General features: G+C 41.1%; 2 protein-coding genes and 1 pseudogene across 2 annotated transcripts; all 3 read left to right on the forward strand.

The window, feature by feature from the left end:
* Window positions 1-4,828: 4,828 nt before the first annotated feature.
* LOC114108547 (attractin-like) lies at window positions 4,829-95,779 on the forward strand. The gene is made up of 26 exons (XM_027956188.3): window positions 4,829-4,862; window positions 11,911-11,994; window positions 13,618-13,731; window positions 19,366-19,494; window positions 20,546-20,751; window positions 21,828-21,996; window positions 29,584-29,674; window positions 30,474-30,717; window positions 32,226-32,409; window positions 33,549-33,703; window positions 35,590-35,674; window positions 51,171-51,391; window positions 53,650-53,771; window positions 54,686-54,824; window positions 56,230-56,420; window positions 58,843-59,062; window positions 60,189-60,374; window positions 60,936-61,169; window positions 68,361-68,498; window positions 70,299-70,392; window positions 73,663-73,715; window positions 74,788-74,882; window positions 76,968-77,046; window positions 78,707-78,864; window positions 91,569-91,631; window positions 95,366-95,779. The coding sequence occupies exons 2-25, from the start codon at window positions 11,966-11,968 to the stop codon at window positions 91,581-91,583; spliced, it is 3,351 nt and encodes a 1,116-aa protein (XP_027811989.3). The 5' UTR covers window positions 4,829-4,862; window positions 11,911-11,965; the 3' UTR covers window positions 91,584-91,631; window positions 95,366-95,779.
* Window positions 63,255-63,933, forward strand: LOC114108558 (N-alpha-acetyltransferase 10 pseudogene; annotated as a pseudogene).
* A 3,656-nt stretch (window positions 95,780-99,435) lies between the features above and the next one.
* Gfra4 (GDNF family receptor alpha 4) lies at window positions 99,436-103,842 on the forward strand. Its single transcript, XM_027954946.3, has 7 exons — window positions 99,436-99,493; window positions 101,460-101,805; window positions 101,910-102,019; window positions 102,113-102,247; window positions 102,900-102,991; window positions 103,159-103,245; window positions 103,422-103,842. Exons 1-7 carry the CDS (start codon window positions 99,436-99,438, stop codon window positions 103,542-103,544), a joined length of 951 nt encoding a protein of 316 aa, XP_027810747.1. The 3' UTR covers window positions 103,545-103,842.
* Window positions 103,843-113,290: the final 9,448 nt, after the last annotated feature.

A 113,290-nucleotide genomic window follows, 5' to 3' on the forward strand; every position in this document is an offset into this window, starting at 1 on the left:
AAAGACATAATGGATATTGTGTAGTAGATGGAATATAATAATTATTATAATAGAGTCAGGAAGGCTACCCAACAGGTGGTTCACCCAGACCTGTGAAGTACTTGCTCTTATCAAGCCCTAAAATTTCTGAAAGGAAAGAGGGAACTATCTACACAGATTTGAAATATGCCTTTGGAGTTGTCCACACTTTTGTAAAAATTTGGATTGAACACAGCTTAATTAATAGTAAGGGAAAAGATTTAATAAATAAAGAATTAGTTACTCAAGTATTGGAAAGCCTATTATTACCAGAAAAGATAGCTATTGAACTTATGCCAAGACATCAAAGGAGCTATAACATAGAGGCCAAGGCAATAAACTAGCAGATGAAGCAGTTAAAGAGGCTGCCCTCCAATCAGACACCTGTATTTTTCATTTCACCTGTGGACAGCACTGATTTGAATCATGGTCTGAGTTGTGCTTGGAAATGCCTGTGCAAAGGTGCAGGTCAAGATGGCCCAGTTGCTAGCTCAAGGAAACTCTTTGCAAAGGCTCAGAGTTATCAGTTAGAACTTTGAGTTCACCAACTCCCAGGCATAGAGGATTCTGAGAAAACAAGATGACCCTAATGTATCACCAGTCCTGCATCCTTCAGATTGCCTGCTTTGCTGAAACTTTCCCACAAATTACCTGTCAAGGAAACCTATACAATAAACGTGCTGAGCTAGTTCTGGGTCATTTATCCCTCATCAAGGGATGATGAAGCTGGCCCTACCCTTTTGCCTCTATGTGTGTCTGTTTGTCTTTTCTTCATCCCCCATTGACTCTCATCCGATATCTCCTTAATTAATGACTGCGACTAAGAGAGAGAGATGAGAGGGCTAATGCATTTACCCCTGTTTTATCCCCTTTCCCAATTATCCCAATATTCAGCCCACAGGAGGGGAAACAAAATAAAGCTGGGAGCCCCCAAAGCCCCCAAGGAAAATGGCTTTTATCCAATGGTAGAGAGATGCTCATAAAGCCTCTTATGAGGGAAATGATGCGTACCTTTTGATGCATAAAGGTAGTTCCTGAGACCTACAAGCCATGTTTGATGCTATATTAAGAATATATGGGGCTGAGACTGTGGCTCAGTGGTAGAACACTTCCCTAGCATGTGTGAGGCACTGGGTTCAATCCTTAGCACCACATAAAAATAAATAATAAAATAAAGGCATTCTGTCCATCTATAACTACACAAAACTTAAAATAAAAGAATATATGGGTGCATGGAATTTATTCTGTAAGCAAGTAAGTCAACAAAACCTATATTACTTATACAAGAGCTAATGAACAGGCTTTGAGAAAACAGCCCCTAGGAGGGAGGAACCCTGGATTAAGACCTTTCCAAAGCATCCAGATTGACTATACTGAAATGCCCAAAATAGACCATTTAAAATCCTTGTTGATAACAGTGGATCATTTTATCAATTGGGTAGAAGCTATCCCCCTGCCCAGTACTAATGCCAACAATGTGACCAAGGTCTTATCGGAATCTATAATCCCTCAGTTTGGTTTGATAGAAAAAATTGATTCAGATAATGGAAGCCACTTTAGGGCAACCATTATTAAAGAACACATGACAATATTAAACATAAAATGGGAATATCACATTCACTGGTACCCACCTTACTCAGGAAAGGTGGAAAAAATGATCCAAACTCTAAAGAGACAAATCACTAAGTTAATATTAGGAACAAAACTCCCCTGGACTAAGTGCCTCCCCATTGCTCTTCTTCAAATTAGAATGGCTCCATGAAAAGATGTAGGGTTAACCCCATATGAAGTGTTGTATGGGTTACCATATTTAGGAAAAACAATGGGTTTCCCCACCTTTGAAACAAAGGATCAATTTCTGAAAAATTGTATATTAGGTCTGTCTTCTACTTTATCATCCCTGCAATAACAGAGGCTCCTGGCATAGATACCACTTCTGGAATTCCCTGTACACCCACATTGACCAGGTGACTACATCCTGATCCAAGTTTAGATGGAAAACAAACTGGTCCCTGCTTGGGATGGGCCCTAGGAAGTCCTGCTCACGACTGATCCAGCTCTTCAGACCACAGAGCCAGGTTGTCCTCACTACACTTGAGTAAAGGGAGCCTCCTCACCTTTTAATAGGGAGGAACACTGGTCCTCAGTCCAATATCTAGATTCCACCAAATTTGCTGTGAAAAGACTCTAATAATGTCCATAGTGATATGGAAAATGGCATCCTATAACTTGATCATTAATGTAATCCAGACTACCTCCCCTCTGGTTGTTACATTGGATGCCTGTGGAGATTTACACATTCAGGGGCAATTATCTGGGACAAACAGATACTGTTATTCAGCATATTCTAGAGAAATAAATCTCTGGAAATATGTTACCAAGGTTATTTTAGAAGTAAAGGATTTACAACAAACTCTTAAAATAGATTTTGAGTACTCTGAGACCAATGGAAGGTGGAAGGTGGAAGGGTTTAAATATTCTGTTTACACATTAAATAAAAGCAAATTTTAATGCTTGTGCAAGTTAACACAAGCTCAAGTGGTCCCATTCCCACTTGGCTGGACCTCAGACCTCTGGCCATGAGTTGTATGATATCCCTCTTTCAGGAAAAAGAGGGGAAACAGCTTGGGGAAATAACTCTTGCAAGACCTTGTGGTTGTTGTTCTCAGCAGTTAAGGGCTAAAGATTCCAACTTCTTTCCCTTGGAACCACTCATACCTCTTGTCTCTCTTGGGGGCACAGAGGGAGGAACAATTTGCCTTCTTGGGAAATACATCTGGATGCAATTAAAGATGGTCCTTTGAGGAGATATCTAATCAAAAAGCACTTGCTATAGGCACAGTCAGTGTCTGGTGGTATTGTGGAGGGCTATTACTTGAGACCTTATCTATCTGACAATTGGAATAGAACCTGAACTTTTATTCAATTGGCTATCCCTTTCCCCCAGCATTTCTCAGATCAAAGCAATCCCAGTTCTTTGAGAAGAAGAGAGATCTCTCTTCCCTGGGGTCAATTCCTTGAGAGGTTGGTTCCTAATGAGTTCAAAGACGGAAATCAGACAACAGCAAGTTTTGAAACAATTTTCTTTTGGTGGTCTTCTATAAATAAGAGGGTAAATTGGATTAATTACATTGATTATTATCAACAAAGGGTTATTATACAAGAGAATTTCTCAAAGAAATTACAAAAAAATAGATGCTACTAATAGGATGATATGGAAAGAACTAATCACATTTATTATTATTCCATTGATTGTTGAATTGGGAGTAATGACTTACAGTTAGATATTGCCCAATTCCATGTATGGGAGGACTTGTTCAACCATTGACAGAGTTCTCACCAAACAAAGTCTAGTCATATATCAAAATAACCTTCCTATGTTAGATACAGTTCAACATGAAAGTCAAAAGATGTCATCCAAATTTGAAGAAAAGGATTTAGATGGATCATATAAGAGGAGGAAACTGTAAGATTTATGTTTTCTTTTCTATCAAAGTTAAACCTGTAATGCAACACAGGCGTGTTTACAGTAACTTGGAGGTTTCAAGGGTATGAAAGAGCCATCTTAAGTTAGAGAACCATGTGGTCAAAATGGAGCCATCTTAAATGAGAGAATCATGTGAGCAGAAGAGAGTCATCTTAAATTTGGGGATCATATGACCAGAATGGAGCCATTTTTAAATTTTTCTAACAGGTGTCCGATCACACTGTAGCCCTTTTCAGTGCCACCTATTTTTAAAATTAGCTAATCGAGTAATTGTATTCTCCCACCCCAACTCTTCCCATCCGTTGCCAGGGGCAGCACCTCGGCTGCCCGCCCAGGGGTTGCATTGCGGGTTGGATCCCCTTTGGAGCGCACCCTTCTGCAGAAGTGCATTTGCGCCTTTTGGACCCACTTACGATTGATTGATTTCTTGTGGCACCTTGTTATTTCTATCATTACCAAGGGCGAACAGGCTGTGTGTTTTCAGTCTGTTAGGTATTTATTGATATGCCAAGGTCTTAACCCACGCGTTATTTTGTCCCAATTTTAGAGACTCATATGCAGCACTCTCTTCTACAGGACCGCACCTAGCACCACAACACGAAGCAGCCTTCCCGGGTACTTCTCGCCCGGCAACTGCAGTGGGTGCAGAGCGCTGATGGGCGCAGAGTGTCCACAAGGACAAAATTCAAAGAGGCTGACGTGGCTTCGGAGCAGACACGCGAAGGGGACACTTTGGGCCCCGCTTCTACCTGGTGCTATAGGCAAAGAGTCCAGAGGCAGGTAGCCTCAACAGCGAAGGGAGGGTCTCAACTATTCCTAGACTCTGGGTAGAGACCACTCACACTATCAGCCTCCTTTATAGCGCTTCCCGGGTCCCGCCCTCGGGATGGATCGCAAGAGCCACAGTCCGCACAGCCCCGCCCGCACCTCGTCCCCGCCCGGCCCGGGCGGTTGTTGTGTACAAGTTCTCCGGGTGCGGTCTCCAGCCCGGGAAGATGTTGGCTGCGGCTGCAGCAGCTGAGACGATGGCAGCGCCTGCGGGCAGCAAGGGATGGAGGCAGCGGGACCCGGACGTAACCGGGACCGGGAGACTGAGGTCTGGGTTCGGTCTCCCAAGGCTCCTGGTGGTGCTCCCGCCGCTGCTGCTGCTCCTGCTGCTCCCGCTGTTGCTACTCTTGCTGCTGCCCCGAGAGGCTGGGGCGGCGGCGGCGACAGGATCAGGCTCACTTGTATCCGAGGCCAAGAAATGTGATCAGCCCTGTGTCAACGGCGGCCGCTGTGACCCTGGCACCGGCCAGTGCATCTGCCCCGCCGGCTGGGTGGGCGAGCAATGCCAGCACTGCGGGGGCCGCCTCAAGTGAGTGGGGATGGTGTTGGAGGGTGGGGCGTGGTGGGGAGACTGGGGGCGAGAGGTGCTTAAGACTCCTACAGCCCAGAGGTGGATGCGGGACAGAAAGTCGGGAGAGGGGGTGCCCCAGCTCCATTTGATGGTCATTTGCTTCAGGGAAGATCACCATCTCTGGCTTGTTTTTTTCCTGTGGCGGAAGGTGAAAAGGTGCAAGGCAGTAGTGGTGGTGCCCCCAAAGTTTTTGGGTGCTGTGGGTTAAATTGGAAGAATGCTTTGGATTCCAAAGACTATCAGAGCTAGTTTTGGAAACAGCCTATTTTTAAAAAAATTTCTTTGGTTAGAGGTGGACACAACGTCATTATTTTACTTTATGTGGTGCTGAGGATCGAACCCAGTGCCCCACGCATGCTAGGCGAGTGCTTTGCCTCTGAGCCCCAGCCCCAGCCCAACAGCCTATTTTTGATAAATGAGATATCAAGAAAAAGGTGAGTGAGCCAGTTCTTAACCAAATACTTCATTTGAACCTTCCCTTTTTCTCTAGATCCTAATAAGTTCCCCAACTGCGGAGGTGTGGGATGCTCTGAGGAAGCGAGGCCCCTGGAGTGATGTATTGGTGGAGATATAAAGGAAAGGGTAGGCGTGAGATTTTAGGGATAGAAGACTAAGTGGTTGTTGATTGAAGGAAAGTGAAGAAGCTAGCCTTTGGAAGCTCACTGGCCAATGGCATATTAGAACAGGGTCTGTCCTGGAGAGGGGATGGAAAGCTGTTCCTGTTTACTCTGGTTTCTGAACATATGGAGTTCCTGCATTGGCTTGGATTGAGGCAGTACCCCTTGAAAGATCACTCACTAATTAATTAACAGTTGTGTATTATTTGTTTCAGTTGTGCAAGGATTTCTGGATATGGCACACAAATAGAGTAGTCAGACTTTGGCCTAGTCCCCAAGGAGTTTGGAAATAGAAAGAGGAAGATCCATACACAAAAGTCATGAGAAATATAGTCATTCAAGCTTTTGGCAGCTATTTACTGAATACTTTCCCCATCTGACCTGAGGGAGTAAAGAACTGTGGTGAGCAAGATAGGGTTCTGCTCTCAAGGACCTTCCATTTTAATATGGGTGACAAGCAGTTAACAAGTAAATAAACAAGTGAAAGAAATGACAAGGTTATTTCAGCTCCTGGTGAATGTTATCACCAAAATAAAAACAGGTCGGTCTGATAGACAATTATAACCATCCAGTGAGTTTAGAGGCTGCTCATTTGATATGCCATTTGATCTGAGACCTGAATGAGGCACTGGAGAACCTGTGAAAATTCAGGGGTGGAGGGGTTGTGACTAGCTGGGGCCTATAAGGAAGAGAGACTTGAAGGAGGAGGTAATACTGGATTTGAGCATTTGAGGCTAAGTAGGATTTGGAAATGTGGAGCTAGGGGAAAAATTCCTAAATGAAAGGAAGGATGAAGACAGAGTTGTGGAGGCAAGATTTGCTGGTGCCTCTGTAGAAGAGAATCGTGAGGGAGAACTTTGGAATGATAAAATCATGGAATAACATCTTCTAGGGAACTCAGAGAATATGGAGCAGATGAGATCTTCAGTTTAATGGATACAGAAACCAAGTGACTTCAGGACCAGTGTGTAGTGGGCTGCTTTTATAACTTATTTAGGATGTTCTGATTTATGAATTCTGTTAATCTGCACATATTTGTTGAGGGCTCCTCCGTTTTCTCTCTCTCTCTCTCTCTCTCTCTCTCTCTCTCTCTCTTTCACCCAGGGGTACTTTACCACTGAGCTACATCCCCAGCCCTTTCTATTTTATTCTTTAATTTTGAGACAGTATCTTGCTGAGTTGCTTAGGTTGGCCCCTTAAATTTGGGATTGTTCTGCCTCAGCCTCCCAAGTAGCTGGGATTACAGGTATGTGCCACTACACCTGGTGGCTCCTCTGTTTTAGGTTGTGAGATAGAGTGGCAAACAAGTCAGATACAGTTCTGCTCTTGTGGAGCTTACCTTCCAGTTTGGGAATAAAAAAATTCAACAGTTAATCTATAGTAATTTTGCTTAAGGCTGTGGAGGTGAAGAGCAGGGGACCTCTGAGTTAGTTGGAAGGGGGTGAGGTTAGTCGCTGCGTAAATGAGAGTTGAAGGGTGAGGTGGTCCTACTACCTGAAGGGTGGGGTGCTGAGAGGTCACCATGTCCAGAGTCTTGGGGGTGAGTGGGATCATGGCAATGTGACAAGATGACTGGAGCAGAGAGAGCAGAGGGGAGCATGACAAGACTGGACAGACTGCAGAGCCAGGCCTAGTGGAGACCTGTTAGTCAGGTTGAGAATTTTGACCTTTAGCTCCAGAACTGTGTGATGGCATAGTTCACTTTTGTTTTTGTGTTATTATGGGCTATTAGATTATAGTTAGAGCAGGAATAGCTTTGAAGGTGAGGCCAGGGCATTTTGAATATGAGGTACTTCCAAGATCAAGTGAATGGTTGATTGAGTTCAATGAGGATCCTTAGAGTTCTGAAAATTTGGGACACTGTGGTAGGCAGTGGGATCCCCAGAGTGGGAAGGGACATTTGTAGCAAAGTCAATCTGTCTGTAATATTCAGAGTAGGTGGACTTACTGGGCATAAGAGGCTAAGTGGGTTTCTAAGTAGAGTCTGTTAGCATGAATCGGGACATCAGTATGAAAGTCTGAGGTAGGCAGTCTGATTAGAGGCAGGGCTAGATGCTGTGTGGTGTTGCAGAGGTAAAATGGACAGGCCTTTTTTTGAAACTGGTTTTCTCTTGGGAAGAGGGAGGATTATGGTGAGGGAAACAAAACTAGATCCTTATCTTGAGTGATTCAGTGATATTATTAACAGACCCGGGGACCCAGGAGAGGCTGATTTTGAGATAAGTTAAATTTTGTACATACTGAGTTTGATGTACTCTCAGAATATGTACATGGCACACATAAGCATTGGAGTCATCTACCTATGAGGGGTATTACCAGGGAAAGAGATCCGTCTAGTGTCTACATGGACAGTCCAGAGGATTAGAGAAGAACTGCTTATAATGGGGAATAGACACTCTTGACGCTTATTGTCTCAAATGGTATCAATGTAAGTGAAGGGCTTCCCTAGTTCCCTAGCTCTCCTTCGAGCTGGTTCTAGCTGATGTGAGTGCTTTTTCATGGGCAAATAATTTCAACTGGTCTTGATGATACCATTATATTAAATGCTTTCTGGAATTTACATTTTTAAAAATGAAAGCAGGAGGAAGTCTTTAAAAAAGATCTTTTACTTGATATTTTGGAGTGGAGAGTTAAGTGTTGGTTTTGATTTAACTTATAAATTTCTTTGTTATTAAACTAACAGATGTTAAATGAATATACTTCTGGTTTACAATAGCATCAAGTCATTTTTCCAAAAAAAATTTTTAGTTGTAGATGGACACAATACCTTTTTTAAAAAAATTATTTAGTTTTATGTGGTGCTGAGAATTGAACTCAGTGCCTCACACAATCCCAGCCCAAGTCATTTGTCTTTTAAACTTTTAATTTGTATATATCCTGTGTTATAATTTCTGTTATAGCTCTGTTTCTTTTTTTTTCCTCTTTTTTTTTTTGTGGCACTGCAGATTGACCTGGGGGTTTCTCTACCCCTGAGTAACGTTCCCAGCTTCCCATTTTATTGTTGAGCTTTAAGACTGGCCTTGAACTTGTGATCCTTTGACCTCAGGCTCGGAATAGCTGGGATTATAGGCATGTGCCAGATTTGGCAAGAGAAGTGAACCTACGGATTCAATAGTGTAGGTGAACCCCAAATAGTATAAATGCAAAGAAACAAATGCCAAGACACACCAGAGTCCCACTTCTGAAAACTAATGACAAAAAAAGTTTTGAAGTTAGTGAGAAAATACTGACACATTAATTACATGGACAAAGTGATTCAAAGGACAACAGATTTCTCACACCAAACTATGGTTGCTAGAAGGAAGTGGCACAGCCTTCTTCAAACGCTGAAAGAAAAGAAGTGTTTACGTCACCTTAGAATTCTGTGTCCAATGAAAATATCTTTAAAAATTTTTTTTTTAGTTGTAGATGGACACATACCTTTATTTTGTTTATTTATTTTTATGTGGTGCTGAGGATTGAACCCAGTGCCTCACACATGCGAGGCAAGTACTCTACCACTGAGCCACAACCTCAGCCCCCTGAAAATATTTTTTAAGAAAGAAGATATTGGTGGCTCAAGCTTGCAATCCCAACTACTAGAGAGACTAAGGCAGGAGGATCATAAGTTTAAGGCCAGTCTGGGCAATGTAGTGAGATCCTGTATCAAAATAAAATGAAAAAGCACTGTATATAGTTCAGTGGAAGTGCTTGCCTAGCACACGAAGAGGCATTGAGTGCAATCCCTTGTCCTGAAACAACAACAACAACAACAACAAAATAAATAAAAAAGAAAAAGAAAAGAAAGAAAGAAAGAAAAGAAAAAGAAAAAAAGGAGCAAATATTCATATAATTAGAATTTCAGAGGAAAAGGAGAATGAGTATTTGAAAGAAATAATGGCAAAAGAAACCAACCTGAAGACATAAGGAGCTGTGAAAGCCCCATAAACGATAAAGCTCAGTGAAATCCATGCTAAGATGCATCATAATTAAACTATTAAATTATAAAGGCAAAGAAACTATCTTAAAAGCAGGCAGAAAGAAATGAAGCATTGCCTATAGGGAATACCAATTCAGATGACAGTAAATTTCTCATCTGAAATCAGGGGAGCCAGAAGGAAGTGGGATAAGAGGTCAATCTCAAATTCTGTTTCTGTTGAAACTGTTGCTTAGGAGGTAAAGGGAAATAAAACATTCTTAGATGATGGAAAGGTAAAAGATTTGTTGCTAGCATACTTAACCATTAAAGATTACTAAAGGAAGTTTTTTAATCAGAAAGAAAATGATAAAGGAAGGAACAATGGAACAACCGAAAGGAAGATAGAACAGTGGGGGAACAGAAATAAGAGTTTATTTAATAATAATAATAGGTTCTCCTTTCCTTCTAAGTCTTAGCAATCATATTTGATGATTGAATAAAAATACAAGACTATCGGGTACTAAAGATGATATTTATATGAAGACAAAGCACCTAAATAGAAGTGAAGTTTCCATACTTCACTCAAAGTGGTGAAATGTTACTAGTAAATAGATTATTATAAAGCACATGTTTACATTATAGTAATGACCTAAACAACTATGAAAAGAAGATAAAAACAATAAAAATAAATCAATATGGAATCTGTGATGGTTAGTTGTAATCAACCCAGAACATGACTGGGTTAAGTGATACCCAGAAGATATAATGATATAGTTCAGTGGTTGAGCTAGACTAAATAAGGAAAATCTGACCTCACCTAGTGCAAGGGGAATTTTATTGCTTTCCTGGAGCTGGAAATCCATCTTCTTCTGCTCTTGAACATAGAACTCCAGATTCTCTGATCTTCAGATTCTAGGACTTGACAAGTTCCCCACCAGGTTTTCAGGTCTTTGGCCTTTGAGAGTTATTCCATCAGCTTTTCTGCTTTTCAGTTCTTTGGAGTTGAACTGAGCTATGCCACTGCTTCCCTGATTATCTAGCTTGTAGATAGCTTATCATGGCACTTCGCAGTTTCCATAGTTGCAAGAGCTAATTTCCCTAGAAAACTTATATTGGCACCCCGTTCTCCACAGAAAATCTTAACTAAGCTTCTCCAGAAATCTTCACCATAATTGGTTTTAGGACTATCAGCAAAAGGGTCTGTACAAAAGAGTTCAGTGTAGTTAAACTTCCTATTTCCTGTTGCTCTGTCTTACTTGGCTACCAGTCTGGAAGAGTTCAGCACCTGGAGTGCTGAACGCCCCTTTACTAGTTTTTTACAGATATTTATCCAGTACAATAGTATGTAGAAGTGTGTTTGCAAATGCAAAGTGGGATTTTAAAAAAGATCCTTTAACAAGGTCTCTGGCCTTGAGCTGGGCTTCACAGAGATGTCTACATTTCTAATATAAGAGAAGTTACCAATTGGGCTTCATGGTAACAGCTGGCAGAGGGAGGAAAGAAAGGGGAGAAAAAGCTCTCGTCTTCTCAGGCTATGTCCTTGAAGGGTTAACTTGCCCAGAACAGTGAAAGAAAAAGCTGCTTTTGTGTGAACTTCTGCAGACTGTGAACTTCGGAGCCCCTCCCTTACATGAAGGGTATGAAGTTCTGAAACTGCCTGAATTCAGGGTTCAGGGGGATTGATTGATTACAGAGAAAGCTTTGCCCACTGAACCTGGCTAGAGCTAAATAAACCTGCTTCCTGTTCCTATTTGGTGTCTTGCCTCGTCTGTCCCCTGCAACAGACTCACTCCACATATCCTATTGGTTCTATTTCTCTGTAGAACCCCAGTACAGAATCCTAAAAAAAATGTTCACATGATCTGTACAAAGGCAAAGAGAAACAGGAGGAGAATTTAAATTTTGACATTATAAATAGCTAACTAAATGTAAAAGAGCAAAATACAATAAACAAAAGAGATTGACCAGACCCCATGATACACACCTATAATACCAGCTACTTGGATGGCTGAGGTAGGAAGATTGCAAGTTTGAGACTAGCCTTGGTAAGTAAGTGAGACCCTTTCTCAAAATAAAGAAGGTTTGGGAAATAAGACATGTAGATCTCTGTATCAGACAGACAAGCATAGCAGAGGGAGAAAAGGGCAAGGAAGTTGAGAGATTTGGAGGATATGATTCTTGTGATGGACCATGGAATCTTAACAAGGTAAGTGAGAAAGTGAAATGTGTTCATGGTGAATGATTAACAGTGAAGAAGTGGTAGTTCCATGTATTGACAGTCCCTATGAGCTGAAGACACATTGGAAAGAGGAACTAAGACACATTTGAGGAACTAAGTAAATGAACTGGAGAGATAAGAGACAGTGCTTAAAATGCATATATAGTATGTATTAATGTACCCAGTCTGCTCAATTTGCATTGTATTGAGAATTAAGAAAGATATTAGTGTCTGAATTCCTGATAGATTGATTTTTTAAAATTTAAATTACAGGCTAACTGGATCTTCTGGGTTTATAACAGATGGACCTGGTTATTATAAATATAAAATGAAGTGCACGTGGCTCATTGAAGGACAGTAAGTAGTAATGGCTGACTTCATTTTTTATTTTTATTTTTTAGAATAGAGCTCAGTGTGGCATTAATTTTCCAACAAATGACATTAACAAATTGTTGCTATTTTTTTTTCTTTTGTGGTGCTGGGGATTGAACCCAGGGCCTTGTGCATGCAAAGCAAGCACTCTACCAACTGAGCTATATCCCCAGACCCAGTAGCATAAATATTTAAAATATGTTTAATAATTTTCATTTGGCAAATGATTCTGATTCTGATTTTTAAATTTTCTTTCTCTTGCACTAGGATTTAACCCAGGGCCTTGTATTGCTAGGCAAGCACTCTCTCAGCACCTTAATTTTTATCATTATTATTTTTTTAAATTTCAGATTGATTTAAATTGCTGCAAATAAATTGTATGCACTATAAAATTGTATATTTTCAACTGTAATAGTTAAAAACCTGTTAAACTATTTTTAACAGTTTGCTTAAAACTTTATAAATTATAATATTTTGTAATTTTTCTAAATATCTGTTTTTATCATGGCAGAAAAATCAGAATAACCACTCTTGCCTTATTGTCCCTTCTCTGGACCTCTGGGTCCCTCCAGCTTTTCCTTCCTTTTTCTCCTTTCCTTCATGCAAAGGAGTATTTATCATGGAAGAAGTATTTCTCCTGGGAAGCAGTATTTCTCAAACTTTTAGTCGCAGGATCTCCTGACACTTTTCAACTTTGAGGATTCCAAATAAATGTCACTTTTAAGGGGGAAAAATCCTTATATTTAAAGGAATTTTTGTGAAAAGAGTGGCATTTTTTCCCATTTTACAAATCTCTTCAATGGGTACATCAGAACTTTTATGTTTTGCTTTGTCAAATATGGGATACTAAGCAGATTTAAATGTGGATGGGAAAGTCCCATATAAGAGGGAAATATTAAATATTTGAGAGATGTAAGGAGAAATGGGTTTATCTGTTTTGGGAAATGGTAATTTCATGGATTTTTGTCTAGGTGCAAAGCATAAACAGGAAGGTGAAATTGGAAGGTTTGAAATAGTCCCTGAAAATTAGTGATTGTGGAGAGGGAGAGGGAGATAGTGGTAGGACTGCTGGCAGAATCCAAGTGTCACGTGAAGTGCTGAGCAGAGATGGGTACTGGAAGCAGTCTGCCTGGTGGCAGGACTTCTTCAGTACAGCTCAGTTTTCTTTGGATTCAATCTAAGTCAAAGCTGATAAATGTTTTCCTGTAGACTTTTGCCAGGCAGTGCCACGAAGAGGCAGAGGGCAGGCAAGTTTAGAGAACTGACAGGGGTGTTTGTGAAATGAAGAGTGTGGAATCTGAAGTTGAATAAGAAAGGAAGTGCAAAGTGGAAGGGCTAATGCATTGGTCAAAGGCTGTTAAACACTGGCTGTCCCAGACTGCTAAATGGACTGCAAAGCCCCAGGCGTCATGGACCACATCTGTTTTGTTTCCCATTGCATGTTTAATGCCCTCTTGGACATAGCAAGTACTAAGTGAGTCTTTGACAAATGGAGGAATACTGTGTATATACTATTAATTTCTTTTCTCCTTGTAAATTCTTAAAAAGTTTCCACGGTGCTTAATGGTTATGACGATTATTGTAAATTACTGTTTTTGTTCTTTTCAGGCCAAATAGAAAAATGAGACTTCGTTTCAATCATTTTGCTACAGAGTGTAGTTGGGACCATTTATATGTTTATGACGGGGACTCAATTTATGCGCCACTAATTGCTGCCTTTAGGTAAGCTCAGTCATATAAATAGTTGGTCATCATTATTTTATTTTTGAATTTAAACCTATATCCTGTATTACATTCTTACTGGATTCACAGTTAATATCACATAACACATTCACTTCATGGAATGAGTGGTTCTGCAGTCCACTTGCTTGTGTGCTAGTCCTGACTAGGCTCCTTTGCCTACAGGGTCAGTTTCTGGGTGTAGTGCTTGATCTCTTCCATTTTGCTGATCTGTAAAGTTGTGACAGTATTATCAAGTTTACCTTCTCTTCATGGTGGGGGTGAAGTTTACCTTTTCAGAAAAAAATGTTTGAGTAATATGTTAAATATAACATTTTTTGTGAAAACTTAAATTGGAAACTATGCCCATCTTGTTCTTCTGTGTTATTACATAGGACTTCAGGAATTACTTGCTGAATTCACATATGATTGGTGGGTGGGTGTGTCAGTCTGCATTTGCATTTACGTATATGTATGTATATGTATTTATGTATGTGTTATAATGGATGAGGGAAACTTGGGAATGAAATAAATAAAATGAAAGTGGTTACCTGCTAAGAATGAGGAACAGACCAGTTATTTATTGCTTTTTTTTTTTCTAACAAGCACATTCTACATTAGTAGTTAAATGAAACAATTTCACCAACTATATGGGATGTTCTTAATTGCTCTGCAGCACTATGATTTTGTTGGGTATTCCACAGGTCCACGTGTGGAGTGCCTTGTGACACAGGCATCTGCTAGAGTCTGTGGGTAGGAGATGCAGAGGTTTTTGTGGTTGATGGAGCTGGAGAGTGGTTTTCCTCCCTGAGAACATTCTTCAAAAGAACACTGTTCCTTTTAGAGTTTTTTTTTTAAATATTCATTTATTTATTTTTATGTATTTTTTATTTATATATGACAGCAGAATGCATTACAATTCTTATTACATATATAGAGCACAATTTTTCATATATCTGGTTATATATAGTATATTCACACCAATTCGTGTCTTCATACATGTATTTGGATAGTAATGATCATCACATTCCACCATCATTAATTACCCCATGCCCCCTTTCTTCCCCTCCAACCCCTCTGTACTATCTAGAGTTTGTCTATTCCTCCCATGGTCCTGCTCCCTATCCCACTATGAATCAGCCTCCTTATATCAAAGAAAACATTCGGCATTTGTTTTTTTGGGATTGGCTAACTTCACTTAGCATTATCTTCTCTAACTCCATCCATTTACCTATAAATGCCAAGATTTTATTCTCTTTTATTTCTGAGTAATATTCCATTGTGTATATATGGCACATTTTTTTAATCCATTCATCTATTGAAGAGCATCTGGGTTGGTTCCACAGTTTAGCTATTGTGAATTGTGCTGCTATAAACATTGATGTGGCTGTGTCCCTGTAGTATGCTATTTTTGAGTCCTTTGGGTATAGACCGAGGAGAGGGACAGCTGGGTCAAATGGTGATTCCATTCCCAATTTTCCAAGAAATCTCCATACTGCTTTCCATATTGGCTGCACCAATTTGCAGTCCCACCAGTGGTGTATGAGTGTATCTTTTTCCCCACATCCTCACCAACACTATTGTTGTTTGTCTTCATAATAGCTGCCATTATGACTGGAGTGAGATGAAATCTTAGAGTGGTTTTAATTTGCATTTCTCTAATTGCTAGTGATGATGAACATTTTTTCATGTATTTGTTGATTGATTGTACATCATCTTCTGAGAAGTGTCTGTTATTTATTTTTGGAAACGAGGATTGAACTCAGGGGCTTTCAACCACTGAGCCACGTCCCCAGCCCTATTTAGTATTTTATTTAGAGACAGGGTCTCACTGAATTGCTTAACACCTCACTGTTGCTGAGGTTGGCTTTGAACTTATGATCCTCCTGCCCCAGCTATCAAGATGACTGGCACCCCAACAGAGCAGGTTCCTGCCAGAGGTGTGAACTGCCTGGGAAAATTAAAAGTCTGAAATAATCAGTAAGAAATAAAGACAGAGCCAAAGATTAGATTTAGTGAAGTGCCTGATGGGCCTTTGAGTCCTGATAGGAGCTGGAAACTGAACAACTGAAAAAAGGCCCCATTCTTTATTTTAAGGCAGAGTACATCAAGGGCAGGGATAAGGTTTCAATGGGAGGAGTCTTGTTTCAATGGCTGGGGTCTTGCAGTAAACAGGTTGATTGGGATATGACAAGCTACACCAAGAGGCTATTGGCTCCAGAGGGTCACTCCCATCTCAGGATTTCAGCTAGAACTTGAGCAGTGAGCTAGGCAGGGCACCACGTCTATCAGGCTTTCTCCAACCAGTGCATTCCTGCTGGGAGTTCCTCATAGGAGGCTTTCCTGCCTAATGGCTACAACATCACCCAGTTTACCCACCCCTCACTGATGGCTTCCAGCACTTAGCCTTCCAAGCCGCTGGGATTACAGGCCTGCGCCATCAAGCCATAGCTAGAGTTATTATTTTTTAAAATCAAGTGAAATAGTGATGAGGCAGTCGTTAGACTGTGAACAAAGGATGCCTTATGAAAGCAGGGCTCAGTTTGTCTACTTCTGTGATTTTCACAATTGGTTCTAAACAGTGATGGTCTGTGTTTAAAATATAAAATCCTAAGCAACCTGAGGGCAGGCCATTTTTGATTTGCTCCAGTTTAACAAGTAGCTACAGCCCAGGCTGCACCTGCACTTACCGACTTCCCACTGGAGGCTGCTCAGGGTGACAGCTGGAGCAAGCCTGTAGCATCCCTTCCTCACCCACAGGCCTTCCTTTGTCTCATGTGCTGAAGGAGGCTGTGTTTGTTCATTTACTCTGTAAAAGTTTATTTTTGTCTTAAACCAGTTGTTTTGCTTTCACACCGGGAGAAATCCACACACTGCAAAGCTGTCACAATTTCAAGTTTTTGAAGCAAATAGTAGCAGATTCCTAAGCCTCCCTGACAGTGGGAAAGCTGATCTACTTTCTCTAGTTGGTAAAGTCATTCATCCTGCATATTTAAATGTCCCCACCATATGAAGAAGGCCACCAGCTATCACTTACTGAGCACCTCCTAGTGGGAGGCTTAAGCCCTGCATATGCTCCACCAATTTGATCCTCATGATGTCACTATGAGCTGGACAGGATTCTTCCCATTGTGCATTTGGGGGAAATTGGGGCTCAGAGATGTCAGTAACATGCAGCAAGGATTGAAATCAAGTCTCTTTGATCCTGAAATTTGTGCTGGACTAACAGAGAATACAGGACCTCCCACTTGTGACTGTAGTCCCAGATTCTTTCTGGAATAGGCCTATATTTCTTATGGGAAGATTGCTTTTAAAAAAAAATCTTTAATTTTTTCACTTTTTTAGTTCTGGATGGATAATGCCTTTATTTATTTATCTTTATGTGGTGCTGAGGCTCGAACCCAGTGCCTCACACATGCTAGGCGATATTCTACCACTGAGCCACAACCCCAGTCCTGGGAAGATTGCTTTTGATTTATCTGTTTGTAAGAGGCTCTGCACTTGCAAGGCAAGTACTTATCCCTTCAACATTCTGGTACAGATGGAGCATCCCTAATCCAGAAATCTGAAATGCTCCAAAACACAGAAGTTTTTGAATGCTGACATGATGCCACGAGTTGGAAGTTCTACATCATGGAACTTTGTTTTATGCACAAAATTATTAAAAATATTATATAAATAATTACCTCCAGTTTATGTGTCTGGGGGTGTACATGCAATGTAAATCAATTTTCTGTTTGATGGTCTGTGTTTAAAATATAAAATCATAAGCAACCTGAGGGCAGGCCATTTTTCCAAGATCTCATTATGTATATGCAAATATTGCCAAATCTGACAAAATCTGAGATTTGAAACACATGTGGTCCCAAGCATTTGGATAAAGTCTGCTCGACCTCTGTGTAAAGTGAATGAAAACGTGGTGATGGCAAAACTTTCACTTAAGATTCTGACCAAATGTCACATCTTCTGAAAGCCCTCCCAACTGCCTTTCTAACCCAGCACCTCCTGTTCTCTTCTTTGCCCTGTTTCCCTTCATGGTATGATCTCTGCCTGGCCTGTGTGAATACACACTTGTGTGTGAGGATGTGTGGGGGATTATTTGTTTCTCTAACTGAACTCCTTGAGGGTAGGGACATTGTCTTTTTTACTGTTGTTATCCTTATACCTAGAACAGAGCCTCCCATGTAGTAAGCACTTAGTAAATATTTGTTAGTTGAATACCTGGTAGAAAATATGTCAGTGTTTTCTGGACACCCCTGGGGTGCCTTCTGAGTGTTAGGTTTCCTAGAGTTCTCTTTTCATATTAAAAATTAAATGGAAATCCCATGCCCTCTTGTCTTCATTCCACACTTATGTAGTCTTCCTGCACTTATATACGTTCAAGTAAATGTACCCGTATTCTAGGCCCATCAGAATGCCAGGGTGAGCTCCTGATGCCCAAGGCCTCATTCAGCAGCTCCCTGTGGATGAGCACTTTGATGCTTTCAACCTGTTACCATCTGAGTGATGCTGCAGTTAGGATTCTTGTATATTTTCTTTTGTGAATGAGAGCAAGTATGTCCTCTACAAAGAAAGAGAATCACTAGGTCAGGGTGAATGGGCATTTAAGATGATTATGACTCTGAGGTGGGAGTTTACCTGGTGTGTGCTCTAGGAAGGGAATGGGGTTAAGAGTGAGTAAGTGAAGGGGAGAGTACTAGTTGATGTTCATTCATCAGTGGGAGCGTGTGCAGCAGATTCCATGGGAGTTGGTAAGGACCTAGGCACTGGCTGAATGTGATGGTGGGGGAGGTGAATTGATAGTGGGAAAGTCAGAGCACGTGAAGAAATGCAAATGGCAAGTAGACATAGGAAAGTTGTTAACCTCAGGAGTAGAAAAGAATGCAAAACCACAATAAATCATGTATTAAATTAGCAAAGCTAACTTAGAACTGGTAATCCTTCTTGTTGGTGGTGTGAGGTGGTGTGATCAGACAATCTGGATTGATCAGACAGGATTTCATTTGAGCATCTCACTTCTGGAAAATAAGACCCTTCGATTCAGTCATTTTTTTCCTCACCTGGATTTATTGGCCCCAAAGCAGTACTTAGTTAGAATATTATGTGCTGGCCTCTGAGTGAGGTCCTTGGGAGAGCCTAGGGAGCTTTTAGTGACAGGGAAGGCCTATGGTATGCTATGTGTAAAATCGAACATAAAATGCCAGTGGTATCAATTAGGGAAAGAAAATGCATCAGAATGCCAATAGTGTCGGAGTTGTGGGTTTATCTAGCTTCTTTATGTTGTTTTGCAAATAAATATTTTATTTAACAATATTTTGTGTCTTTTAGTACTACATATTTACCATTTATCAACTCATAAAGTTTACTACTTTACATGATTGTGAAGATTTAGAGAATTATTAAACGATATATAAAAACAGAACCATTGATTTCAATTTTTATTAGAAATGGAACCCAGAATAAAGGAAACCTAGCAAAAGAAGGACAACTAATAGGGTAGCTGTGTGCTTCCATCACAGGAATTCACCCCTCTGCCTGCATGTGCTTTCTAAAGTTGTAAAGATGAACTTTTGAATTGTCTCGGCTGCAGTTTAACACAGCTGACATTGTGCTATAAGAAATGTGCTTCTATTTCAGTGGCCTCATTGTTCCTGAAAGAGATGGCAATGAGACAGTTCCCGAGGTGGTTGTCACATCAGGTTATGCCCTTCTGCATTTTTTTAGCGATGCCGCTTATAATTTGACTGGATTTAATATCACTTACAAGTAAGATATTTAAATCTAATATTTGTGATTTTATTTAAATGAAATGTTTTAATAATTATATTATAATAGTATAATAATATTAAAATATTGAGGACTTACACTGTGCCAGGAATTTCAGTAAGCAGATTACATGGGTTTCTCATTTAAAGTTTTTTAATATATTTTACAATTAAGGAAATGGGTGAAAAGATTAAATAAGTTGTTAACATAAGTGGTAGTGGTGGGGCCATAATTTAAACCCAGGTGTTGCTGCTGTTGAGCTTCTCCTGGAAGAGAGGGGCATTTCTTGCTTATAGATAAAAACACTGTTTTTTTTTTTTTGGTAAGTACAATTTAATAAATATTAACAGTTGCCATGTACTCAGTAGTAGAACAAGTCTATGTTTTTGGAGTATCATGATAATTCATTTATCTGCCCCCTTTGTGTTATTTCTAAGCACTATCTATATAGTTATCTTAAGCCATGTTAATAGGAGATACATCATGGTTAAACTCACACATTGTTAAAATAACCCTGCTTCCATTCCATCTGAAATGGATCAGCTTACTAAATAATTCAAAATATAAGATTTTGGGCAATAATCTTAAGTTTTACAAATTTTCAGAGATGTTCAGAGGGCTACTGGTACTATGAGTGTAGTTGGAAGTTTATCCTCTTCCTTCCCACGCTTGCAAACATGAATTTGGCAGTTGTGTAGCGCCTGTCACTAGTGGGCTACCGAGAAGAATAGGATAGTTGTCCCAGACTTGAGGAGCTAAATCTGAACAAATGTGATCAAATCTCTTCTCTCCTTGTGATTTCTTTAACTTTATGAGTTACTTGTTTTTTTGCCCTATTCTCATGAGCCTCCACCAGGGTGGGTTTGGGCTCACATGCCCAAGCTGTGCAGTGTGGAGGGACCCTTTTTGGGTTGAGTGGTAAACACTGCATTTATGCTTGTGAATGAACTGAAGAGACAGGGAGATCCTTAAGCCTTGTGTAGGAGGAAGTTCTGCCAAGTTCATTGGCGTGTTGGTTTGTGTTGACTTAGTTTTTTCACTGTCTTTATAGTTTTGACATGTGTCCGAATAATTGCTCAGGCCGAGGAGAATGTAAGACCAGCAACAGCAGTGGCAATGTGGAGTGTGAATGTTCCGAAAACTGGAAAGGTGACTCGTGTGACATTCCTTACTGTACAAACAACTGTGGTTTTCCTCATCGAGGCATCTGCAATTCAAGTGATGTCCGAGGATGCTCCTGCTTCTCTGAATGGCAGGGTAGGAGCTTCTTTCTCTTGTTTTTCTTTCCGTTCACAAATTGTTTCTAGTTTAATACATTGTTCGTTAACCTTATTCTTAGCATCTGTACAACTTATGTTCATCATATATCAGGGGTCATGTAAGCTTTCTCCTCCCTTTATGTGGTTTCCTACAAATCTTTTAATGTCTCACCTATGTGGTTGTGGTCTCCTTAGAATTGTGGAGAGGTTTTCCATTTTGCAGTTCATTTATGAAAGTTTTAAGAACTTGGTCTCAGCCATAAGAGGACATAGCATAGAACCAAGTTTGGAGATGGGACAAGAGCTGACAATAATGCTATTTCCCCTAAAACTTTCTCCATGTTCTGAGAAAATTGATTATGCATTAGAATCTTAAAACAGTCACCTAAAGTTATTATCTAGAGAAATAGCTTGTTAAAGGTGCTTTAGGGGATTCCATAAGGGCTAAGGGCAGTTGTTGATTTGATGACTTTGTTTGTATACTTATTCCTTCCTCAGAACCTTTTCATTTTAAAAGGAAATATGTGTGTTTACATACTTTCATCTGTTGGGTTTGGTGATACTAAGTAGTTAACAATTGGCATGTTTGAGTACCAATTTTTAACTACTTGCAAAGAGTGTAGCAGAAACCAGACCTTACATCTGTTGTTGTATCTTACCTCTGTTGAGTTCTTTGCTTTACTAGAAGATGGGTAGTTTTTTGTTGTTGTTTGTTTGTTTTATTATGACTCCTAGGTCTAGTTGTTACATTTTAGGTTTTTCAATTTGAATTAATAATTTCTTTGTGTAGTCTTCCCACCGGAAGCTGATAAAGTATGACTTTTGATACTGAAATACCTACATTGGATATGGTCAAGTCATTATTAGAAAGTATATGATTTTGAATTTTATTAGGGATTCCTGGGATCAATACTGTGAGTGAATTAAAACCACAAAGAAATTTGTTTGAAATGTAGATGCTAAATTAGGGACTAAATATTCTTTAGAAAAATTTCACATTTATATGCTTAAAACCTGAAGTACAGTAAACTTTCCAGGTGCATTTAGTGAAGCTAATTTATTATGTTTTATTAGGCCCTGGATGTTCAGTTCCTGTGCCAGCTAACCAGTCATTTTGGACTCGAGAGGAATATTCAAACTTAAAGCTGCCCAGAGCATCTCATAAAGCTGTGGTCAATGGAAACATAATGTGGATTGTTGGAGGATATATATTCAACCACTCAGATTACAGCATGGTTCTAGCGTAAGTTATTTTTAAAAATTTTTGTAAGAAGTTTAGTTTTTCATTTTTCCAATTAAGCCTAAATAAGCGAAAGGAAAAGAAATCATCAGTCCTGCTACTAAACAACTTCCTTTTCAGGTAATCTGAATCTTTGAAATTGAACACCACAATACATTGTTCGTTAACCTTATTCTTAGCAAAAAACTTTTTTAGTAGTTGTAGATGGACAGAATGCCTTCATTTTATTTGTTTATTTTTATGTGATGCTAAAGATCAAACCCAGTTCCTCACACATGCTAGGCAAGCCACTGAGCTATATAGCCCCAGCCCCAGCCCCAAAGTATTCATTTTTAAGCCATGTGCTAATTTATCATTTTGAGATACTTTTTCTGGTATTTTACTTTATTTGTTTATAGTAGGCTATATATATATAGGGGAGTATTTTATGTGTTAATTGAATTAATAGTTGTAGGGAGACTTTCTTTTAGAAGAAATTTGTGAATACTTACTCATTGTGATTTTGTGATGTGAAAGTTTATTTTAGGCCTTTTGTGTTAATGAAGATTATAAAACACCAGCATCTATTTTTCAAGATAGAAATATGGCACTTGTGGTATAGTTTCTGAATCCTATGAAATACAGTCACTAGTACAGAACAAATAGGATAGCAAAATAAACACCTGAGTTCCTGGCATGGTGGTATGTGCATTATAAATGAGCCACTTGGGAGGCTGTGGAAGGAGGTTTTAAAGTTTGAGGCCAGCATGGCCAACTTTGTGAGACCCTGACTCAAAATAAAAAAAGTCTGGGGATGTACCTCAGTGGTAGGGTGCCTAGTACTGTGAAATAACCAAAAACAAAACAAAAACAGACAAATGAGCAACATCTGTAAGAAAATTTTGTCTGAAGGTTTACACTCAACTGTGTGGGGCAGAACTGTTGATGGCTATAAGCCCTGCATGGGTCACCTTCTGTGCAGGAGTGAGTAGCACAGAAGAGCAGCAGTGGGAGGCCCATAGCATCCAGAATGGCTGTAAGATACTCACTCATGGGCTTAGCAAACCATGTTGAGAGCCACAGCTGGGACTGGAAGATGTTGCATATTCTAGTAGCTGAGTAAGTTCAAGGGATCCATAGTAGAATTTGAAGGGTCTGGAGCAGTTTGTGCTGTATTTATTCTCAAAGTGAACCAGCCAAAGTTTCTATCTTTCTTTAACTGCCCAGCCACAATTTCTTTGCAGGAGCAAGTCCATACTGAGGAGAAATGCTGAGAATAGAATTCATAATGAACAGGACAGGGATAGTGGAGACTAAGTGAGAGAAGGTTCAGTGAGAAGGGAACAGAGTGAGGTGTTCTCAACATGGGAACTGCCATCTGTGTGAACATTCCATTGCAACAGCAAAGAGTGAGCTCAAGAGCTGAGAAGGTAAAACTATCCTGAAGCTACCCAGTGAAAACACAGGGAGAAGCAGTTTTTTTTTTTTTTTTTAATTTTAGTTCTAGATGGACACAATATCTTTGTTTTGTTTATTTTATGTAATGCTGAGGATAGAACTCAGTGCGTCACCTATGCGAGGTAAGCTCTCTACCACTGAGCTACAACCCCAGCTCCAGGGAGAAGCAATTTTACTTAAAAATATCAAGGTTAAATATCATGGAAAGTTCTTATCAGAAAAAAGAGAGTATGGAATAAAATAAGCCCATTCATACAGAAAGCATTAAATATAGAAAAATATAAAACTGATGAAAATTACAATACAGTATTCCAAAACAAGCTAAATATATAGTATGCAAGAACAATCTAATCAGAACTAGAAAAATTCAGAAATTTGATTGTTGGTTTGTTTGTTTGCTTTTTTTTTTTTCTTTTTTTAGTTCTTGGGATTGAACCCAGGGGTACTTTACCACTGAGCACATTCTGAGATCTTTTTTTTTTTTTAATTTTTATTTATTTATTTTTAAATTTTGACACAAGGTCTCACTAAGTTGGTGAGATTGGTTTCTAACTTGCAGTCCTCCTCCTTCAGCCCCAGAAATTGCTGGGAGGATTATAGGCAGTCACTGTCATGCCTGGCTGGAAGTTAAGAATTTTATTTTTTAAATTAAAAAATATTTTTTAGAAGTTAAGTATTTTAGAGATTCAAAAATAATTTTAGAATTGAAGACAAACCTGAAGGACACAGGGTTTATAAATGCTTTAGAAATAGAATATGAAAAGAGGGATTTTTGTTTTTAATCATAAAGAAATGAAGGTTATTTTCCCGTTTTTACAGTAAGTACAGTTAAAAATCCTGGACACTAAGACAAATATGGGACAAAAGAAATAAGAGGAAATCAAAAGACACGCTGAAATGAAGGAAAACGTAATTTGTTTCCAGTAGACTTTTCCTATAAAAGTGATAAAGGAAGGTCTCTAAACAGAAATCAATGAAAAAAGGAGTCTCAGAACCTCAGGAACAGAAAATATGCTGAAAAATGTAATCAATTTTTTTCTTCTCTTGAGTCTTTTTAATTAAATTTAATGACTAATAAAAGTATTATAGTGAAATAACCTTTTGCAACTTAGAAGAATAACTCACCAAAAATTTGTGAAAGGATGTGGAAAATGCACTGAACTATTGCTGCTATTTTTTCTCTTGTTGTTAACAGGAAATTTATTCCACCTAGTTGAGCAACTGCAGTCTCCGAGATTGTTTCCTCTCTGTAAAACGAGGAATGGTAGGATGAGGAGTGGAGTTCTTTTTTTTTTTTTTTAATATATATTTTTTTTAGTTGTAGATGATCACAATATCTTTATTTTTATTTTATTTGTTTTTATGTGGTGCTGGGGACTGAACCCAGGGCCTCACGCATGCAAGGCAAGTTCTCTACCACTGAGCCACAATCCCAGCAGGAGTGGGATTCTTTTCTGAGTTACTTTTAGCATCTTATACCAAAAAGATGTTCTCCTTACCCCCAAATCTGAAAATTAGATGGAACTTGCATCACACCTATTTAATATTCTCCCCTTAACCCTATTTGAAAGCATATTTCCTGTTTCCTTTAAGTGTTTTTCTTGGTTTAAAAAAATGCATACATTTTTATAGAAAACAAGCTCTTTCTTTCTTTCTAAAAAATATCTATTTATTTATTTTTATGTAGTGCTGAGTACCGAACCCAGTACCTCGCATGTGCTAGACAAGCACTCTACCGCTGAACTATATAGTTCCAGCCCTGATGAGTGCTGCTTTTACAAAATACTACTTGGTTGTGAAATCAGCCAATTAAGTATTAAAGAGCTCAAGGAGAAGTCATGGTAGAATGACTGCGAGAAGATTGCCTGAGCTCAGACACAGATTCTGTAGTAAATATCTATGGAATTATAGAATGGAATGTGAATGTTATGAACATGTGGTGTCAATGTAACAAAAATAGGGAGAAGAAATGGGATTAGAAATGTTAATGCTAAGATTTTCAACTTTCAAAGCAGGAAGTTAGTAGAGTGCCCCAAAGTAAATTGTGTATACATTTAAAACTTGAGCAAACAACATTAGTAATAAAATAATTAATTAATAAAACTAAATAATTAGCCACTTAATGTATAATGATTAGATAACACTAAAGCTTAAATAATTTTTCATGTATTTTTAAAAAATGGACTATTCCAAAAATATACAAAGTAAATAGCCAATACTAATTTATGTGTTATTTGCATTTAATAGATGTCACCATGTTGTTATATTTGCTTCAGATCTTGTATAAAATATTTTAGTGAAAAGGAAAAGTTTAGATAAAATATAATGAATACTAATGCATTTAGCACCTATACTGGGAAATAAAACATTGTGAATACAATTGAGGACTCTGGTATGTTCTTCTCAAGTACCAGAGGCAGTGTCCTGATTTTGGTTTCAGTTGTTCACCTGCATTTCTTAAAAATATGTTGAAAGCCAGGCACAGTGGCATATGTCTGTAATCTCAGCAGCTTGGGAGATGGAGGCAGGAGGATTTCAAGTTCACAACCAGCCTCAGCAACTTAGTGAGGCTCTAAGCAACTCAGTGAGACCCTGTCTCTAAATAAAATACAAAATAGGGCTGGAGATGTGGCTTAGTGGTCAAGTGCCCCTGAGTTTAATCCCTGGTACCCCCCCCCCAATAAAAAAGTTGTATTACTATATTTTCTGGTTGTAGTCTTCATAAAAAACAACATTTTGGCTGGGTATGATGGTGCAAAGGTGTAATCCCAGCTACTCAGGAGGCTGAAGGAGAAGAATTTGAGGCCAGCCTCAGCAACTTTTGTGAGACCCTGTTTTGAAATAATAAAAAGTCCTGGGACTATACTACCACAAGCAGTATACTGATTCAGTGCAATCCTCATCAAAATACCAAAGGCATTCTTCACAGAGCTAGAAAAAACAGTTCTAAAATTCACTTGAAAAAAAAAAAGACTCAGAATAGTCAAAACAAATTTAAGGCAAAAAAGCAATGCTGGAGTCATCAGAGTACCTGTCTTCAAATTATACTGCAGAGCTATAATAACAAAAACTGCATGGTACTGGCATACAAACAGACACAGAGACAAACCCACACATCTGCAGTCATTTCTTGACAAAAGTGCCAAAAAGATACATTGAAGAAAAGACAGCCTTTTTAACCAATGGTGTTGGGTAAACTGGTTATCCATATATAGAAGAATGAAACTAGACCTTATCTTTCACCTTGCATAAAAATCAGCTCACAATGAATCAAAGACCTGGGAGTTAGACCAGAAACTATGCAACTTCTACAAGAAAACATAGGGTCAACACTCCAACACATAGGCATAGGCAATGACTTCTCAATACCCATAAAGCTCAGGAAATAATGCCAGGAGTTAATAATGGGATGGCATCAAATTAAAAAGCTGCACAGCAAAGGAAACAATTAGGAGTGTAATGGGAACCTACAGAATAGGGAAAATCTTTGCTGGATAAGTAACTCTAAAGTATATAAAAAACTTTAAAAACTTTACACCAAAAATAATACAATTAATAAATAGGAAAATGAATTAAACAGACATTGCTCAAAAGAAGAAATACAAATGGCCAACAAATATATAAAGAAATGTTAAACATTATTAGTAATTAGAGAATGCAAATCAAAACTACACTGAGATTTCATTTTATACCAGTCAGAATGGCAGTCATCAAGAATACAAATGCTGGAAAGGATGTGGAGGAGAAGGAACATTATACTGTTGGTGGGATTGTAAATTAATACTACCACTATGGAAATCTATAGATTCCTCAAAAGATAGTCGTGGAACCACCAAATAACACAGTTATACACTCCTCAGTATTTTTATTAAAGAATTACAATAATTACACTACAGTGATACGTGCATCCCCATTTTTATAGTACCACAATTCATAATAGCCAAACTATGGAACCAGCCTAGGTGTCCATCAACAGAAGAATGGATAAAGAAAATGTGGGATATAAACACGATGAAGTTTTATTCAGCCATAGAGAAGAATGAAATTATGTCATTTGCAGAGAAATGGATGGAACTAGATACCATTATCATGTTAAGAGAAATAAGTCAAACTCAGAAGGTCACGGGTGGTATATTTTCTCTCATAAGCAGAAGCTAGAGAGGAAAAGGAGGAGAAAGATGGGAGCAATCTCATGAAAATCAAAGGGAGTTCAGTAGAAGAAAGGAATCAAGGGGGTGGGAGATGGGGAGGAAGGAAAGAAGTGCTGGGGAGCGATACTGGCCAAATTATATTGTTATATTGTATGCATGTATGAATACGCAACAAGATACCCATTGTTATGTACAACTATAACGTACTGATTTTGAAAAACATGGATAAAAAAGGCCTAGGAGTATAGCTTAGTGATCAAGTGCCTCTGAGTTCAGTTCCTAGAACTAGGGGAAAAACTAAAAACAATATTCTGCATTTTTGTCCTTTATTTAGCTTAACATTCTTTGAGATTTATGTTGCTATATATTGCTTGAGTTTCTCTCTAAATTATTTGGTTACATGGATATAATTTATTAATTCATTTTTAATTGATAGCTGTTTTCACTATGATGTTATGATAAAATTTTTTTAACATTTTCTTTTAAGAATGTTTTTGAGGGGCTGGGGTTGTGGCTTAGTGATAGAGCACTTGCCTAGCATGTGTAAGGCACTGGGTTCCAGCCTCAGCACCACATAAAAAAAATAAGTAAACAAAATAAAAGTATTTTTTTAAAAAAGGTATGTTTTTGATAATTTTTTAAAAAGTTGGATTATCCAGGTATACTCTCAGAGAAATGAAACATTTACTTAAAGTACAAAAAGACGTTTGTTTTTTCTTTGGTTTTTTTTTTTTTTTTTTTTTTGGCTGTTAATTCTAGAAAAGTTAAAATTAATACTTTTAGCTGTGTGGGGGTGCCACATACCTGTAATCCCAGCTATTTTGGAGGCTGAGGCAGGAGAGTAACAAGTTTGAGACTAGCCTGGGCAACTTAGCAAGATCCTGTTTCAAAATAAAATTTTACAAAGGGCTGTGGATGGGGCTGGGTTTGTGGCTCGGTGAGCGCTTGCTTAGCATGCATGTGCCCCTGGGTTTGATTCCCAGCATCATGTTAAAAACAACTAAATAAACAAAGGTATTGTATCCATCTACAACTAAAAATATTTTAAAAAAGGGGGGGCTGTGGATGTAGCTTATTGGTAGAATGATCCTGGATTCACTCCCCAGTACCACCCCCATCCCACACAATGTTGCCTCCCGCCGTGCAAAAAAAAAAAATCAACATTTTAAAAGTATCATGTAAGGATTTATCCCTTTATATAAAATATTTTTGTTAATCTTTTTCCCCCTGTTTATGTGCATAGAAAGATAACTGGAATGTTGTTTACTCACTGTTAATAATATTTATTTCTAGGTAATAGAATGTGGGGTTGTGTTTTAAACTTTTAGCTGTTTTCTTCATAATGAATGTGTATGATTTATAATAGCAATTCAGTGATTTTTTTTCTCAAAACAAACAAAATACTCAAAATTAAATATGTTAAGATGTTGAATATGATTATTCAGTAATGCAAGGGTAAGTATAAATTGTATGACAAGAGTATTAAATTATTTTCATTTTGGCATGTTTGTATTTCAAAAGATCAGTATGTAAATTTATAGTATAATTGAAATGCTATAATATATTCAGCCTTCCTTAAAAGTATGACTAAAATCAATTAGGTGGAAGAAAAGGAAATTTTTCTAGTAATTTCCTTTTATTTATTTTCAGTTTTTTAGGATGGATTGAAGGAAAAGTTATTGTAATAAATTAAGTTTAAGTCCCTTTAGTATGATGCAATCTTCAAGTGATTTAGACTACAGAAGAGATTTTCAGAAGAGGCATTAGAAGCTTCCACCAGACTTTTATTTCCTTCTTGTCCCAGTGCTATGTAGTCCACCGTCCCTTCCTGAATTCTCAGATACCTAGTGGGCTCAGGTGTCGGTAGTGTTTGCCAGGGTAACTGGTGCCTCCCTGTGTCCTTGATTCAATGAACATCTCAAAACTGGATTGTTACAAATAAAAGAGTACAAGATATTCTGTTTTGTCATTTGGATAAAAATTTGATCTGTTTGTTTTGTAGGTATGACCTTGCTTCTAGGGAATGGCTTCCACTAAACCATTCTGTGAACAATGTGGTTGTTAGATATGGTCATTCTTTGGCTTTATATCAGGTAAAAATACCCGCACTCTGTACTAAGCATGAAACTCGACTCTTCCTCAGTTAATTTATGCATTATGCAGTTGAAAAGCTATTGAATGTTGTTTTTTTAATTGGGGCAGACTTTCTTTTGGCGGTGGGAGTTATTTGATTGGCTAAGTTGTAAATGGAATTGAAGCTGCAATTTCTTGAACCCAAGAGATTTTAATGGATCTAACCATACTGAGATATTATTGATTATGTTACCAAGTGGTTAGAACTGTAGATTAAAAAGTATTGATTAGCATTTATGCCATTCCAGGTTTAGCCAAAAATTGTCAAGCAACTAAATAATAATTTTCACCTCCCATTTTTGGAAGTATGTGGTAGGATGAAGCAACTTTATTTTTTCAAGTTATTTTGTTATGTAAAAGATCTCATAAGCAAGCCCAAGAAAATGACAAAGTTTTAGAGACATAAAATATGATTTGCTTATTTTTGTTCCTTTCTGCATCCTCTTCCTAATTATTCATGGAATGGCCCATTAATACTTTTTAAGCTGAGAACAATATTGAGGTTTTGAACTGGTCATTTTTTGTTCTCAGATTTGATATTTTTTTTTTTTAGAGAGAGAGAAAGAAAGACTTTTTTAACATTTATTTTTTAGTTTTCGGTGGACACAACATCTTTATTTTTTAATTTTTATGTGGTGCTGAGGATTGAACCCAGTGCCCCGCACATGCCAGGCGAGCATGCCGCTTGAGCCACATCCCCGGCCCCTCAGATTTGAATTTTTAATGTTTTTTAAATCCTGTTTATGTTTTTTCCTCTAGGATAAAATTTACATGTATGGAGGAAAAATTGATTCAACAGGCAATGTGACCAATGAGTTGAGAGTGTTTCATATTCATAATGAATCATGGGTATTGTTGACCCCAAAGGCAAAGGAGCAGTATGCAGTGGTTGGACACTCAGCACACATTGTAACACTGAAGAGTGGCCGGGTGGTCATGCTGGTCATCTTTGGTCACTGCCCTCTCTATGGATATATAAGCAATGTGCAGGAATATGACTTGGGTAGGTATATTTTTTCCAGCGCACATGTTTTAAACATCAACTTAAAAACCTCTCCTTTCATTGTTAGGATGTTAAACAAGATTCAAGCTAACCTAGATCCAGTTCTTCATTTTGAAATGCAGATAACTTGGTTGTATAAACAGTAAAATTCAGGTTATTCATGCCCCTTTCTACTGTCAATTTTCGAGGAGATAAAGGAGGTACTGAATACTAAGGGTGTTAAAATAAATAAAAGTAGTTCAAAACTACAAATGCTATGGAAAAATTTGGATGGCCCTTTAGTGGTTGATTTAATGGAGTGTGAATTTCCTTTAATACATAATCTTTCCTTGGCTAAATTTTGTTTTATCTGTTGTTGTAAGTAGGTGTATCAGCTATAATTTATATTTTGAGATAGTAGGCCTATAAAGTACATCTGTATACTGATTACTAAAGATCATAGGGAATTGAATTCTCACTTGAGGGGAATCTGAGTCCTTTATTTTAAAACAGTTTTAAACCCCTGCATTTATAGCCAATTTGTTCTTTTTTGTCTCTTTCCAAGCTTTTTATTTATTCTTATTTTTTATAGGTTCTTTTTAGTTATATGTGATAGTAGAATTGATTTTGATATAATTATATAAACATGGAATGTGTCTTATTCTATTTAGGACCCCATTCTTTTTGTGGGGAGGGTACCAAGGATTGAACTCAGGGACACTCAACCACTGAACCACATCCCTAGCCCTATTTAGTTTTTTATTTAGAGACAAGGTCTCACTGAGTTATGTAGCAGCTCACTTTTGCTGAGGCTGGCTTTGAACTCCTGATGAACTCACTTTTGCTGAGGAACTCGTGATCCTCCTGCCTCAGCCTCCTCAGCCGCTGAGATTACAGGCATATGCCACCATGCCCGGCTTGGACCCCATTCTTGTTGATGTATATGATGGTGGGATTTACTGTGGCATATTCATATATGTACCTATATATGAGTAGGAAAATTATTTTGGATTCATACCCCTGTCTTTCTTTTTCCTATCCTTTTTCTTCATTCCCCTTTGTCTATCATCTATTCTTCCCCTCTCCCTTGTTATTGTGGGTTAGCTTCCATATATCAGCAAAAACATTTGACCTTTGGTTTTTGGGAACTGGCTTATTTTACTTAGCATAATAGTCTCCAGATCCATCCATTTACTTGCAAATATCATAAAGTCTTTCTTCTTTATGGCTAAGTAATACTCCATTATGTATATATACCTAGTTTGGCTCCATATCTTAGTTATTGTGAATTGAGATGCTATAAACATTGATATGGCTGGAATCTGAATCAGTTTAATGAAATTCTTTTCCTGTATAGCATGTTAGAATATCAGAACACTTAACAGATTGGAGTTTGGCCATATGGGTGAAATTATATGAAATTATATGCATCAGCTCTTGTGGAATCCCTTCTCCATCCTTGAGATATTTTGATGTTGAATATTAGATAAAGGGAACCTGCATGCTTTTGACTGTTTTTCCCTTTCCAGAGAGGAACACCTGGAGTATTTTGCAAACCCAGGGTGCCCTTGTGCAAGGGGGTTATGGCCACAGCAGTGTTTATGATCACAGGACCAAAGCCCTGTATGTCCACGGCGGTTACAAGGCTTTCAGTGCTGTTAAATACAGGCTCGCAGATGACCTCTACAGATACGATGTGGACACCCAGATGTGGTGGGTGCTTTTTCTTGAGCTTTTGCTTTAAACTGTGAATTCTCTAGATGCAATTGTTGGGAAAAAATTTTGCTGTTTTTTTTTTTTTGTTTGTTTTGTTTTGTTTTTGTTTTCAGGCCTGGTGTATAACTCTGTTCAGTGTTGTATATAAAGAAATTAGGAAAAAGCAAAGGGTAATAAATTAGCTGCATTTATTTTGTTGCATTATCCTACATTCTGTAATATAGTGGTTAGAAACTACTTGGTATTCTTGGGTTGATTTTCAGTTTTCATACACTCAACCCTACTGTAATTTTTTTCCCTTTGGAATCCTAAGGAATAAAGCAGTAGTTGAGTTTGTACACACACTTATAATTAAGTAGACTATATTCTTTTTTTTTTTTTTTTTTTGGTGGTGTTTGAGATGGAACCTAGAGCTTCACACTTGCAAGGCAAGTTCTCTGCCACTGAGCTGTACCTCCAAGAAGATGTATCCATTTTTGAACCTTGTCTTGGTAATCAAAGTGTCACCCCTGAGGTCAGCAATTGGCATAATCCAATATAATCATCAAACAGGATGCTCTCATACCTAATTAATAGAGCTCTCCTCATGCTGAATTACAGATCAGCCTGTAAAATGTATGCTCATTTTAACAAATATAAAGCTAATTTGAGTTATGAAATAATGTAATTTTAAAGCAATGTTTTCCCTCTTTTGGTATTTCATCACATATCTGAAAGACCATTCCCATAAATATGGTTTTACATTCAGTCTGGCATAAAAATCATCATTTTTATTAGCTTTGTAATACTCCATCTTGTGAGTGTACTGAGCCTGTGTGGTTGGAAGTTTTTATTTCTAGCTTTTGTCTTGTTAGTAAAGTATCGTGCATAAGAGTCTCTCTGTGTTTCATATGATTTCTTCCCAGAAAACAGAATTATAGCATCCTATGTTATGAACATTTTAAGGGTGTTAATATCTTTTGCCAAGATTCTCATAGGATTTTACATGTCTAGAGAGTTACTTATGTGTAAGGAAAGTCTGAATGTATTTGCACATTTGGGTTTGAAGCTAATAAAATGGCTAAGTTTGTATTAGCAGATAAATAACTATTCTTAAAAACTAACCTTACATTTATTATTTTTCAATAAACTCAAAGGACCATTCTTAAGGACAGCCGATTTTTCCGTTACTTGCACACAGCTGTGATAGTGAGTGGAACCATGCTGGTGTTTGGAGGAAATACACACAATGACACATCCATGAGCCATGGTGCCAAATGCTTCTCTTCAGACTTCATGGCTTATGACATTGGTAAGTTTCCCAGAGCCATTTGTCTCTTCAGAAGTGTTTTTGTATATAAAAGCAACATTTTAAAAAGAAACTGAAAATATCACTAGTTCAAATGGTCAGGCCACTTGAAAGAGGTCCAAATGGTAATTTTGTATTTATTTGACTAAGGTTATACATTTGTTAGAAAGCATTACTTCTACATATAGTTCTTCTGTAAGTCACTGTTGTTTATTGCTTAAATGTTAATTTTCGGCAATGTTATAAGGAGCTGCTTCAGAAAACACTCTTTTAAGTCGAAATTCAAATCAAAGAGAACTACCTGACCAGGGACTGTCACTCACCCATAGAGACTGAAGCTCTGTAGGAGAACAGCAATTTCCGGGCCTGTGTCTTGAGAATTTAAGGATGAAAACTATAGCTCAGGGACTTTTCTTGGCATCATGTGAGTAAGCCAATCACAGAAACTAAAATAATGGTTAGCGGGACCTTAGAGCCCTAAGCAGGACCGGAATTTTCCAGTTAGCAAGCAAGCAAGTTACAGAAGCTTAAAATAAAAGCAGTTAGCTTGTGCAACTTGAACAACCGCATCTTGGGTCCAAGCAGGGTTTGGACAACAGTATCCTGAGTTCAAGCAGGGGGTTAGTGGGGGCAAGAATCTATTTACATTTTGTGGGGTACAAAGCAGAGAAAACAATTTTTTTTTAAATCAGAAAACATCTTTCATTTCAGTTTCTCAGAAACAGCTCTTGTAACATCTTTTTTTTTTTTTTTTTTTTAATAGAAGGCAGCAAAATGGAGTCTGAGGCCTGTCCATGACAGTTCTCGCTTTATAATTGTCTTATCTCACTTCTCAAAATCTTAGATCTATAATCTCTATTTTTTACTAATCTATAACCTATATCTTACACTCTTACTGATTCTACTAATTAGTTTACACCACAACAGAGGATGAGTTGAGATATCTGGCCTTGGGCATATTTAAATGCTGTGGTGAAGGCCAAAGATGGCATGGAGTCCTGAAGGAAAGCGGGTACACACTGTGGAATCAAGGAAGGGACCTTTGAAGTGAGAGAAGAGGAAGGGATCTGCCCCACTGGTTTTGGGGAAGGAAGCAAGGTGGGTAGGCAGGAAGCTGGGGGCAGTTGTGGCCTCTGTTCTCCATGTTGAGGAAGATGGGGTGGAGAAGACCGGGCAGGTTTGGGTCAAGGTTGAAGAAGCTCTTCTTGGGCAGTGTCCCTAGGAGTGAGGCAGTGAGCTTGTGGGTGGGGTGGTGCAGGAGCACCCTTGGTGTTCAGTCAGAGGGACATTGCTAGCATAGGTCAGGGCAAAAGAGGCTCAGGAGATCTAGGAAAGAGCTTTAAATTTTTAAATAAAGTTTAATTTTTGAAATTTTAATTTCCACTTGCATTTTTCTACGGTAGCTACTAAGTTTGGGCAGATCAATATGGGAAAGAGTAGAAAACAATTGTGGAACTCAGAGTATACTCACTTAAGCTTTATAGAATATAAAATTTGCTTAAGTTAAAAAACATTCTTGGGGGCCAGAGATGTAGTCTAGTGGTAGAGTGCTTGCCTATCATGATAGGCAAGGTAATGGGTTGGATACCCAGCATGGCAAAAACCAAAACCAAAAACAAACATTCCAGTGTGTAAAACTGATAGACAGCAGGGTGAGTGATGTCATAAATGTCAGATGCTAATTGGAATTGCCATGTGACCCATCTTTCTTTTGTGCCCTACTGCTCCACTGTTGCTGGTTTTTACCCAGCAATCATAGCATGACTAATAGAGTTGAGAGGCATGTTTTACAAAGTTGTGTGAGTGTTACAGTCTTCTTCTTGAAGACTGTCAGTTTCTGTTGATTATGAATGGCAGTCCTCTCTGAAATGTGTTTTTCTTGCTTCTAGCTTGTGATCGCTGGTCAGTGCTTCCAAGACCTAATCTCCACCATGATGTCAACAGATTTGGCCATTCCGCAGTCTTACACAACAGGTAATTGGAGAAGTGCTTGCTTCTTTTCTTTTGTGCTTGAGATGGAAGTGAAATAAAATATGTAGAAGTGAAAATGAACTAATATTATTTGCAGGATTCCCTCATTCCATTAGTTTTTCACAGGACAAATTTCCTGATTGAGGGTTAAAATATTCGATGTGACTGTGAATTGCTTCAAATGCCATGTTTGTTGATCTGGTGGTGTTAGCACACAGGGACATGCTGTGTTTGGTGGTATTGGGATGTGTGGGGCAACAAAAGCTCCATGCATGTTACTGTGTTAGGTCTTATGTAATTCTCTTTTGTACTTAGGTTGTTGAGTTTCAAGTAGCTGTATCTGAACAGTAAAGAGAGATTGGAAAAAAAAGCAGAGAGGGCCCTTTAGGTGAGAGATAAGGTAGGGAACAGAGATGCGGAGGTTGTGGAGCTTGACATAGGGCCAGTCTGTAGTCCTTGGATGATCTGAAGTCTGCACTGCATTTCACTGCATTGCTGAAAAACGCCTAAGTCAGCTATCCCTCATGAATAATTATATATATATATATACACATACATAGTATTTATCTGTGTTGCTCAGCCGTAAGTTGGCTTTGCCTGACTTAGTTGTTCTGAGTGTGGTTTTGATTAATCTTTTTTTATTTTTTTGGTTAGTGCTGCATATGGAACCCACGGCTTTGTGTATGCTGGATAATTGCTCTACCACAAACTACATTCCCAGACCTCTTAATCTGTTTTTAAATTTGCTGTTCTTTCCTCTGCCACTTCAAATATGTTACTGAGTACCTCTAGTGAATTTTTCATTTTTCTTATTGTATTTCCAACTCCAGATTTTCCATTTATTCTTTATAATGTATCTCTCTCTCTCTCTCTCTCTCTCTCTCTCTCTCTCTCTCTCTCTCTCTTCTTTTTGGCATTTCAGGTGATTTTTTATTCTCTTTGAATCTCCAATTCCTAGTACAGTGCCAGAAACAGAGTGCATATTTTTTGAATAAAAAACTTAATTACCCTTTGACACTTGGTTCTCAGAATCCTCATGATGAGCTTGAAACTGTTATGTTGTTCTACAGACACAGGTAACAAGAAACAACAGCTTTTTCCAGGCATGTCCATGTGGGTGAACAGCCAATAATCTCTCCACAGTCCAGGAAAAAATGTTTCTTTTTCCATTCTATTTACGTATTCTGTAAAATCATCTATTACTGTGATCAACCTTAGAGTGAGTAAGAATATCCTTATAAAAAGTACTTCTCCCCGGCCAGGCACAGTGGTGCACATCTGTAATCCCAGCAGCTCAAGAGGCTGAGGCAAGAGGATCACAAGTTCAAAGCCAGCTTCAGCAAAAGTGAGGCCCTAAACAATTCATTGAGACTCTGTCTCTAAATAAAATATAAAATAGGGCTGGGAATGTGGCTCAGTGGTCGAGTGCCCCTAAGCCAATCCCGGTACCCCACTCCCCAAAAAGTACTTCTCTCCTACTGGAAATCAAATTCAGTTCTGATTTTAAAACCTACTAAAATACAAAAATAAGAAACATGTGAGTTCCATGTATGTCTCTTTATTGCTATTCTCTGTTAAGCTATTAATGTCATGCTTTCATTTAATTCTTTAGACAGTTTTTTTTTTTACTTCCTTAAATATATACTAGCTGTTTTGAAGCGTTGATCTCCTGAATTCAACATGTGGACCCTCTCAGAAATGTTTTTACTGTCTCTTGTTTCCTCTGTATTGGTCACATATTTTCCTTTGTTTGCATATTTTGTTGAAAATGTAACATCTTAAATAATATATTAAAATAAGTCTGGATCCGGATTCCTCTACCACCACCACCAGGGGTTGCTGCTGTTTATTTAGGGCTTTTGTATAATTTAATTTTATGGATTCTCTTCCTTCCACAGTGTGCCATTGCTGATTTTTATGCTCAGTTGTTTTCTCCTGTTTTTAATTTTAATTTTTATGCTCAGTTGTTTTCTCCTGTTTTTAATTTTAATTTTTATGCTCAGTTGTTTTCTTCTGTTTTTAATTTTAATCCCTTTGGATTGCTGCCAGATCAGTGTAGCTTAGTGTTCAGCCAATGTTTACTCAATGTTTGTGCTTAAACACTTGCAGCCATTAAGTATCCACTATTTACTGTTGTGTTTATTTGTGATTTGGGGGAATATATTCAAAGTTTTGGAAGTTTACAAATGTGGTCTAGCTTTTACTTTTTTTGCATTTTCAAGGTCTGACATTCAGTTGGGTGTGAATGGATAGACAGGGCTGCCTTCTCTGTTATCTTCTGCATGTTATTAAAGCCTTATGTAGACACTCAGCCATTACACTACTAGAGATGTGAAATCTTATTAAAGTGCACTATGATTGAGGTTGTATAGAAGAAATAATAGATGGGTAGAAAGGAGAGAAAATGAATGGAAGGAAAATCTGCAGCTTAAATATAAAAGCCCCGTGAATGGAGTTACTAATACTTTTCCTTCCGAGTCCTGCCCTTCTTCCTGGCCTGTCACTCCCAAATTCTTGAGAAATCTGTAAGTCTTAAAGTTACTGCCATTTCCCTCATCTGTGAAAATTGCCTTGCTTTAATGCTTATGTGCACTGTTAGCTGACTTACAGTGTCTTTCTAGATTAGACAACCAAAAGTGAGATGTATTATAAGAAACCTATCATTTGGATATAATCCAGACTTTACCTATTAATCAGAGAAGAGAGTGTCAATCTAGAAGATCCTGAAGCAGACCAGACCACTGTAAACGTCTTGAGATCCATCACCAAAAAATTGAATTCCCGAAGCTCACATGCCTTCCCATACCCATAAAATTTTTCTTTAAAAGAAGGACCCAAGACCCCCAAAAAGCATGTCTTAGTGTTCAGCCAATGTTTACTCAATGTTTGTGCTTAAACAGTTGCAGCCATTAAGTATCCACTATTTGCTGTTGTGTTTATTTGTGATTTGGGGGAATATATTCAAAGCCCACACCCTGAGAATGTATACTTAAATTTCTGTAATAAATTTCCTTCTTTGCTACTGAGACTTCACTCATCTTTAAGTTCTTTTCCACAACAAGTCAAGAACATAGAAGGTCTGAGTAGAGCTCTTATTACCTCTGGAAATACCTTCTCTAACCCCCATATGGTAACATGATCACCATGTCCCTGAGGGAGATTTGGGCTTGATTTAAAAGCCCTAAAACCTTGATGTGAGCCTTTTGGTGTTCAGTTCTGGGACTTTCTTTCACTGAAAGACAACTAAAAGATGTGCAGCAAAGACATAACAAGATACTGAGGAAAAAAGGGCAGAAACTAAGAGATGAATAAAGTTCAAGGAGGTAGACCAAGCTGCCTCAGCCTGAGATTTGGCTCATCCAGTTGGGGCAGCAGAGGTGGAACTGACCTTTGGGCAGCTCTCTAGGCTGAAGGACCAGGGGCCAAGGTATTTTTGTACAGAATGGATGCTCAATAGATATTTCTGAGTAAATGGATAGCATGATTTGAGCTTTGTTCTTTTTAGAGATAGATATTATAAATAATCATATAAATCATGATCTACCTTTAGACTGAAATAGAATTAAATGGAAGAGATCATACACAGGAAAGAATAGGCCCACTTGTAATATTAGTTAATGCTAGAAATGTAATGTAAACCTTGAAATAGAAGAGACTTAAGCAAAATTCTTTTTTCCCAAAAAGATTAAAACTTTTTGTTGTGAAAATTTGTTGTGAAAAGATATAAAAAAGTAGAGATAATAGCATAATTAAGCCCCATGTGCCCCTTACTCTGCATTAGCAGTCATCAACCTGTGGCCATCCTGAACCTGTCCATCTTATTTGGAAGCAGTTTTCTAGCACAATAGGATTTCACAAGTAAATATTTCAGATTACAGTTGGTTTTCATTATTCACAGTGGTTATGTTCTGTAAAGTACTGCACACAATGAATTAGTGAATATTGAATCTCTGCTCCTAGAGGATACGTAGGGTTAGGTTTCTGCGGGCCTTCTCAGCACAACATTTTCCTAAACCAGTCAATACATAATCCTGTTCAATGTGTGTTTCTCTTTAAACACAATATATTGCTGATTTCTTACCTTTGAGCTCGCGGTCAACAGCACTTTGACTCACGTCTAAATAAGGTTTATTTAACACACATATTTCCTCCACAAAGGCACATCACAGCTTAGAACAGGAGACAGCACTTGAGCACTGCACTAGGGGTCGTTGTAAACAATGAAATCACCAGCACAAAAACTCAAGAAGGGGACACTAAGTAAACCATGAAAGGGACACTTGTTACAGTATGAGAGCTGAGACAAGAAGTCAGAGCACTGCTTTGTTTGAGCTGAGCTGGAATATGTATGTTTCTCAATTCAAATGTTCTACCACTCTGCATGCACATGCCTGCAAGTGACCATAAATGGCTGCAAAGTATTGATTTTGGAGTTAGAAATAAATTTTAGAACACAGGTAAATTCACAAACACAGAATCTGCAAATAAGGAAAATTGACTCCATTTTTTGAAAGACTTTTAAAAACACAGCCACTACACACATCATATTTTTAAAGCTAATCATAATTCTTTAACGTCATTCAATGTCCATTCAATATTCAATTTCCAAAATGTCTCATAATTTTTAAAAATTTTATTTGTTCAAATCAGCATCTAAACAAGATCTGTATGTTACATAAAATGTCTTTTAATTTCTCTTGATATACAGGCTCCCCAGCTGTGATGTTTCCCTTTATTTGCTAGAGATTGTGTTTGCTAGAGAAACTCGAGAGTTTTTTTTTAATTTTTATTATTGGTTGTTCAAAACATTACATAGTTCTTGACATATCATATTTCATACAGTTGATTCAAGTGGGTTATGAACTCCCATTTTTACCCCGTATACAGATTGCAGAATCACATCGGTTACCACATCCACTGTTTTACATATTGCCATACTAGTGTCTGATGTGTTCTGCTGCCTTTCCTAGAGTTTTTTTTTCTTTCTTTCTCTCTCTCTCTTTTTATTTTTATTTTTTTGGTTCAAGGGATTTAACTCAGGGGTACTCAACCACTTAGCCAACACCCCTAGCCCTATTTTATGTTTTATTTAGAGTCAGGGTTTCACTGAGTTGCTCTGTGCCTTGCTTTTGCTGAGGCTGGCTTTGAACTTGAGATCCTTCTGCCTCAGCCTCCCTAGCTGTTGGGATTATAGGCATGCACCACCATGCCCGGCCCTATAGAGTTTCTTATAGTTGAGATTTTGATGGTTACATCTGCATGCTTTCAAATATATATTGGTATTGTAGTGGTGCTCTTCCTCCACCAATGCATCTTTTTTTTTTTTATTGTTGGCTGTTCAAAACATTACATAGTTCTTGATATATCATATTTCACAATTTGATTCAAGTGGGTTATGAGCTCCCATTTTTACCCCATATACAGATTGCAGAATCACATCAGTTACGCATCCATTGATTTACATATTGCCATACTAGTGTCTGTTGTATTATGCTGCCTTTCCTATCCTCTACTATCCCCCCTCCCCTCCCCTCCCCTCCCCTCTTCTCTCTCTGCCCCCTCTACTGACATTCGTTTGTCCCCCTTGTATTATTTTTCCCCTTCCCCTCACTTCCTCTTGTATGTACTTTTGTATAACTCTGAGGGTCTCCTTCCATTTCCATGCATTTTCCCTTCTCTCTCCCTTTCCCTCCCACCTCTCATCCCTGTTTAATGTTAATCTTCTTCTCATGCTCTTCGTCCCTACTCTGTTCTTAGTTACTCTCCTTATATCAAAGAAGACATTTGGCATTTGTTTTTTAGGGATTGGCTAGCTTCACTTAGCATAATCTGCTCTAATGCCATCCATTTCCCTGTAAATTCTATGATTTTGTCATTTTTTAATGCAGAGTAATACTCCATTGTGTATAAATGCCACATTTTTTTTATCCATTCATCCATTGAATGGCATCTAGGTTGGTTCCACAGTCTAGCTATTGTGAATTGTGCTGCTATGAACATCGATGTAGCAGTGTCCCTGTAGCATGCTCTTTTTAGGTCTTTAGGGAATAGACCGAGAAGGGGAATAGCTGGGTCAAATGGTGGCTCCATTCCCAGCTTTCCAAGAAATCTCCATACTGCTTTCCAAATTGGCTGCACCAATTTGCAGTCCCACCAGCAATGTACAAGTGTACCCTTTTCCCCACATCCTTGCCAGCACTTGTTGTTGTTTGACTTCATAATGGCTGCCAATCTAACTGGAGTGAGATGGTATCTTAGGGTGGTTTTGATTTGCATTTCTCTGACAGCTAGAGATGGTGAGCATTTTTTCATGTACTTGTTGATTGATTGTATGTCCTCCTCTGAGAAGTGTCTGTTCAGGTCCTTGGCCCATTTGTTGATTGGGTTGTTTGTTCTCTTATTGTCTAATTTTTTTTAGTTCTTTGTATACTCTGGATATTAGGGCTCTATCTGAAGTGTGAGGAGTAAAGATTTGTTCCCAGGATGTAGGCTCTCTATTTACCTCTCTTATTGTATCTTTTGCTGAGAAAAAACTTTTTAGTTTGAGTAAGTCCCATTTGTTGATTCTAGTTATTAACTTTTGTGCTATGGGTGTCCTATTGAGGAATTTGGAGCCCGATCCCACAGTATGTAGATCGTAGCCAACTTTTTCTTCTATCAGACGGCGTGTCTCTGATTTGATATCAAGCTCCTTGATCCATTTTGAATTCACTTTTGTGCATGGCGAGAGAAAGGGATTCAGTTTCATTTTGTTGCATATGGATTTCCAGTTTTCCCAGCACCATTTGTTGAAGATGCTATCCTTCCTCCATTGCACGCTTTTAGACCCTTTATCAAATATAAGATAGTTGTAGTTTTGTGGATTGGTTTCTGTGTCCTCTATTCTGTACCATTGGTCCACCCGCCTGTTTTGGTACCAGTACCATGCTGTTTTTGTTACTATTGCTCTGTAATATAGTTTGAAGTCTGGTATCGCTATACCGCCTGATTCACACTTCCTGCTTAGCATTGTTTTTGCTATTCTGGGTCTTTTATTTTTCCATATGAATTTCATGATTGCTTTCTCTATTTCTACAAGAAATGCCGTTGGGATTTTGATTGGCATTGCATTAAACCTATAGAGAACTTTTGGTAATATCGCCATTTTGATGATGTTAGTTCTGCCTATCCATGAACAGGGTATATTTTTCCATCTTCTAAGATCTTCTTCTATTTCTCTCTTTAGGGTTCTGTAGTTTTCATTGTATAAGTCTTTCACCTCTTTTGTTAGGTTGATTCCCAAGTATTTTATTTTTTTTGAAGATATTGTGAATGGAGTGGTTGTCCTCATTTCCATTTCAGAGGATTTGTCGCTGATATACAGGAATGCCTTTGATTTATGCGTGTTGATTTTATATCCTGCCACTTTGCTGAATTCATTTATTAGCTCTAATAGTTTCTTTGTAGACCCTTTTGGGTCTGCTAGGTATAGAATCATGTCATCTGCAAATAGTGATAATTTAAGTTCTTCTTTTCCTATTTTGATGCCTTTAATTTCTTTCGTCTGTCTAATTGCTCTGGCCAGTGTTTCGAGAACTATGTTGAACAGAAGTGGTGAGAGAGGGCATCCCTGTCTTGTTCCAGATTTTAGAGGGAATGCCTTCAATTTTTCTCCATTCAGAATGATGCTAGCCTGAGGCTTAGCATAGATTGCTTTTACAATATTGAGGTATGTTCCTGTTATCCCTAGTTTTTCTAGAGTTTTGAACATAAAGGGATGCTGTACTTTGTCGAATGCTTTTTCCGCATCTATCGAGATGATCATATGGTTCTTATTTTTAAGTCTATTGATGTGGTGAATAACATTTATTGATTTCCGTATATTGAACCAGCCTTGCATCCCAGGGATGAATCCTACTTGATCATGGTGCACAATTTTTTTGATATGTTTTTGTATCCGAGTGGCCAGAATTTTATTGAGGATTTTTGCATCTAGGTTCATTAGAGATATTGGTCTGTAGTTTTCTTTCTTTGAAGTGTCTTTGTCTGGTTTAGGTATCAGGGTGATGTTGGCCTCGTAGAATGAATTTGGAAGTTCTCCCTCTTTTTCTATTTCCCGAAGTAGCTTGAAAAGTATCGGTATTAGTTCCTCTTTAAAGGTTTTGTAAAACTCTGCTGTATACCCATCCGGTCCTGGGCTTTTCTTAGTTGGTAGTCTTTTGATGGTTTCTTCTATTTCCTCAATTGATATTGGTCTGTTTAGGTTGTCTATATCCTCCTGACTCAATCTGGGCAGATCATATGACTTAAGAAATTTATCTATGCCTTCACTATCTTCTAATTTATTGGAGTATAAGGATTCAAAATAATTTTTGATTATCTTCTGTATTTCTGAAGTGTCTGTTGTGATATTGCCTCTTTCATCCCGTATGTTAGTGATTTGAGTTCTCTCTCTTCTTCTCTTCGCTAGCATGGCTAAGGGTCTGTCGATTTTGTTTATTTTTTCAAAGAACCAACTTTTAGTTTTGTCAATTTTTTCAATTGTTTCTTTTGTTTCGATTTCATTAATTTCAGCTCTGATTTTAATTATTTCTTGCCTTCTACTTCTTTTGCTGTTGTTTTGCTCTTCTTTTTCTAGGATTTTGAGATGAAGTATGAGATCATTTATTTGTTGGTTTTTTCTTTTTTTAAGGAATGAACTCCAAGCAATGAATTTTCCTCTTAGAACTGCTTTCAATGTGTCCCATAGATTCCGATATGTTGTGTCTGTGTTTTCATTAATCTCTAAGAATTTTTTAATTTCCTCCTTGATGTCTTCTATAACCCATTGATCATTCAGTAACCTATTGTTCATTCTCCAAGTGATGTATTCTTTTTCCTTCCTTCTTTTATCGTTGATTTTCAGTTCCATTCCATTATGATCAGATAGGATGCATGGTATTATCTCTACTCCTTTGTATTGTCTAAGAGTTTCCCTGTGACATAATATATGATCTATTTTTGAGAAGGATCCATGTGCTGCTGAGAAAAAAGTGTAACTGCTTGATGTTGGGTGGTATATTCTATATATGTCAATTAAGTCTAGGTTATTAATTGTGTTATTGAGTTCTATAGTTTCCTTATTCAACTTTTGTTTGGAAGATCTGTCCAGTGGTGATAGAGGTGTGTTGAAGTCTCCCATGATTATTGTATGGTGGTCTATTAGACTCTTGAACTTGAGAAGAGTTTGTTTGATGAACATAGCTGCACCATTGTTTGGGGCATATATATTTATGATTGTTATGTCTTGTTGGTGTATGGTTCCCTTGAGCAGTATGTAGTGTCCCTCTTTATCCCTTTTGATTAACTTTGGCTTAAAATCTATTTTATTTGATATGAGTATGGATACTCCTGCTTGTTTCCGAAGTCCATATGAGTGATATGATTTTTCCCAACCTTTCACCTTCAGCCTATGTATGTCTTTTCCTATCAAATGTGTCTCCTGTAGGCAGCATATTGTTGGGTCTTGTTTTGTGATCCATTCTACTAGCCTGTGTCTCTTGATTGGTGAGTTTAAGCCATTAACATTTAGGGTTATTATTGAGATATGGGTTGTTCTTCCAGCCATATTTGTTTATTTATGTTACTAAACATGGTTTGTTTTCCACTTTGATTATTTTCCCCCCTTTAGTGTCCTACCTCCCACTGTTGGTTTTCATTGTTATTTTCCATTTCCTCTTCCTGTAATGTTTTGCCAAGGATGTTTTGAAGAGATGGTTTTCTAGCTGCAAATTCTTTTAACTTTTGTTTATCGTGGAAGGTTTTAATTTCATCTTCCATCCTGAAGCTTAATTTCGCTGGATACACAATTCTTGGTTGGAACCCATTTTCTTTCAGTGTTTGAAATATGTTATTCCAGGATCTTCTAGCTTTCAGAGTCTGTGTTGAAAGATCAGCTGTTATCCTGATTGGCTTACCCCTAAATGTGATCTGCTTCCTTTCTCTTGTAGCTTTTAAAATTCTCTCCTTATTCTGTATGTTGGGCATCTTCATTATAATGTGTCTAGGTGTGGGTCTCTTATGATTTTGCACATTCGGCGTCCTGTAGGCTTCTAGGATTTGGGGTTCTGTCTCATTCTTCAAGTCTGGGAAGTTTTCTCGTATTATTTCATTGAATAGATTGCTCATTCCTTTGGTTTGAAACTCTGTCCCTTCCTGTATCCCAATGACTCTTAAATTTGGTCTCTTGATGTTATCCCATATTTCTTGGATGTTCTGCTCATGGTTTCTTAACAGTCTTGCTGAGCTGTCTATGTTCTTTTCAAGTTGAAATACTTTATCTTCATTGTCTGATGTTCTGTCTTCTAAGTGTTCTACTCTGCTGGTAGTATTCTCAATTGAGTTTTTAAGTTGGCTTATTGCTTCCTGCATTTCTAGGATTTCTGTTTGTTTGTTTTTTATAACCTCTATTTCCCTGTATAGTTGATCTTTTGCTTCTTGGATTTGTTTATGTAATTCATTGTTGAAGTGATCTTTCATTGTCTGATTTTGCTGTCTGATGTCCTCCTTGAGACTCCAGATCATCTGAAGCATGTATATCCTGAATTCTTTATCTGACATTCCATCTGCTGCAGCTATTACCTCTTCTAACGTTGAGTTGACCTGCAATGCTTGTGGTCCTTTCTTTCCTTGTCTCTTCATACTGTTCGCGTTCCTTTCTACTTGGTGAAACTGTTGTGCTATTGAATTTTCCCCCTATATATTTATATTGGTCTTGTATAGTTGCAAAGTCTCCCTCGCAGGCGCGGGCGGCGGCTCTGCCCCTCCTCCAATTGGGGCAATGTGCCTACCACGCCGGCAGGCCGCTGGGCCTGCTCTGCCGGTCGGTAGCAGGTCCGCCGACCTTGCAGGCGCGGGCCGCGGCTCTGTCCCTCTGCGGGCCGCTAGGCTTGTTCTGTCGGTGGTCGCAGTTCTGCCTACTTTGCAGGCGCAGGCAGCGGCACTGCCCCTCTGCAGGCCTCTGGGGCTGTACTGCCAGTGGGTCGCAGGTCCGCCTACCTTGCAGGCGCGGGGGGGGTGGGCGGCTCTACCCTTCCTCAGGCCACTGGGCCTGTTCTGTCTCTCGGTTGCAGGTCTGACCTGTTCTGATGGTGGTCACAGTTCCGTCTACCTTGCAGGCGCGGGGGGGAGGGGGCGGCTCAGCCTCTCAGCAGGCCGCTGCTCCTCTTCTGCTGGTGGGTCGCAGGCCCGCCTACCTTGCAGGAGTGATTGGAAGCTCTGTCCCGCCGCGGGCCACTGGGCCTTTTCTGTCGGTGGTCACCGTTCCACCTACCTGGCAGGCGCGGGGGGTGGGGGGCGGCTCTGCCCCTCAGCAGGCCGCTGGGCCTGCTCTGTGCGTGGTCATAGATCCCTCTACCTTGCCGGTGCAGGGGGAGGGGGCGGCTCTGCCTCTCAGCAGGCCGCTGCTCCTCTTCTGCCGGTGGGTCGCAGGACCGCCTACCTTGCAGGAGTGATTGGAAGCTCTGTCCCGCCGCGGGCCACTGGGCCTTTTCTGTCGGTGGTCACCGTTCCCCTACCTGGCAGGCGCGGGGGGTTGGGGGCGGCTCTGCCCCTCAGCAGGCCGCTGGGCCTGCTCTGTGTTTGGTCACAGTTCCCTCTACTATGCCGGCGCAGGGGGAGGGGGCGGCTCAGCCTCTCAGCAGGCCGCTGCTCCTCTTCTGCCGGTGGGTCGCAGGCCCGCCTACCTTGCAGGAGTGATTGGAAGCTCTGTCCCGCCGCGGGCCACTGAGCCTTTTCTGTCGGTGGTCACCGTTCCACCTACCTGGCAGGCGCTGGGGGTGGGGGGCGGCTCTGCCCCTCAGCAGGCCGCTGGGCCTGCTCTGTGCGTGGTCACAGTTCCCTCTACCTTGCCGGCGCAGGGGGAGGGGGCGGCTCAGCCTCTCAGCAGGCCGCTGCTCCTCTTCTGCCGGTGGGTCGCAGGCCCGCCTACCTTGCAGGAGTGATTGGAAGCTCTGTCCCACCGCGGGCCACTGGGCCTTTTCTGTCGGTGGTCACCGTTCCACCTACCTGGCAGGCGCGGGGGGTGGGGGGCGGCTCTGCCCCTCAGCAGGCCGCTGGGCCTGCTCTGTGCGTGGTCATAGATCCCTCTACCTTGCCGGTGCAGGGGGAGGGGGCGGCTCTGCCTCTCAGCAGGCCGCTGCTCCTCTTCTGCCGGTGGGTCGCAGGCCCGCCTACCTTGCAGGAGTGATTGGAAGCTCTGTCCCGCCGCGGGCCACTGGGCCTTTTCTGTCGGTGGTCACAGTTCCCCTACCTGGCAGGCGTGGGGGGTGTGGGGCGGCTCTGCCCCTCAGCAGGCCGCTGGGCCTGCTCTGTGCATGGTCACAGTTCCCTCTACCTTGCCGGCGCAGGGGGAGGGGGCGGCCCTGCCTCTCAGCAGGCCGCTGCTCCTCTTCTGCCGGTGGGTCGCAGGCCCGCCTACCTTGCAGGAGTGATTGGAAGCTCTGTCCCGCCGCGGGCCACTGGGCCTTTTCTGTCGGTGGTCACCGTTCCACCTACCTGGCAGGCGCTGGGGGTGGGGGGCGGCTCTGCCCCTCAGCAGGCCGCTGGGCCTGCTCTGTGCGTGGTCACAGTTCCCTCTACTTTGCCGGCGCAGGGGGAGGGGGCGGCTCAATGCATCTTAATTAAGCTTCTTCAGAGACCCTCACCATAATTGCTCTTATTAACAGAACATCAATAAAGATTTCTGCAAAAGAGCTCAGTGTAGTTAGAACTTTCTATTTCCTGTTCCTCTGTCTTGCAAAAGCTAAGTTTAACTGCGGACTTGATGATGTTATTCCTGCTTTTGTGGTAAAATGTGTAAACCTCTGACTGTTCTAAAAAACAAGACAAAAAGCACTTTCTGAGAACTCAAAGGAAAAAAATTACTTTTATGTAGAATCCAGCAAAAATGTGAACCTCCAATCCCACACCCACCTCTGGGTGTAAAGTTCAAAGAATTTCTAGGCTCCTGGTCTGGAGAGTGTTAGGCAATAGCCCTCTGGACCCTGCAGCCAATAAATCTGCTTCCTGCTAATTCCTCAGGTGCCAGCCTCAGCTGACCTACATCAGTATCTCACCTGAACTTCCCGCAAATTAGCACAGTCAGATTCACTTCATGATTATGGCAAGACCACTTCATAAGGTTGATTGTTTCTCTTTATTTGCCAATTTTGAAAATAATGAACTGTTTTCTTTGCATTGTCCACACGTGAAAAATGAAGTTTTATCTTTTGGGTTAGGAGATATGTATTATAGTGAACTCAAGGTTTAAAAAGAATCATATGCTTTGTAATTCCTCTTTTAAAAGTATATATATTTTTTTACTTTTATGTTTTTACCAGGGCATTATAGTCACACATAATAGTGTGGTTCATTTTGACATCCATGTTTGCATGTAACATAATTTGCTCCACTTCAATATGTCTCCCTTTCCTCTTCCTCCCTCCCTGGTCTCCTTCCTCTACTGGTCTTCCCTCTAGTTATCTATTTTTTATTGGTGCATTAAAATTATACATAAAAATGGAATTCATTGTGATACATTCATATGTGCACATAATTTGGTTAATTTCATTCTGAAGTTCCTTCCCTTTTCCATCCTTCCTCCCTCTCCATCAATCCCCATCCTTTTCTCCGCTGTTCACCCTTCTGTTTTCATGCGGTCCCCCTTTTTTATTCCTTTTTTCTCTCTAGCTTCCACAAATGAGAGAAAACATTCAACTTTTGACTTTCTGAATCTGATTTATTTCACTTAGCGTGATGTTTTCCAGTTCTGTCTATTTACTAGTAAATAACATAATTGCCTTCTTCTTTATGGCTGAGTAAAATTCAATTATGTAGATATACCACATTTTCTTTATACATTTGTCTGTTAATAGGCTTCTAGGCATAACTTGGCTATTGTGAATTGTAATTATTATTCTTATTAAGTTTCAAATACTTCCCCTCTGCAGCCAGTGAGCACCTCTTCATGGTAGCTCTTGAGTCTTTGTGACACTACCTTAGTCTGTCTTTCTGGTGTAAGAAGATCTTACAGATTTCACTATGAGCATTTCTTTATCCAGACATGACATTAGATTTTTTTTCTAAAAGGTTCTAATTAGGATGGGTCAAGGAGAATGGTTTTTAAATACCACAATCTAAGTCATGGTCATATTCATTGCTACTGGGTTGGTTTTTTAAGACTACTTAAAGAGAAATTGTGTGGTTCTTATTTTTCTTTAAAAAAAAAAAAAGAGGGATATGACTCAAGTAGTAGCGCGCTTGCCTAGCATGCGTGAGGCACTGGGTTCGATCCTCAGCACCACATAAAAATAAAATAAAGATATTATGTCCACCTAAAGCTAAAAAATAAATATTTAAAAAAAGAGAGAATTCTATGTGCTTGTGTGTTTGATCCACTTCTTCCCTCAATAGATTAATGACCACATACTCTATATGCTATTCTCTGCATGGCTCCCCCTCCCCATATAATATATATTGAAGATCACTTCAGAAGGAATGTATAGAAATTTCCTCATTCCTTTTTACAGATGCCTAGTGTTTCATCATGTGGGTGTATCATAGCTTATTCTTCACATCCCCAGTTGATAGACATTTTGGTTTGTTAGAATCTTTTCCTATTATTATTACAATCATTTAATGAATTGCTTCATGTGTCTTTCTTTCTTTCTTTTTGCTATAATATCTTTGTAATAGACCTCTAGAAAAGTGATTTCAGGTTCAGAAGGTAAATGGTAATTTTGTTAGAAATTGACAAATTCCTCTCTGTAGGTTAGTACTATTTTACAAGCCCAACAGCAGAGTATGCATATGCCTTTTGGCCCACATCCTTACCTATCTTTGTGGTCTTTTTCTTTGCAAATCTGATAGATGAGACATGCTACATAATTATAGTTTTAGTTTGAATTTCTCTTGTGACTAATATTGAGCATATCTCCTCTTCATGTGCTTAATGTAATTTTTCTATTTTTTACCTATAAAGTTACTCAAGCACTCTCTATATTAATTCTCTCCTACCTTTTGGATTTTAAGTCATATGGAGGTTTTTCCTTCTCTCAGGTTATAGAAAAGTTGCCCATTTTTTCTTCTAGAACTTATGTTATTTCTTTTTTCAGGTGAATCTCTGATCCATTTGGAATTTATCCTGGTATATAGAGTGAGAAAGGGCTTCAGTTTTATCTTTTTCATATGTTTAGTTATCTTGAAACCATTTACTGAAAAGTCCATCTTTTCCCTACTAATTTAAGATGTAACATTCACTGTGTACTAAATTGCCATGTGCAGCTTTTAGGTGGTTTATTGAAACTATTCTGACGATCACAGGTCAGGATGAAAAGGTAAAATTTGGTAGGTAAGAGAATTATACTGATTTCTAAACCTTGAAAAATAGTTTCTTAGAGGACTTTTGATATGTAAGATTTATCTGAAATTTGTCTGTAAAAGTGTATCATGCATTTGTAACATACGTTTTCAGTAAATTCATTCTCTCCCTTTTTCCCCCTAGCACCATGTATGTGTTTGGTGGTTTCAACAGTCTCCTCCTCAGTGACATCCTGGTACTCACCTCGGAACAATGTGAAGCACATCAGAGTGAAGCTGCTTGTGTGGCAGCAGGACCCGGTGTCCGCTGTGTGTGGGACACAGGGTGGTCTCAGTGCATCTCCTGGGAGCTGGCAACTGAAGAACAAGCAGAAAAGTTAAAATCAGAATGTTTTCCCCAAACAAGTGAGTTTTTCCTCTACTTAGAATTTAATTAGAAATCTCATTTGATCAGAATTATGAAGACACTTAGCATTTGTACACTTCTTATGTTCACCTTATTATCTATACTGGTTTAGTAATAACTTGTGCAAAGCCTTTCTGGGTGTTTGAATATTGGTTTGTAAACATCTTTACATATGTCATGTAGCTCCTAGAAGCTGTCTGTGAATGATAGGGACACAACCTTCTTGGCATGCCATAGACTTTATCCACCAGCTCCAAGACCTGACTGTAGTTGGTCCAAGGCAGTGCTATCCAATGGAACTTGTTTTGATAATGGAAATATTGCATACGTGCCCTGTTCTAGTCTGGTAGCTACTTAGCCACATGGGAATCTCAGACACTGGAAAGGTGGCTACTGTGCCTGAGGAGCTGAATTTTTATTTAACTCCTGGCTACCATATTGGATTGTGGAGGTCTGACATTAAGGATGAGAATAGGAAGGCCAACCTAGAAAAGCCTATTGTAGATAGAGGAGTTGCCATCCTCACCAACTATTTTCTAGCTCTTTTAATTGGATACAGCAGTGAGAACAAGACAGAGAGTTGCTGAGGATGAACAATGATCCCCACTTCTAGAAGCTCTCCTCATGTTTTCTAAGCTGTTTTCTTCACCTTGTCTGCTTAGCTTCTTGCCCTTTTGTTCTGACATATAGCACAGAACAGCAGTGAAGAAATGTGTGAGAAAGTCCTTTCTAAATAAGAAGGATGTCTCTGCAAAATATTTGTTCACATCAGTTAATATGTTGACTGAATTCCATGGCTAGCAGGATGGGTGTTGCCATTATTGTGACCATTAAGATGGAGAGAGGCAGCTTGTATTCTCCTGGGATGCTCCAAATTAATCTTGCAGCAACATAAATCCTTAGTAAGAACACCCAGGCAACCAAGTTCATTGATGGAGAACAGAATTACCAGAACACTGTGGGATTAGTCATTTTCTCCTAAAAAGGATAAAATCAGTGCAACAGTTATTTTTAACCAAAATTTTAAATGTTCAAATTAAATGTGGGCAAGTGTACATGGGAAATAATGTTGAATTATCTTAGATGATTCAGTATGAGCCCATTTCCTGTCATCTCATGTGCAGTATCAACTCCCTGTTTCACTCCACTCTGTGCAGAGGTGGTCGTAATCCTTTGATGATGACAAGAGAAGGAAGAGCAACCTAAGGGGTATACTGCTGGGGCCTTTAAGAGGGTGGGCCACGGACCCTCCCATTTACTCTTTTTATTTTACATATTTTTTTAGTTGTAGATGGACACAATACCTTTATTTATTTACTTATTTATATTTTTTATGTGGTGCTGAGGATCGAACCCAGTGCCTCACACATGCTAGGCAAGTGCTCTACCACTGAGCCACCACCCCAATGCCCCTCCATTTACACTTTCTGGGTTTCACCATGTGCGGTGTCTAAGAGGTGGTTCAGCAGATGAGGCAGCATGGTGGTGCAGCTTCTCTTTTCTGGGGTCAACAGGAAGTGCACCAGGTCTGCAGTCACCCCAGGGTTCTGCAGCTTGCATTGTGGAAATCAATGCAGCATGACTCAGTTCACACTTGCCTTGGGGTCCAGGCACTGCCTGCTGCCTGTGCTCAAAATGAGGTTTGGTGTTTGTAACTGGAGGGATGGATTGGTCTCCTTTGTAATTTTTTTTTTTGGCTCCTGGGCAGTTTCTGGTGTTTATTCTATTCTAGTTGGTTTTTCTTAGGAAAAAAATATTCAAATGCCCAGATCTTATTTCCATTCTTAGACTTGTTAAATGAACTTATTTTTGCTTTTTACTTCCTGTTTAATCTTTTTAAGTGAAAAACAGTGTTTCTTCAGATTGTCTCAAGTCTTATTTATTTGTTTTTGTTTGTTTGTTTTGGGGAGTTACTAAGGATTGAATTCAGGGGCACTTGACCACTGAGCTACATCCCCAGCCCTATTTTGTATTTTATTTAGAGATAGGGTCTCACCAAGTTGCCTAGTGCCTCGCTTTTGCTGAGGCTGGCTTTGAAATCTTGATCCTCCTGTCTCAGCCTCCCAAGACTCTGGGATTACAGGCATATGCCACTGTGCCTGGCTCTAAATCCTATTTAACCAGAACATCCTAATACATTTTCTTTCCAGTTTCAGATTTTATTTTCTTTCCCAGACATTGTTAGGGTTTTTTTTTTAACCCATTTCAGATTGTGCTTAGTAGAAGCTGTCACAGTTGATGTTTCTTCTCTTCCTAGCCCTTGACCATGACAGATGTGACCAGCACATGGATTGTTACAGCTGCACGGCCAACACCAATGACTGCCACTGGTGCAATGACCATTGTGTCCCTATTCATCTCAGCTGCATGGAAGACCAGGTCAGGGGTCATCTCTCAAGGATTTCAGAGGATAAAAATATTCTAATTGTGTTTAGGTGTAGGTTGAATATATGGCATATATAATGGCCCATATTGGTTTGTTTTCAATATTTTTTCTTTTATTAATACATTATAATTATACATAATAGTTGGGCTGGATTTTTTTTTAATGAGATGTAGATTTGGATTTTTGTTTTAGATCAGGTTTTCTATTAGGAAAAGATGCTGAATACATCCTGATTCAAGGGTCTCGCTAGCCCCGGGAATTTGTGTGTGGTGATTTAAAAGAAGGTAGGACTGTGGTCTGGGGACTATGTCCCTGGGTGTAGCTATGTTGAAGTACCCGATCCTTAGTCTGAGGCTTGTGACAACGAGCTCACTCAATCTGTGTGAGTTCTTGGGAGAAGGTTTAGGCTTCAGGCAGGTGTGTCGTGGTCCATATTGAATTGGGGAATGGATAGGCTTTGCAAATTCTCCTTTATTTATGTTATATCTTGGCTCAGCATAATTTCGGTGCTCCCCGTAAATGGTTTTAAAAATTTAGGTTACACTAAGACCAAAGAAGATAAGATGACCCAGCCTTTATACTTTTGTCAGTTTATTGCTGTTTATAAGCAAACTTTAGACTGTAGGAGGCATTTGAAAAGCAGTGTGTTCCACAGCCCCATTTTACCAATGAGCAATTTGAGGGATGCTGTTTAAAAGAGTAGGCTGCTTCCTTGCCAGTTAAAGGCATTTTCTTGAGCAGAACATTCTACTACAGTGTTTCCACCACAGAGCTGTTCATCTGCATTTTATTTATCTCTTTATTTGAAGTTTGCATCCTCAATTAGATTTAGTCTTTACAACTATTGGTCACCACCATGAGTTATCTCTATGAATATGTTCTACTTTGAATATGTTCTACTTTCTAGATTTCCATTTCTACATATGAGAATTGCCCCAAGGATAACCCTAAGTACAGTTGTGTCAAGAAGACCAGCTGTAGGAGCTGTGACCTGGACCAGAAGTGCCAGTGGGACCCCCAGAATCAAGAGTGCATCTCCCTGCCTGGTAAGCCTTGCTAGGCACCTGGGGAATGGGTCCAGAACTTTGTCTGCTCCCTGAATCTTACGCAGACTGGGTTGTAACCTAACAGCGAGGAGGGGCCTATTCTATCAATTCATCCCTATCACCAGTGTTTTGTTTTGTTTTGTTTTTTAAAGAGAGAGAGAGAATTTTTAATATTTAATTTTTAGTTTTCGGTGGACACAACATCTTTGTTTGTATGTGGTGCTGAGGATAGAACCCGGGCTGCACGCATGCCAGGCGAGCGCGCTATGCTTGAGCCACATCCCCAGCCCAAGTGTTTTGTTTTTGTTTTTTAAACTAAAATTCAAGTCTTAAGTATACACTCTGACTGTTCTTGACATAAAGTCTAGCATCATCTGCTCCTCTGGAGAATGAAATGATTCTAGGTTCATGTCGGTGAACCTGCTCCCTCCCTTGACACCCACCTGGCTGTGATAACCGGGACTAGAATTCTGTAGTCTCAGCTGCCAGATTTCTGGGCACTGTATGGAAGAGTGTTACTGAACATGGGGATTTGGTTGTTGGCATCTCTTGGGGGGCTTCTCTGAGCAGAGGGAGAGGCAGATTTCTGTGTTAGCAGCAACTCTGAGGTGACCGCCAGTCCTGAGTACCTGTTTATGGCATCCTGAGGTTTAAGGTGATGATTTTGGGGTGGCCATCCATGACTGAACCCCTGATATATTTGCTCCAACCAGATGTCCAGGAAGGGGGAGTTTTGTGGCACTGTGTAACAGCTGAGACATAAGCAGGCCACTTGAGCTGGACCAGGGCCCTTTTGAGTGTCCTTTGGAGTAATGCAGTTCAGCTTGCAGAATGGGCTTCTTGTTTGTTTACTCTTGTTCTGAGTCTCAGACATTCATGTATAGCAAAACCCCTGGGGATCTTTCCAAAAGGCATGTTCTGGTACAGGCCTGGGGTGGGGCCCTAGAGTCTTCATTTTAACTTGTACACGATGATATGAAAACAGTGCAGCATTTGAAGACTTTAGATTTATTCATTCCCAAACTCATTTCCATGTTTACTGTTCTGTACTCCACCTTTCCATTGTCACATTCATCTGTCTGCTCTCCGCTCAGGAGTTAGTCTTTCTAATTGTTCTTCTAAAAGATCTGCCACCAAGTATTGACACTAAATGGGTTTTCCTCCAAGTGACTAGAGAGTTGACTTCAGAATATACTTCATGAGATCCAATAAATAAGACTGACAAACTTATCTCTTGCATTCTGTGTCTGGAAGTGAATAATGTGTCTCTTGCCCTTGCCACATTCTTAATGAAGCACCTAGAATTCAATCTCAAGGATCATTTAGATGTTCAGGAACTTGAACTAGGTATGTAGTAGTTTTGTGTAATTTCTAAAGCTGTTTTTTCTCTCCCCCTTTGTTAAAGAAAATATCTGTGGCATTGGCTGGCATTTGGTTGGAAACTCGTGTTTGAAAATTACTACTGCCAAGGGGAATTATGACAATGCTAAACTGTACTGTAGGAACCACAATGCCTTTTTGGCTTCCCTTACAACCCAGAAGAAAGTGGAATTTGTCCTTAAGCAGCTGCAAATAATGCAGCCATCACAGAGCATGGTGAGTGAATCCTCAGAACCTAAGTGTCTCGTACCCACTTTTCTGCTAAGGGCATGCCCACAGCTGGTGCATGGAAGGCTGTGGGTGAGGACGTGCTGGGAAGAGGAGGAAGGCCAGGATGCATGGCGTAGTAGATGTGGCATTAAAGGAAGGTCAATCTCTTCCTTTAATGGTTTTTACCTGACCTTGAAACTTTTAATACTTCATACATTTTCATAAGTCATATTTATTATAACATGAAAAGTAATATGTAAGATGAACAGTGATGTGTGTGTGTTTGTGCACATAGTCTGGTGACATCACTAGATAATTCCATACCTATTTTATCTCTAGATTCTGCTGGAGTAGAGAGCAATGGGATCACAGCTAATTAGGTGTCATATTTAAACACTTATGTCCTTTAGATTTAAGGTATTATTTTAGTATATGTTGTCACCACCACTAAGACATTTATATCTGTTTGGGTCTTTCTAGACCTGGCAGCCCAACAAAAGAGGGCATCTTCTTATGAAGGGTTTCTGAGCTCAGAAAGGCTCACGTTTTCTTCACTGGTAGAGTCAGCTCTGCCCATCATGCTGGGATTTCAACCGGTGACTGTCAAGTCCACCTCTGCGGGAGACTACGTGGGTAAAAAGGCTCCACTATGCCAGCTGGCCACAGATGTACCTCTGTTCCCTCTCTCCTCTTCTTCAAGTGTTTTATCCCTAACAGGTTCTGGGTGGCACTTTTCAAAAACAGAACCCCACACTCTTATGAAAAGGCTAACAGATAAAACAACTAGTGTAATGTGCTCCCCATAGGTTAAACTCCAGATGTGGCCCAGTCTGTAGAGCCCAGTTGTGTATGAAAAAAGCAAGATAGGGTAGAGGCTGTCTGGTAGAGCTGGGAAGAGGTAACTCTGAAGGTGGGAAGGAATGGATGGAAAGGGAAGAAGGACGGGCTCCCTGTGCGCTGGTACCCTCCCATACAAGGCATAGAGTTTGAGGGAATCGCTCACTGAGTGAGCTGCAGATTAGCTTGTGTGGCTGGGGCAGGTTGGATGGGAGAAAGATGCTGTAGCTGGGCTTCAAGAAGGGCCCACAGCCAAATCCAGAGATACCTTGTCCACAATGCTAATGGCCCTGCATTTTATCAGGAAAGCAAAAAGACATTATGAAAAGACTTATAAAGTGTATCTGTTAAAATTATGTTTCTTTTTTAAAAACACACATTTAAAAGAAATTTAGAAAATGCTAATAAAAGAGTAAGAAAACAAATAATGTTTGTTAATACCACTAAAAACTCTTTTGGAATGTATTTATTTATTTCAGGTCTTTTAATAGTATATGTATTTTTCCTCTCAAAAATGAAAATACATTGTATATTTTGTTTTTCAACTGCAAAAATTAAGAATACCTTTCATTTCTGGGTTCAAAATTATACTTAATTTAAAAAAAAAAAATTTAAAGCACAATGGCAAGGAAATTTTAGGAGAATAGGAGACAAAAACCATCCTAGGTGTTCACTGCTCTTTTATTCTTTATAAAATCCTGTACCAAATGAAGCAATAGATTTAAAAAGGCAGTAAACACTGTCTGATCTTGGGATAGACAGAGGATTATGATTCATCCTTTCAAAAGAAGGAAATACTGTCATTAGCAACCACACAGATGGATGTGGAGGATCTTACACTGAGCGAAATAAGCTGGTCCCAGAGAGATAAATACAACATGACCCTGCTTATATGTAGAATCGAAAAATGTCTAATTCACAGAAGCAAAGAGCACAATGGTGGTTTCCAGGCCTTGAGAAGTGGGGTGAGAAATGGGAACATGGTGATCAAAATGTCCAAAGCCTTTTTTTACATAAGATGAATAAGTTCTAGAGATCTAATATATGCTATAGTGATAATAGTTAAGTATCATATACTTAATATTTGTTCAGGACATAGATGTTACATGTTCTCACTACATACACATACATATGGTCCTGCAATAGTAAATATGAGAGGTGATGGATATCAGTTAGTTGATAGTGGCAACCATCACACAATGCTTAGCTTCTGATCTGAGGATAGACATATAACCAATATTTTATAAATGTTGGGGAAATGACTTCATGTGTGAATGGGCATTTAAACCCAGTGTGGGGTGATGACCATTTCTTCATAGCATTTATCACAGAGCTTAGAAATTTTGGAACTTGATTATCACTTTGGATGTAGATCTCTATGAAAATTTTGATACCTCTTTTCTCTAAGCTTTATATTTGTCCTTTGTAAAATGGCCCATATTAGAAGTGGTGATCTATACCAATGCCTGAGTTTAGGGTATAAGGAGGCTTTCCTGTATCTGTGGGTGTACCTAACTTAGTGGGTTTTATCAAGTAGCCTGTTTGGTCGAGACATTGGTTGTTTTCATAATTGTGTCTGTTTTGCCCACAGTCCAAGCTCACCTTAACCCCATGGGTTGGCCTTCGGAAGAGCAACATGACCCACTGGTTCTGGGAAGATATGACTCCATTTACAAATAGTTTACTACAGTGGATGCCATCTGAGCCCAGCGATGCTGGGTTCTGTGCAATCTTGTCAGAACCCACTGTTCGGGGATTAAAGGCTGCAACCTGCATCAACCCCCTCAATGGCAGCATCTGTGAACGGCCTGGTAAGGACACTGGTGATAGGCTCCAGGAAGTTTCAGAAAGGAGGCAGGTTAAGTATTGACATGCATAAAATGATCTTGAAAACAGATGGAGAGCTAATTTCAGGCATATTTCAAGCAATACCTAGAATTTTAAAAGCAGAAGGAAATAGTCTGTGGCTCTACGTTGAGCCATAAGCAAAGCCAAAAATAAAATGTTACACAAAGAACCTAATATTCTGACTAGCATTGTGATTGATTGGTTTGTTGAGCACAAAGAATGTTTAGAATTTCTCTGAAGGGCAAATATCTTGGTGGCAGAAAAATGCTGTGGAAGGAAAATAAAAACCAAAGATGAGAAAAACAAGCAAGTCACCATAAGACAGTATTCAGGAAGCTAGTGTCAGTGAGGAGGAAAATGAGGAGAGGTCTGTGACAGGAGACAGAAGCCAGTTAGAACCATGTAAGAGCTGTGGCTGAGTACTGAACCATCAAATGTTTTGAGCAGTTTCTCAGTTTGCATGTTTCTGGGGGCTAAGTTTAGGCTCCATGGTGGCAGATACAGGGGCAGCCTCTGTAGCACACAGATGGGGGCTTAACAGTAATAGGTAGAGTTGTTGGTGATTTAGTTAAAATCCTGTTCAGTTTTTGGAAGGTACTGTATTTGAGGAATGCAGAAGTATAGAAGATAATTCATAGCATTGTAGAAGTTATCTTAAAACAAGGTTTCTAAATTGTAGGTGAGCTTTTCAGCCTTTTTGAATGCAGAATGCTTTGATGAATTTAATGAATGCTGTGATCCTACTTACACTCAAATTCATAAACATAGGGTTTTACATGTTCAGGTGGATTGTAAAATTCCTTCAGGGTCCCCTTATGTAAGACTCTGCTTTTGTTGAAAGATTCTCTTGTTCTTTCACCTTTGTCCTCAATGCTCTCTGAATAGAAGGTCCATTTCCTCCCCGAGTGTGTTAATACCTTGACTAAGTAGTACATGATGGCTCCAATATGATCTGTTTTCACTGTGTCATGTAGTGCCTGAATTGAGTTCATGGCACACTGTTGGGCTACAAACCAATATTTGAAATGGCTCTGACCTTAGCTGACATAATGGGAGGTCTTAAATGTCCCTCTTGGGTTTAATTCCCAGCAAACCACAGTGCCAAGCAATGCCGGACGCCGTGTGCCTTGCGGACTGCGTGTGGGGAGTGCACCAGCAGCAGCTCTGAGTGCATGTGGTGCAGCAACTTGAAGCAGTGTGTGCACTCCAACGCCTACGTGGCTTCCTTCCCTTTCGGCCAGTGTATGGAGTGGTATACCATGAACAGCTGCCCCCGTGAGTGCAAAAGGGAGTTCTGGCACTCTTGAGTGCCTGGCATTGGTGACAATTGTGTTGACAACTGTGGCATGGGGCAGTGTTCATAATCTTTGAACATTTTATGGGCTAGTTGGATTTGACCTTCTACTCAAGTCATCTAGTCCTGCATGATGAGAACCTGCATACAGAATTGAACAGTGATACATGTAAATAAATCAAGTAAATCTAGGATAGATCACAGAATACAGAAATTAACTCTTCAACTTCACAGTTATATTATTCAATCTGTGTAATGTCTCTGCCTCCTACTTTCCTAATTTATAAAATAATTGCTCTCTGGTAGAGGCCCTCTGAGGTTCCTTTTGCTTCCACCATCCTGGGATTAAGAGAGGAAAGAGGGACCCCTCTGATGTGTTGGGCAAATTATTGAGCTCTTTAAATTCATTATCTCACTTAAAATGGTCACTCTAGAGTAGTAATTTGGATTTAAGTTAGTCTGTTAAAAAAAAAAGGTTATTTAAAGATAATAACTTTAGTTCTACCTGATAGTGAATTGTTTACTGTTTGTTCTTTTAATAGCTGAAGATTTTTCAGGTTATTATACCTGTAGTCATTGCTTGGAGCAGCCAGGCTGTGGCTGGTGTACTGATCCCAGCAACACTGGGAAAGGGAAATGCATGGAGGGATCCTACAAAGGACCAGTGAAGATGCCTCCACAGGCCTCTGCTGGAACTGCCTATCCACAGCCCCTTCTGAATTCCAGCATGTGTCTGGAGGACAGCAGATACAACTGGTCTTTCATTCACTGTCCAGGTAAGATGCCTGCATATCCAAATTCAAGTTATTCATTACCTGTTTACAAAGAATACAAACTTGAAAGCTACACCATTCATATAAATTTCCTTTAAGTAAAAAATATCAGTAGCATCATTTTAGGAGAAAAGAGTTTCATTTAAAAAATATTTTTAAAATATTTTTTTTTAGTTGTAGTTGGACACAATACTTTTATTTTATTTATTTATTTTTATGTGATGCTGAGGATCGAACCCAGCGCCTTGCGTGTGCTAGGTGAATGCTCTACCGCTAAGCCACAACCCCAGCCCTAAAAAATATTTTTAATGTGAACAAAAATATTGAGAACTTCACATGAGTTATTTTACAAACTTTTCTCATAAGATAATATATTCTTTATAAAAATGTTACAGATATATATGAAATAAAAACTAGAGTTTCTCCTTTTCTCTCCAATTCTTTATAAACAACTTAATATAGATATTTCCAGACATATTATTTTATATATTTTAAATTAAAGAATACTGTGCTCTAAGTAGGTACATCATATATATTGCTCTGCAATTTGTGTTTTACTTAAAAACACATCATGGTAATTGTTGGAAAAAAATTAAAAATGAAATCTCCTGCCAATCCAGAAATTTATCTTCACAAATAAAAAACTGTTTTCTTTTTAAATAAGCATTAAGCCATACTATTAGACATCACAGGCACTCTACTAGTGAGATGAAAATATGGAGGGAAATTTTAAAATGACAAAGCATATGTAAGCAATTATATACATGACCTCAAAACAAACAATAACTTGTCGTCATGAACTTTAATTCTTCCTGTAGCTATGATTCCTGCACCATTTTTTAAAAGACTGTTTTGTTTTTACCATTGAATTTTCTTGGCACGTTTGTGGAAAATTAGTTTACTGTGAACAAAACAATTTGATAAAATTCCGTGCTCCTTCATGATAAAAACCCCGAATAAACTAAATATAGAAGGATTATACTTCAATATAATAAAGGTTTATAAGACATACCCATTGCCAACATCAAAATGAGTGGGGAAAAACTTCTCTAAAATCAGAAATGAGACAAGGGTGTCTACTCTTACCACTTTTATTCAATATGGTACTGGAAACTAGCCAGAACAATCAGATAAGAGAAAGAAAAGGAATACCAGTAGGAAAGAAGGAAGTCACATTATCCCTGTTTGCAGATGATGTGATTCTATATCTAGAAAACCCTAACAAATCTGTCAGAAGTCTCTTAGAACTGATTAATTCAGTAAAGTAACAGGATACAAAATCAAGGTACATAAATTGGTAGCTTTCCTATACACCAACACGGAACTTAGTGAGAAAGAAATTAGGAAAAAATGTCACTCACATAGTCTCAAACAACAACAACAACACAATACCTAGGAATAAACCTAACTAAGGAGGTAAAAGATCTCTACCATGAAAATTATAAAACATAGAAAAAAGAAATTAAAGAAAACCCCAGAAGATGGAAAGTCATTGTTGGAGGCCACGATCAAGTCAAGATGGCGCCTGGCAGTTTGCCAGGAGGAGTGGTTTGTGAGGCAATGCCACCGAGCCATCAAGATGGTGGGGAGTCCTTATTGGCTGATTGCTGTGTCTGTAGGGGAGCAATGCTATGATTGGATGATGCTGATTGAGTCATGCTTTATGTAAATCAGTTAGATATATATACCTCAGCTGTTCCGCAATAAAGCAGTTCCCACTTCAACCTTCAAGTTGCTTGTCACCTCTCGGTTATTTTGCCCAGCTGGACTGCGGCAAGTCATCCCATGTTCATGGATTGGGAGAATTAATATTGTTAAAATGGCCATGCTATGGAAAACCATCTACGGATTCAATACAATCCCCATTAAAATGACATTCATTTGATAAAATGGACAAAACAATCATAAAATTCATATGGAAACATAAGACTTAGAACTGCCGGGAGCAAAAGTAACAGTATGGGAGACTTCTGCCACCACGCCACCAGCAGTTCTTAGCTCAGCTCCAGTCCCAAAGCTGGCACTGGCAGCCTAGGCATCTGTGTGCACATTCATTACTTGCTAGACCCCAGGAGCCTCTCCAGGGTTATGAACATGCATGGCGTGAGGCCTGACGACCTGATAAATATGCAGCACTACAATCTCCTCTGCTGGCCCATGCACTACCAGATGAAATACCACTTCTACCAAGGCCTCTCCTGGCCCCAGCTCTCTTACATTGCTGAGGATGAGAATGGAAGATTGTGGGGTATGTTCTGGCCACAATGGAAGAGGACTCAGATGATGTGCTCCATGGACATACCACCTTGCTGGCTGTGAAGCAGTCCCACCAGCGCCTTGGCCTGGCTCTGAGGCTAACACACGAGGCTTCTCAAGCTATGGTAGAGAACTTCAGTGCCAAATATGTCCCCTGGGCCATCCTGTACCTCTATTCCAAGACTCTCAACTATCAGACAGCAAAGTGGAGCCCAAATACTCTGCAGGTAGGGAAGATGCATATTCAATGATGCAGGACCTCACCCAATGACTGATGAGCTGAGGTGGCACCTGGAGCTGAAGGAAAAGGCAGACACAGAGTACCAGGTCCATAGAGAACAAGGTGGGGAGCAAAGGCAATTCACTTCCAAGCTCAGGAGAGGCCTGTCTTGAGAAGCGCCTGGCTGCTGAGGATAGTGGTGGGGACAGCAAGGACCTCAGTGAGGTCAGCTAGACCTCAGAGAGCACAGTTGTTGAGGACAGCTCAGAGGCCTCTGACTCGGCCTCTTAGAACATGCTCCATCCCAGCCTCACCCACAAACTTTCACAATAAACCTCAGCCATGGCCTTGGGGGAAAAGAAAAAAAAAAAAACCAGTGTCAAAGGTATCATAATACCCAGATAAAAATATATTAGAGTCATTGTAACACAAACAGCTTGATATCCACATAAAAATAAGACACATAGTTCTATAGACCATGTGTCTACAGCCACCTGACCTTAGCAAAGGAGCCAAAAATATACATTGGAGAAAAGACTCTTCAGCAAGAGGTATTGGGAAAACTGGTTTTCCACCTTAGAAGATTGAAACCACATCCCTATCTCTGAACCTGCACAAAAATCTACTCAAAATGGATCAAAGACCTGAAACTTTAAGAGTACCTGAGGAAAACATATGGGAAACACTTCAAGAGATAGATATAGGCAGCAATTTCCTGAATAGGTCTCTAGTAGCTCCAGATAATAACAAGAATTGACAGATTAGATGATATCAAAATAAAAAGCTTCATACAGCAAGGGAAACAATCAACAGAGCAAGGAGACAGCCTATGGAATGGGAGAAAATCTTTGCCAGTTCTTCATCTGACAGAGGATTAATAATAATTAAAGAACTCAGGGAAATTGAACAACAACAAAAAAGTCCTCACATAATTCTTTTGCCCATCACATAAGAAATGGGCAAAAGAACCGAAGAGACACTTCTCAAAAGAAGTACAAATGGCCAGTAAATCTATGAAAAAGTGCTCAACATCTTTAGCCATAAGGGAAATGCAAATCAAAACTACATTGAGATTCCATATCACCCCAATCACAACAGCTATCTTCAAGAAAACAAACAAATAAATGCTAGCAAGGATGGGGTGGGGGAAGGAAACTTTATACACCGTTGGTGGGGGAATGTAAATTAGTATAGCCTCTTTAGAAATCAGCACGCTGATTCCTCAAAAACCTAAAAAAAAAAAAAATGAGGGAGGTAGAAGAAGTCAGGATAGGTAGAATAGAGACAAACAGAGACAGAAAGAGAGCCTGTATCTTTAAATCTAAAAACTCCATGAACACTCTCACCTTCACTGCCCCACCCCGAGGCCTGTTTCCTGCCAGGTCTAAATTCATAAAAGGTCTAATACATTTTAGACTACTGTAAATCTAGTTAATTTGTATCTTATGCCTACTTTGCATACAGAATTATTTTTAAACTAATTAAAAGGAGCCTAGAGAGAAATAATAAGACCCATGATACAGGTACTATCCGAATGCTATTAACTAGATAATGTCAACCTGAAGATTTTCAAAAGAACCAGAAAGGAATTGAATTCTTTAGACTGATGCTACCTCTCATGCTTCTCATGTTCACCATATACACGGTTTCCTTTAAAAGAGGTCTGAGACCCACCCCGCAAAGCACGTCTCATTCTCAATCATTTGCTCTCCCTGTCTCTTTGAATGCATATTCTGCTGTTTCTTATATCCCTGAATAAATCTCTATTGTTGCTGTAAGCTTAAAATTCTTTCTGTGTGGTGTAACTCAAGAACCTGCTAGGGCTGAGTTGAGGTCCCCTTGTCTAAGGACCTCCTCAAACCCCATTTCAGCAACAGAACTACCATATAATTCAGCTGTAACACTCCTGGGTATATGTCTGAAGGAATCAAAGGCAGCATACCATAGAGATATTTGCATACCCATGTTCATCCTGGCAGCATTCACAAGAGCCAAGTTATGGAATCAGCCCAAGTGCCCCTTAGCAGATGAATGGATAAATAACATGTGGTACATATACACAATGGAGTAGTATTTGTCATAAAGAGTAACAAAATTTTGTCCGTTTTGGGAAGATGGATGGAGCTAGAGATCATCATGCTAAGCAAAATAACTTAGAAAGACGAGGATCTCATGCTTTCTCTCATTTGTGGAACCTAGAAAAAAAAAAGAATGACATAAAAATAGAAGTGGGGCTAATAGGTGTTAGCAACACTGGGTGCCACGAGGAATCAGACGTATACTTGGGAAGTAGCTCCACAAGGCAAAATTTACCTCTTAGGGAGGTGCTACTGAACGAAGTCTGGCAAGCAAGTACACTTGGGCGGGCAGTCCACTTGTTTTTCTCCCTAAGGTAGCACTGCCCCTTGCTCTGATAGGAGGAGCTTGGGTTACAATATATGTGAAGGGCTAATTTTAAAATTGGGGTGGACACAGGTTGGGAGCTCAAAATGGCTGTGATTGGATACAGGTTGGGGAGCTCAGAAAAGATAATTGGTTTCCATAGGCTATGGTGCTATTGTATCTTTCCATTCTATTCTGTTCCTCTGGCTGCCTTTCTTACATCCCAGTTTTACATTAGGTCTGAATACTGGATTCTGAAAATGGACCACCAGACTTCCTATTTCTCACATAGGGAAGAAGGGAACCAGGAAGAGGGGAGGGAAATAGGAAGAAAGGAGGAAGAAGGATATAAACGAAGTATATTCATTGTATGCAGGTATGATATTATCACAACGAAACCAGTGTGTTATATAATTAATATGCACTAATAATTGTAATAAAAATATGGAGAAGAAAAAGAGGAAAGTACTGGAAGGAAAGATACTAAATGTGAACACATTTTCTAAGTGGTGGGATAGTATATGATCTTTCTCCATCCCTGTATTTTTGAAAATCTACTATCATGAGCATATATTATGTTTTTACAATGGATAACAACAAAATTTATTTTTATATTGCTATGGATTTTTACCTCACTGTGATAATATTTCTAATTTTTCTGGACTAATGTTTTTTCTTTTCACATCTTTTATTGGTGCATTACAGTTTTACATAATATGTTGTACAGAAAATGTACATACAGTTGTACATTTGTTTTTGATGGTTTGATCTTATTTTTCAAATTAGTTTCTAGTGAGTCAGGTTTTTTTTTTTTAATTGAACTATATTCCATTCATTTATCCTTGAGGCTTCCACACATTAGAGGGCAAAAGAATCCGAAGGTTCCAGACTCAGAACTCTGATTCAGTGAGTCTGAGAAAGGCCAAAGAATTTCCATTTCTAATAAGCTACCAGGGGTGCTGATACAGAGGCTGCTGGTCCTGGAGCTAGACTTTGAGAACCACTGGTTTCACCACCTTTCTGTGAAGAGTGTGATAGCCTCAGACCTTTTCAGCTGATAGTGTTCTCAGCTTTTGGTAACCAGCATCCTGGCATTTAAATAAAGCATTGGACCTGCTCACTAAGATTCTGCCTTTTTAGATCTGCATTAGCTCACAAACTCTAGGTTTCAACTAATAGATCTTCATGAACCATCAGCCTTCCTCCACTTTTTCCAACAGCTCTTCCTCTCAGGCTTCATTTGGCTTCCAGAGCAAACAGAGCCCACTGAGCCCAAGAGATTCCAGTGAACCCTCTCAGGGTCCACTCCCTGAGGAAAGACTTGGAGAACGCAGCATGATTGTCATGTTTTGTTTATGTAGATATTCCAGACTTTTCAACCCTCGTGCTTGGTATTAAACAGGATAACCCCCAAAGCAACAATGAATTAAAGAGATGTTTCTGTAACTCACTAGTTGCTCCTCTTTTCTCTCTTTGCATGCTCCTTAACTCTCACAGATGATCAGTCTTTCTTGATTTTAATTTTGGCAAGGGCCCTCTTTAAACATATTTTGTTCATGAAAATAGGAAATAAAAATTAACTTCATCCTGGTGTGTCTTTAACAGAGTTTCCTTCCTTTGGTAAGGATTAGCAGAGTAGGATCATTTTTTTTTCTTTTTTTTTAATCTGTTCTTTTTAAGGGCTGGGGTTGTAGCTCAGAGGTACAGCGCTTGCCTAGCATGTGTGAGGCACTGGGTTCGATCCTCAGCATCACACAAATATAAATAAATCAAATAAAGGTATTGTGTCCAACTACGACTAAAAAATAAATGTTTAAAAATTTTGTTTAGATATACATGACAATAGAGTATATTTTGACATATTCCACATACATAGAGTATAACTTATTCTAATTAGGACCCCATTTTTGTGGTTGTACATGATGTGGAGTTTCACTGGTCACGTATTTATATATGAACATAGGGAAGTTATGTCTGATTCATTCTACTGTCTTTCCTATTCCTATTCCCCCTCCCTTCCCTTCATTCCCCTTTGTCTAAACCAATGAACTTCTACTCTTCTCCCCAGCCCCTCAGTGAGTCAGTTCTGATGATTTTTTTTCTTGTTTTATTTTGATTTTGAGACAGGGTCTTGCTATATTGCCCAGGCTGGCCTCAAACTCCTGGGCTCATGACATCTTCCTACCTCAGCCTTCCCAGTAGCTGGCATGTTCCCCTATGCCCAGTTAGTTTGGTGGATTTTATTTTTAGAGACAATGAGATGCAAATAAATTTCATGGAACTCCCTGCACCCAGTTCTGCCATGATAGAGGCTCCTAAAATCCTTTTCCTTTCAGCTTGCCAGTGCAATGGCCACAGCAAGTGCATCAACCAGAGCATCTGTGAGAAGTGTGAGAACCTGACCACGGGCAAGCACTGCGAGACCTGCATATCTGGCTTCTATGGTGATCCCACCAATGGAGGCAAATGCCAGCGTAAGTAGTGTGGGTCAGACTTGCTGAGTGCAAGTCAGGTGGAACACAGGACTTCTCTGACTTGAGTACCTAGGAGGAGAAAAGCCACTTGGCTTTGGATGCTGCATTTCTTTTTAAGTCATATTGTCAGGAACTCAGTGAGTTGGAAGAGAAAGGTGAACTGTTGGATGTGAGAGTAGCCTGGTGAAGCAGCAGCTCAACAGTGAAAGAGTTAAACCCTTAACCACACTGAGCCATGGGATAAGCAAGGGGCCCAAACCAGAAAAATGCTGACTTCCCCATTTCCATCTTCCCTGTTGGAACAGTGCAGCAATGGAGAGTCGGAGGCTCAGCGCTGGTGGTCAGTGGCTCCCCATGGAGGGCACCTTCCCAGCAATATTGTAGACCCTGAGGCTGTGGGGAGGGAGGGAGCAAGGACTGGGAGTGGGGAAGTCCTGGGCACTGAGTCAGAGTGCAGAAAGTATTTTCAGACCCCCCCACCCCAGCCCCCTTAAATAAGCCTCAGCAGAGACCCTGAAGCCAACCTGTGCTGGAGGCTTTGGAGGAAGACCTGTGGGAATGAAAGTGCATGTGAGGAGTGACTGGCTGGAGGCCCAAGTCCTTGACTGCACCTCCTGCAGAGACTGAAATGCTTAGCTGTGTGCTGAGTCTGCTGAGGGGAGGGCGGTTGTCCCTTGAGGCCACCAGGTCAAGCCCTTGCTGTGGCCTGTGGTTGGGCCTGAAAAACCACACATAAGTTTTTAATGGTGAACTGCGCTCAGCCCTTCTAGTGTATTTTAACGAGTTCAATAGTCCCTGTTTCCTCATTCCTGGCAGATGGAAGCCTTGCTCTTGTTTTAGGCTGTCTTTCCTTTCTTTTTTTTTTTTTAATTTTTTATTGTTGGTTGTTCAAAACATTACATAGTTCTTGATATATCATATTTCACACTTTGATTCAAGTGGGTTATGAGCTCCCATTTTTACCCCGTATACAGATTGCAGAATCACATCAGTTACACATCCATTGATTTACATATTGCCATACTAGTGTCTGTTGTGTTCTGCTGCCTTTCCTATCCTCTACTATCCCCCCTCCCCTCCCCTCCCCTCCCCTCTTCTCTCTCTGCCCCCTCTACTGACATTCATTTGTCCCCCTTGTATTATTTTTCCCTTTCCCCTCACTTCCTCTTGTATGTACTTTTGTATAACTCTGAGGGTCTCCTTCCATTTCCATGCATTTTCCCTTCTCTCTCCCTTTCCCTCCCACCTCTCATCCCTGTTTAATGTTAATCTTCTTCTCATGCTCTTCGTCCCTACTCTGTTCTTAGTTACTCTCCTTATATCAAAGAAGACATTTGGCATTTGTTTTTTAGGGATTGGCTAGCTTCACTTAGCATAATCTGCTCTAATGCCATCCATTTCCCTGCAAATTCTATGATTTTGTCATTTTTTAATGCAGAGTAATACTCCATTGTGTATAAATGCCACATTTTTTTTATCCATTCATCTACTGAAGGGCATCTAGGTTGGTTCCACAGTCTTGCTATTGTGAATTGTGCTGCTATGAACATCGATGTAGCAGTGTCCCTGTAGCATGCTCTTTTTAGGTCTTAGGCTGTCTTTCCTTTCAAATCCAATTTGTCTCAATTTTTAAAAAAGCATTTATTTTGAGGAAAGTCTCTAATAGTAATCACTCCAGTTTTTGGCAGGTGCTGGGGTCCAATCCAGGGCCTTGCACATACAAGGCAAGCACTGCACCGCTGAGCTACATCCTGACCTTAGTAAGCCAGATGTGTCCTGTGTTCCTTTTCCTTTTCCCAGCATGCAAGTGCAATGGACATGCCTCGCTGTGCGATACCAACACGGGCAGGTGCTTCTGTGCCACCAAGGGCGTCAAGGGGGACCAGTGCCAGCTGTGAGTACCACATGCTCTGTACCACCAGTGAGGGCTGGGGCTAGGAGGCTGCATGAACCCTGCCCTGCGAGCTGCCCCTTCCCTCTGCCTTGTTGCCATGGACCCTGAGGGATTCCTGTGGTGATTAGTTTAAAATTTGCCCTTTCTACCTCTGACAGGTCAACCCCCAACTTGAGGGGTCTTTAGATATTTGTTATATGTGATTGATACTGACATTTCCTAGATTGTTAATTTGGATTAGTCATTTTAACTTAGCAACTACTCGATTTTTGTCCCATCAGAATTTGCACTTTTTCTGAGGGATGGAGTTGGAGGAGCTGGTGTTGAACCAGTGCTGGTGTTTCTTTGGCATTCTGTGTGTCTGATAGTGAAGATGATCCTCTTGCCTTGCACACGTCCTTCCTGCTCTGCACTTCCTTGCTGAAGTGTGTTTATCATCTTCAAGGGGAGGGCTTCAAGTCTCTGTCCATAAGGATGCGGCTTAACGTCAAACAGCATTGGGTTTCAGACCTGGCTGTGCTTCCATTGAGCAGGATCTTTTGAGGCAGATCACAGAACCATGCCAAGACTCAGTTTCCCTATCTCCCAATAGGGGAAGTAGCAGTAATTGTTTTTAGTATCCTGGAGAGTTGCAACAAGAGAGATTTTCCCCAATTAACATATTCCTATCTGCTATAGTAGAAAACCTCATGAAACATGTAGCCAGGCTTATCCACTCTATCAGGAAGAGACTTAAAGAGAGATGTGTTTAGTGTGAAAACCTTGAGCTGATATATGCAGATACATCATCATTGGCAAACTTCATTTTCCTTAAAGAATGTCACCAGTAACATGGATATTATTCAGCAAGGAATTGGTCTATGTACACTTTATAGATTATATTATAGTTTATACAAATGTACTGGTTGTCAATTTCATGCTTCCCCAAAGCCAATATGTTAAGAAAAGTCTAATCAAAAATTAAATTTAAATTTCAGATCTAGGTTCCTTTTCACAGAAAAATTGAGAGCAAAATTAGTCACTGTTGCCCTCTATTGGGGGAAACAGCAAAGACATGATGTGGCATGCAGTGGAGGACTTTCAAGTGATTTCTAGAAGTTGTAGATAGAGACAAATGCCTGTCATCTCCCTGGATGAAAGGGCAGCGTCCCTGGCTCATTTGACCTGGGAAAAGTGTTTCCCGCAGCTCTCCCTCCTTCCTGTGAACTTAGCCGCTTTGCTTGCTAGTTGGCTTTGTGGAGAGGGAGATGGGTTTTGTAAATGACATCTGTGGGGAAATGAATAGTTCTTTTTAAGTAGAACTTTTTTTTTTTCTCTCCGGACTGGCAAACACATGTTTAAGGGTGATAGTTTTTGTGTTTTTTTTAAGTGATTCTTGATAGTTATCTCTCCATTGTGTTTAAAGAACAGGCTCAGTTTACCCAGGGAGAGCAGGAAAGTGAGCAATGGATACTTGAAAAAGGTTTTAACTACAGTCTTTGAAGAATATGCAGTCCACACAAAAGTGAAAATGTGTTTTTCATATTAATAAATACGACTTAGATTTTTTGCAGCTGGAATTATCTCCTGTGTCTTGATAAATTTCCATTGTTTTTTTTTTATAATTGGTGGTGTGAAGTCCTGTCAGTGTGAAAGTTCATGCAGACTCTGATTATTTCCTGAATAATGGAAGATTACAATAATCATGACTCAAAACTACTTGTAAATCCAAAAAGCCAAGACCTTTGCATAGCTCAGTTGACTCCAGTGGGTCCCCATCCTTGACCCTAGGCAGCAGAAGAGGCTGGCAGGGCCTGGTCCTTATCAATATAGAAGGTTGCAAACACTTTTAACGGTTTTGTTTTTGTATCAGTGTTTGTACAGTGATGAATGCAATAATTTCTCAGACTTGTAGTGAGCTGGTGGATGGCAGGCTGGGCTCTGCCACTGTCTGCCCCCACTGGACCAAGCCACAGGTAGGACTTCCCCAGGATTGCAAAGAAGGCAAGAAGAAAAGTGAAGAAAAGATGACCCTTGAAGCAAATAAAAATTTCACAGACTTGCAGCATAGCCATACACCTCAGCCTGTGAAAGGAATAATCCAGACCCCAGACTGACTCCTGACCTCACACAGCCCAGGATGTTTTTCCTATCAGTTATCACTGAAGGACACCAGGCTCGCCACCTGCTGCCCCACTCTGTCAGTTTTCTCTGGACCTCAGGACCCTGTGCAGGAGCACAATCTGTCTGGGTTTGCAGATAGGCAGACCTGCTGCTCTCCTATGGCCATCCTGAGTGGTGGTGGCCTGGGCAGTCAAGAGGGCAGGGCTCAGGGGACAAGAGTTGCAACTGTCTCACTCCCAGACTAGGAAACAAAAACTAAAGATGCCAGGCCTGAGAATAGAAGACAGGGACTCTCAGCCCTACCATCCCTGCTAAAGGGAACAAGATCACACTGGGGACCTGGCTACAGAACCTGTGAATCAGATATCAGGAATGAGGGAATTGTGAGGGTCTTCACCAGAGCTGCAGTCTGACATTCCATACAGGGGATGGGTGGGAGCTATGGGAACTGAGGCTGCCTAGAACCCCCTGCCTAAGATCCCCCCAGCTTCAGTCACCCCAGTTTAACCCCTTCCTAGCTCTCCTTGCTATTTATTGACCTAAAATAATAAACCTTACTTGGGGCAGGAAGGGCCCTCAGGGCCTCTGGCTTCACTTGGTTGAACCTGTGTGGCCAGGTGCTGAGGGGAGCCTCTCTATACCCCACCCATCATTTGCTTTCCCTCTTCTCCAAGAGACCCCAGGTTGGGCTTTGACCTATTCACAAATACCTCAAGCCGGGGGGAGGGGGGAGCAAAGGATGGGGTAGCAAAGGATGGGGTCATGGCTGTTTTGTTTAATTGGAACTAGAAGAGGGATTATATCCTACCTAGTTTATACCCTTCCCAGAGATGGGGGCACATCAAGATTGCACCCCTATACTGGTCACCACTGTTGTCATTCATCATATTGAGTTACTTCCCTCTAGGGTTTGGATAAATTCAGGTTGAAGCTGGAGGTATGTAGCCCTCCAGTGTCATAGAAAAGCTACTCACCAACAACTGATCTCTCCATTCAGAAATGTACAGTGATGAGAAACTATTTTACTATCTTTTCATTAAAAGCTTTATTGAAAGAAAACAACAAAAACTACATGTTGACTGAATAAAAGGATCTTCTTGATTTTAAAATGAAGGTAGATTCTGTATTAAATAGTAATAGAAGATAATTTTATTTTTTTTCTCTTAGATGTGAGGTAGAAAATCGATACCAGGGAAACCCTCTCAAAGGAACATGTTATTGTAAGTGTTTTTGTAATTCTCATATATAGAAGCAGAAGTTTGACAAAATTCCATTGTTCTTTAATATTTAATGTGGTTTGAGAATGGTAAGCACTGTAGCAACATAGCCATCACCATGGAATTGTCTCCCGACTTTATGGCTTTGCCTATGAACACAATTTGAAGCCTTTTTTTTTTTTTTTTTTTTTTTTTTTTGGTACTTGGGATTGAACCCAGGGACACTTTACCACTGAACTACACCTCAGCCTATTTTACTATTTATTTTGAGACAGGGTCTTGCTAAGTTTTTGAGGCTGACCTCAAACTTACTGTCCATTTGCCTCTACTGTGCCCAGCTTTTGAAGCAGTTTAAATGTGGCCATGTTTGTGTCAGTGTTTTTATAGCAGATAGCAGGAGCCAATACAGAGTGATTTCTTTGTTCATGTTGGGGATATAGATCAAAACAGAATCCTTAAAATACAAATGAAGTTGCATCATTCTTTCTAGAGCTGATTTATGTTAACTCCAAAAATAAAAATATTTAGTACCTATAAGACCTTAAGGAAGTATCTAAACTCTGCTCTGGACCTTGGATTGTTCATCTGTAAAGTGACATAACAATATTTACTTCTATTTATTTCTTCTATTTATAAATATTGGTAAATATATACAATTTGGTAAATATTGTTATGTTATAAATAAATAGAAATTTATAGTTATAGATAAACAGAAATTGGGGCCCTGAGCCAGATGTTTTCCTAGTAAATGTGAACTCCAAGTGTTTACAAACAGCTGCCCAGGGGATCCTGGGAGTCTGGCTCCTCTGACACAGGTCCAAAGGTGTAAATCACCATGCTCTACTGGTTCAATTCCCACTACCAGAAGGAAAAAACAGGAAGAAAGTTTAGTGGGTAACTCAAATAAAATGATACTGCTGAGGGACTTGGTTTCCTTTGAAAAGCTGGGTAGAGGTGGGTCAAAGTCCTTTCTTGGCTATTGAATTTATCAGAAATGCAATGGATATCTCCAGATACCTGTTCATTTTTGTTTTGTTTCAGTTTTAAATGCGTGTTTCTTTCTTTATGTCCATAGATACTCTTCTTATTGGCTATCAGTTCACTTTTACCCTCTCCCAGGAAGAGGATCGCTATTACACAGCCATCAATTTTGTGGCCACTCCTAAGGAAGTAAGATTTTTAAAACCTACTTTGTTTTGAATTGTGCGCCTCCTTCTCTTGGTCATCATGGGTAGAAGTACTGCCTTAGCAGTGGTCTCAGAGGGGAGCATAGAGGATGATGTTTAGAGGCACAGGAAAAAAATGTAAAGAGTCTACATTTTATCTCCTTTTCATCCAAAAGGCAAGAATGGTGTTATGGGATTTACCAGGGCCTGATCCACAGACTGACTTTGATACCACACATACATAATATTCCTGCCAGCCCACCACAGTTCCATTCAGAGATTGAAAGGGGAGTTCCATCATTCAAGGGCAGCTGGTGAAGGGACCAGTGGCTTCAAAATCACCCATAAAGAAATTGCTGTGTGAGAATAGTGGTACACCCCTGTAATCCCAACTACATGGGAGGCTGAGGCAGGAGGATCACAAGCTCAAGGCCAGCCTTAGTGACTTAGCAAGATCCTGTCTCAAAAAAAATAAAATCAAAGGAAGGGCTGTGGATGTAGCTCAAAGGCAGAGCACTATTGAGTTCCATCCCCAGTACCACAAACAAACAAAAACCCGATTGAAATTAATTAATGTCATGATGCAAGCATAAGGGGGCAGCACAGGAGGTATTTGGTGACCTTCTGCTGCTGGAGGGATTTGAAGCCTCATTGGTAGGTAAAACAGAAAAAGTTTAGTTGGTCCAAAAAGACATTGACCAGAAACATTTTAAAATGGTTAGGATGACTATTTAAAATATGCATTTATGTCTATTGTCAATAATTATAAAACCCATTATGTCTAAAGGCATTATATCCTGGTAGACAGGAGTCAACACAGCATGTTATTTAAAAGTAGAACATTCCAAACATGAAGATACACTGTTCAATTTCTTTTCTTTCTTTTTTCTTGATGCTGGGGATTGGACCCAGGGTCTTCTTCCTACTAAGCTTGAGCTCTACCACTGAGCTAAACCCCCAGTCCAATGTCCTTAATGAAGTTTAAGGAAATTTTCCTCAACATGATGGCAAGTTATTTAGTAAACTCCTTGGGGTTTCTTCTCATGAACAAACACAAAGCCATTTACCATCACTAGATTCCTATCACAATCAACAAATTATACATGGGAAACAAGATGGCAATGAAGAAGTGTGTATTACTTTGTTATCAATAAACATTAATATATTTTTAAAAAGTAAAGAATGAAGTCCATGGTGTGCCATATTTATAAAAAAATGAAAGATTTGTTTTTAATATTCCATTTTGGTGATAAAACATTCTCAAAAGTTAATACCTTTGTGTGTGTGTGTGTGTGTTACTCAGGATTGAACCATGACCTCACATATGCTAGGCAAATGTGCTACCACTGAGCTACATCCCCTGTCCCAATATCTTGCTTTTTAAATTTGTGAGTGTGTGTGTGGTACTGGGGATTGAACTAGAGGTGCTCTAACTTTGAGCTACACCCACAGCCTTTTTTTATTTTTATTTTAGGCTCTCATCAAGTTGTTTAGGTTTACCTTGAACTTGCCATCCTCCTACCTCAGCTTTCCAAATTGCTGGGATTACAGATGTGTACCATCATGTACTATATATGCTTTTAAAAAAAAAAGCACTTCTGGTTTGTGAGGAAATTTATACCATATTATAACCTATGGTATACCCAGAAGGACAAGATAGAAATATATAGAAATTGGAAATATATAGAAATTAGAACTCTGGATCAGATATTTTCCTAGCAAGTGAAAACACTGAATGTTTGGAAACAGCTGCCCTGAGGATCCTGGGGACTCTGGTTCCTCTACCTCAAGTCAGAAGAATAAATCATTGTGCTCAACAGGGCCTTTTTAAAAGGTACTTTTCCCATGCAGTTGGGCATCTGCTAAAGCATTGAATCCTATATATATTGCTGGGAGGAAAATAAGATTTTTATCTGAGTTATATTGCTTATATTAAGGAAAATTGGTTATAAATGTTGCTAACTCCTCTATAAACATAAGTTTCCCTTGAAACATTGCAAAATTTTCTGTTATAATATATATATATCAAGAGCAGTAAAATCGAATTATCATTATAATTAATTTTCTACTTATTTGCACCTCTCGTCAGCAAAACAGGGATCTGGACATGTTCATCAATGCCTCCAAAAACTTCAATCTCAACATCACCTGGGCTGCCAGCTTCTCAGGTAAAGACACACATAGCAAATACACTGTGAGTGGAGGCTCTGGGTAGAGAACTGTAATATAGGAATTGGAAAAAGGGGCTCTGGAGATAGACAAATGGATTTAAAACTCAGTTTTGACATGTATTATCCATGAGACCTTGAGTAAGTGTCCAAATCCCTCTCTGGATTGTTCATCAGTAAAGTGAGCATAGCAACATTTACCTCCTAGAACAATGTAGATTAAATGAGGTGATGGCTACCATCACCTACCATGGCTCAGGCTCAGTAGGGGGCTCCCCCCTTCTCCCTGCCCACCCCCACCACCACCACCACCACTCACACCCTTGCAGTGGTCACTGCTCTGCCACTGTTCTTAACATCCAGATCCATGCCTCAGAGGGGAAAAATATCAGTGACTCAGTTTCAAGAAATGGAAATGTTTAAATAAAATGAGATTTTAGTAGGTACAGAGAACCATACATTGGGAATTAAACCAAACTCTGAAAGCATAGCTGTTGCTATCTGGTTTGCCTTAACTATAATTTACTAAAGATTTGATGACCCTGATGTAGTGGTTAGGACACATTACCACTGCATAACATGATAACTTGACAAATGGAGCTGAGTTCAATTCTGCCTATTATTTACTTGCACTGTGCTGTTGAAAGTAGCTTTCTGAGCCACTTTCCTTGTGTAGGAAATGGGACAGTAAAAACACCTTGTAGAGTATTGCAGGAATTACATGAGATGATAAAGGAAGTACTCAATATAATGCTTGAACATGGGCAGTTGTCACAGAATGGTAGCTCAGTTTTGTCAACGTCTCTGCTGTTACAATACTCTTGTTTTTGACCACACAAAAACTAATCAGACTGGTATAATATAATATAGGAATATAATCTTTGCTGTCATTTGGGGGTTTATTAGGGCTTAAAAGATTTTCAGTGACCATCTCAATGAAAACATGACAGGCGGGGCTGTAGTCCCACAGTTTAACTCAACATGGAAAAGAGTGCATTTTGTGAGTCTTTATTCACACTGGCTGAGGGAGAATCTGGAATGAGGAAAAACCATCTGGGAACAAATGAGTTACAGGAGGATGGGGGACTTAATTACACTGGTAACTGGTAGCAGAAGGCAGGACTGAGTGGCAACTTAAGCACCTAATTCCCTGTGGAGATTTGAGGCCACTCCTGATGGGAAGTGAGAGGCAAACCGGTGTTTCTGGTACCTGGGTCTGGAGTATCACCACACAGATGTTAGGGGGAAATGCAAAGGAATCAAGGCATCGTTGCAGAGTGAGTGATAGCATATGTTAACAGGACTCTGCTAGTGTCTCTAATTTCCTGACCATGTGTTCCCAGTTTCAGGGGTGGTGGTGGGGAGTCACAGAGGTTCCTGGTAAAACCCTTCTGACTTGAGGCACAAGCTTGTGATTCATCCTCCCAAGAATCAAATCCAGCTGCATTCCTTGCAGCCTGAGGCAAGTTACTTAATTTCTTGGAACCTTAGTTTCTTAGTCTGTAAATAAGGATAATGGGGTTATGAGATTTAGGGAGACTGAACTCCTAAAGGCTATTCATAAGAAATTGTAAGTATTTAATAATGCTGTTCATTCTTATTAACAAGGCAAGTTCTGCCTCCTGCAAATCCATTATTTTATTTCATTTCTCCCTGACAGATGGAGCCCAGCCTGAGGAACAGATGCCTATTGTTTCAAAAACCAACATTAAGAAGTACAAAGACAGCTTCTCTAATGAAAAGTTTGATTTTCGAAACCACCCAAATGTCACTTTCTTTGTGTATGTCAGTAATTTCACCTGGCCCATCAAAATTCAGGTAAGGTATGCTTTTTGGTCTCAGGCATGCAAAGACGGTGGAATCTCTTCAGTGGAGCCTAGATTCAGTAATGTGGAATGTGGGGTAAATGAAATGGTCAGCATTGCTTTGCATTTGTAAGAACTATGGCAAAGGAGTGCTGGGGACATCATGTATCCCTTGTGAGAGACATTTAAAGACCCTTTTGGAAACAAGTTGGCACATAGCACATTTGATGATTATACATGCATTCATTTCTTTTCTTCCTTTTTTTTTTTTTTTTTGGTGGTGCTGGGATTGAACCCAGGGTGGTGTGCATGCAAGGCAAGTGCTCTACCAGCTGAGCTATATCCCCAGCCCTATGTATTCATTTCTTCATTAATCAATTGCCTTGTAAGAGACTGCAGGGCCAAAGAATTTCAGTTCTGGAATGAACGATGTGAGTGTAAAGGAAGCAGACACACCTCTAACCAGCAAGAGCCAGAATGGGGGAAGTAATGTTGGAAAGTTTCCCAAAATGCAATCAGGATTTAAAGCAAGAGAGCTAGTTGTAGGAGAAGGCAGGGGGTGGTGGGGTATGAGAGCACAGGCCTTGCAGTGTGACGGATGTGGATTTGATTGGTGGCTCCTGTGCAAATTGTAGGGCCTCTCCAAGTCTTGGGTTCTTTGTACACATGACCCAAAGGGTACTACATGTCTGTGTGGCCTCATCCACCTGCTCTCAGAGGGCCACGGCCCTCCCTCCTGTCCAACACTCATGGCCCCATTTGAACTTTCCATGATCATGTTCCCCAAGCCCTGGCCTCAGTACTCCCTGCTCTTGCCTCCTTCATTTTGGGGTCAATGTGGAGGTCAGGGATGGGTTGACTTGGAAGGAATAGTTTGCCTTTAGCCCTGGAAGCGTGGTTGCTGGACAGGGGCTGGGGCTTTATCAGTGTTGGAAGCAGGTGGTGCAGTTGCCTAGGATGGGTTTGGAGCTACTTGTGGTGGTTGTATCTTCATGCCTTAGGGCTGTGACTGAAGGACAGTTCATCTTTTCCTTTCTGGCATGTGGAGGATGGGAACGCTGTTGTGTTTTTGCTCACCACCCTCTCTGTTGCTTACCACCCTCCTGTCCGGTGGTCTGCACATGTGCCCATCTCTGATCTGCTTCTCCCTTGGCTCCTGCACACTCTCTGCTTCTCTCCTCAGCCAGTCTTTTTGTAAGCAAGGGCCGCAATCCCTATTTCTGTTTCTCATCTCTATTCGTTTGTCATCCCCCAGCAGTCTGGCTTCTTCCCTGTCACACGGCATCCCAGTGACTGAATTCTTTAGGCTCCTTTTCTTTCTCATTGTCTGACTTGAGTCACTTTCCTTCTTGCCTCCCTGTTCCTTTCTTTCCCTTTTCTTGGGCCAGCCTCTTTAGGGAGTCCTCTTCTTTAAACACTGGTCCTCTTCTTTCTTTGCTGCGCCCAGCTTCCCTGGGTAATTCTATCCCACTTTAGGACTTGTGCCATGTCTGTGCTGGGGTTCTCCATGCCATCTGCAGCCCAGCTATAGGTGGACGCACAGCAGGATCCTTGGGTGCTGCTAGACATCTCAACTGGGATATTTACAAGTTCCCTGCACTGGACACTTAATTGCTCTCATGCTCTTAGCTGCAACTTGTCACTCTTTCTTTCTCAGTGAACAGCACTGCCAGTCACCCTGTGACTCCTGTGCAAATTGTAGGGCCTCTCCAAGTCTTGGGTTCTTTGTGCACATGACCCAAAGGTCACCCTGTTGCAGGAGCTAGGGCCTGGAAATAATTTACATTCCTGACATAAGCCCAATGTGGGCATGATGTACAATTTCCTTACTTTACACATAGCTGGGTTCAGTTTGCTAATATCTTGGTTAGAATTTTGCATCAATTTCATGAGTGAGAATATCTGATAATTTTGGTTTTATGTTCATGTCATTGTTCTGATATCAAGTGCAAATAAAACTAACTTTTAATAATTATAACTTGAGGAGTGTTCTTTCTCATCTCTGGAAGAGAAATCAGATTAGGATTACATGAATACCCACCCCCTATAAGGTCAATTGATTCTAGTGTTTTATTTGTGGAGATATTTTGTTCTGTATCAACTTCTGTAGGCTGTTTTAGATTTTCTCTTTCTATTTGAATCACTTTGGTAATTTTTTCTAGATATCAATTTTTTTACGGTGTTCACACTATTCTCTTATGCAATCTTGGCAACATCTGTGCCTAAATAATGCTTTTTTTGTATACAAGTTCGTAACAGCATTATTCCCAATAGCCCAAAGCAGTAAACTACCCAAGTGTCCTTCAACAGATGAATGGATAAACAAAAATGTGGCATATATGTTCAATTTAATATTATTTAGCCTGAAAGAGGAATGAAGGGGCTGAGAGTGTGGCTCAGTAGTAGAGCAAATGATTACCATGCACAACACCCTTAGCACCAGGAACAAGAAAGAAAGAAAGAAGAAACGGAAAGGAAACTCTGACACTTGCTATAACAAGGGTGAACCTGGAAAGCATTATGCTAAGTGAAATAAGCCAGTCATTGGGGACAAAATATTATGTTTCCCCTTACAGGAAGTATCTAGAATACACAAATTCTTATAGAAAGGAAGGAGTTTAGAGGTTACCAGTGGCTTGGGAAATACAGAAAAGGGGGAGTTACTGCTTTAGGGTTATTATGGAATTTTTATCTGGGGTAATAAAAAAAAGCTTTGGAAGTAGATAAGAGTGTTTGTTGTACATAATTGTGACTGTTCTTATTGCCACTGAATCATACACTTAAAAATGGTTAAAATGGAGCCATGCACCCTTAATCCCAGCTAATCAGGAAGTTGAGTCAGGATTATAGCTTGAGTCTAAGAGTTCAAGGCTATCCTGGGTACCTAGTAAGACCCCATTGTTAGATCAGGACGAAAAGAAAAGACCACTGACTCCAATTAAAATTAAATTAAAGCAAGCTTGTTATTTCGACCAGCCAGGCTGCCTCTCCCAACAAAAACCGCAGGAACAAGACAGCACTGCAGCTTTCTTGCAGCCCAGTTTATAGCCCAGAAAGTTACACAAAGGAGGGTTACAGATAACAAAACTCTGAGGAGCATAACACAAAGGCTAGTTTACATTTTTGCTGGCCCCCGACATCAGAATTTATGAAGGTTATTAGAGACTCAGAGAGGGTCGTTATCTGGCCAGGGAAAGCCAAGATTTATGAGGCGTCACTAAAGTTTCAGAGAGGGCTGCTATCTGGTTGGAGAGCCAGGCATGGGTGAGTTCAAGGCATGGGCAGACATTCCAAGCAGGTTCAGAATTTGCAGTAATTTGTAGTAAAACCAAAATTATCTTTTCATGGCTTTGTGGAGAGATGGCTCCCAATTTTAAGAGAAAACCAGGTTGGGTCTATCATCTTTCTAAAAAAAAATGTTAAAATGGTAAATTTTATGTTAAAAATATCTTACCATAGTAAAAAAAAAGCTTTCAAAAAAAAAACACAAGATATTTTTGTAGATATAGACAAGTGTAATAGACAAATGTTCTGGAATAACTCTAATTCTTTTGGAAAGGAGGAAATAAATGTGAGGATCATTGTACCCCATGTTAAGACTTACTGTTGGGGTACAATATCAGAAGCACATAAAGATGTCCCAGCTGATTTTTTTAAATATTTATTTTTTAATTATAGGTGGACACAATATTTTTATTTTATTTTTATGTGGTGCTGAGGATCGAACCCAGTGCCTCATGCATGCTAGATGAGAACTCTTCCCTCTTGAGCCACAATCCCAGCCCCTCCAGCTGATTTTTAACAGGGATACAAAGGCAATTCCATGGAGAAAGGAAGGGCTTTCGACGAGTTGCACTAGAGCACTCGAACAACCTGAACCTCACATTTTATACAAAAGGTAACTCAATATGAGTCACAGATTTAAATGTAAAACATAAATCTATAAAACTGTTAGAAAAAAAAAAAACAAGATCTTTGTTTCCAAGGGCCTGGAAAAGGTTTTTAGGCTTGACACCAAAAATACAATCCATAAAAGGAAAAACTGATATATTAATAGGACCACATCACAACTGAAAGATTTTGCTTGTGGAATCCTGTTAAGAAGGTGAATAAACGAGCTGTATACAGGGAAAAATATTTGCAAATCATGTGTCTGACAAAGCAATTGTATTTAGAATATTAAAGTTCTGGGAACTCAACCACAAAGAAACAAAACAGTTCAACTATAAAATAGTCAAACAAGGTTTGGGGATGTGACTCAGTGATAGAGCATTTACCAAGCATGTGCCAGGCCCTGAGTTTGATCTGTAGTGGCACAAAAATGAGGGTGGGGAGGAAGAGAGAAGAAAGAGAGAAGGGAAGGAAGGAGGGAGAACGAGATGGAAAGAAGGAAGTGAGGAAGCCAATGGGTAAACCATCTCAAAGAGATATTTTACCCAAGAGGATAGATATATAGCAACCCCATGAAAGAGGTTCAGCCCCCATAACCATTAAGAGACATGCACTTTAAAACCACAGTGAAGTATCACTATACACCTTCCAAAGTGGCTAAAATTTAGAATAGCTATAAGCCAAATCCTAGGATTGGAAGAAAATGGTTTATTCATATGTTGGTGGGAACGTACAATGGTCCAGTCACTCTGGAAAATAGTTTGGCATTTTAAAAACTAAGTCTGTACTTACTAGATAATTCAGCAATTGTATTCGTGGGCATTTATGCCTGAGGAATGAAAAGCAATAGTCACACAAATACCTGGTCACCAGTGTTTGTAGTAACAGTACAGCAGTAACTGACAGCTTTGTTCATAACAGACAAGAATTGGAGGCAACCCAAATATCCTTCAACAGGTGATTAGCTCAATAAATTATGCTGCATACACACTGGACTAATAATACACACTATGGGATAAGATAATATACAGCCATGAAAAGAAATGAACTGTTGATACACAATGACTTTGATAAACCCTAAGGATATTTTGCTGCCTGAAGAAAATAATCTTAGAAATTCACATTATTGTATGCTTCCATTTATATAACATTTAAAACTAAAAGTTTGAGATTAATATATATATATATTTTATTCCATTCATTTATTTTTATGTGGTACTGAGGATCGAACCTAGTGCCCTGCGCATGCTAGGTGAGCACTCTACTGCTGAGCCACAATCCTAGCCCCAAGATTTTTATATGTATAATACACACACACACACACACACACATACACACTTAATACTGAATATGAATGCTAAACCTTCAGATTTCTCTCATGCCTTCTGGCTCTGACCTCTAAACCTTCTTTTTAAATGGCTCATCAGCTTAAGTCAGGTCCAACCATACAGGAGAACAGGAATACACAGGGTGTGTACCCCAGAGGTGGAAATCTGGAGGGGGGACCTCTTGAAGCCTCCGTGCCCTGTACTGCATTTGGACTAGCACTAGCGGGTTTTAGACTGCTTCTCTGATCTCAGGTAGGTTGAGCTCTACACTCCATCAGTAAAATTTCCTCCCTTTTCCTTTCCCTTTGTCTTTGCCTTTCTCTTTTCATTTCCCTTTCCCTTTCCAGTCCTTCCTGTGCTGAGGATTGAAGCTAGGTCCTCAGGCATGCTAAGCACACTCTACAACTGAGCCATGTCCTCAGGCCTCGGATACACCTTCAATTCAGTAATATATGACACTATCGAGTTATGGATCACGCACATTTGTTGGATTATCTTTGTGTAGCTTCCTTGATTTGGGATCTAGTAAGAAGACTGATTAACCTGTTTAAAGTTGAGATTGTTTTCTTACTGACATCGTCATAGTCCAGCTCCACTGGAACAGCAGGCTGTGTTGTTGTAGCTGGAAATGATCAGCATTTTTCAGTCTTAGTGAAAATCTTGTCTTGCGCCACGGATGTTTTCCCCGGTGGGAAAGAGGGCTCATGCACAGAAGCAGCTCTTGTGTGGAGGTAGCCCTGCCGTGGCCAATGCCAGCTCTAGTTTTTTCCTCCCAGTGGTCTGTTGCTCCACCCTCTGAAGTCCCTGACATGGTGTTAGAGCTGTCCTTCTAGAAGGAGATCTTCCCCACACTTGCTTTGGAAGGTAATAATTTTACGTTTAAGAATCAAAGAGATGTTGATTTCCTCCCATGTTTGGGTGCTTCTTCCCTGGGCTGGGCTGTTTCCACACTTGCGAAAACAAGTGATGGCTGCTCACCATTGAGTCAGCTAAGCTGTCCTTAAATGCAGGTAAGTTCTCCGGGAAACATGTCCTTTGCTCTCTGGTTCAAATGACTGCAGTAATTACAAACCGTGTGACTAGACCTCTGGCATCATGTGTTCTCTGCTTGCCAGAGTACAGTCGAAGCTGGCTGTCTGCACAGGGGACAGTCTAGCTGTGCGCTGTGTAGACGACTGAGCCATGTCCTTTGGGTGGACATGTTGTGTTTTCAACAAGAGGCTTGTTATTGCTCTACTTCCCCCAGAGCTGTAGCTTTTCTAGGTGTAAAACAGCACTTAATTATTTGCACGTGCATATACACACTCACATGCACATTCCCTCTCTCTCTCTCCCTCCTTCTCAGCAACAGTTCCAAGTCCATGAAAATGTGGAGACTTATTTAAGCAAGAGAGTGGGGAAATGTCTCAGTGGTGCAGCTTAGGTCATTCGCTTCAGTTTCAGTATGACTTTCAGTGCAGGTGAAGACTTTGTGCCTTTGAGTCTCAGTTTTTAAAGCAAAGGAAATCTAATTCTTGACTCAGAAATTCATGTCAACATTAGTGCTTTATAAATGGTAATGCCAAACTTCAGTTCCTTCACTCTGGACTGATCGGGGTTCCTTTCCATAATTAGGAACAGATCAAAACCTATAACTGCTGAAGGAAGTTGGAACAAACTATAAAATCTTTGTAGATGCAGTTTAAAATTTTTTTTTCAAAACCCCAAATACTCAGACTGAAAAGACCTGTGTGTAGGAAAGTGGTGGGTGTGTTGGGGCCAGGGGTGCCTTTTCTGGCCAGTGGTTCTTGTGGGTGAGGTCCCTTCCCTCAGCCTGGTCTTTCTGAGAACTTTCTTAGTTGTTTGCCCAGTGAGCAGAGGCTCAGCGGCTTCTGAAGTGCCCACAGTGTGGAAGGGTAGGTGTTCAAGACATAGAAGGGACAGGCAGGCGTTGTGTGTGCTGTGAGGAGGTGGGTGGCGGGGCTGAGTTCTGGCTCGTCACTCACTCTGCAACAGAGGTTGTTATTGTAAAGTGGAACTAACATTAAAGCCCTCTCCGTGCTGAGCATTTCATCTAAGAGGCCAGAGTCCACCAGGGAAGGCAACCCAGATTTGTTAGGAGAACTGGGTGCCCATTTAGATTTTACAGGGATGCTTCCGGGTGCTAACAAGATGGCTGTGCCAAGAGGTGTGTGAGACTTTTGTTCCTTCAAATACACTTTTTAAAGTAACAGCTTTATTGAATTAGAATTCACATCCTATACAACTTTTCCAGGTAAAGTGCATAGTTCTGTGGGGTTTAGTAGATTCCCAGAGCTGTGTAGCCATCACCACAGTTGCTTTTAGAACATTTTTATTACTTCCAGAAGAAGCCTGTTAGCAAACCCTCCCTATGTCTCCTTCCTCTGGCAACTACCTCCTGTTCTTCCCATCTCTTCATTTGCTCATTCTGGACATTTCATATAAATTAAATGATATACTGTGTGCTCCCTCTTGACTGGCTTCTTTCACTTAGCATAATTTTTCAAAGTTCTTGTTTAGGATGCTTCACTATTTCTTGTTAAAGCTGAATGAGAGTCCATGGTATGTCTGTGCACATTTGTTTATCCACTTATCTGTTGATGGATATCCGGGTTGTTTTCACCTTTGGTTATTCTGTGTAATATCAGATATATGGTATTTTTTTTTTTTACTTTTTTTTTTTTTGTGTGTGTGTGTGTGTGCAATGCTGGGGATCGAATCCAGGCCCTTGCACTTACTAGGCAAGTGCTCTATCACTGAGCAATATGCTTACCCCGAGATATACTTTCATTGTTGATATTTATTGTACAATGATAATGTAGTCATCTGACTCCTGGCACTAGTATCTGAACTTTAATAGTCTTAGGAAGTAAAAAGTTATGAAATACCTTTCAAACTAACCTGTGACGTATGAGTTTTTCTTTGTTTCAAACTACATTTAAAAGGTTCTTGTCCTGCTTTGTGGTTTTCATCATGTCTCTAAAATACAAAATAGGGCTGGGGATGTGGCTCAGTGGTTGAGTATCACTGAGTTCAATCCCTGGTAGCATCCCCTCCCCCCCAAAAAAAAGTGTGCTTGTGTATTCCTGGGAGCCATGAGAAGGGAGCCAGCGCTCCCTGTGCCCTGAGTCTATGTGAGGAGAAGCCACACCAGAGCTGATTTCTAAGAAACCTGTAGCAAGGTAGTGGGGGTGTTTGAGGTGGGGAGAGAGTGACCAGTTGCTTTCAGAAACTTAGCAGGAAGGATGGTGCTTGTGAGTAAGGAGCTGAGAGCTGGTAGAGCCTCGTGAAGAGACTGCAGTTCCCTGAGGGGTGTGATCGTGGTGTGAAGACCACTGGAAGGCATTGAAATGTTGTAAATCAAGAAGTGATATAGATGAGTGTTTAGAAAAACCCTGTGACAGCAGCTGGAGTGTGAGTTGGAAGGAGACAAGCCTGAGTCAATAAGTTCAAGTGGGATTCTTGGGTAGAAGCCCAGAATCCCCTGATGACCTTCAGGTACCCCCTATAGCAACTGCCCTGCACCAGTGCCCACCATCATAGACTGGTTTCCTCACCATGTGAAGATTTCCTTAAAGGAAGCACTGTATTTTCTATTTCCCTGTTCTCAGTGTCATGGCATTGCATAGTTGTTGATACAACAGCTGTCAGGTAGGGATCAGAATTTTGTTCTTTTTCACAGTTTTTAGACACAGGTGGGCAGTCTGTGGAATGTTAAAGATGGGGTCAGAGCTCCTTCTCTCTCAGCCTGTCCCCCCACCCTGGTGAGGGTGGCAGAGGGAGCTTCCCAGGGAGCCAGCTGTCTTCACCCTCAAGCAGCAGCACCTTAGAAGTGTCAGGGCTCCTCCCTGAGGGCTGGGAGGCCTGGGAAGCTGCCCCTAGTGGGTCATGTTTGTATTTTCTCCTGTTCCGGCAGCTGTGTGTAACAGGCACATCCTCTTCCCACATAAAGGTGTTCTATCCATTTCCTGTCTGCTGGCATCTTCCCCCAGCATCACCCTGAGTAACAACACAGGTTCTGACTGACAGAGGCACTAAGCAGTGATCAGCCCTGATGGAGGGAGGGGACAGGCCATTGGCTTTAATTGCCTTCTCTTACAGTAGGAAGTCAGTAAAGGATACCTAAAATGGATGGGTTAAGAAAAACAATAAAAATTTAGTGATAATAAGGTAACTCCTAGAAGAACTGGGAAAACATAAAGGTGGAGGCCTCTGGAGACAAGCTGAAAGAAGAGGAGAGAGGGGCCAAGGACCATTGCTTTTCATGACGAGTCTTTTGGTAGTTTTGATATTTCAACCAAGTATAAGTGGTTCCCTGATGATTTTTAAAATATGTAATAAACGTGATAAAATGGAAAAGGAATTCTACAGAATGGTGAAAGGGAATGGCTGGAAGAAAATTCAGGAAAGCAAGCACAGAGCAGGAATGATGTGGCAGAGGGAGCTTCACAGTTTTCATAGAGACTCATTTCATTCTCTCAGAGACATACAAAAACCTCTGGGCTTCATTGACCCCTGAGACTTGGGGATATTCCTCTGATCGGATCTTCATTTGTTGGCTGCTGCTCTGAGTGCCCTGGGCCCTCACTGTCCTGAGGGAAGTCATCCTCACTCATGTATGACAGACAGACATGGATGCAGAATAGTCACTGAGGTTCCAGAGCTTCCATAGACCCACCATGCAGACATTCCATCGTCCTATGCACTTTAAAAATGCTAAAGCATCCTCTGTTTCCTCCTGTTTTAGTCAGTTTCTGTGCTGCTATGAATAAAGGATCTGACCAGAATAACTACAGAGGAGGAAGAGTTTATTTGAGAGCTCACGGTGTCAGAGGTGTTAGTCCATAGAAGGCCAGCTCCATTTCTCAGGACTCAAGATGAGGCTGAACATTATGGTGGAGTGTGTGGCAGAGAGAAGCAGCTCACATCATGGTGACCAAGAAGCAGAGAGAGACTCCACTTGTCAGATACAAATTTATACACCAAAGCCACATCCCCATTTCTACCTCCTCCAGCCACACCCTACCAATTCAGTTAATCCTTAATTCACTGATCAGGCTAAGACTATAATCCAATCATTTCTTCTCCAAACCTTCTTGCATTGTCTCATATGTGAGCTTTCGGGGGACACCTCACATCCAAACCACAATACCTTCCTTTCCCAGAGGTCATGTATGGGTCCTTTTGCTTCGAAACACTGTCGTCTATCCTATCTTTCCCCACCACCCTCACCTCCCTTCAGGGTTTTAACCTAAACAAGTGAGGATGATTAGTTTTGCAGTGCAGTTCCTAAACAACTAAAGATTTTGTTCAATGGCATAAGTATGGGAGGAGATTTTTTTTTTTTAGTTCTTATTTCTGAGTTTCCCAAAGTGTGGCCTTTGGACACCAGGGCAGCTTCAGATACAGGAGTGGGAGTGGGGGGCCAGGGGTTCTACTACAGCAAGCTCTGCAGAGTTGGAACCAAGGTACTTTTGTAATACAATAGTATTTCTGTTCTTGTATGAGAGAGATGACCTTTACATTTTTCTCCTACAACAATTCAAAAGTCTGGAATTGCCAGGCATGATGGTGCATATCTATAATCCCAGCTACTCAGGAGGCTGAGGCAGAAGGATCCCAAGTTCAAGACCCTGTCTCAAAATAAAATTTAAAAAAGAGACTAGGGATGTAGCTCAGTAGTACAGTGCCTCTAGGTTTAATCCCCATTTAAAAAAAAAAAAGTCAGGAATCAGTGTCTTCGTAGTGAACAATAGAGGAATCTTCTCCAGGACATCTTGTTATCTTTTAATTCACAGCCGTAATAGAAGGTGGAATATAACCAGAAGGTAAACTGTCACATGCCCTGAAAGGGAAGTGAATCAAGCACCAAGAGATCCTAGAGCAGAGTGAGCCAGTTCCCATTGGTATTGGGTGAGGGAACAAGTGATAGGGCTGGGCCCTGAAGGACCAGGAGGACCCACTGTGGACTGGGAGGAAGGCTCTCTGGTGGCTGGTGTCAAGGATAGTAATTCAACACACTGAAAACATTTGTTTAACTTAAGCACAGAATTAGTGTGCAGGAAGTGCAGATCCACTGTATTTTTCTCAAATCCTTGGGACTAACTGGGCTTCTGAGTTTCTTGGAATTTGTCTGACACATCCAGAGGCTCTTGGGGCAAACATGCCATAAACAAGTACCTTGGTGAAAGTTGAGTTGGAAATCAGCTTGTGGAAATGTAGGGAGCACAGATTTTATGTTTCTTAGACTATGGATGTAACTACCTACTGTTGAAAAGGATGATGCTGTAAGTTGTTTATAAATAAGAATGAGATTTTCTTCTTTGTATTAAAATAGATGGTGATATAGGAAGTTCTCACTACCTTTGCAATCAGAAAATCCCCCCAATCCATTTCAGCACTTTCAGGAAAAAAAGTTTCAGATTTCAGAGCCTTTTGTATTTTGAATTTTTATCTTCAGGATGTTCACCTGGTAACGTCTAGACAAATATTCCCAGATTTTAAAAAAATTCAAAATCTGAAATACTAGTCCCAAGCATTTCCAGATGAGAGATACTAAACTGGTACCTTTGTCTCTCCAAGAGGGCTTGGCTTCCTAAAGAAAGAAGGGAAAACACCTTAACATTTGGCCAATAATAAATATGTTGTAGGTGATTCCAAGGTCACAGTTATTATTATAGACCTTTCTTCGTAATCTAAAATGCTGAAATCACAATGTATCTTACAGCCAATGATTTAAAATATATTACAGCTTTTTTAGGGGGGTCTAAAGACTGTTAACTATAGAGTAAAATTATTTTGAGTTCCAACTGATAACAAATTGTCAGATGGCAATGTAAAAAATTTGAGACAATTTCATAAATAAAGTATCTTGAGGTGAGTACACATTGGGTACATAAATATTGAAGGAATAAGGGCTCAAACAGACCCTGCCCACCTAAGGTAGATCCAAGGGTTAGTACTGGGATGGAACCAAGAGAACAGAAAAGAACATTGTGTCCAAGGGAGGAGCAGCAGATCAATTTGCCTGTCACTGGGGTTTCAGTGTCACCAATGGGGTTTCAGGATAGGAATCTGAGGCGGCAGACTGAAGGAACTTCAGATCCAGTGCACAGTGCAGAGGAGGCTTCAGGAGGTTGTGTGGAAGCCTTAGAATATCATTTTTTAAATATTTATTATTTTTAGTAGTAGGTGGACACAATATCTTTATTTTATTTTTATGTGGTACTGAGGATCAGACTCAGTGCCTCATGTGTGACAGGTGAGCACCCTACCATTGAGCCACAACTCCAGCCCCTTAGAATATGACTCTTGGGTTTACAACTCAACAGGGAAAGAAAGTAAAGGATGAAGGACCTTGCCCTAAGTGAAAAATTTTTTTCATTAACTTCTTTAAAATGTAAAAATCTGTCTTTCAGTTCAACTCTTGAAATGAGGAGGGCGAATCAATGGTGCTATTTTGTAGCCAATTAATCTGCCACCTCTTTTTCTGCCATAGATTGCCTTCTCTTAACACATCAACTTTATGGACCTGGTGCAGTTCTTCATGACTTTTCTTCAGGTAATTTCCTTCATATAAATCATACCTGTCCTTTTGATTAAGTCCTTAACTGCATAATCAGCTGTTAGCTCATAAAAGATAAAGGAATAGCCAGATGCGGTGGCACTCACCTATAATCCCAGCTTGAGACAAGAAGATTGCAAGTCAAATCAATTTGGTAATTTAGTGAAACCCTTTCTCAAAATTTAAAAGTGTGAAGGGCTGGGATACAGCTCAGTGCTAGAGCACCCCTAGGTTCAATCCCTAGTCCTATAAAAATTAAAATTAAAAAGATAAGATAATAATTCTATGTTTCCCAACTGACCAAAATTACTTTATATGTATCCTGAAAAATTGCATATCAGTTACATTAATGTAAACTCAGTCTAAGTTGACAAAAGGGAAATATTTGATTTGCAGGTTCTGGCTTGGGGAGGCAGTTTTGCATGTACCCTATACTAAATTACAGATAATCTGAATCTTGGGAAGAATTTGGCACTAAATGTTAATAATGGTTACTGATGTGAGCTACATATATGCTTCCTCTTGGTTTAAGAGATAATTATTCCAGTAATTAATTATGCAATTTTGAAGCTAAAAGTGATTTTTTTAGCCCCTGGGATTCTCTCTTTTATTTTCATAGTATTTCTTATTTTAATTTTATTTTTCTGGAAATACTATTTAGAGACAATTGAAAAAGATTAAAATGTGCTACCATTCTTTATAAGAGAAAGTAACAGCAGCCTTCCTCACACCTTCCCACTCCCTTCTCTCCCAATTTAAATTGTTCTGGCTGTGTTTTACCTCTCTCCAGTTATCTCTTGATGTCCTCTAGAAGATGAGGGTTTACTCTTACATTGCCCCATCCAGCAACTCCCCCCACCCAGCAACACAAGTGGGAATAATTTCCCATTTCAGCCCCAGCCTAAATGTCTTTATTTTTATCCTCACAATTTGATTAAGAATTTGATTACTGGGGTTGGGGTTGTGGCTCAGCGGTAGAGCACTTGCCTCACATGTGTGAGGCTCTGGGTTCGATCCTCAGCACCACATAAAAATAAATAAACAAAATAAAGGTATTTTGTCCATTTACAACTGAAAAAAGTTAAAAAAAGAACTTGATCACTAAATTTTAGATTGGGATTAATTTCCCACTTAAGCTATTTTCAAATAAAAATTTAAGGTATTCTGCCACAGAACAGTTAAAAGAATAACAGAGATAGGTGCAGTGACATACACCTATAATCCCAGCTACTTGGGAGGCTGAGGCAGGAAGATCTTAAGTTTGAGGCCAGACTCAGCAACTTAGTGAGACCCTGTCCCATAGTTTTTAATAAAAGGGCTGTTAATGTAGCTCAGGACTAGAGTGCCCTAGGTTTAATCTCCAATACTGGAGGAAAAGAACAAAAGCATGTATTATTATAAAACACATTCCTCTCAATAAATTAGAAAAAAAGAAGTGCTCATTAAGCCTAAAGAAAGTAGCGGAGCAGGGAGTGGCCGTGCAAGCCTGTAATCCCAGTGACTTGGGAGGTTGAGGTAGGACGATAGCAAGTACAAGGTCAGCCTGGGCAATTTAGTGAGACCCTGAGCAACTTAGGAAGACCCTGCTTCAAAATAGAAAAACAAAAAAGGTTGGGCATGTATTTCATTGTTAAAGTGCTTCTGAGTGCAATCCCCTAGTGCGAAAAAAGTTAAAATTGAAAAAAAAAAAAAAAAAAGAAAGAAGAAGGAAGTGTGGAATGTAAATAAGTAAAGAAATCAATGACCTAAGAACAAAAGTCCAGTAGACTGGATTAAAAGGACCATAACTTATTTTTTTTTTCTTTTTTGGTACCAGGGATTGCACCCAGCAGCACTTAACCACTGAGCCATATCCCCAGCCTTTTTTTTTTTTTTTTTAAATTTCTAGATGGTCTTGCTAAATTGTTGAGGCTAGCCTTGAATTTGGAATCTCCTGCCTCAGCCTCAGAAGTTGCTGGGATTACAGGCATGCGCCACAGTGCCCAACTGCTAAATTGGATATTTGAAAAGAATATTATAAATACCAATGTTGGAAATAAAAAAGGGAGGATTACTCTAAATCCTACACTTTCCCCTCAGAAAAGTATTTAATAAACAACTGCATGTGAATAAATTTGAGAATATAAAAGATGGAACAGAAACATTTATAAAAAGGACTATTTACAACTTAACAAAACTGACCCAGAAGAAATAGAAAACCTGAATAATCCATGTTTATTTCAAAAAACAATACATAGTTTAAATTTTCCCACAATGAAAACTGTCAGCCTTGTGGCTTCATTGGTAACATAGCCTTTTAAGAAAGAAATAATATCTGGGCTGGGGATATAGCTCAGCTGGTAGAGTGCTTGCCTTACATGCACAAGGCCCTCGGTTCAATCCACAGCACCACAAAAAAAAAAAAAAAAGAAAGAAAGAAAGAAATAATATCAATATAAGTAAATCTTGAGAAAGGATAAAGAAGGAGAGACTGCGATTTGTGTTACGATCTTAGCACAATCTGACAAGAATATCATAAGAAAGAAATTTACAAGTCACTCTCACTTAAGAATGAAGAAACAAAATCTGTCAATAATAAAAAATGCTAATAAATCATGACCCTGTGGGTTTATGTAGAAATGGCAAGATTGATTTAGCATCAGACAGGCAATCAGTATAATTCACATTAATTGCATAAAGGAGGAGAATAATAATGATCATCTTCATTGCTCAGGGAAAAATTTAATAAAAAGTTAATATCTCTTCATTTAAAAACCTCAGAAAACTAGGAATAGAAAGAAATTTCTTTAAATCTGATGAAAGATCTATAGAAAGTCAGCAGCAAAATACATTCTTAATGAAGAATGAGACAGATATCTGCTATCACTTCTATTCCACATTGTAATGGAGGTTCTAACCACTACCAAAATACACACAAAAAAGTAAGTAAGTACATAAATAAATAAAGGTTGAAAAGGATAAACATCATCATTACTCATGGCATAATTGTATTCCTAAAATTTCTAAAGAATCTACAGATAAAGCATTAAATATAATGAGATAGGGTAGAGATAGGGTAGGGGGGGAAATAGGTATGGAGGAAGGACTCCTGCAGACAGCCTGGGATCTGCCTCAGTCCCTGGCATCCTGCCACTAACCGATCGGGCAAAACCCGATTGGTCATAAAAATCAATCTTTATGACCAAAAGATGGCCTTGCTCTCCAAGCCAGCTCCCACTGGTTTCATACACGGGCACACCAGAAGAATCTCCTGACCAAACTTGACCTTTCTACTCATTTCGACTGATTACCATGTGTTGTCATCCACCCTTTAGCTGCATGATTTGATGCTAATGAAGTTGGGTAAGATTCCATGAAGAGTCTCCCAGAAAAGTTTCTCCATACTGAACCCCTGCTTCTGAATATTCACTCTCTTAAACATTATAAACCACATCCCACCTAAGAGGCAGCTCAGCTCCTAGGGTGTGTATCTTTTGCTTTCAAACAACCTCTTCCTCTGCTACTAAAACTTGAAGTGTCCTGAAATTCCTTTCTGTGACCATGGTCAAGAGCCTGGAGAGTTCAAATGAAGGTTTCCTCTGCTCTAAAGAGAGACCCCTGAGACCCCTAGCCAGTGACACTAATAAGTGAATTTAGTAAAGTCACTAGGCACAAAAGCAACGTAGCTCTCTTCCGGGTCTTATCATAAGGGTGATGCTGACATGAGAACCATGCAATTGTATTTCCCACAGCAAACCATCAGGTGGCCACCTCGAGGACCCTTTGTACCATGAAAGCAGAAATCTCTTCCTGGGTGATGCTGGGAGCTGATGGTCTTGAGTCAAGACTCATCCACATCTTGATGGACCCACTCTGCCTGATATGAGCTGACGAGATTGAAAAAGAGACCTATTGACAAGATCCAGCTCGCCCCTCTTAATAAGTTTCACTTGAAATATGTTATTTGTACTTCAGTTGCTAATGCATTTTGTTCTCCTGAGTGCCGGAGACCAAGCGTTTTTTATAACCTTAATTAGCTTCTGTAAGCTGACTCTCCACCAGAAGCATGGTCGTGGCCCTCCAGTCTTGAAGAACTGAAAAAAAGACATTCAGTATTTCTAAAGAAAACAGTATTTCCATTTCTATAGTTCACCAGCAAAAATAAAATTCCCATGTTTTTGTTCCTCCAATAAATAAAATTATTTAAAGTTACAATGTATCTAGACCAAGAAAAAATGGGGGGTGGGGTGGGGATAAAAGAGTCCACTGTGCCTCCCCAAAAGTGGACATTTTGTGAAGCTACAATGATCATTATGGCACTGGCACAAAATCAGATTAGCCAGTGGAATACCAGGCATAACTAAGGAAACAGATAAAGTTTAAAAGTCTCCGATTTGTGCTGGGCGTGGTGGGACACAGCTATAATCCCAGATATTTGAGAGACTAAAAGCAGGAGGATCGCAAGTTCAAGACCAGCCTTGGCAAATAGACAAGACCCTTTCTCAAAATCAAAAGGACTGAGGATGTAGCTCAGCAGTAGAGAGCTTGACGAGCATGCAGGAGGCCCTGGTTTTGATACCCAAACACATACAGACACAAAGTAGAGAAAATAAAAAACCATGATTAATATATACCTGCCTCCTCTCTTGACCTTCAGGAAAAGGTATTCAAACTTCCTGGGACTCAAGCCACAAAGGACCCTAGGGGAAGCCAAACTCAGTGCTCTTGACTATTTCTTAAGAGAGCCGAGGACCGCTGCTTCCGCTCTTCCCACCAAATGGAGACTTCTGGAAGAGCCAGATGGGTTGAAAGAGGGCAGTGGGAGGAGAAATCCAAGTCTGAGGGGAGAGGCACATCTGAAGCCTGGGGGTCCCCTGGCTCAGGGTCGAGAACTTGAGGACTGAGACTTGGGAGAGCAGAGCTGGCACCAGGCTGAGAGCATAGAGGTACAGAAGTGGTTGCAAGACAGAGGAAGCCTTGGCAACCTAGAGCTGAGCAGGGGTGCTGAGGGGCAATGGACTTGAAGCTGGGGGGCACTGGCCCAACTCAACTACAACTTACTGTCTTTGGCCACCCACCTGCCAGATGCTCAGGTCTGCCCCTGGGGTGGGTGTCCTTCCTCTGACACTCCAGTATACAGTCATCTCTCACCCCCTTGACCCCCATCTTGAGCTCCTTACATGAAAGAAAGGGAGTGTTCACACCTCTGAGTGGTTGTGGCCACCTACAAAGGTGGAGAGGTGGCTGCCCCGTGTAGTCCCACCTTGGTCTTGAGTGACCTTTCCTCATCTACTCTCCCCTTCCATGGGCCAGAAAGCAAGTAGATTTTGTAGAATTAAACACAACCCATTGCACCAGCATGATGGTTTGCACTACACTTCAGGGGCCATGATCATCAGCTGCAGAAAGCCTACCGTAGTTTCCCAATTCATGAAGCAGATTACAGACAGCAAATTACTATAGCAGACCACAGATAGATGTGTTACCATGACCAGGGTGGACAGGCTGACTGCGATTCTTAGAATATACACTGAATGCTTGGGTTTCCTTTTTTTGGTTTGTTTGCTGTTGTTTTCAGTGCAAGGGATGAAACCCAGGCCTTTCACATGCTAGGCAAGTGCTTTACCACTGAGCTATATCCTCTGTCCTCGAATGCTTTGGTTTTAAAGATTAATAGAAACAACAAAAATCATGGAGAGAAAGAACTTCTATGTGGTCCTAAAGAGGGTCTTCTGACTTCAGGTGACAGAAATCTAATTCAAACAAGCTTTGGGGAAGGAGACACCTATGGGCTCACATCACAGATATTGTCAGCTTCTGCATTCTCTCGCTCTGCATCTTGACTTTTTCTCTCTTAGTTGGACTCTTGCTCAGGCAGGTTCTCCTCAAGATGTCCCTGGTAGCTTCAGGCTTCCTTTTCTCCAACCCAATGCAAAGATGGCACCTTTGATAGTCCCAGAATTAACTGATTAGTCCAGCTTGGATTACACATTCATTCATGAACCAATCACTATTGCTGTAATTCACTGTAGGGCCTGGGGTCATGGAGGATTGAGGTGACCAAGGCAGTACAGCCACAAAGATTGAGAGTGGAAAAGGAGTGGTTTCCACAAAAGAAGAGACAGACTTTATCACCAAAAGGAAGAATGCATGCCAGACAAAAATGTCTCTTGTGTGAAGTATTTGCTTCTAGGATGACTTTCAAGAGATTCCCTCACCGATTCCCCATTAATTCTCCAACTTCATCATCCTCCAAGCAAAAGCCTGCCATACCCAGTTGTCCAACAGGGACTTGGACCTATGCAAAACACAAAGATGAAGAGGGGGCTCCCAACAGATGTCAGTGTCAGCTTGCTTTGTAAAAATGTATCCATGCCAAACATAGATTTGTATGTTTTATAGAATGATAATAGCAATGACAGCCTGCTGTCAATGCAGGAGGCTAAGGCAGGAGGATCTCAAGTTCAAGGTCAGCCTGGGTAACTTAGTGAAACCCTATCTCAAAATTATATATATATAAAAGGGAGGAGATATAGCTCAGTCATAGAATTCTTGCCTAGCATATGAGGGGCCCTGGGTTCAATTCCTACTACTGTAAAAAATAAAATAAATAATATGTTATAGGAGAATGTCAGAGAAAATTTATAGGCTTTTATCTTGTCTGTGTTCTCTCTTTCATAATTTTTTAACTCACTGGGAGTTAAACTCTCTCTAGGAGATTAACACTCTCTTTACTCTTAAATAATCTCTTCCAAGAAGGAAGAATTGTTCATGGGCTCTTCTAATAAGGAATTTCATTCTGACCTGCACCTTGTTAGCTGAATTCTACTGTATTTGCCTTTATCACATTGTCCCAGAGGTGGAACACCTATAAAAACTTATATTGAGCAACAAATATGCTACTTTTGGTAAATTTGAAATAATATTTGAGTAGTTGAATAAGATTTGAAAATTTGGGACAATGGGTTAGAAGTCAAGATAGATGATATGATTTCTTTTTTGTGTTTTAAAATCGCAATGTTGAAATTTTTAATATCAACATTTATTGATAAAATAACTTTTTGGTTAGTCAAAACAATGTTGCCTCATACAGATCAGAAGAAAACATTAAATAAACATTCTACAAAGCATGCCTTTTGAAGACCAGAGTTCTTCAAAAGCATCAAGGATAGTATTAAGGAAAGACCCAGAAACTCCTTCAGATGGGAGGAGACTAAGGAGAGACCACAACTAAATGCCATGTGGGAAACTAGATTGGATCTTGGAACAGAAAAAGAACTTTAGTGGGAAAATCAGGGGCTTCAAAATGGTCTATGATTTAACAGTATTGTACCAATGGTAATTTCCTAGTTCTAACAGTTGTACTCTGATTATGTAAGATGGTGAGATTATGGGAAGCTCGGTGAAAGTTATAAGGGGACAGCTAATATTTTCGCAAATTTTATTCAAGCCTAAAATTACTTAACAAAAGGTCAACAATAAAAGTATAAAGAAAAGGGGGAAAATTAGGAGGTTTTTTAAAGTTAAGTTTAGCAGAGTCTCCTTGGGTTGTGTGGGTGTTGCTTTGAGGGTACAGGGGCACTAGTGCAATGGGTCTGTCATATTCAGGTGTTGGATTTCATGTCTCTGGATACACCTGGAGAGGCAGCCTGTTGGTGGGGACAGAGAGGGCGGAGGATCATTCCCTCTGCAAAGGCTCCTCCCAAAGGGAGCAGAGCGCATGGGTCAGAGCTCACATCTGCGTGTCTGCGGCTTTTCTGCTTAGGGGCACTGCCCAGCTGGGACTCTGCCTGGAGCGGTCCTTCTCTGTTCATGGTCAAGCATGGCACACTGCTTGGGGCCTGTGCTGCTGCTGCTGCTGCTGCTACTACTACTACTGGGTGAGCACCTGTCTCCTCCCTTGGATCCTGAGCCCTGGCCTTCTGTCCTGCTTCTCAGAGGCAGGTCTGAAGGGTGAGAGAAAGATTCCAGGAAAAGCTGGAACACACAAAGGGGAGCCAGAGAAAAGCCTAGCAGTCTGCCCTGCTACGCATGCTATGTACACAATCTTTGGACCTAGCTGAAAAACACCCACCTCCTAAGTCCCATCTTGGTACCTCTGCCCCAGGTGCTTTCCTTTCCTATTGCCTCCCCTCCCCCAGCTGTCTTTCTGCCCCAGCCCAGTGCTCCGTTCCTAGTCTTGGAGATTCACACCGGCTCATTGCCCGGCATCTTCAGTGACTCACTGCCTTTCATCTGCTGCACCCTCTAACTAGCCCTTCTCCACACAAAGGAGGGGTGACTTTCTGGGGCTTGGTGTGGTGTGAAGAATGGGGTCTGGTAAAGGTTTAAGGCATGGGATATCTTGAAGCTGAGGTGTGCTGTTTTGAGAGTGGAGAGGAGGTAAGGGTGCTCCCAGAAAGGTAAGCAAAGGAACAGGTGGTTACAAGACCTCAGATGGCACTAGGTGCTGTTGTGCATGGCTGAGGCCTGGGCATGTACCCAGCAAAGCAGGAGAGCAGGCTGCTCTGGGCCTCTGGGCCTCTGGGTGGGGCGGGGAAGAGGGCCCTCTCCCATCTGCCCCCTGCACTAGTGTACTTATTCCAAGCCTTCAGAGTCTGTCCTTCAAGCCTGAAGCCACAGCAAGAATCACCATGATCCAAGCCATCCAATCCACAATCTAGGAAGAAAGAGGTGGCAAGTGCCAGAGAGTGGCCCTGCTCCCAGCCCTGAGTCAGCATGCCCCCCCCCCCCCCCCCCCCCCCCCCCCGCCCAGCAAGTCACACATAGCAAGACAGATGAGGGGCCAGGTTAGGCCCTCTATATTCAGACTGGGGAATGGTTTCAGCAAAGGGCTGGGAAAGGGGAAAGAGTCAGCTTGGTTTCAATGACTCAAGTCCTAGGATGGATCTGCCAAATCCTAACTTCAGGATACCATGGCTTGCCTGGATTCACAGGTGATGGATGGCACATGTGAGCACAGCTTGCTCTCTGTCTACTCCATCTGTTTGATTCTACTGTGGCAGAAGCCCTCTCTGCTTCAAGCAGGGTATCACCTGTTACCAGGTCATACCTTCATGGAAACCCCTGATGACAAGGTCCTGTAGCTTGCCATCAGAGACTTCTCTGAAATCACACCCAGCAGCCAGGTCTAAGCGGTTTCTCCAATGGCCTGAGCCTTTTCAGGGAATCCTTTTGCCTGGCTGGTGGAGAGGCTGGGGAAGCCAGAGTCCAGATTGGGCAGGATGAGTTAGACCCCCTGAGGGCACATCTGGAAGGACTAGGGAGGGATGACACCTTCTGCCACAGAGGACATGAGGAGGTGCAGTAGGTGGTTAGGAAAGAGGGAGAACTAGAAACCTATAGAACCAAAGAGTCTCCATGTGGGGAAAGAGTGGAAGAAGAGGAAAGTTCAGGCGCTCTATTGTGCCAAAAAGAAAGGATGAGCGGCCACTGTCCTCAGTGTCATTTCGGATAAGTCGCTATTAGCCAGGTCTTCAGGAAGCTTCACTGATTCCCCATTAGGGAGGGCCCGTGAGGGTGGGAAGCGTCAAGTGGATTCATCTCTAGATAAGTGCTGCAGTTGTGGGTGCGGGGGTACCTGGGGAGTTATGGGCCTTAGCTTCTGAGGAGGGTGCGGACCAGCTTCCAGGCATCCCATCTATCCCTAACTTGTTGCAAAGGCTCGCAGAACCTGCCGCTGCCCATTCCGTGAACGAGGTCCGGCCGGTACCAATCAGCCGCACTTTTGGTCCTCTCTCTGTCCCCGCTTGGGTCTTGAGCATCCCACAAATTCCGGGGATGTGGCGGGGTGAAAAGTGCACGTAGGGTGCACAGAGAACTGAAGCTTGCCCCCACCTCCACCAGGGTCTGCAAGCTCCGCTGGGGGGAATCGCTGCGTGGACGCTGCAGAGGCGTGTACAGCCAACGCGCTGTGCCAGCGGCTGCGCACCAAGTACGTGGCTCAGTGTCTGGGTCAGGTAGCACACGGGAGCTGCCCCCGCTCCCGCTGCCACCGCGCCCTGCGCCGCTTCTTTTCCCTCGGTCCTCAGGCGCTCACCCACGCGCTGCTCTTCTGTCCATGTACGAGCCCCGCGTGCGCCGAGCGACGGCGCCAAACCTTCGTGCCCGCCTGCGCCTTCTCGGGGCTGGGCCATGAGCCGCCCTCCTGCCTTGAAGCCTTGGACGCTTGCGAGAAGAGCCTGGTCTGCAGGTGCGCGGGGCGGGGTTGACTTGGGATGGGTTGGGCGGGTCTCCTGGGCTGAGCAGGGCGGATCCTCTTGCCAGCTCACCTCCCTTCCGCCCCACCCCGCGCAGGCCCCGGCTCCTGGCCTTTCAGGCCTCTTGCGCGTCGACCCCCAGCTCCCAAGACGGTTGCCTGCGGGACCAGGGCCCCCGTTGCCTGCGCACCTACGCGGGCCTGGTGGGTACGCATGGTTGGGATCCGGGCGTCGGCCGGGGCTCTCCAGAAGATGCCTCTGCCAGTATGGGCCGATGACCCCTCCTTTGGGATCCCCCAGGCACCGCGATCACCCCCAACTACGTGGACAATACGAGCGCGCGGGTGGCTCCCTGGTGCGACTGCAGAGCCAGCGGAAACCGGCATGAGGAGTGCGAAGCCTTCCGGGGGCTCTTTACAAGGAACCGCTGCTTGGGTGAGGGGCAGGGATGGCGCGAGAGCCCAGGTGACCGCCTGGCTGGCAGAGTCTCTTTTAGAGGAAAGGAAACTGAGGCTTCTTGAGGCAGCCACTCAAGCACATTCCCTCCTCTGCTATCTGTCATCGTACCCCTGTGGGAAACGTGCCCCGCTGTCTCTGGAGACCAGGTCACAGAATCCTAGTAGTGTCAAGGCAGAGGTCCCTAAGGTCGGGAGGGGGCAAGAGTTAAAACAAGTTGCTCAGGGCCTGGGATTGACCAAGGGGAGACTTCTACTTCCAGCACTTCCGATTCCTTTCTTATGTGCTACCTCCCTCCTCTGGTGAGCTCCTCTCATGGGGTCCTAATGTCTTAATGGTCTGAGAGTTAGGGATCCTGAGTTTGAAACCTGACTCTGCCACTTTCTAGCTGAAAGTTTGTTAATTCCTGTAAGCCTTTTTATGTTCATCTGTAAAATGGGGGTATAATTGTCACCTCCTATCGGGATGGAAGACAAGAGTAATGAGTCACTCTGGGAACAGTCGTCCTTATTTTGTTATTCCTTAGCATGCGCCTCCCATTTGTCCCAGAAGCCATTCCTTGAAGATGCCAGGGGAACTTGCTGTGCTTGGGGTTCCCAGTCAAGCTCACCCTGGACCCCTTCCTCCATAGATGTTGCCATACAATCCTTTGACAGCCAATGGCCCTCAATCCTGCAGGACCAGCTGGATTCCCACCACAACCCTGGGCAGCGCCTCTTACAGGTAGGTGCAGTCAGTTCCTGCACTGCCGCTTTCTGAGATTTCCCACCCAGACCTGCAGAGATGGAAGCCTGATTGGCTTGGGGATGGGGTGCAGGTAGAAAGCAATGCCAGGCTCCTATCTCCAGTCCTCACTCTGCTCCAACTCCTAAGGTGTCCTCCGCTGACAGGCCCCTGGAAGGGAGCTCCTTGCAGTCCATACTCCCTGTTCTGGCTCTCCAGTCCTTGCTCTAAGACAGCAGACCTTGGACCACAAGGTGACTACACATTACTGCCTGGGGTTCAGGACCATGTCTCTGGTTTATTGCCCCCTGAAAAGTGGCTAGCCCTCCCACCTGCCCTTTGCCCATCTGGACACCTGTGTGCCCATGCCCTGGAGTGAGGGTTGGAGACTGGGGGCCTCACTATATGACTATAGTCATCTTGGTTGTAGGTCCCTTTCTTCATAGACCTTGAGACAACTGGATTCTCTCACTGGGGAGGCACAGGAGATGGTCACCTTTGCAGAGGCCTCACTAGCATCCCAAGATTACCATCTGGACTCCTGGAACTCTAAGAAACTGTGTCAGCCTCCCAAGCAGGTAGCACCCTAAGCAATGCATGGAAATAGACTCCCTCTAGCACTGCAGCCTTTGAGGGCACCCTCCCAGATAGGCAAAAACTGCACCCCAGAACTAATGTTGGCAGAGTGATTCCTGTCCATGATATGCTGCTTGGTGGGCACCCCCTGGAGTGAAAGAATCCAGTCCCTACCCTGCCCCTGCTTTGAACTGGCACTTGGTCATCCATTTTCCCCCATGGTTTCCCCAGCACTAGGAATAGTGCTGTGCTCAATAAACCCACATGCACTGAGACTGACGTTGTTTTCATGTTGTGTGTGTCCTCGGGAGCCTGGAGACCAGTTTGCTGTGGGGTGTGCCCCTCCTGTCCTATGTGACTTCAGATGTCCCCAGAACTTCTCTGGGCCCTATCAGGCTACCTACAGATGCTGAAATGAATTAACTCTCAGGCCCTATAGTCAGGGACTTTTTTGCTTTTGTCCCTTTTCTGCTAGTTTTCAGATAAGGAAACTATATTTTCCAACTTTCCTTACATCTGGGGTGGCCAGATGACACACTTTAAACTAGTGTGACCCACAAATGCTACAAACAATGTTAAATTGCAGTCCTGGGCTGGGCATGGTGAGGCATGCCTGTAATCCCAGTGACTTGGGAGGCTGAGGCAGGAGGATTGCAAATTTGAGGCCAGCTCCGGCAACTTAACAAGACACTGTCTCTAAATAAATACATAAGTAAAAAGACATGGAGATATAGCTCAGTGGAAGAACGCCTCTGAGTTCAATCCCCAGTATTTGGAAGAGGGGTGGGAATTATATTAGTTCCATACCCAGCACTGAAAAAAAATTTGCATTCTGAAAAGGAGTTTGGGGAGGGCTGTGTACAACACAAGGGTTTGGGTACTAATCCTCTGCCTGTTTCCTTCTTCCTGGGAAGCTTGGAGACTCCTGATGAGGAAAGGGTTACCAGGCTGCCCCTTCTGGGATCCTTCTGAAAACTCCAAATAAAAATTGAATACTGTATAGGAAAGCATAGGCATATACCTTCCAAAAGGATCCTTTTGCTGAAGTGGAGGCCGTTGGTGCCTTGCTCAGAGACCTCCTGGGCCTGGGCAACACATGCCCGGCTATGATGATGGTGTTGCTTACCCAACTCACAGCTGTCTCCTTCTCTAGAGAATCACTGCCCAGAAACACTTGTTAGGTTATATGCTGCTCCCGAGGTAGCTACAGTCCAGCACCGACTGAGGCAGAGGTATAAGGGCCTGGCCTGCCTGCCTCAGGGTGGGACAATTCTGTCTGCTGAAACCACCTCCTGGCTCAGCTCCTGCCCCTGCCCTCCTGCCTCCCTCATTTACAGGTTCCCCTAAGGCTTCATTGTGTGAGAATCCTGGTCTTGGGCTTAGCTCCTGGAGAGCCTGACGAAAGATGCAGTGATTAAGTACAGACCATACCAAAACTTAGGCCTAGGGCTGTCCAGGCCAAAACAGCAGCTCTGGGAATGGGTGTGCACATTGCAACTCAAACCAAACCCCCAGGCTGCTTGCTGAGACTGTCATTCAGCTCCCAGCTTCAGCCAGGATGCTCCTAATTATAACATTAATTCAAAGTGGTTTGAGCATGTGCCTGAGCAACCCAGGCTTTAGGCACAGCTGTCTCCAGGTTTGAATTATATTGCCTCGGTCAGTCTTCCTGGTGGCTTTCCTCTGCCATCAGACAGGCCCTTGCCAAGAGGTAGGTAGGATTCCAGTGTCCCAGGTTTACTAGCAGTCCCTACAGAGAAAAGTACCCTTTCCCCAGCATTCATGGGCTGTCCCAGGCAGCACTTTGATGGACCAAGCATGAGTTGTGGGTTTCTTTCTATGGCCTGGAGCATGATATTAGCCTAGGGTCATCTTGATTTTTAAATAAACAGAAGGTGTTGGGCAGAGCAAAGCTGAGTTCAACCTGTTCTCCCCTCATAAAGAAGAGGGAGTTGGGTGCAGTGGTGCACAGCTATAATTGGGAGGCTGAGGCTGGAGGACTGCAAGTTCTAGGCCAGGTTCAGCAACTTAGTGAGACCCTGTCACAGAAGTGAAAAATAAAAAGGGCTAGGGATATAACATAATGGTAGAGCATCCCTGGATTCAATGGTCAATTCCCAGTACAGAACACACAAACAAAAAGGAGAAGAGGAGGGAATTCTCCCTTTCCACACACCTGCATGAGAATGGATACCTGTACCTGGATTGGGGAGACAGGGTGTGTTGGGGGATGGGATCGTGAAAGCATCACCCTGCTCTGTTCACTGCAATCACACGGTGGCCCAAATGAAGAATTAAACATCTACTAATGATTTCCTTATGTGAAGGTGTGTGAAACCCTGCCCCATTTTCAACTTGGAGTAAAATGTAGACATTTTAAAAGAGTAGAAATTACTCCAAATAAAAGTAAAATACTGTATAGGAAAGCATAGGCATATACCATCCAAACAATTGGGCAGATGAAGCAAATAGAACCTATTTGAAAATTGTAAAAGTGTTCCATGGCTGCCACCGGTCCCAAAGGTGCCCATGTCTTACTCCCCAAAAACCTGCAAATGTCACCAGAGAGGCAAAAGAGTGTTTAACCTTATATGGCAAAAGATGTGATTAAGTTATGGATCTTGAGGGGAGGGTCTTATCCTGGACCAGCCTAGTAGGCACTACGTGCTATTCCACCTCTCCTAACAGCCATGCAGAGAGGGACTAGATACAGACAGAGGAACAGGCAAGGTGAAGCCATGCAGAGGTCAGAGGGATGCAGCCACAAGCCCATGGATGTCAGGAGCACCAGAACCTAGAGGCAAGGCATGGATTCTCCCCAGAGCCTCCAGAAGGAGCAAGTTCCTGCCAATACCTCATTTTCAGATGTCTGACCTCCAGAATTGTTGAGAATAACTATCCATTGTTTTAAGTCATCAAAACTGTGGTAATTTGTTACAGTTGCCCTCAGGAAACCAGTAAAGTTGCCTAAACTTGTTAGAGTTTGGATTTTGTTACTTCTACCTAAAAAGGTTCTGGTTTGTGCACTGGTATTAAGTTTGGCTCAAAACCTCAAGGCTGATTCCAGCAGCGGCCCCCACCCCACATGTGAGCCACCATGTCCTGCCAGGCAGCTGTCACTGTCATGTACATACTGTCAGAGACTGAAGTCCTGACTAGGGACTGTATCTGCACACCCGCCCCCAGGAACTGGGTCTCTATTACCTGTTGCCAATATTGATTCCCCAGCCAGCAGGTGACTGGAGCTGGGGCTGAGGCAGAAAGGCAGGTGCTGGAAGCTCTGTGGATTTGTTGGTGGAAACTTCATGCCTCATGAATGCCTTTCTGGCTTGAAGCCCAGCATCTAAGTGCACAGTTCATGTGGAAACCACTCACTGCCACTCCTCCCCAGGGGAGTCAGGCCAGGCCAAGCTCACATTTTTTGCAGGAAGCGTGAACACTGGCCAATGAAATTTCCAGAAGACCAGGTCAGAGACCGTGCAGGACTTCCTGAGTGGTCCCCCATGTAGACAGCAGCTTGCCATAAAACTTGGCACGCTCATAAATGTGGCAGGGACAGGGCCCCACTTTACTGGCCTGCAAAGGTCTGCAATGAAGGAGGTCTTGTGTGACTGTTCTGCCAGAGACATGTCAGTCCACACCCAAGTGAGCCTCCAGACAAAGGCAGAAGATACAGAGAGAAAAATTAGGATGAGTATCCACATAAAAATAGAAAACACACAAATTCAAGGGACTGGAGATAAGGACAGGAATTAAGCAAAGAGCAGGAAAGGCTTACAAATGGCCCTGCAGCACAGCCAAGTCAGCACACTTAAGTCACTGGGATCATCTGGTCTAACCCTTTTCTTGTGTCGGGGACAAAGAGAAGAAGGAAATCTTACCAGGCATGTTACATAGCTCCTAATATACGGCTATGAGGTATGTGTTCAGATGTGACCTGTGCATCTGTGTGGGGATGTGGAGTCAAAATGCCATTGCTATTCTATTTTCCAAGAATAATGATCAGCTCTTGGTAAAGCTTTTAAGAAAACAAACTTCAGTATTCTCTTGATTTATAAGTAGTTTAGTTGTTTTTCTCAAAAACTGCAGATTAAACCAGCCCTCAAATACTTTGTGTATAGGTGTATTTATCTGTTTCTAAAATAATTAGAAATAGATATTTTTTCATCTTCACAAATAGCCAGCAAGACATTTGAAAGTTGGGCAAGAGGTGAGTGGGTCAATTCCTTGTTACATGGGAGAGTCTCACACCCATTACAGCCTGCCCACTAAATTACACTGGTACTTTCCTTGTCAGCAAGTCAAAACCACCACCTATATCTAAAAAGTTCCCTAGGGGCAGCTGCCTGGTGAGTACCTGGACCCACGAGGCATGCTGCCACTCAAGGCCCCTGCACCTGCTGCTCCCTGTTTGGAATGCTCTTCTATCAAACATCTGTACTCCCACTTCCTCCATTCAGCTCTCTGCTCAGCTGTCACCTTATCTGAATGGCCCTCTCCAGCCACACTATGTTAAGTAGTAATTCCCCCAGCACTTTCTATACCAACCCTCCTTTTACCTCTTTTCACAGAACTTATCATTTGACTTTTTTTTTTTTTTTTGCGTGGGGAGGGTACTGGGGATTGAACTCAGTGGCACTCGACCACTGAGCCTCATCCCCAGCCCTGTTATGTATTTTATTTAGAGTCAGGGCCTCGCTGAGTTGCTTAGTGCCTTGCTTTTGCTGAGGATGGCTTTGAACTCAAGATCCTCCTGCCTCAGCTTCTTGAGCTGGTTTCATTTGACATTTTGTTTATCATCATCTGCCCCACTAGAATCTAAACTCTTCAAGGACAGGGAGTTTGTCCATTTTGTTCAGTGCAAAATATCTGGCCCTTTGTGCTCAGTATATAAAAAAATTCAATGACTTGATGAATAAATCTAGAGGAATAATTAACTAAAATGGGTAGGGGAAAAAAAGATAACTGATTCCACTACTTTTAGTTGATAGTGCCATTCCACAAAGTCTTGAGGACTCCTTCCATCTTCCACATGAGCCCTTGATATTGATAATGAAAGAGATACATTCTGAAGAGCCCTGACAAGGAAGTGAAAAGCTGGGGTCACAATAAGAGGAAATGGGGTGGTAGCATCTAGCCAGTCTCTGGTGCAGTTTGCTATTCTGTCATCAAAACTCATTTTATTGTTCCTGCCTCACCATGAACACAGGCACCCCTCCTAGAGGGACAAGGTCCCATCCCATCCAGACCTAAAGGTGATGCAGTCTCTCTCACTAACTAACAACTTATCCATTTCACTTCCCAACAGGTAGGATTGAGGAGGCAGGGCACCCTCATAAACTACCTCAGGCAGGAAGGAGGGTGGCTGACAGAGCAATCACTGGTCTGCAGCACCTTTCAGATCCTTCTGGATCCTGCCCTTGGGTGAGGGTAAGTCCTTGCTCAGGCCCAGTTCTGCTCTCTGGGCCACATTTAGGATGGCATTGAGTTGTAAGCCCTCCCTGTATCCAACTTTCACAATTGTCTTCCTATCTTAACAGTGATTTTAAGATTTCCTCAATAGTCACAGGGTTTTGTTTTTGTTTTAAAGACTATACTAATGGTTTCTTAAACTTACTAGATGTGGGGGGTTTTGTTTGTTTTTTCAGTGCTGGGAAGAAAACCCAGGGCCTCAGGCATGCAAGGCAAATGCTCTACCATTGAGCTTCCTTATTCACCTATCTCTCCCTCAAGATGTTGGCCTGAGGGTTAGCAGGCTTATGCTGGGGAGACTATGGCCTCCATCTACTTTTCACCACAAGGCCTAGACACTGTGTTCAACTAAGTCTCATGAACTTTGTTGCTCAGCTGTTTGGAGACTAGCAGTTGGCTTTTCCTGCACTGTAAGGCCCTGGACTTCAGTGCTCTCTACCTCTTTTACATCCTGCTTATAAACTGGTTAATTTCTCCAGAACTCAACTCTTCCTTATGATGTCTCGCCCAAAGCAGCCAGTAACAATCCACACATGCCACATTTTTTTTTTTTCCCCTCAAACTGAAAACTCAGTAGACATTTGGTTTGCTTTCCAAATTACTTAACATAATAGCCTTCCTTAGTGTTATGGCAGTGACCTCTAGACTGTCCTGCCTATTGCATCTGTTTCTCACTGCACACTACCTGGTCACTAAACAAATGCCAAAAGGCTACAGTGCATCATACTTCAAGGTACAGATTTGTGTCTTAGTAAGAAAAACAGTTGTAACAAAGGCCCTAATCTTGGTAGAAGTTTGCCTTTCAGTGATGGAAAGACCAGCATGGATCTTGCTGAGCAGGTGGTTTGCATCTAAGGAGGTGACTCAAGAACCCACGTTCATTCTAACATGTGACCTCCAGGGAGAGTTCCACATGGGAGCACTTCAAATGGTGGAAATGGTGTTATCACTTCTTCCAACATTTTACCAGCCATGGCTCAGTTGGCCCCAACCAATTAGGTTGGCCCTTGGAACTTGTGGGGAGGGCAGGTAGCTGCCAACAGTTTCTGACAGGATGAAAATCTGGCAGAAACAATGCTGTATGTTCACCAAACCTGTCAGATTTTGCTCTTGTACCTACAGATTTAGCAGTCTGGAAAACCTAGAGAGCTACTGAGGTGCCCATGAGGAGATGGAGATGGAGAAAGGGGCAGCAGGAAGCAGCATGTGGGTAGCAGAGGGAATCAGCAAGGCCCGCACAGCTGGACTCCAGGAAGGTGACACTGACTGCTCAGGCCTGGCAGAGCTGCACTGCAGGCACGCACAAGCTGCTGCCTGGGGCTCCCCAAGTGCTGAATTTCACCCAGAAGCGCGAGAGGTGCCCCATTGTCAGTTTTACACGTCACCTTCATGACTGCCAAATGCTTCCTCGGAGGCAGTCTGAAAACTGGTAACATTTATTTTTTATTTTTATTTTTTAAAATTTTTATGTGGTGCTGAGGATCAAATCCAGGACCTCATACATGCTAGGCAAGTGCTGTACCACTGAGCCACATCCCCAGCTCCTGAAAACTGGTAACATTTTAAACATTTTTTTTTCTTAAGGTTCTCATGTCCAAAATGTCAATAAACAAAACCAAAACTAAACATTCAGAATAAAACTACATTTTTACCAGATCTACTTTTATTTCAGAAGGAAATTTGTATTATAGTATTTACTTTTGTTTATATACAGGTGCTTCACATTTGTGTTTAAAATGCACAGACCTCCCTTAATTCTCTTGTTCCTGCTTAAATTAGCTGTTATTTTACAATACAAAAAATACCAAAAAATTGCAGTCCTAAATGTATGTATAACACCCACAATCCCAGCAATGAAATAGTTTACAATACTTACTCCATATTTACATGAGTGCAATAGATGCTAAATTGTACATATTAACAAACTAAGCTTGAACTCAAACAAAACAGAAAAACAAAAACAAAAACCGTAAATAACTATAAAACAAAACCATTTCTAGAGCCAGAATTAGTTCAACAAAACAGGCGTCACTAGTGTTCAGAATGTTTTGTGCACAGATTCAGTTTCTGAAAGTCGATTCCATTATTGCCTTTGGAAGAGAAGTTGCCAGTTTTCCTCTGCACTCCCCAGCACCTTCCTGTAGGCATAGCAGTGGCTCTGCTTATCTGGAAGCCATTCTAGGCAACTGTTTGGTCAGTCAATGGGCAAATATTTCAGACTTTCACAGGGGAGCCAGGGAAGGCCCAAGGACAGGAAGCCTCTATTTTCTTCTGCCCTCAGGATGGCCAATTCTCACAGAAATGACCCAAAGAAAGATCTCCTGGGATGACAGAGCTATGAGGTGTTGATTTCTATAATTCTAAAGAGCTACTTTTCCATCTTGGTCACTGCCCTAGCATTAGGTTAGTATTTAGTAAATATTTGTTGAATGGGGGAACCTATGAAATGGAAGGATCAAAAAGTATTCATGAAAATGTCACTGTTACCCAAGGAAGTTAATCACCTCCCACCCCCAACTGCTCCACCAGTTGAAAGAGCAGGAAGGGTACTGGAAGGTACAATCTTTTTCTTACCCAGAGTGCTCTGGTCTTATTTGCCCAAATTTTCCAGTGCCTCTTAAATCTTGCCCCTTAGGCCTTACCCATGGATATTCCCATTCCCTTTTGCCAACAGTCTTCCTCCAGGTTAGCTCAGGGGAGTATGGGATGCTTTCTCTCCACTCCTCTTCCTACCTTGACAGGAGGCCCTCTGAGGGAAACAAAGGCCTTCCTCCAGACTGTGCACAGGGAGGGCAGGAGGTGGACGGGAGGCTAGGATGTATGAGGTCTCTGTAGGGAAATGCAGCCATTTATCAACAATCCAACCTCCTTACTCCTGCCCCCAGTTTTCAGTATAAAAGACCATGGTTCCGAGAATTAGTCATTAAAAATATAGACCAAGCCACAACAAAATGCAGCCTGGAGAACCCCTTTTTGGAAAGTCTTGATTTCCATAGGTTATATAGTCTTTGAACTCAAAGACTAGAGAAAACATTTCTTAGGATGAGTCTAGTCATCCCTCACTCCCCAGAGTACCAAAAGACTGCCAGAAGATTCCAAAGGAGCTTGCAGAACCAACAACAGTGACAGACATTCCTGCTTCCCGAGTCTCCTCTGGCACTGCCATGTGAACAGACTCGCTGACTGCCTCTCCGTAGGTATTCTGACAGACAAGGTACCAGATGCAAATGAACACATCAATGCCAAGGTGGTGCAGTTCTTGGCTTCATCATCAATGCATCAGGGCCTGATAAAAGGACCTCCTAGAATTGGATACCCAGTATATGGCACAGAAACATATTAGATGAAACTCAGATGTCATTACATTTAATAAAAATACATGATGATATTTTTCTGCTTTATGTACACTCCGAATGTCTGAACATTCTGGACACTATTATATAGTTATGTACAAGTGCAAGATCAACGTTTTAATGACAACTTTATGTACAGTTTCTCCTGTGACTCACAAAGTTACCAGACGATGACCCCAGTCCCTCCTGGTAACTGACCTAAGCTACACTCTCTTCCTTCCTGCCATTCCCTTCTTCCCCAAGCCAGGAGGAGCTGCTGACTGTCGGTTGCCAAGTAGAAGCAGGTGGATTCAGCTGTTCCTCCACTGTGGCACAGAATTAAATCTCACTTGCTTCTTCCTTTTTAAAAATAAACATTATCTTAAAAAAAAATAAAGACATAACCAGGTGGCTGGGGTCACGGTGCATGTTATTTCAAGGCATAGGATTAACATGGGGAAGAGACTTCTTTGGCCAAGGAAATTTGGTCCTTTGAACAAACAAGGAAGATCACCCTTGCAGGAGGCTGAGCCTCATCACCTCCCCGTTTCTTGGTAATACAGGGGCAAAGGGCCACACTGCTGCAGGCGTTCTGCAGGTGCTCTGTTCTGGTAAGGATGTGGGGAGCTCCTAAGAGGAAAGGTCTTTTCTAGAACTGTCCACTCTTTAACAATGATGTGAAAAAGAAGCTTTTTGAGAGGCGAGTCTCACAGTAGAGGTGTTTTGTGCAAAAGTGTTTTATGGTTCAACTTCCTTGGAAACATCTTTCCAGGAGCTTCTTCTTGGGAGTGGGGTTAGTGTTGTGTTAGAGAACATACTCCCTCTCTAGGCACTGCATTTAAAGGTGAAATGCCGCAGTTTTTGCTCTTCTGCGTGTTAATTTCTCTAAATTCACAAACTTGAGCACTGCCATCCAATG

The sequence above is a fragment of the Marmota flaviventris genome, chromosome 2 (genome assembly GCF_047511675.1).
Source record: "Marmota flaviventris isolate mMarFla1 chromosome 2, mMarFla1.hap1, whole genome shotgun sequence".
Lineage (NCBI taxonomy): Eukaryota > Metazoa > Chordata > Mammalia > Rodentia > Sciuridae > Marmota > Marmota flaviventris.

What these genes read in the sequence shown, in the direction of transcription:
- Gfra4 (XM_027954946.3), top strand. Translation starts at nt 99,436, where the DNA reads ATGGCACACTGCTTGGGGCCTGTGCTGCTGCTGCTGCTGCTGCTACTA. An exon ending in GCTGCTACTACTACTACTGG is followed by an intron (nt 99,494 to 101,459) that starts GTGAGCACCTGT and finishes CACCTCCACCAG; the next exon opens with GGTCTGCAAGCTCCGCTGGG. An exon ending in GAGAAGAGCCTGGTCTGCAG is followed by an intron (nt 101,806 to 101,909) that starts GTGCGCGGGGCG and finishes CACCCCGCGCAG; the next exon opens with GCCCCGGCTCCTGGCCTTTC.
- LOC114108547 (XM_027956188.3), top strand. Translation starts at nt 11,966, where the DNA reads ATGAAGTGCACGTGGCTCATTGAAGGACA. An exon ending in AGAGTGCATCTCCCTGCCTG is followed by an intron (nt 54,825 to 56,229) that starts GTAAGCCTTGCT and finishes CCTTTGTTAAAG; the next exon opens with AAAATATCTGTGGCATTGGC. An exon ending in GTCTTTCATTCACTGTCCAG is followed by an intron (nt 61,170 to 68,360) that starts GTAAGATGCCTG and finishes TTTTCCTTTCAG; the next exon opens with CTTGCCAGTGCAATGGCCAC.